Source organism: Neodiprion pinetum, chromosome 1, assembly GCF_021155775.2.
Source record: "Neodiprion pinetum isolate iyNeoPine1 chromosome 1, iyNeoPine1.2, whole genome shotgun sequence".
In the NCBI taxonomy this organism is placed as follows: Eukaryota; Metazoa; Arthropoda; class Insecta; order Hymenoptera; family Diprionidae; genus Neodiprion; species Neodiprion pinetum.
Window position 1 is genome coordinate 8,126,182 of NC_060232.1, and position 101,414 is coordinate 8,227,595.

At 35.9% G+C, this 101,414-nt stretch overlaps 5 protein-coding genes and 1 long non-coding RNA gene across 14 annotated transcripts; 5 read left to right on the plus strand and 1 right to left on the minus strand.

Moving 5' to 3' along the window:
- Nucleotides 1-4,101: 4,101 nt before the first annotated feature.
- LOC124210662 (trans-Golgi network integral membrane protein 2) lies at nucleotides 4,102-11,890 on the plus strand. Its single transcript, XM_046608858.2, has 3 exons — nucleotides 4,102-5,565; nucleotides 6,232-6,362; nucleotides 6,443-11,890. The coding sequence occupies exons 1-3, from the start codon at nucleotides 4,257-4,259 to the stop codon at nucleotides 6,587-6,589; spliced, it is 1,587 nt and encodes a 528-aa protein (XP_046464814.1). The 5' UTR covers nucleotides 4,102-4,256; the 3' UTR covers nucleotides 6,590-11,890.
- qless (decaprenyl diphosphate synthase subunit 1 qless) lies at nucleotides 11,346-65,652 on the minus strand. 3 transcript variants are annotated; one of them, XM_069136917.1, is made up of 9 exons: nucleotides 65,457-65,586; nucleotides 41,825-41,905; nucleotides 23,512-23,667; nucleotides 19,960-20,093; nucleotides 19,615-19,756; nucleotides 14,249-14,338; nucleotides 13,939-14,070; nucleotides 13,060-13,254; nucleotides 11,346-12,934 (listed from the first exon to the last, which is right to left on the minus strand). In XM_069136917.1, exons 2-9 carry the CDS (start codon nucleotides 41,855-41,857, stop codon nucleotides 12,713-12,715), a joined length of 1,104 nt encoding a protein of 367 aa, XP_068993018.1. In that variant the 5' UTR covers nucleotides 41,858-41,905; nucleotides 65,457-65,586; the 3' UTR covers nucleotides 11,346-12,712. The 3 variants fall into 3 exon arrangements, with proteins under 3 accessions (XP_068993018.1, XP_046464827.1, XP_068993019.1); XM_046608871.2 differs by lacking the exon at nucleotides 41,825-41,905 and having other exon boundaries at nucleotides 65,457-65,646; XM_069136918.1 differs by lacking the exons at nucleotides 23,512-23,667; nucleotides 41,825-41,905 and having other exon boundaries at nucleotides 65,457-65,652.
- A 1,390-nt stretch (nucleotides 65,653-67,042) lies between these two features.
- LOC124222593 (uncharacterized) lies at nucleotides 67,043-78,519 on the plus strand. Of its 4 annotated transcripts, none has more exons than XM_046633872.2 (4): nucleotides 67,043-67,200; nucleotides 68,247-68,347; nucleotides 68,430-68,596; nucleotides 69,663-78,519. In XM_046633872.2, exon 4 carries the CDS (start codon nucleotides 69,921-69,923, stop codon nucleotides 77,052-77,054), a length of 7,134 nt encoding a protein of 2,377 aa, XP_046489828.1. In that variant the 5' UTR covers nucleotides 67,043-67,200; nucleotides 68,247-68,347; nucleotides 68,430-68,596; nucleotides 69,663-69,920; the 3' UTR covers nucleotides 77,055-78,519. The 4 variants fall into 4 exon arrangements, with proteins under 4 accessions (XP_046489828.1, XP_046489749.1, XP_046489901.1 ...); XM_046633793.2 differs by having other exon boundaries at nucleotides 68,452-68,596; XM_046633945.2 differs by lacking the exon at nucleotides 67,043-67,200 and adding an exon at nucleotides 67,268-67,786 and having other exon boundaries at nucleotides 68,452-68,596.
- Nucleotides 78,520-80,499: 1,980 nt separating this feature from the next.
- LOC138190420 (caspase-1-like) lies at nucleotides 80,500-88,267 on the plus strand. Its single transcript, XM_069133356.1, has 7 exons — nucleotides 80,500-81,352; nucleotides 82,849-83,019; nucleotides 84,560-84,702; nucleotides 84,848-85,092; nucleotides 85,218-85,396; nucleotides 85,662-85,797; nucleotides 85,916-88,267. The coding sequence occupies exons 1-7, from the start codon at nucleotides 81,332-81,334 to the stop codon at nucleotides 86,149-86,151; spliced, it is 1,131 nt and encodes a 376-aa protein (XP_068989457.1). The 5' UTR covers nucleotides 80,500-81,331; the 3' UTR covers nucleotides 86,152-88,267.
- Nucleotides 88,268-89,175: 908 nt separating this feature from the next.
- On the plus strand, nucleotides 89,176-101,152 carry LOC124222743 (caspase-1-like). Of its 3 annotated transcripts, none has more exons than XM_046634162.2 (7): nucleotides 89,176-89,453; nucleotides 95,126-95,296; nucleotides 97,176-97,318; nucleotides 97,464-97,708; nucleotides 97,834-98,012; nucleotides 98,278-98,413; nucleotides 98,532-101,152. In XM_046634162.2, the coding sequence occupies exons 1-7, from the start codon at nucleotides 89,433-89,435 to the stop codon at nucleotides 98,822-98,824; spliced, it is 1,188 nt and encodes a 395-aa protein (XP_046490118.1). In that variant the 5' UTR covers nucleotides 89,176-89,432; the 3' UTR covers nucleotides 98,825-101,152. The 3 variants fall into 3 exon arrangements, with proteins under 3 accessions (XP_046490118.1, XP_046490292.1, XP_046490200.1); XM_046634244.2 differs by lacking the exon at nucleotides 89,176-89,453 and adding an exon at nucleotides 94,761-94,970; XM_046634336.2 differs by lacking the exon at nucleotides 95,126-95,296.
- On the plus strand, nucleotides 90,987-92,522 carry LOC124222922 (uncharacterized). Of its 2 annotated transcripts, XR_006884161.2 has the most exons (3): nucleotides 90,987-91,680; nucleotides 91,804-91,967; nucleotides 92,405-92,522. It is a non-coding gene; the product is annotated as an uncharacterized lncRNA (long non-coding RNA). The 2 variants fall into 2 exon arrangements; XR_011176333.1 differs by having other exon boundaries at nucleotides 90,987-91,967.
- Nucleotides 101,153-101,414: the final 262 nt, after the last annotated feature.

A 101,414-nucleotide genomic window follows, 5' to 3' on the forward strand; every position in this document is an offset into this window, starting at 1 on the left:
TTGCGGCAGATAATTCGCACTCAGCGTCCACCAGGTAGCGCTGAAGTTGCCACGGAGTTGAAAACTCGGCAGCAAAGTACTGCGGCAGCATTTTGCTGCCAGTGAACATTTGGCTTTAAGGAGCTGTTGAAGCCGAGACCAACGGACAGAGCTAGTCGTGCAACCTGCTGTGGTCCTCTCTCTGTCACACGATGAAGAGAGTGGAGAGCAGCCGCTAGGCAGTCGATGTGACGACCTAGTAGTAGCGTCCTCTGACACGAAAAGGTCATTGGAACTAATTTTCGAGGTGCCTGGACGGTAAATGTTTGTCGGCAACCGACCAATACTTTGCCGTATTCAGCGTCAAGAAAGCAGGGGATAATACAGAGCATATTTACCGTGACAAAGTGTTACTGCAGTGGTTGAAACTGAACAAATCGTGAAGTGTGAAAACGTGGTGATTAGTCTTCTCCGTGTGTATAAGCTATGTGGAAACCATGACAACGTTGTCATTTTTTGGTTGTATTACGAAGTACCCCTTTGTAAAAATATAAAAGAATTACAAAAGAATGCGTTACTGCCTCGTAAACTGTGTGTGGATTTTGCAATTAAGATTCAGGCTGTTGATAAAATTAAGTACTTCTTACATGGCGTCAAAGGATCGATTCGAAAAGGAACTACGCTCTGAAAAAAATCAAACACCGTTATTATGGAATCTACATATCCAAATATCATATTCAGACATAGTGGTACATAAACACATTATCGGTAACGTAATCTAGTTTAAATCCCGTGCTCACATATCGCGAAAAGACAAGGTATGCCATTTTTTCTTCATCTTTTATTCGTTTTTACGCATTTATTGCGCATGCATTCGATCGAGAGTCGTCAGAGAATTCGGATTTGCGTTTCCAAAAGTGTACTATAAGGTGATAATTCAGATCGCGTTGTTCAATCATTGTATTCGCACAGCACTCATCCATGAATAACATGCAAAGGGCAGCGTGTGACCCAAAGAAAAAACAAAAACATCCTGCGCATATCGAATGTTTCGAGTGTGCAGTGCTTTCTTCACACTTCAGCTTTTAGCGATGTCGATTTTCATCTGTGCATCCGGAGTCCTTTTCATTGCTTGTTCGGCTGATTTCCGGTAAATGTGTACTTGCATTTTTGGCAAGTTTATCCAGTCGGTTCATACAGCCAGCTACTGCACATAAAGTGAGAGTTAGCGTAGAATCAAGTGTTACTGCGGAGCAGATTCTCGAATTATAGCGTTCTAAAGTTTTTTACACAAGTTATTCACATATTCAGACTGCTCTCGGGCAAAGTTTTAATTATTTCCTAGTGTTTTGTGGCAAGAAAATACCCCGATAATCTGTCTTTGCGGTTTTCTTTCTTACGTTCTGACGAAACGGACCTTGCAAAACTTGACCTTCGTTTGAGAATGAGTTCGTATCTCGGATTTTGGTTTGCGAACCGCGTCTCACGCGTAGATATACGTTTGTAGAATGCAATTGTAACGCATTTATCACTGAGTTGTTCATTTAGGCGTCATTCTTTTTGTATAAAAAAAATTATCGGCACGTTAATTGAATACGGAAGTCTTATTATTTACGCATGTGTAGCTGTGTCGTGAAAATGCGTATATGTATAGGGCGACGACTCGTGCGTCGTACCGTTCAAAACAAATAACAATCCTTAGTGCGTGATCGTCACTTCAGAGGTTTGTGTTTCAGTTAAACGTTATTGCTATTCGGTCTGTGATTATGTTCTGTTATATTCTTATCGGAGTGTGAAAAGTGCGAAGCTTCACCATTCAACTTGAGATGCTACGCGCCCTACTACATGTCAAGTGTGGAGCAAGCAACCTGGAGGAGGTAAGAATACTCATTTTAATAACTGTTTGATTATTCAAGGTAGTACATTTGAAGCAGAATTTTAACCCTTGCGTAATCTGGGGTGAATAAGTACGGAAGTAAACAACAGTAATAATTAATTTGCAAACTGAAAAGCCAATTTGTTAAATTAATTCAAGTGTTCTGTTTTGTTTTTTGCAGATTTAAGCAGAGACTTCCGAGCAACTTCTCCATTACTCGGCAACGCTGGTGAGTTTGCACGTATTTAGGTTACGGGTATTTCCCTGGGATTCCTCCATCACGTGGCGTGGCGGTAACAATTGTTACACAAATCTACGATTTCTTAGCTGCATGGATAGGCTCATTCACGATCGCAACGATGCCGGACTTTCAGTCGAATGATTTTATTTTCGCAATTGAATTTATCGTAGCTTACTCAAAGTTAGAAATTTTACACGTTGTTGAAAGTGGAATGAGCATCGCGACAGGCCCGGGAACCATCGCTTGCTCGACATTCGCGAGAATTAGTTATGTGTTTAGTGTTCGAATTTACAAGTAATGTCGTTCAAGTGCTGAATACCCCGGAGGTTTGAACAAATTCTAACAACTTCAATCGATTCAATTTCAAAGTCCAGTATAACGTAACGTAATGAAATTGTATGATATATCCTGAATCATTTTCAATTTTTTAATACTCAGCAACTATCAAACAACTACAGGCTTAGCTCGCTTAGATAAATGCTGATTAGCATACAGGATGTTTTCAATCCGTCTTACAAAAGGTTGATGTACCGATAGTTAGCCAACAATCGCTAAAATAGTACATTCGCTGACTACGGTACAAAAACATTTTGCTCCCGACAGGTAACCAAGGAAACAGTAAGTCACAGTGACCACGGCGCAAATGAAGAAGAATGATGTGTGTTGGAAAGAATGGAGAATCGTTTAGAGCGGATATAGGTAATCGGGTAGGTAAGGTGGTCGTTCTGGGATCCGTCGCGGGGTTTAATGTAGATGTGCGTGTGAATCTCTTTTCAACATTTCCGTTGGGTGGTTCCGCTGGGAATCAGGCGAGGATAGGAAGGTCGCGATGTACCGCGATGTTACTAACTTTTGTAATCCACAGCGTCGAACGATCACAGTGATTTTCCTCCAGAAGTCAGTGAAAGACTCGGCATAAAAGTCTCTAAACTATTAGTGAGCTTTCAAATTTTAACGAGGTTCAATTACCCGTTTCTTGTCGCTCTGCAATCATTTTCCAGTCGTTATTCAATTTAATTACTCAGTCCATATCGATAATTATTCCATTCAATTGATCTCTGTGATCGTCTGAATGGGCAAAACGCATCTCTGGACCATCTATCGCGTTCCGTGGTACGCTAGATGGGGAGAGATGCTGAGCTCGAAGACTTCGCGTCGAAGAGGACCGCCGACCGTCACGCCACACAATAATGCATGCCCTCCAACCTCCCTCCCGGACTTGACCCGCATCTCGGAAGAACAATCCGCATCGCAATGTGTCAGATTCAAAAAGACGCAGATGCGGATTGGGTTTCTACAGAATTTTGCAACAAGTCCTAGATATTTAAGATTTTTTGACAGGTTAATCAGTCGCGCCTTTTTGCGCGTAGATTAATCGCATAAATCGGACGCGTCTTTTGCTCGATGATTGATAATCAGGGTGACGATAGATCGGGAAAATCGGGAATAGTTGGGGAATTTTGTTCATCGGGAAAAATCAGGGAATTACGATGGATCGCAGGGGGGCGCCATTCTGCGAATGATCGAGTGATCCAGTGGTCGGATGATCGCGCGGTATCCAGTAATTGGATGATCCAGAGATCGAGAGATCGAGTGATCGAATGATCGAGTGATTTAGTCCGGGAGGTAACGAAAAGGTTTCATTACTCAAATTTCACAAGCTTGATTTTTTTTTGTTCGAGTTATCCGTGTAACATATAATAGTAATATGAACGTCTTTCAACGCACCCCCCACGCCGGGCGGTTACAGTAGGGTTATAATTAGAGCCATAACAACGTCAATTGTTAATGTTTGTGATTTGTTCAGTTTCGATTAGTATAGTGGGACTTCACTACGGTAAGCATGCTCTGTATTATCGACACATCTCTATATTTTAGTACTACCGGCACTAGCGCCATCTAGCTTGGCTGAAGAGTAGACTCGTCGCTGTTTCGATCATGCTCCGTATATAGAACAATATCTCTATACTAGATATATGACATAGTCCGTGGTGCGTACGTATACTCTTGTAGCGATCACGTATGCGATGGGATGAGACTGGTGTCTGGCACTGACGTCTGGTGGAAATACAGTAAATACTAGCGTGATAAGCTGATGACAGCTCGTATTATTTTAAAAGCCGACGGAAATAATTTTTGTGATATTATGAGGCACATATAATGCAACCGGCTATTTGCAGAAGGCAAAAAGGAATTATTATTATGAAATCAACTGTGGACAGAATGAATTACGTGCCCTTTATTTACCTCTGCTTAACCACAATTTACGGCGTATCGTACGGGGAAAACAGAGTAACATTAGAACAATCAAACTGTAATCTGAAAGCTGTATTTTTTGCACCAGAGTACGAAAAATATTGCGGTACGTCGGTAATACCTTCGTCGCTACCTCCATTGAATGATGACAAAAGTGAACTGATTTACTTATGCACAGGTATTCGTTATGCTGTAATTAAATTTTGCGAGTTTCATTCTCAGTTAAATAAAAGTTACGAAACCAACCTAACAAAATCTTACATTCTTGAGGAATTAAAAAAAGTAGCGAAGCAGCCGTCGAAAGAGAATGAGATATGTACTGCTCTGTTGAGTACCTTGTCGAACTCCGGTTATGAGAAAATTATGAACTACGGTGGAAAAAATATAGACTCAATACCCAATTTTACGTTACTCAACCAAACATTGAATTTGAAGTGTGATAGGCTCTGTTCTAGCGCCAATCTTACGGTAACTGTTAAACCAGTATGTCCCATCTTATTATGGGTGAATCGAATCCTTGTCGGCAGTACAACACCTATGCCAAGAGGTAGCAATGAGGCGTTGAAAACTGCGATATTAACTGAGTCGACAAATTCACCCAGCTCCAGCAATGATAATGTCAAACCAGCTCAACCTCCTGGTCATAATAGTGGTTCCAGATTTGAAAAAACTGTCAAAGGTCCAAATCAACAAGAGAATCATCTAAGCCAAGAACTTCTGCCGACTGGTACTCAAAACATAGGAAATAATTCTGTGTCAGATACAAAGAAATCAGAAAATAATGAAGCTCAACACGAAGAACAAGAAATCGAAGAAACAAATGAAAGCAAAGCCGGTGTTAAAGATGCACCAATTGACCAAATACATCCTCCAAACGAGAACTTATCACATTCTTCGAGCACTAACGACGTTAAAACTGATGCAGTTGCTCATCTAAATTCGAATGAAAAAATGAATAAAACTGTACCAATTACACCACCATCTGTAAAAGTTTCTACTACTGCAAAAATAAAACTAGCTGCGCCTCACGATACTGATAAAATAGAAAATTCAGGCAAGGCTTCTCAAAGAAATGAGGAACCACTAAGTCCTGAACTTGAAGCAGTTCGTGACGATGTTTCCAATGATGGAAATGATGGAATTGAGAATCCAGTCGCAGAGAGAACTAAAACAGATGGCTCATCATCTTTTGTTGACAAGGATATTGAGCAAGGTCAGGTTGCCTGGTCAACGTGTTTAATTCATTCTTTTTCCATAAAATGATGCTTTACCTGATACTTCAAATTTCAACTTCATTTCTGATAATACTAATGTAATCAAGTGTTTCTTTTAAACTCTAATAACTAGTACACTACAGTTTCTGATAAAGTTTACCATAATAGGTATCTTAAATCACTTTTTTCAGTAACTTTGATTCTCTTTTTATCATTTCTTTACTTAACTTTGATGACTATAAGTCTGTTATTTCCTTTCGTAAGGATGATTGCAATTTTTAGTCAAGATTTCATCAGACCCAACTTTGTTTGATTTTGTTTATATCTTCAACATCGTTATTATAGTAGTTTTTTTTGTGTAATATTTTCTTACCAAATTATTTATTTCCGTAGTTTCGCGGGTTTCCTCTTGTTCATTACAGATATTCTTAGATAGTTTTTTTCATAAATTGTATACTCACTCTGGTAGACATCTGTGCAAACGCAACTGTTTAATTTTCTGAATTACATTTGAAATATGTTACAGTACATCTACGATAGAATACTTCTACTGTTTAATCTTTGATTGTCAACTGAGCAGTTATGAAAATGTTCAAACTTTCTTTGTAAAATCGTAAACATCGTATCGCGATTAAGGTTTGTTCAAATATTGATTAATTCCTTAGGAATCGGCAATAATGTACCAAAACCTCCACCAGCAAGTACGATGGATCCGCCTCAGCACTTCTTTACTTATTTCATGGTGATATCCGTAACATGCCTTATTTGCTACATAGCGTACCATAAGAAGCAGAAGGTATGGAAAAGACGAAATATTTCTGTAAAATAACATACAAAAATTTATTGAACCATAATTTTTCACATACTATTTATTAGATAATGGCACTACTATTTGAGGGTCGAAAATCCCGAGGGCGTGGTAGAAGAAGACCAAATACAGCGAATTATCGAAAGCTTGACTGTACGCTTGAAGAGGCAGTTACTTCGCAATGTAATTCTAATGTTACGCACGTAATATATTGATCAATAACTTCAATGACATTGGAGTAATTGTCATTCAGATTGTGATCATTGTTGTATGAATATAAGAAGTATTTGTATTCCTTTGTGATTTATGTTCTTCTTAATATTATTTTTTCTCAAACCTTCGATAGTTTTCATTTTCCACCAAACGCATCGCCACTGCTATTAAAATTATTGTTCAGCATGAATTGGTACTAAGGAAAGACAGTATTACATTCATGTAAACGGTGTACAGCAGAAAAGTTGAGTTATGTCAACCATTCAAGGCTTATGAAATGGCTGAAAAATGAAGATGTAACATTTTTTATTCGAGTAATGATTTACTTTTCCTGCCATTCCCCATAAACCTTTGATAATAGTTGAAATAATTGAGTTTCATGTTCATATTTATTTGCATTGACGTTATAATATGAAGATCAACCTCATGTCTTGTAGAACTGTTATCAAAACACACGTGTGTTCATTACAATTACTTTTAAATTTTTATTTAAATAAGGCTCCTTGAAACAAAATCTGCACTTTTAGTCTTATTGCCTACTCCACACGTCTAGATAGTCATTCAAAACTATAGTTTCTAGATGCTACTATAAACGCGTCATCATATATTTTTTTCAAACTAAAATGAACAAGTTTTCTCGTCCTTTTGTTCTTTGACTTCAGTGTTCTAACAATTAATCATTTTACCTTACACTTTTGTGAAAGGAAAATAAACTCTTCGATTCTCCAGCTAGAGTAATTTTTGTATGGAAAACATTAGGGGTTTCATACTGTTGGATTTCAAGATAGATTTATAACATCAAGGTGGAAGAAATGACAATCTATTTTTTTCCCATATAATTCGAAAACCGTGAGCTACACTCTATTTTTCAAATATCATCTGTAATATTACGTTATTTTTATTGAACCCATATAATAACAGCATAACTTTATTGGGTTATACATATTGTTATGACAATTTGCTATAATAATAGTCGTATGGTTGATAGCGATAAGTAACTGTAATGTAGTAGTTTAAGTTTTTGTAATAACATTACTCTTAATATCTGTGAAATAAGTAAACTTAGCACAATATCGTATCGCTCTGAACAGATCCAAAGTGATGCAAGAATTTTTTTCTTTGTCATTCGAATTTTGACGAATAATGTTCGTAAAAGCAAAAAAAAAAGAAAAATACAGCAATTAGCGATATCTACAACAGATTCGCACAATGTTAAAACCGACTGTCTGATAATTGATAATGTTGAATTGACGTTATAATGATGCTTTTTGCAGTTCAAATTAAATAATATATTTGTATAATAAAATCGTTTATTAAGATTAAAACATCTTTCAATGATCTTTATAAGTTTTAATGACAAAATGTATTACCTTCGGGGGATTTAATGGTTGGTTGGAATACTGCTTCAGAATCATTGAATAATAGAATCCTATGAATTACAAGTTTCATTTAAATTCGTTATTCAATCATTTAGCTGGAAAGTAATTCACGTTTCAGATTAGAATTCTATTCTTGTGCATTATGCATTGACGACTAAATTGTCTCTGTAATAAAATCCTCTAATTGAAAGTGCTCGAATTGAAATAGTCCTCGTGGTCGAAAATAAAATCGAAATATTTCATGATCCTAAGTTTAAGGATAAAACAATCCCAAATGTTATGTGATGTCTCAAGATATCATAGTATTGTAAATATGTAGATTTGAATTACGAAAAAAAATGTTTTTTTCATAAATTTTCTGCTTTGCGATACAAACTTTGTTTCTAATTTCGATTTTATTTCCACTGGATTGTATTTTTTTAATTAACTCATTCAAATTCAATGTTCGAATTGACACTTGTTTCAAAGTTACATATACGAAGAGAATTATTCTCCTGAAAAGGAGATGCGTGGAAATAATGACGTAATCAATAATTTCATCCAGTTTCATTCAATAAGTTGGTTTAGAGATGTTGAGAAAACACTGCTATTGGGAATGTGAAGTGAAATTTCGCTTTTTCTCCAGTATTTTTAAATGTTAGTCAACTTAAATACCATCTTTAAAAGGAATAAATCGAAATTGATTTAACAGCGATTCTTTTCTTGCAATCGGGAATTAGAATATTACTGCAAAGATCAGTGTTAGGTTTAAAATAAAAGAAGTCAAACTGTTGAGTATATCGTATTATATTGCATGCGTATTGAAAAACGCTGCGAAGAAGATTTTAATAGAGGCCCCGTTAGTAATTAAATGAGAGTGATATTCATTTCTAAACTAAAGGCGATGTAGAAAAGGCGAACAGTTTCTGATTATTTTATTTTACAGTATGGGAGTGATAGTTATGGTAAAAGTAAAATTGAAGATCCTCAACTAGTGAAATTTCATTAACTGTGCAACTGTAGTATTCATAGTTTGAGCACATGGATGACGATTGTAATGAAACAATAAAGGATATTGATTTTTTCTTCAAATTGATAAAGTTGACAAGAAAAAAAAAAAAAGAAAATGAAAAGACGACCAATGTTTTCTTTTAGTGTTTATATTATAAAGAAGTTAATAATTATACAACGTTGATTCAATTTCCCAACACAATAATTATAATATTTTGTTTTATTCACATCTTAATAATTGTCAGTATACGAAAAAAAAAAGGAAAACCCAAAACCAAAAAAAAAAAACAAAAAAAATGGGGGTTTGCTAGCTTTCGTGCCAGGTTACGCTTAATTGTTGACTACCCATATATACACGACTACAATGTCAATTCAATGTCAGTAATTAGTTTAGAAACTCTTTAGTTCATTTTCAGCTTCGATCGAACCAATTCTTATGTACTTGTCAGTATAGCTAAATCGAACAACATATTGTGAAAAATATTAGGTAATTCGAGTAGTATTTACATTTTCATTATTCTATCAAATTATACTTCGTGAAATGAAGATTACAAAGGAAAAAAAAAAAAATACGTAAATAGATACCACTCGCAAATTACAATCATCAACATACATGTCAAGCACACTTTCACACAATGATTTTTGAATGATTTTTTCTACCGTGCAAATTAAAATCCAATTATACGTTTAATAATATCTCTGCATCTTGCCGCTTCAAATTTGTGTTAATCATCAATGACACAATTTATTATACCGATCAGACTTAAATTGAAAGAATTACAATATCAGCACCTAATTATACGCATATACGGAGTAACAATCTAAAATTTAAATCCACTTTTTAATAATTTTCCACAGAACAGCACGGGGGGGGGCCACTGCTTTATCTATCGAGTTGTAAATTTCATATACTGGCGTAATATCAGACAGCTTTAAGAAATACCAAGAAAACTTGGTCAAATCTCTTCGTTTTTTCTCCGAGTAGAGTCGAATATAAGTTTTAAGAAGTATAATTGACCCTGAACAATTAATACTCTCCGTCGATTACTCGTTTCCTGATTTGTGTAGATGGAGGTATGTTCGTTACCATTCATGATTTGCTTGAGAAAATTTGTTTTGTTTTTTATTTTATTAAAATTCGGTTATACCTCTGCTCCATATACACGTCTAAATACTTTAGCTAAGAACAATTGATTAATCTACATTTGATCATAATTACATTTTGCTTACTTTGTTATTATTCGAATAATAATAATAATTATAATATAATATTATATTACTTTACACACGCACGCACGGTGCATGTAACTATATACGTGTTTAAATATATAAAATATGTATAATATATATATTCCTATGTGTATACATATATGTATATTATACATATTTACACGTATTTGGACGCACGTACAATATTAACCTATATCATTAATATAAGTTAGATTTGAGCAGTTTTTTTGTGTCCAGCATCTGATCAACTCCATTATTAGATATTTATTCAGAATATTACATTACATTATGTTCCTTTGTGCAGGCGAAAAAATATATACATATATATATATATATATATATGTATATAATATTTATATTTATATACATTATATTATGTATAATATATATTTTTCTTCAATTCTCTTCCATGTACATTCATTTTTCATACGCCCAATTTCTACTCTCTGAACATCACTTACCCGATGTACAATTATTACCAAGCTTGTAAGTTTAAACTTAAACAGTGTTTCAAATTTGTATAAATGAAGGAAACAAAATCGGCATATGAATCTTGACAGCTTTAAATTGGGTTGAAAAGATTAAGCTGGGCCTTGTTGCTGAAATTTACTCGATGCTTAAATTGTAATGGACTGTTGGCAACAATACTGAATGTCTTTATTCTTCTAAACTAAACTAAGTTTAATTGTTCCGGTTGATTATTCACCTCGGCGTACGGAAAAGAAAGACAGCTTTTGTTTAATAATTTTGAGAGTATTTCAACTCGTATCATAAGGCAAGTAAAAACGTTGAGGACATGGAAATAAAATTCAAGTAAAAAAAATCAAACCGTTGAGCTCAAGAATAAATACTCGGTTCATATTGATATCTCGTTTTAGCCATGGCGTTGTAACAGTCCGAAGGCAGCCGCACAAATTTCTTGATGCATGTGAAATTTGTAAAAGAAAATCCGATAGCTTTGCATGATCTTAATATATTATTATACATTTGTATATAATGTTTCTATAATGTGCTACTCTAAGCATTATATAAGAATATTTACAGGTGTGTGGCTAACGATATGTTCAATAATAAAAAATAAGGTAATGCTCGCACTACCCGAATCGCGGTGGACTATAAGTTCCGCTGGTGCTCTATTCAATAATAATAATAGTAATAATTATCATTATTATTTATTTATTCATTTATTTTAATAATTAATCAACATTCATAAGATTCATTTGTTTTCATAAATGAAATTATAAAAATCGAATCAGGCACTTGGGCATACGATTCAGATTTATCGTGGTAGCTTTATCGATATATTATAGATTTAATATTCATTTTACTAACTATTTGTATGTGTTTTACTTTTTTTGTGTCTTTATTTTTATCTCGATTGAATATTTTATCTCATTTTTTATGTTGATCAGATTACAATACGTACTTAAAAAATTTATTCGAAAGAATGACGAAAAAAACAAAACTGAATAATACTTCAATCGCTTGGCACTACCACGAATTCTACATAATACATACATACAGATATTTATACATATTACATATATTTTAACATAATATCTTTGAAAATTCCTACCGACGAGCTTCGTCATTAATTTCTCAATACGTGTCTTCAACGCTCGGTTTGTCTAAAATCTGAACCTTGAGAAGTGGTATTATTTAATTAGAGTTTCATTATAACAGTTTTAATAATCTTGTGTAATACTGTCGATGAAAAAAGTAAAAATCAGTGAAATACGTCGAATCAGAGCAAAATTTGCTGTCATAAAACACAAACATAAATTCCAGTGAAAACTGATGAAATTATGTGTAAGAATATCCAAATAAGATACATTTATGTGCCAAAACAGAAATATCTCAACGGTTTAAGTTCGTTTTCTGAACTGTTTCAAAATGGTTTCAAAACAGCATCACACTAAGCATAACTCTGTGACTTTTATTCTTTCTTTGATCTGGTTCAACTCTAAGATATGAAACAGTGTCTTGTAGCTTTGACTTTTACCCGATCGAACAGTACGAAGTGATTTTCTCGCACAACCCTGATATAATAAAAGCCTCCGTGTTACATTCGACGTAAATTATTAAGAAAATCAATGCACGTTTTGAACTCGTCGGTATATTACAAGAAAAAAGAAAAAAAACAGAAAAAAATACAACATTCACTCTAAAACACATTTTCACACAACGTGTAGTAGCATGCATGAACATACATTCGACGATTCACAGATGCGCACAAATGTTTACTTAGTCCTGTTGATCTCTCTTCCCTCGGTACATGTGTCATCGACCCGGAGAGAGACTTTTTCGCTTTGCACAGTTTTTTATTGCCTTCCTTTTTGGATGAAAAGGGAGGGGGGGGGGGGGGTGCAGGATCGGGGTCGATTAATCCGAATCGGATTACCTGCCCAAGGATCACCTTTAAGGTCGCGACTCTGAGGAGTACGACAGCAGCTTTGTACTCGAATTGCTCTCAAATATTTATTATTATTATTATTATTATCATTATTAATATATTTAAATCCTCGGCTACTTCATTCGGTTTATTACGAAATCGCTTACTACCAGTAAGCCTTTTTGATAAGGACTTTCGGCTAACGATTGTGCCAGACGAGCCGCCTCGACGCAGTGTTTCTTTGCTAAAAACCGTGTCTGCTCAAGACCTTGCGATTTGTGGACAAATTCAAATGCCTTCTCGACATCTCCGGGCTCTTGAAAACGTCGCATTATCATCGGATTCAATTCTGGATACTGAAATATGTAAAATACGCATGTATGAATATACTTTCTCATTATCAAAACTCACTTTACGCACTTCATCTTTTTTTTTTTTTGAAATATTCTCTTCACACGCATTATTGATGTCATTTTCTTACCCGTTCGCAAGCAAATAAAACTGGCGCGGTAGCAAGTCCTAGTTTTAAATCGGCCGCTGTCGGTTTTCCCATGGCTGCTGACGATGATACAAAATCTAGAAGATCGTCGACCAGCTGAAAAGCCAGACCGACGTTTCTTCCGTACTGGAAAGCGACGTCCGCTAGATGATCGTCGGCACCGGCCAACATTGCGACCTGCGAAACGAAGTGCGAATATTGAATAATAAATAATAAAGGCCTCGCAAACAATTGATCCTTATGAGGGTGCCCTGGTCGATTTCGACGTTGACGGATTTATCTCCATATAGACTTTAACAGCCTTACTCCATGCGCAATTCCGAACAAAAACACTCTTATACCTTTTCATTTAACGCAGAAATAAAGAAATGGCACAGATTCTACCAAATTGTAATAGTAAATTCGTAGGATTCATGCCATTTGTTTATTTCTCCGTTAAATGTAAATGTCTTGGAGTGTTTTTGTTCAGATATGTTTATAGAACGAGGCTGATAAGCCATTTTTCGCGTATGAGATACGTGGACTTCGATATTTGGAGATACAGACGTCGCGTCATGGTCGAAATCGATCAGGGGATCCTCTAAATTAACCCCGAAACTTGGATTATCAGTGTCCGGCTTTTTTTTCACTAACTTAATCTATTATAAATAATCTACATAAATTTATATATCATCTTTGGACTTGTCGCTACAGTGCTACAAAAAAAAAAACGTGAAATAATTATTTGCAATATCTTTATTGCAAATATAATGCACTGAATGTGTGATGCGCATCGAACAATCCAAATCGGCACGGACAAAAGTGATCCAGGTTTCGGAGTCAAAGGTTAATTAAACACGAATCGATTGTTCCGGTACTTACGGCTTTTGCGGAATTGGCGATAAGACTGGCCGTTTTCCTGTACGTTTTAGTCAGATAATGTGCGAATCTTTCGTTTTCGGTTTCCTTAGAACCGAGCTGCATGAATTCTCCTTGCACCAAATCCGTGACGACCTGAAAAATCAGCGAGAGATACAAAGTTAGAAAGCAAATCGAGTTTATCTGACTTATCGCTTCTTTCTTTTTTCTAATATAATTACGCGTGCACCTGCAGTGCACGAGTAGTATACTTAGTATCTCTAAGCCGCTGACATACGTGTCGCGTTTCGTCATCGCGTCATTCGCTAATTACCTGGCTTAGGGTGAGCGTAACATCGTCGTTGCGAAGTCTTGCGATCATCATCGATGCAATTGCGAGAATAAAATCGCCGGCCATCGTGACCTGGAAAATAGGGAAAAGGAAACGAGTGTTTAAAAATAAATATCCAGAGATAATAATGGACGGTTAGTTTGTTGCATAGAGTTATAAAATAACTGTTCGAAAAACAATGTCTTACTATGTGTAACTCTATGGATTTGCATTTTGTGAAAGCCGTTTTGTGGTTATTATGTTAATAAAATTCCATCGCCGTTATAAGCTGATGAGTACGGCGAGACAATGTTCCTTCTCGTTTTACTTCATCTTTAAACATTAAGGTTTACACATCTTCTAATCATTTATTTTGTTTCTCTTTTCTTACTTAATCAAATTTATTCTTTTTGCGGTACGAACTTTTCACCTCAGGAACTATCTCTCGCTCTGTATTATATCGTTTCACGTTACGAATCATTGACGAGGATAAATATGGTGAAGTAAGGATAGCGCTGATAAAGTGACGTAGAAAATATCGTCGATACCCAATTTAAGGATTGTGTTATTTGACCAAAATTATACAAATACGCATGACGGTGCAAGGACTCGTATTCGGAGCGAAGCGTAAATATTACGGACCTTCAAAAATGGCAAATGCATACATTGCAAATATAAGAAGGAGGCGAGCGTACTTGAGACAAGATAATAATGCATGCAATAATCGAGGAAGTATTTACAAAAATTTCGAAGACCGTGCATGTCAATGCGAAGAGGACACGTAGAATGTTTGTACAAAGACGCAAGGTGACATCACATTAAAATGCAGGACACACGTGTTACTGAAATCGTGGCAGTATTACGAACGCGGAACTCTGCAACAATGGAAAGCTAGCAGAATTAAACGCGTCCTAAAATACTTTAGATTTGACAGAGGCAACGGACCGAAGTCTGCATTGTTTTTTTCCTAATGAAGAAGGAATTATAATCCAAAGATATCCGTCAAGTCGAACGACGATGAGAATCCTTGGGCTGAATATCTCTTTCTCCAACACCGTCGTTGGGGGGGGATCACAGGTGGCATCGGGAGGGTTTGCAGCTTGACGAGTATGTGGCAGGAATGTTAGCTGTATTATAATATTGGCAAATTGATACGTGTTAAAATTTTCATGGGATATTTTAACCGCGCCAGGTTGTGTAAGAAGCGCAAATTTCTTTCATTGACGAACAATAATGATTATTGCAAATCGTTGTGTAAGTCATCAGTCACCGTATATCGCGCGTTTCGTAATAATTTTAAGGTGTTCCTCAACCAAATATAGACCTTTCAATGTCAAGTGCTAAATAAATGGCGAAGATGATAATTTGCGAACCGTCATTCACAAATGTTTGTTCTTCGTGAGATGTGACACAAAAGTTTGGGAAACCTTTGTTTGAAATCGTTGACTGGAATACTATGCATGCATACATTCTTTCAAATCACAAGGAATCGAGGATTCTTGCACACACGGGCGTTCCGGGACAATAAAATAATGAAAGAACAATCATGTCTCATGCTTATCGGTACACCTTATAATGAATAGTCTTGTCCAGCATTAACGATTGCGATACGCATATAGGTATAATAATATAGTTGTTTCACCGCAAAGGTCGGCGATCAATGCGGTAGTTCACATTGTTCACTCGACATCTGTACACATACACACATATCTGTGCGTAATATTCATATGATTGGAGACCGGTTTACAACAATGTTTAAAAAACTATACAGATAGTATCTTTGCAGCGTACTAAGAATGACCAGAAATAATCGAATCTCAATTAAATCGACTATGGTTTTACGATTATGCGAGTATAATCGACTATTTTTCAAACTCGATTAATCGATCGACTAGATTATTTTTCCTCATAATCGTTTTTTGTTTCTTAATCCCACCAACGATATGTGATTAGAGTATCAATTATTATAATTGACTTACTTACTAAGTACCTATTTTATATAACAAGTAGCAATGAGTAATTGCGATTATAATAAACATTATTTTTCACCTCTCGTCGCACATTTATGCGTTTCTTGAAGGTGGACATACTCGTAGTTATACATGCAGCAGGTGGTTTTCAGACCCGCGCGTTCGGGGGATTGTACAATATTGATACAGGTATCTGCTGCAGGAACCACGCGGTGAAAGGAAACCCGATTTGCCAACAAGAATTTTATAAGTGACACTCCGAGACTGACCGCGAAAGAATACGAGAGTAATGTCATCATATCTACTATTATAGCAACTCGCCGCGGCTCCGTCGACGAATATTTACAAATGCTTCTTGCGAGAAAAGTAGTAGCCATAGCCATATATGCTATCGCGGTTTTTTTTTTTTTTTTTTTTTGCAGAGCTCATTGGGACCTTGAAATTTTCGATTGTAAAGCATTATAATCTAAAATCTGACCAGACGTTGTACATGTCGATAGAAAAAAACGTGATGAAAACCGGTCAAGTAGTTCTGAAGTTATAAGAGAATATACGGACATATGGATATGTCGAGGAGACTAGATAAAAAGGAGATGGGTGACAGCCGAAGGTTAGGCACGGTCTGTGCTTGCGGTACCTTCTACTTTTTGAATTTTAATCCTGATTGTAAGGTATGTGCATCCGGGATGGCGAAAAAATCGGGCGAAAAATGAACGAAGAAACATTTTGTCTTGAAGCTTGAACGTGTAACACGATGAGCAAATTAGTGTGCAGATATGGTATAGAAAGCAGTTGGTAAATTCGGCGTGAAACTGCTCGACTGGCATCAAGTTGAACTACAACGGGTCGCAAGGCAATGGTATACATTCTCATTTTAATTACGAAATATTGAATCACTGCAGGATCGATAGGCGCACGTGCGTTGTGCTCAATGAGAGCGAAGTGTGTAATAGAAAAAAGGAAACACGGTACAGCGAAGCCTCTGAATCATCGACGGCATCTAATTGTGTATAAATTACAAACGAACGAACGATTGAGATCGGTGCAGCGCTTCGATTTTGGATGATCGACGATCAACGATCGCAAGTGCGATCCACGAGCTTCGGCTCCGAGTCGAGTGTAAACACCGACAATTATCCAATACCTTAAGCTATATATCATTGCCAACTGAGTGGTCGTTCAACCTTGAAGAGCAATTAACGTCTAAGTCCTTTCACTCTTAAGTTACAACAAATCGGTGTGAAGTGTCACTGACATTTTTTTTCTACAATGTCCTAGATTGGCCAGGGCGTTGTTGAGCAAAAGTATTCCGCGCGTACTTTTCAGGCGAAGCCTCGAAATACAACGTGAAATCCGTGTACAGATGTAGATTTTTCTAGGTCTCATTATCGAGTGCTTGCTCGAATTTCTGCCGCATGCTTGGAGACACACTCAGACATTGGGAAAGAGCTGTAATGAATAACTAACAAGTGATCATTCGTGCGAACGTTGAAACCAGTCAAGCTGGAGTAATAACCATGTACCGGATCATATTACATGTATTTACAATCCATAAAATGAACGTTTTATACTTATGTACGAGGTGCTGTGCAGGAATGTTGTGGACATTGAACTTTTGCCACTGATTCGTGTCAGCTGAAAACTTGCTGGTCATCCGGCACAGATCGACGTAAAACTGATAGTTAGGATTAACGAACTAGTTTCGCTTGATCTATGCACGTTTTACGGTACGAATCGCGAGTACGTTTAATCGGGATAAAGAGGAGGAAACAACTCTCTATGAGGATGACTTTCAAACGAGATGAAGTCTTGGGGGTCTATTCAAAGGTATCGCAATAGACAATTGGGAAACAAGCCAGGGAATCCCTCTGATACTTTTTACTTTCTAACGATACCCGTAGCGAGTCTAATTCTTCTCAATTATAATTAGAACGACAAAGGTGACTCGAGACCCACGGGCTTCACGATCCATAAGATACTGCAACGAATGGATGAATGTGCGCGTGTGTGTGTGTGTGTTTTTTTTTTTTTTTTTGTGATCGATAGATTTGATAATCTGCATCTATACTCGTACATGTAAATTATTTCATAATTCTGCAACGTTTCCCATCGAATATGTTTGGTAACAAATTTGTTACAGACGAAAGTAAAAGTGACGGCAACACTTTCGATCCTTACCGATAGCGGATACAAATAGATTTGGGATACTAAAAATAAAAGAAAACCATTAAAAACGTCAAAAGTAATATGGTAAACGAGAAAAGGAAGAAACAAACATCGCATACTGTCGAATACGAACGCGGTCAGTACACAAAATGTGATAATTTGTTACGCAACGGCCTCACGCTTGATCCTGCTACACAGCAGTTGGCGTAATTTGAAAAAGACGAAACTAAGAGTAGCTGAGGTAACGAGTAGCTTAACGACCAAAGTGGCGAAATGTGAAAAATAACGGAGAGGAAAGAAATCCGGTATGTTGTAAGGAGAATTTGATTGTATTAATTGTAAGATTGTAATTGTAAGATTGTATTAAAATGTCAATTTCGGTTTGGCGTTGTGGAATTCACAAGGACGAATCGACCAGACCGTTTAAATCAAAAGTTAACGACGAACATTTGTTGCATCATACTTTGTACAAATATCTATTTTGATCCGTACTGGAAATGAGAATTATTTAAATTTTGTTCAGTTTAATTTTGGATATCTCTATGGTGCTCGAAATCAACCCCAAACCATTATAATCAAATCAAAAACACCACTTATTTTCGTCGTTTTGAACGTGGTAATTATAATACCACCTATGAAATAGTTAATATTTTAGTTTGTGTTATTCGAATTTCTTGGAATGAACTTTGCCACATCGTAATTTGAATTTTCGGAACTTGGAGCCATCAGGTTTCCGAACATTCGAAACTTTATGGACTCGTAAAAGTTTGATTTCTTTACTTCAAGTTTCACCATCAAATAATTCGGGATTAGGCGGTTTTGGAGCTTTTCAAATTTGGAACTTCAACCTCGAAAACTCGCCTATTGATCGGCGAATGACGTATCTAAAAGCAACGAGAGAGACGCCGCGGTCATCACGTACGTAATTCGAGAGTCACTTGACACTCGGCACACTTCCGGATCCACAAGAAAGTGTTGCCGGACACGAATCGAATTGACCTCCTTCCACCTGCATTCCATATGTATGCACGCGCTCCTTCTGCCCCTCAGACTTTTCGATCGAATATGTAATTCAGGCAGGCATTATTACATGTACAAAATATATTAATGGTGACAGGTGTGCGCAGATTGGAAGTAAGTTCGATACCTTCGTCATCAGATCGGAATTTTCTACAATGTTCGACTTTGACGAATGCTGAACAGGGGAGATAATTCCAGGCTTACACGTCTTACCTTTTTATGATTCCACAACACGTTCACCGAGGGCTTTCCACGCCTGAAATCTGACTGGTCGATCACGTCGTCGTGGATCAGAGACGCGCTGTGTATCATCTCGGCGATCATCGCCACTTGTCGCTGCGATGCCAAGAGATCGCTAAACGAGTCGGGGGGAAAGAAATTTGTCATTCACAATGTTGAATATTTTTCATCGGGTTGCACGGAATTTTAATCACCGGTTTTGCATTACCTCCTGTTCCTCATTTTCGAACAAGCAACAGACAAATAATTCAACGAATTAGAAATATACGCGTCGAGGTTTTGGTTTATAGGTATTACGGTCGAGATAATTATACGAACCTTCTTTCCTTGTGATAATTTATAGCCCTAGCCATAAGAATCGCCACCATTGGTCGCAGGGCTTTTCCTTGACCGTCGAAGTAATATGTTGCTATGGTTTTCAATTCTTCCTGTGACGTGTTTCGGACAAGTTCCTGCAACACGATGCAAACTTCATGTTAATTATCCCCAATTTTTGTAAATCCAATCGTGCAGGTACTGATTCAGGAGCTTTTATTCCACTTATCCAACATTTTCTTACATTTAATATAGAATTTTGAACTCCTGTTTCTAAATATATTCGAAGCTTGCGTATGAAGTCGGATTCATTTCGAAACTGGATCATAATCAGCCAGTCTTTGAATCTGCGCACTAAAAGTAGACTTACTTCTAATTATGATGAAAAGAAGGGAAATTTGATGAAATGTCGACTTTAGTTACGCAGCTTCACGAATTGAATTTTTATAAAAATTAAAACCCGTGTCTGAACGGTATCCACAATTTAATTTCGCTCGTATACATCCGATTACTCAACATCGTGCATGTAGTGAAGGAGGTGATTGTGCACAAGGGGTATTATTAACGATAATTTTTCTGCCCCACTTGGAGGCGAGAGCCAGATGCTCAGTCGGAGTGCAAGAACGTACGGTTGTAAATATATAAATGCAAGTAAAGGGGTTGCGATGAAGTTTCGTTCAAGACTACTCAAACGCTCCACAACTTTATTGTAAAACAAGTTTCACGTTGCAACGAGATAAATTTTTACTTAACTGTTTTCAATTTTTACTACATAACTGAAAATAGAATTCTGGGTAAAAAATGATAACGAGTTTCGTTGCTCTGTCTGAAAATTGTCATTCTTATTGTATTTTCTTCTTGTAATTATCGCGTTAAATTACTTTTACTGCAACAATAAATTGATGGTTAAGCCCCCCTTCAATTGAAAAAAATATAGCAAACTAAAGAAACAGAGTTTTGATGCTGCAACAATAAGATAATTCAGCAATTTTACTAGAATTTTCTAGCGACCGTAGCAAACGAAATTTTTCTCAGTCGCGTGATTACGGCGATTAGTATACTCTCCGTAGGAGCCGCTAAACGAGGTATGATTTGGATAATAATTTTAGCTTTGAAGTAAGTAGGCGATTATCGTTAGCGAAGGACGTACCCACCTGCCGCAGCCACCGTTACTACATGTTTTATTTATTCAGTCGGCATGAAAAAGTGTACGTTGGGCAGGCGCTCGACGAGGCGTTAGGATTCAAATCACACATCTTGATGTCTGCGTACTAGCGCATATATACATACATATATATATGTAGACGTACACGCGTTGCGTACCTGTACAGGTGGTTCCTTATGTTACAGACGCATGGTACACGTACGGACAGAAAGTTACATACTGGAGAGAAGCCAATCATATGGAATAATACCGCGCGTGGTTTTACCGTTGCCCGTATAATATTTAATGGATACTTTTATTTTATACAATAACAACGAGCGGAAATTTTCCATCTGCATGTAATAATTAACGAGATTTTTATTTGAAAGAAAGAAGAAAGTCTAGCCTTGCGGAATGAAATCAGGAGAAACGGAAACCCGCGAAATTGTAGCAAATGAAAAGAGAGAAAATAAAGTGTAATTTCATATTGTTTCGAAACGCTGGGAGGAATTTTGTTGTACGTTGCGAGGGGTTGAAGAATTCGAGATTATTTTGGAAAAATATGTTATTAATCATTCCTGGTAAACCGTTTCGTTCACCATGGTGGAAAGTTAAACACGCCGCGTGTACGTCACTATAATAGAAACGACCACCCAAGGACAAATATTTTAACTTATTAATAATTTTTCCATCGGGGAATATCCGCTTACTGATGTCACTTAGCAAATTTGGTAATGAAAACTGTCAATTTCACTTCTTGCGCGTGATACTTGCTCAACTTACACTACAATTTGTTTTTCGAAGTGTTTTCGTAACCAATAAATAACTCGCCGTGGGGGAATGTTGACAACATTTTTTAAAGATTTTACGATATAATTAATTGTATAATGAAAAATAAAGCGTATTCATTGCTCGCAGTAAATTCAGGAAAGAACCGGGAAAAATTGGGAAGTACCAGGTTCTTTCACATTTTATTTTTACTTGTGTACATTTTGAATTGAAACTGAATTGTTTCTGGAAAGAAAAGAAGAAAAAGGAATACAAAAAAAAAAAGACTTTCGTTCCGTAAGTAATTCAATACTAAAGAAGTTGTATACCTGTATTTACAGTTGTAAAAGAGAGACTTGCATACCTGAGAATATAACGGGCAAAGGTATAATAAATTGAACTGATTGTGAGCAGGAGAAATAAATTGAACAGAAACCGCGTGCGGCTTGTGAGACCACCGCGTTATTATACTTGTATATATATGTATTGTTACTCGAGTAAAAGTTTTTTGCTGATATGCAGACCGTGAAACGACGCGAACGCACATCGCGGCTTCTTCGCTTTCGCTTGGGTAAAATGTTTAATGAAGACATGTCGCAAACGCGCGCTTGTTAAATGCAACGGTGACGATAAAATACGAGGATTACCGATACATCGTATGGCTAAGAATGCAAGAAGGAGAACTAAAAGCGCGGCGAGCTGCACATCCGTATGGGTATCCATGGCCACCGTATGAATACGCATGAGAATGCAATCCGCAACCGCATCGGAGAATGCAAATGTTGCAAAATTCAAACACGGTGACCGTTAATCGTTGAGTAATGAAATATTTGTGAAAGTGTCTCAATTTTTCAATAAACAGAAACATGAGAATGCAATCCGGAACCGCGTCAGAGAATGCAAATGTTGCAAAATTCAAACACGGTGACCGTTAATCGTTGAGTAATGAAATATTTGTGAAAGTGTCTCAATTTTTCAATAAACAGATACTCGGTAATTGGGAAATGAAAATTGAAGAATTAGAATATTATTAGATCAGATATTGCTTGTGAATTTTTCCGGTTTTGTCAAATCAAAATTGCAGTTTTTATTCCCCTGGGATCGGTTATTTTACCGCAAAAATTTCAACGTCGTTATTCATTTTTTCGTTTCTCTTATGTGTTATGATTTTTGGACATGAGCATCGACATTTCCAGGTTTTCTCGATATATACAATTTTCATTAAAAACTGACGGTTCGTTGGGACGTTATCATTTTTACATTATCGTCGAAAATCGAATTATTGTTATTCATTGCTAACTGTATTGAAGTTTTAAATCTCAGCACGGACAAGTTATTTTTTTCAGTAGGTATATTTAACTAGTTTTGAAAAGTGATGGAGAAACTAGAAACTTGAGGTGAATAAAATCATAAAAAAAAAAAATAGAAACTATGAATTTAGAACCAATTGGACGTTATACCATAGAATGGAGATGTTGACAGGATATGGAAGATGTTTAAGAACGATTAATTTAAATAACTCTTGAACATTAATTGCATTAATGCACGCAGGCATTATTTACTGTACAAAAAGGTATGTACGTGTAGTACAAATGTTAAATAGCGGATCCGACGGCGGTCGGTGAAAGTTAAAGGTTGCTCACCAGCCGTATGTCATCATAGACGTCCTTGAGATCATCGTCAATAAGGCGGTAAGGGTCGACCTGAAATTCGGGCAAAGAACCTGGCTGCTGCGTCTGCATCGAACTGACAGCTCTTGACCCCGGGATAACCCCTCGTACGCGTGACCTTGCCCCATTCTGAAAAATAAAGAGAAGTAAAAAAAAAAAAAAAAAAATCAAACGTAAAACAAACATTACACAACAAATAGACGAGCAATCGTACAGTCGAAAAACTTCACCGTCACGAAGGTGAATTATTTTACCTATATAATGGTGCGTTTTTTTTTTTGTTTCGCTTTCATCTCTTTTTATTGATTTAGAATTCAAGTAATAAGATTCAAATTTGCTTTGTCATTAATAAGGTGAACATAATACGCAATATATTCCTTAAGGATAACTGTGGGTCACAAAAATCTCGAATTATTAGCAAAAAGTTGACTGATCGAAAATCCGAAATTTTCGAGGTACGAATGTTGAAATAACGAATGATCAGTTTACTGAAATGGGGATTTTCAAAAGTTTTCGAAAGTTCATTCAACCGAACGCTCTTTTGTTCGAAAAAGTATTTTCAGAACAATTGGCATTTCGAATGAAGATAGCACGGAATGTGAAAATGTAGAAAAATTAAAGTTCCGTAATTAAAATAAACTAAGAAAATTAGTTGTCGACGATCATAGTTTGGAACGAGAAAAATTTCGATCCGCAAAACGCAGAAGGACCAGACTCCCGAAAAGACGAAATACCGAAACGAAAAAAAATTTCGGTATAAATTTATTTGTACATTTTTGCGTTTTCAATATTTATTTTTCTCAAAGACAACGTTTCGTATTTATGGTTCTTTTACATTTTTTATTGTCGGTAACTTAACTTTCGGGATTTTGTCCCGTCGACTTTTCGGTCTTTCGCATTTTTGTAACCCACCGAAAATTAATGCGCGATAGTTTTCGAAAATGTAATATTCTTGGTTCGGAAACTCTTTCTTTTCGGTCAGGAAACGTCATGCAATTTGTTTTTTAAAAGAAGATACAACTTTTGCTAAACGAGGCCCCAACTTTTGAAATCAAATTATGCTTCCTGATAATTGTTTTGCTTTAAAAAACTTAAAAATTTTTAAATTATCCTCCGCACATGGCATCAATGATATAAAATTGGTTACGCGTTTTATATGCATAGATATACTAAAACTCTTACGAAGCTTGATTGTGAATTTTTTCCTACGAGCTCGACCAGTCACCAGTTTCAGAGCGCGTTTTATACGGTGTAACGCAATAAGGAGAAGCACGAGTATTTAAAGGTAGCGCAAATTTCATGGACGTTTTATCATCGTCTGTCAATCTGTAGAAACGCGTTAATCATCTAAGATTGCACGCTTCTGCCTCGGGCTGTAAATCCGCGTCTCTACGCGTCTGACTCTTACCGATACTTACTACTCGCTCGTGTCTGACCCACGCTTTACTTCACCACTGGCTGATACCACGCCGGTTTTACTACTGCCTGCAATACGGATACGAACGAAGCAATTCGTCAATCGCGTGGACTACCATCGACGGCCACTGGCTAAAAATAATCGAACACGACTCGATTGAATCGGTAAAGATTAATTGATGAATCGATTATTTCGCATCGTTTTGAAACCAAAATTTGGTAAATTTCAATATGCAGTCTTAATAGCGAGAAAGTATTTTTATAATTCACAGCTTCTTTCAAGAGATTTTTCAATTTCAGGGGAAAATATTCATCCATTTTTCACGTGTTGTGTCAAATAGGTACTTAGTAAGTAAGACAATGATGATAATTGACATTTTGATCACCAAACTTGATATTGCATTGCGTCGTTCGTGGGAGTAGAAAACAAAAACCCATTGTGAGGAAAAATGATCGATTAAATCCGATTAATCGTGAAAAAATAATCAATTTAATCGAAAATCGCCACACAAATTAGTAAATGTTTCTTCAATCGAGAGATGATCGGCGGTTCAATTCAGTAGAATTTTCTTTTCACACAGTAAAATGCAGTGAGATTCAATTTCTTATCATTAACGTAGCGCAATGTACTTTTGGGCAAAATTATTACTTGACAATTTTGGGATAGTTTAGAAATTCAGTGAACCATAAAAGAAATCGAAAAATGTCTCAAGTGAAGTTGTGAATTAGAATTTTTTTTTTTCTTTACCAATGTTTCGTTGAATTAACGTTACCAACTTCAACCTCGTAAAATGCCTGATTAAACAATTACAAGTAACGAAATTACGTCGTAAATCTTGGAAACACGACGCAGCCGACAGATATTCGTGATTTTTTACCGCCGTTGCAAGTAAACACTTGAATATGAAATGAAACGAATTTGAGAAAATAAATATGTTTCGTACTTTACGAGCTGTGCATTGGTATGTATACAGGAATACGTGTCCGGCATGTTACGTCCATTATAAATGTAGCTTGATGGCGGCGTGATGAAAAAGTGACTAGAAAATAGACAGCTGCTGGCCTCAACTTTTGATCTTATTGCTCTTCTTCTTTATTCTGAAAAAAATCCCGAAGCGCGCTTCGATAACCGGATTGATGGGTATTCGTGCACGTGACGGACTGCAAGAGTTTGTAACTTTACGCCGCGATGAGACGGTTGGAAATTACATAACGAAGACAATTATTATTTATACGAGGCTTCGGGCAATTGTGTGCAGTCGGCGGCATGTAACGAGATCTCCTCGGTCATTGTTTCGTAATTTTGGTCGACCCGACACGTTTGTCTGGTCAGAGACTCTGTGCAATATATGGGAAAACCTACACCGTCCGCATAGCCTAGGTGACGACAATTATCCACAGGTGCAACGGTTGTGAATTACGCGAGACAAATGGAAAAACAGGAGCAAATAATGGCGCGGAATAAAGAGAAAAAAAAGAAGTAGGTCAGGAGCTGCCTGTATTAGAATCGACGGTGAACGCGTTCATCGATCGCCGATCGTCTATGTGGGCTATAATACAAGAGACCTTGCAACCGATCTAGGAAAGTCGGTGCTGCATATGCACCGACAGTCGGTAAAAAAAATCTTTAGATCAACTAGAACGGTGAAAAGCGTATTGCCGCTATTTACGTAGGTATGATTTATTTATTCATTCGGATAATCGGCCCAAGCGAACTAGACGAGATTTTGCAATTTTCTTTTTTTCAAATCATTTAATTCATTTGTTATGTATTCGCATTGATTTTATCGTTTGGGAAAAAAATTCAAAGTAGTAGATTTCGTTTCTATGAATTATCCGTTATCATTTCAAATTTTTTACATCAATTATTCGGAGAGTATGGTTTTGGATAATGAAGATGTAACGAAAAAGTCCAGAAATAATATGTTGCTGTGTTTTTTGTTTTTTTTGGTCTTTTATTTTCTCGAACCTCATTCGCGATGAATTGAAAACGTAGAATATTACGCACATTCTAAATTAGCAGAAAATTTAGTACTGCCAACTATAATCACGTTAAATTGTATAATTGCTTGTACCACATTTGCTTCCAATTTTAACGATGCTTGAGCGACGCTGCAAGGCTGCCAATTTTACCGTAATTTCATTGTAACCACAGGAATTATTGCGAAATTTTTCACAATGAAAATTATATAATAAAAGACTTTATACTTTTCACGGATCTTTCACAACTTCATTATTGAAAAAAAAAAAAAAAAGAAAAAACAATTACTAGATTCGATGCCTGAATGAGAAACGAATCAGATCCGCTCGAATGCGTAAAAAGATATTAGAAGAAATTTTCACAAGAAAGCTGGGAGAAAATGTTAATCAAGTAGGGTGACCTTTTCGTCGATTGAGGAAGACGACGTTTCGCGTCACACGTGAACTATAAATATTAAATGCGGGGATAAAAACGAACGGTTAGTCTTCGAAAGGCTTTCGAAATCGGTGAAGCTAAGCCCTCGTCTCTGCCCACCGATACCAGTTGTTTATGATCCCAGCCGACCGGTCCAATCTTGCGTAATGTTATAACAGGCCAGCCGTAACGTCAACTCGACGAGCACCCAAAAATCGGCATATTACCCGCTCACGTACTCCTTAGGTTGCAACGGTGAAACACACTTTTATTTCAACCTTTTTCTAATCGTGTTCATTTTCTTCTACTTTGTTTTTATCTCTATTTTTTCCTTTTTTTGTTTCACCCGCATCCGGGAAGACGGACGGATGATCAGGATCACGTAGGCATCGTTGATACACGATTACGTATATGATGTAAAAATTATGTAGGCGGAAGTAAATTGAGAGACAAAAATTACGTGGGTGGAAATTCGTTGCGGAGGCTTGTAAGCATGGGATTCGTGTAGGTAATACGGATTGTTTATGAGAAGGGTAAATCTGAAAATTAGGGGTAAGAATAAATCGATGAGTAATGATTTATACGGTGGTTGCTCAACGTATTTTATCATAGGAATATAATAATTGGCATTAGTCTCACAGTCGGCTCGTGAGACAATCGTTTGTTTTTTTGTAAGAAGACTGCATGGGAATATTAACTTGATATTGCTGGGAAATGTAGCGATGTGGCGAGTATTGAGTTTTTGTGAAAATCAAAAGGGGGGAAAAAAACAACGATCAGGACAATTCTTGTCGCGCGAATACCGTTCGACAAATATACTGGTAACAAAAAAAAAAAATTTTTTTTTCTATCGATAAATTGTGTTTCTCCGTACGATGTATTACCGCAAGAATTGAAGGATTCCCGATATCAGAAATTGTTGTTGTTACTTTGTATCTTACAGAACGATAATTGAATCCGTACATACATGAACTTGTTGGCCAATTTTGCGAGTTTCATGTTTCTTTTTTTTTTACATGTGACGTGATAAGAAAAAAGTATATCGACGAGATCGATATTTTTTCATCGGGATACGAGCGATCGATTCATTAGGCAGAAAAAATTGTCTCACAAGTCGAACGAATCTGAGGTGTAATTTAAATTCTCTACGAGTCTCTATAGCTGATATACCGGTTAGTAAATAAGTAAACGTATGCAAACGCTTCTTGTACCGTATATAATACTTTCCGACGGGTTATGAGAAACGGGGATTGCACGCGACGATGTTTCGTTAAAAATGTTGAGGAAGCCGCAGCGCGGTACAAAAATGCCCACCTGTAAAGATAAGTGTGAGTGACCCAGTCGTGCAGTGAGTAAAAGAAATTTGAAAATTCCTCGAGTCTCCTTAGTTTCGTAAGTATATAGCTATACTGCACACACACACACACACACACACACATATATATATACACACACAGAAGTAGCTGTATCGACGACGGAGGATGAATATAATGTACAAGTTGAAAAACTTTCTCCTCATCGTCAATGGGACGCCGCAACTGGCTATGTTTCTATTTCAATTCGAATCTCGAATCAAATTCCAATTTCTATGCCATTTCCGTACCCTGGCGTTTTTCATATACCTGCCTAGGTAGTTATAATCGCACAGAGCGAAAGTTAATTTTGGCTTGATTAATTAATGCCGGTGTCCTATAGTGTAGGTTGAAACTTTGTGTCGTAGCGGCAAGTATTCTCACCGTCTGTTTTATATCCATTTTTTGTATAATTGGAGAACTTTTCAATATATTTCTTTGCGGTTTTTTGCTACTTCCGATAGTGTATTAATAAGTTTTCAATACTCGAAAGTTATTATTGCGACATGATGCGTGTAGGTTGTTATTGTTAGAAGCGAATTGGTTCGAAAAAAATCGTTAAAATTGAAGGAATTTTTCATTTCTGAGAAAATTACCCCTTCAGGCGTATACGTGTTTTATATAAGTTGTAAGTTTCTGCGGTCGTTGATTACGAAGCTGATTATGGGTTTCAAAAATTTAATATAGCTGATAAAAAATTCTGGTCTTGGTGTTTGAGGTCGCTGATTACGAATCTGAAATTAGATTTCGAAAGTTCAGTATGGCGAATCCAATCAGCGACCCCGAAAAGCCCTGCTTAGAGTTTTTTTTTACCAGATTCGATTAAATTTGAAATTTTCGTCTGCCATATTAGATTGGCCATATCGAATCCGTCGTTTTGAATTTTTTCAATTTGATATAAGAAATTTTTAAATTCTCCTCTGCAACGTTACGGTCGATCTGTAATAGATTTCGATGTTACGCCGTTCATTTTGTGCACTTTGCGCAGACGCAAAAATTCCATCCCGTTTAAGTTGCGTGAATAAACATTGTACCGTCTCAGTGAAAAGTTAGGAGAAGAACAAAAATTGGTTAAACAAAGTCTAGCAATGTTGTTTGCGCCAATGACGGCGAAGACGAACGAGACAACATTTATACTATGTGACAGAAATTAATGTATAATATAAGTTAAAATATTCGCAAATTGCGAAATGGATTTTATAGTTGGAATTATGGGTAAAAATGATCAAACTCAAGTGTTTTTTAACAGATTCTAGTCTTTTTGGATTTGTTTTAGTTACCGTAGAAATTTCTAGGGTTTACAGATAGTTATTTCGAGATTGAAAAAAAAGAAAAAAAAATAGATTTTAGTTAGTATTATATAACGGTGCGACAGGTGTTCGTTAAACATTACACAAGCGCGTTAGAGTTATAATATGTCGTGAGATTTCCTAATTGTTTTTTAATTAAATCGTACGATACTGGTCGACTAGAAAGATGTGTGTAAAAAATTGGGCTGAAGTTGGTCACGTTAACGGAACGAAACAGCCGGGGAAAAATGATCGACAAATCTTTAATATCCAATTACCGACTGACAATTAAGGAGTTGGCTTTTAGAAATATGAGTATACTTCATTTATCACGTTCTACTAAATTTCAGACAATCCTGCAGTAAGTAAGCAAAGTAACGATTATTCGTGAACACGCATCGTTACGGTAACGTATTAACTTTTGCCTCGTAGTGAAAAACACATCAGAAAATAGAGTTTAATCGTTTCGAAGATTGTAAATATCAAACCTTTTTTCAATTGTTGATGTGTGTTAATTCGTATTCACCGTCACTGGAGTAAATATAATTACTGGAGATTTTAAATACGGTTTTCTCGTTTTCTCAGATCTCGATTCAGGCATCGCGTCAACGCTGACTCGGTCAGATCATTGACGAATGATCGGACACTTCCCGATTGTGATTGGAATGAAAAATCGTAGTGTCACGACTTGAGACTTGACGCCTGCAAAGTGCAGTCTCACGCAATTCATCCCGCGTGTAATTCAGCCATTCGTGTAACACGCGCCGTGCCGATTCGTGCGTATAATCGGAATTCGTTACGTGAAATGAAATCATGTCATGCGATTTGAGTCTGCTCGATTTATGGTAATACAGTTGTTAAGACAATATCGATTTGCATATTAATTTACATACATTCTAACTCTCACTCGACGCTTGGTTAATTGCATAAGCAGGTTGTTTAGCTATCTAGGTATTACGTACTCGGATGACATTAGACTAAAAAGAGAAAAAAAGAATAAATAATAAATAAATAAAATAAAAAACACTAAATTACCAATTATTATTTATTGCAATTAATTTTTACCGAGGATACCTTTCGACTACGGTCATGACGATATTTAAACGTTCCATGCAGCTTCGATATTTATACTCGGTACGATTACAGCAACCTATTAAATAATCGTCATTTTTGTTTTTTTCTTATTTCGTTAACCTAGATTTTTTCTCAGGACAAAAATTTTTTTTTTTTCGCTTCCGTTTTTAATCCAATTTTATTTTTCAATCGTACGAAGTATATTCTTGACTTTGCACAAAATCGTGAGATAATTTACCGTGAAACTTTGAACAGTGGGTTACACCTGTGGTAGAATAGTAGCCTCGGGCCTTCTCTATTTGCAAGTGATTAAAATTCTCTATTGAAAAATTTCGCTTACGTCCGAGGTTTCGCAACTGTTATGTGTTACATCGATAGTAGATCGATATTGTTTTTAAATAATATTTTCACCTATATTTCTCAACAAGTTATCACGAATAAATGATTTTGGATTCTAGGAACTAGGACAACTTTCTTGTAGAAAAAAATTCAAATTTAATTAATTCGTTAGTATAATTCATTTTTATTTTTTTAACGAATTGTTGCAATTCAACCATCAGTTACAAAAATCGTTTTTAACGTTCGGAAAAAAATCTTGTATTTTTTTTTAAGAGGTACGTAAAACAAGCAATTGCAGTGCTACTTGAAATAGGGTGGAGAAAAAAATCATTTCAAATTTGCAGAAAAATGAGCATTAGCTTTTGACCAACTTTATAGACGAAAATCATCGTGAATCGTTAAGGAAGGTGATTAAATCTGAAATTGGATGGATGTGATTGATTCACCTGAAAATTTTCATGCACGGATGTCATAAATTGGGTTGTTCCTCTGCAGTAAAAAAGGATAGAAAAAAAAAAACGGGAAAAAAGAAACTAACACAGACCGGTAAACCAATGCACGTGAGTCTGAATTTTATGAATAATAATTATAGACTCGAGTCGTGTTGATTGTACCTGATTATCAATTCATTTTTCTATAACGGTACAGCCAATTTGTGTCAACCGCTACGAAAGGTATACACGAATATAATATCTCGTGCCTAGATATATCCGTCCGCAGTTACATGGGATCGAATGAGGAAGGTCGGAATAAAAAGATCGAAGAGTGATGAAGTACAAGTTATGCCCAAGAAAAGGGAAAAAAAAAGTCAGATACAAATAGTAAAGCTATAACTGCACATTCGTATTGGTTGATTTACGCCGAGTAATTAAAAGCGCGTTTTTTATATATACAAGTGATATTGTGTACACGTTACATACATTTAAATGATAATAGGAAAGAAAAAAATAACAACTCGTCGGACTCTCGAGATGTCGTCGACCGTTTGAACGAAAACTAAAGAGCTGAAGAAGTAAAAGAGAGAGATAGAGAGATAGAGATAGAGAGAGAGAGAGAGAGAGAGAGAGAGAGAGAGAGAGAGAGAGAGAGAGAGAGAGAGAGAGAGAGAGAGAGAGAGAGAGAGAGAGAGAGAGAGAGAGAGAGAGAGAGAGAGAGAGAAAAGAAACGTTTAATTAAATCGACGACTCTCTCTGCGATAGCGAATAGCGTGTGTAATATTCATTCTCCGTCCTTGCTTCGCGTTTTATAGAAAGTAAGAGGAAACCGACAAAATAAGCTCTGCGCTTATACGCGAGTTGTATAACGATATTTAGAATTTATCCAGTCGATTTATAGGATAATTAAAAATTCAGATCTTCTTCGTCTCTCCCACTTTTCTCGTACAATTCTACTTTGAAATCGGCGCTCTTGCCGCGCAGTTATACTACTTGTGGTAACATCTTGTGCGCGGACACTACGGATCGTCTGTCACGATTCGCGGTTGAAAAATAAATCATCGCGAACGAGATAACGATGTTTGAAAGAAAAGGATGAGGTGATTTGCAGGAAAAAAAAACCACGATGACACAAATTTTTTTTAACCCCGCACTTTCATACATTCGGTAGACAAAGAAAAAGTAAAGCGTGCTAATGAAATTGAATCTCTTTAAGCTGCTTGGTGGTATTTGTTAAATTATTACATTGGCAAGCTACGAAGATCTCTTTAGAATTACGAGAACATAAGATACTATAGTTATAAAGAAAAAGTGCGATGTCGATGCTGCGTTTCAAATCTCTTTGAAATTCTTGAAAATCTAGTAGATGCTTTAGATTTCGCTCGACGATGGTTAATTTTATCGCAAAAGACTATTTTCTACCAAAGTTACGGGAACAATTTTTTTACGTTTTTTTTTTTTTTTTTTTTTTTTTTTTTTTAAGCAGTCAATATAATATCATCATTTGTTTGTCAAAATCAATACGAGTACAATATCGTAAAATTGAATTTTCAAACGTATCGAAACGTTGTAACAAAAATTATCGTCAGTGAACTTCTGTGAGGAATAATCTTTGAATGAAAAAATTAACCATCGTCGAGTGAAATCGAACGGATCAATTAGGTTTAGATTTTTAACAATTTTTAAGCGATTTGGAACAAAGCATCGATAACCAAGATTTCGTTTACGAATCAAGTAATTTCCTATTTCTTAGATATGTATAATAGTTCGATAAACGCTGAACCTACGATTATCGCGTAATAAAATTACCAAAACAGTAAATTATGTAACAAAAGGATAATTGACTTTTATTCCCGTGTTACATATACGACTTTATTCCCGACTCAACTCTCGCCACATTATTGACTTAGAAGTGTTTTCGTTTTATGTGTATAAAGTGTGGTCTATCAGTCTGAAAACAATATTATTGTTGGAAGTTTATAACGATACAGAGAGACGTGGTTCAGAATGGAAATGAAAGAGGGAAAACCAGAAACACTGAAAAGTCAATTTGCAAGAAATATCAGATCATATTTCCCGCAAACGGGGGAGAAAAGTGCTACTTTTTAATAATATGCCACTTTCGTCTCGTTTTTCGTCAAGCGAACAAAGCGAACGTTACGGTTGGGCCGAAAATAAATGAAATGATCAAATGAATTTTCGGCCGAGTACCACGCGCTACTTTTCGTATCACGCACACGTGACGGACGAGGAATATGAAAATTTGAATAGCTGCAAGCATCAGCCCATTGATTGATGTAACGATCCGCTCACAATCGTTAGCCGCGATACGACCGGCACTTAAATATCCTTACGAATTTTAGACGTACGATTAGCCCTGAGCCGCGGACTGACTTACGATTACGTGAGAAAGATGAGATGAGGAGGAGAAAGAAAATGATGACGATGACGACGAGGATGATGATGAAGAATATACATATATGTATGCGACCAGACGCGAGGCTCGTGAATTCATCGAAAGAACTTGACGTCCTGATAAGGGGAGGGGAGAAGAATGTGAAAGTGGTCTACCCCGGGGCAATCGCCTCGCCAGCACCCGACCCATCAATGGATCGCAGAGGCTCTCATTCCCTCCTCGATCAAAGGTTAACACTCATTTTTTTTTTATCCTCGATACGCATTTAGAATAAAAACGACGAAATGAGCAAAGGAAAGGGGAGATCATCCGAAGACTTGTCGCTTGCGTTACGTCTTTTTAACCCTTTTTTTCAGCCAATTACGCGTACTGTATAATATTTCGATTCAGTTTACAGTTGGTGTGCAGTTTTCTTACTTTTTTTTTTTTTTTTGCTTTTCTTATTCTTTTTTCCGTGGATTCTTTCGACAATCAAATTTCGAGTTAATTTCGACAGATTTTAAGGTATAGGTTTGCTAATTCGTTGTTTCAATTATATCTTCTTTTTTTTTTTTGCAATTGAATTGTTCAATTCTTACGCGTTTAAACGACGACAAAATATCGCTGGCCATCACTGCGTACTACTTTTATACATGCTTGTATATGTATAATACCTATACATAACACACACACAAACATATATATATATATATATATATATATATATATATATATATGTGCGTGCGTGCGTGCGTGTGTATTAAACCAGACTCTTTTCGAAAGTGGTTGAATTATTATTAATATAAAAGTTGTCATGCAACGTTTGCGGTAATATACGCTAATCTCGAAATCTGCACAGTACAAAGTGCGCGATGTTACATCCTGATTTTGTGCAGTTATAACACGTTGCATGTATATATATGCATAACGATGTTACAAAATTGAGAAAATTGAGTAGGTACGTTACTGTAACTAATTGTGCAATGTGAATAACGAGAGCTAATCGATTAACTGTAATCGGGAATAAGAAATCTAATTAAAAAAAAAAAAAAACAGCAACACGTACTTAACTTTGAACCGTGTTTCAATATAAGCTTGCTCAAGCTGAATGAAAATTTTGAATGATTTACCGCAGAAGAGGATGAGAAATGAATAATGGACGATATTTTAAAAGCCTAAACTTTTTTTTCCAGGTTTTTCAAAGCTACGATTATGCATAAATAACTCGATCTCGACGAATTACTCGTTGCTACATTATAACCGTTGGTTAAGGAACTTCCGAACCTCGCACTACATTCGGTATATAATATCTGTAATACCACTTGATATGCTTATCTATAATTATAAAAGTCCGTCAAAACTATTTTACGATTTGTAATAAATTTAACCCGCCGTTGTATAAATAATAATCGGCATGGAGCTGAGCTACGCTTATAAATACGAAACAAGTTTCGATGGCACACACCTGGTGGTTCTTAAAAATTTCCTTGTACGCCCGTGATGTTAAGTAATATATTCGGAAGAAAGAATCGTGCCCGTAAAGCTGTGATTAACACCCTTGCGCGCCTTGTGCAATAAAAAAATAAGTAAAATAAATAAATAAACAAATAACTTCTCTCAGAATGGACTCTGTTATCAAGACTTGCCTCGTGTGCATTTCGAAAATATTATTATAAATCATAGGGAAATTTATAACGACGCTGATCTGCTCGCTGTGTAATCACATATATTTGGAATTGAAAGGATGAAAAAAAAAAATAAAAATAACAATTGACACGTACATCGTTTATTAATTCTCCTCTTCGTTCGATCTAGGTTTTATTTTTGCGTTCGGTTTCTTTGGTGTAATTTCGAGACCTTGCGGGAAATTTTATAGCGAATAGAGCGAAAGTGAAACGAAGAAGCGTACCTAGAGACGCGTCTCGTGTTCTCGCAAGGATCGATTTATCACGCGATTATAAGCGATCGGGATCCGAATTACGCCATGTCCTTGCAAAGCGCGAATCACTTTCGGCTCGTAAACCTGTCAAGTCAGTAGCATATTACGTGTACAGGTATTATGTACTTGGATATGGTATACATAAAGACGTTGACCCAGCTTTACGTCATTTTATTTCTTTCGGTTAAAAATAATCGTCGAAGCTTTTTTCGGTCGGGGTTAAAAATTTCGAACGACCGAATTCCCGAAATTTTTTGAAAACAGAATGTGCTAAATTTCGAAACGTCGTAATTCGGAGGTAAAAATAAAATCCAAAGTTAGAGGGTTTTGAGTTTTCGGAGTTTAATTACTTGTTCTTTTTTTTCAATTTTTCAAGTATCGTGGCATCATCTTCAGCAAAGGTGTGAAATTTCGTTAAAAAAACATTCTCTGCAGTTCTGCGAATATTACAAGGACGAAGTTTAACGAGCGACGCTGTAATGTAGCTAATAATTAGAAAGTAAAATTACGATTTTGGAAAATTAGAATGTCTCTGAACTAGTCGCGTATATAATATACGTTTGGGTGTTTAGCTTTGTTAAAGTTTACTGAAATTTCTGGGTAAGTTCCAAAGTTGCGAAGTAACGATTTTTCCTGAAAACGTATCGTCACATAAAAGTGGCAATACGTCAACACTGTGAAAAACGTGTTGTCATTTCATCGGGGATTTTAGATTTTTTCATAAAATACGCGTTAATCTCTTTCTCTGTAGATTCTACACGAGAATATTAGAAGCGCAAAATTCAATCGATACGTATTAGAAAGGACGAGAGTTGTTGGGTAAAGTAAAGAAAGGAAACAAGATGCATAGTATCAAACCTGTACGTATATAAATGGTGCGATATTTGTACAAGTTTCCATAAACTTTTCTACAAGTATAAATATAGCAATTCGTCATTCGGTTATTTTCATGAATGAACATTATGGTATCCGCGTCTATTATATGTCTGTCAAAAATATACAAGCATATAATTACACAGGGATCGTGATCGCGGGATCCGCGTATAAAGAAGGAAACGCACGAAGAGGCGGGCTTCATTCATGGGAAGAACAAACACCGTATAAATTATTGAAATTCTTCACTACAAGAGTACAAAACATCACCCACGTATTTTATTACGCGTATAACCGAATACATATAACATATATAACGTACGAGAGAAAAATGAAATGATAATTGGAATTTCGTCGCTGATGGACAGATTGAAAAAAAATAAACCGAAACTTGAAGTTAAATTTGGGCGTGAGTAAAAAATCTATAGATACAGGTGTATATGTGTTGCAAGTTGCAAGGATATATATAATGAGGATGTAAATTTATTTTCACGTATATACAATTAATTTATAATGTATAGAGTCATTCACCGCGGTGTCTTGGATCAAGAAGAAGAAGAAGAAAATAAAAAATTTAATTCACTCACACACTATCAATTCACGCAGGTTGAAGCGTGCGTCGGTACCTTTGCCTCTTCATTTATTTTCTTTTTTTAAATTTTACTTCGAGATATCAAGGCGCACGTACAACGATGCGTATTAGCATAAAACCTGCGTTAACGTCGCCCAGTATGACCTCGAAAAAACTAACGGTTTTCAATCTGGGATTGGGTATATTACACAGATTATGGCCTGGTATGGCTGTGCGGTGGCGGATGCTCGTTTAAACACCTGCCACGCCCAGGGCAAGATGAATTTTGCTCCCTTTTCTTCATTCCAGCCATCTTTCTTTACGTTTGACACAGTTATTTTTATTGCACCCGTTCGATAAGATAAATAATCAGAACACGGGGATAATATAGATTGGATGCTTGACAGGCGTAACGAGTGTTTTTATAATGCATGTGACTTCTTGTTTACTTATTTCTGGGCGAATTTTTATAAAAGAAAAAAAAAAAAAGAAAAAGGTATGATATAATCGTGTGAAAAACAGTGAAATTCAATTGCGTATCGTGACATTTCGGTAATAGGAATTAATTATTTTCAAATATATTTCGTTTCACAGAAACACCGTATAATTTTGAGGAAGTATTTTTTAGCACGAAAAATTTTGAGACTAAAAAACAAATTAATGGTAAAAATGAACGATCGACTATCGCAGAGTTACTCTAATATTTGTTTCTTCTACCTGTAAAATAGTTTGTTAAAATTTTGTCACGTACAGGTAAATGTAAATAAAATTGTTTCGTGAGGAAGCAAAAAAAAAAAATAAATAAAAAATTATTAGACGATATCGATCTTTCAACCTTGCAAGGTTTTACGACGACCAAGGATAAGTAATGACAAATTTCACAATTTGAATGTAAATACTTGGGTTTAGGTCATAGCTACGGATTTAAGTTGTTCAAAGTTTATTTTTATATGCATATATATTTTTTTTCTTTCTATACCGTACGTGTATGCGTGTGTGTGCGTGAGTGTTTTTGTGTACTTTGGTTATAACGCTGTTTATTCGAGGTTTCGGCAAAAGTTTCTATTAATATACCACAAAGTTTATTTTCAGCAAATTTCAAGGGAATTTAATAAACCGGCATGAATTATTAATGCGTGACGGCTACTTGAAAATTGAATACATAGTATAATGTAATACACATGTGGATATTTTATTTCTTTTATTTTCGCACGAGGATAAAGAAAAAAATTATGAATGAAACATTCGCGCGGATCGTCTTTGGAATATTGATTACGCACGTGGCGGATTCGACTTATTCGCGGTTACTTGTTTGGATTTTCGTAAGAACAGCGTGGATTTTTGTATCCGTACAGAGGATTTAGCCTTCAACCTATTGACTGTCGCTATTGAAATGATATTTCAAGCATTCCATTCTCGCGTGAATTGACCCCAGAATCGATAATTTATACTTTTCAAATTGCTTTTTAATTGCACACCTATTTAGGCGGTGTTTTTAATTAATTAGTAACCGAAGGTACGGTAGTTACATATAAATTAATTGAATAAATCGACTCCTTAATTAGTCAATTATCCTTGAATCAATTCGATTCGATGTGAAAACTAGGAAAGAATTTTCTCTAAATTTATCATACGACATCCATCAAGTTCAATATATCGTGAATGTGAAATGTGAAATGAACATTAAGAGAAGCGTGAAACTTTTATGCATAGCGATCAATAGATTCACTTGTTCATTTCAAAATCTTTAACGACGTTAGACGTGAAATATCAATTACAATTGTATTGCAATATCGAATTGTCGAAGTAAGGAATGGGAAGAGAAAAATTAATATTAATAAAAATAACAAGCCTGACAGATTGAAGGGCCCATACCTATGTGCTTCTAGTGTAGGCGCTTACACCTATGTATTCATGTGTGTACGTACGTACGCATACGTGTACGGACATGCGGTAGGTAGGTGAGGCAAAGCAACTGTCATCCCACGTACCTTTTACACCGTTAACAAGTCTTTACCGAAGTGATCGAGTGTTTGAATATTTCTGCCTTATTTTTTGTTATTTGATTTTTTGGCTCGTTGCCACTTTATTTTACTTATCGTTAACCGAGCTTCCGGCGCTGCGGCAATTATTGCTCAATCGCGAAACTGCTCAATGAAATTACGGTAAACTTTTAAGGAGAGCGTGCGTACAGACAATTATTACTTATAGGAGCGTGTTTTTTTTTTTTTTTTGTCTTTCTTTTCCCAACAAGACGTGTATTTTCTAACCTATACTTTTCCCACTATCGTGCATAATAATTTGACATTTATTGTCATACGAATTTTTAGGCGATAATGAACTTTGAATTGTAAGTAAAAACGAAAGAAAATCAAACGAATGAACGAATAAACTGACAAACGATTGTGTGTTTTAAATCTCGAAGGGGCGCAAGCTTTGATGTCAAGGTGGAAATTCTACAGGAAATCGAGGTGTGAAATGCTATGCGGCAATACAATTGAATTCTAGTGTTCAAATTGTCGGAGACGTGAAAAAGGATCGAATTTTAAATTAACGCGTATCTGTACAATTTGTACCTAAATGTCATATATTTGAAAATTAGCTCGTATTAGCGATAATTTCTATGAGGATAGGTATATACTTAAAATCGTGCGTAATAGAATACAATAACTGCGAGGTATAAATTCCTCGAGAAACCGGTAAGTTTAACTACTTTGGAAAATAGAGGAGATAGAAATATTTTTCGCCAACTTCTTTCCATTTTTCATTCCTTCCGTTAATTCCTTGAACTTTTTGTGAGATTCGCATTTCTTTTTTTTGTTAATTTTTCACCACGTGTTATACGACGCGATCGTTGACGGATAAACAATAATGAAACAAGTAATATACGTATCGCAAAGAATTTTCTCACGACTTTCTTCGATGTACCGATATACATACACGTATACACGGTGGTACAATTCGGAGAGGTAGACACACGTATATATGTATATATCGCGATTCGCGAGTCGAGTGATTGTGCGAACGACGACATGACAGCGAGAGAAAGTGAGCGAAGCACTTTGCAGCACAGGCAGCAGCAGCTCGATTCGCGAAAGACGTTATTACATATACCGATTTTGTTGGAACGGCTGATCCCAAAGTCAACCAGCCGCCGATAATTAACTACGTCTAACACCTGGATCGGGATTTTGTAATTTTTGCGGCAAAGAACTCAGCAACGCTAATTACAAAATCATTACCGCAGCTAGAATTTTTCATGTATTTCCACCTTGCGATTACAAATTTTCCTTTCATTTTATAGATATATGATTTATGATACCGAGAAATTGAGCCAGGAATTTGGTATTTTTACAATCGTAATCTATACTGTAATAATATTATTGAGAGACAAAGTTTCTGTGTTCGGATTTAAGGAGTAATCGCGGGAATTACTGTAGCGATTTTAAAAATTTTTTCACTAATAAAAAGCTATAAATTATCTTCCGAGTCATATTGGCTGTTATTCATTTTGATGAATATAAGTTTCTTGGTTGAATTTGCAATATTTGTAAATTAAGTCGGAAGAAAAAGCAATGCTTGACTGATCTAGCGGCGTGCGCTAACCAAATCGTTGGATATACGTGAAATATAACATTAGTGCGATGTGATGGATAAATTAAGGTTTCGGGGTTACAAAGCCATCTTATTGTGCAAGCTTCAAGCGGAGAGACACTTAAGTGATTAAGCGTACGTTCAACTTACAATTAGATTTGTCTTTCCGTGCGAAGCCGGGACTGGTCAGCTAGTTACGTATATACATGTGCGTATATTAGAGTGGTTTAAAAAAACCGACTATTTTTTTTTTTTTTGATGAACATTGAAAAATCTTCCGAATGTCCCTCAAAAATGACCTCGGTAAAATACGAGCTCTTAATATTGATATTTAGAGGTGGCGATTCTCAATTTTCTATTTCCCATTTAAATAACATGGGAATAAATTTTTTTTAAATCTAGAATTTTATTGCTCGAAAACGAATCAGTGTTAAGATATAAACAAAACATATTCTTGTAGGAAATTTTACGCTCTACAAAAAAGATCTGAATAAAGATTTGCGTAAGGTAATTCGTTTCGGAGTTATCAGGCCTCAAACATCGAACCGTTTGAAATAATGATGTTATTAATTAAATGAATGCTACAAAACTGACTTTTATCTTTTTTGCACTTACCGATGAAGTTGTATCACTCATTCGGTGATTCATGAATACGTGTATAATACACGTTAGTTTTTTTTATCTCGGATTCCTTACCTGTAACAGAAGAGACGAAGAGTATGAGTAAGATTTAAGGATACTAGTATTTTTTGTTTCTTTTTTTTATTCTTCACTTGATCGGAAACAACCGATCAGCGGTTGCAGACCTGTCATCAAATCAGCATAAATAAATTCACCCGTACGAGGAAATAGTGGGGAATAGTTGTAGCAGGGGCGAAGCCCCTAGTTATTCAAAATAAATGTTTGAGGAAGAATTTTTCTCTTATACGTTACGCGAAAGAAATGAAAATTTGAAATCTAGAACCGAGACTCAAAGTTCGCGTTGACCGGTGCGATTAATCGGTGCAACAGCGGATGTGAGATAAGTCGAGATTCGCGATTTGGGCGTGCATCTTCTGCACATATTCATTGGAATTTCCACACCGTTATTACATACCATCACGCATGTATATAAAGGTGCGGTACTACCTTGACACAAATTTCATTCGATAACCCCTCTAACTTTGCGGCAATGTAGAGGTGCAGTTATATTATAATACCTGATGTTATTTACAAACTGCGAACCGCGATCTTAGAATTTGCAGCAATCCGATACGATGTGTGTTATTATAATATAATATACGGTGTATTACAGCACAAGCTGCGCGTTATTCGAGGTAACGAATTACTCAACTTCTCGACAGCAGCCGCGCAGGGATTTGATATGTGATACCTTATACGTTGGGTTGTATCTGTTAAAAATAATCGACACGTGTATGCTGAAGCATCGGCTTTGTTGTACTAAGCGTGTTGACGAGCGCTGTCTAAGTGCCTGCTTCGTGGCGAAACGCGAGAATTCGCAACTTATATACAATAATAATGACCAATAGCGCTAACGATATTGTTATACACTTTGGTACCGTTAATTATCGTTTGAGAGAGTGTCGTTGCACTGTATCCGAACGTCCGTTTATACTCACCTGCGACGAGATATTTTCACTCATTTTATTCGTTGTAACGATCGCTTACAGATAATTGTATTGTAATGGGTTTAATCGTTACGATAATCGTTTGAACATTGTTCGAACACGGTGGCTACAAATTTTTGGGAAATAAATTTCATCGCGCTTTCAAATTTTCCAAGACCTAAAACCTAGTTTTCCCTGACATTTCCCCAGATCCGGTAAGTTACTAAGAAACCTTTGGTTCAAATTCAATTCGAATTGGAAAAAAAATATAATGTACATAAAATAAAAAAATCTGTTTTTACCAAATTTATTTTTTCGACGAGAAAAAATTGTTTCTAATTCCCATGATAGAAAACTGATATTCTTAGTTGGTTTTTCACGACCAAATTTAAAATCCCCATACAATTCCGGATTTTTCATGACCCCCATTAAAAACCCTGAGATTTCCAGATTTTACGGATTTTCAAGGTGTGTGGCCACTCTGTAAAATTAGGCAAGAAAATTCGCTGCAAGTTACTTCTTACTATCTAGCGTATAAATTACATCTCTCAATACTACATTTAATAGTTACAGATTTTTTTCATTTTGTCTAACCAGAATTGTATTTTTGACGACACTCAGCTGATTGCGCAGCGTGATGTGTGAACTTGATCGGCTGCTACGTGATCTGTCGCGTAATTTTTCCTTGCCATGCAGTCAGTTAAGCAGCCTGCACGGCAATCTGCAACAGTCTACAAAATCATGAAAAATTCTCGGTCGTAACAATTGGTGTTGGTTGTTTTTTCTTTTTCTTTTTTCTTCTTTCTTTTTTCTCACAGTCAAGTGCAGCGGTATAAATTTGGATTAGCATATAATGCGTGATTGACGGAATTAATTTACCTACAAATTTGCAGTATAATTTTCTTAAATATAATAAATTTTTTTTTCTTTAAACTTTTCTCTCTTCTCCCTTCACGTATCGCATGCTACTTTTTTGTTCGATAAATTTCGCATATTGAAAATTGCATCCGAGAAATTGAAAAAAAATTGTTTCTATTTAAATAAATTATACAGGCGAAATGGATATTTTTGATGGCCATTTTACATTGTTTTTCTTGAACGGAGAAAAACATCCGTAACTTCTTTACGGTTAATCCAACATAATAAAATTGAAATTTGTTTAAAAAATTGATTGTTGTACGACTTCCAAAAGTTGTTCATTATAATTTTCAGACCGTAAATTCAAAGGAATTATTATAGTCTTGACTGTAGATAAATTGTATGGGTTTGTAGGTTTTTTGCTATTTTTTTTTTTGTCTTCTATCTAATCTGACTTCTTAGAATTATGACGAAATTTAAACGCAAACCTCCGAATGTAGGAAAGTGTTAGATAAAAGATGGAAGGTTGTTGCCTGTTAGACGTATCTTACAATGTATATCAATTAATGCGACAACGACGCTAAGCCTATAATATTATACAATACACGCAAAATGACTAAATTATTATAGGCACGATAACTTTACACGCATTTTCACGTAACGTGCGTATAGTTATAGGAAATATTTTCACATTAAAAATATTCTTGGGAATTAATCATCGATACTGTATTATAAATATACTGCAATTTCTCTCTCTATCTCTCTCGCTCTTTCTGTCTCTCTCTCTCTCTTGAAACCGCCTCGAGGCTAGATCTTAAGAATCACTTTCACAGCGATGATGACTAAAGATACCGACCTTAAAGACACGGTACGGTAAGTGCATGACGTTGTTTGAAAATTAGTTGCTATTTTGGGAAATTTAATGACTACGACAGGTGCAGCAAGTCGTTAATGAGTGATTGTAGAATTGAGGATGCTTGCGAGAATGATAACATCGAGTTTTTTTTTTTTCCTGCACATTATCGGTACGATCACAAATGAATTTCCCAACCATACAGAGCATACACATATTTGGGGTAGTCGGGAAATTTTCGAACGGTCGCGAACCCTCGCACGTTTTGATTTGGGAATGGACTTTTTTAGTCACAGATCCATACTATAGGATAGCTTGGATGTTTGACAAATTTTTTCAACTCATGGTCTGGAAGTTAAGATTTTTGGAAAATCTCCTATGAAAGAAGCAATAGTGCAAAGAGGAATGTGTTTTTTATGGATTTGGGATTTTCTCAAAATTCATACAAAAGAAACATCTTAATTCATCGATTAAATACCTAATGTCCCCGAAGGTAAATGATGAAATATAGTAAACCTTCCTTTGATTTTGGATTATGATACGAGAGGGAACAATAACCTTTGTCAGTGACTAGAGTACGTCACAAATCGGACAGTTTTTGTGACGATGGGAAAAATCCATTCCCAAATCAAAGTGGGTGAGGGGTCACGATCGTTTAAAAATTTCTGAATATATATATATATGTATATATGTGTGTGTGTGTGTGTAAATAATATAAGATACATACGTATTGCTTGATTTGAAGAAAGAAAGAGGAAAAAAAAAAACCAAAGAGCACGCTTTGAATTTTGGACGATATCGATAGGACTTTCACACGAAATTGAAGTATATGTAAGCTCTAAAATATTTATTAACTAACGCATAGATCGCTGTCGATATAACCGGGAGTCGGACGACTATTGGAGACGCGTCTGTGTGCGTGTGTGTTTTTATAAATATATAATTATATGTATGAAATATGGAAAAATAAAAGTTGTTGAGCAATAGGTCGGAGAATATGCTGAGGTGGAGTTTTGGAAGATGACGCGGTAACGGTTTGGCCGAATGTCGAAACCGTTAGAAATCGATAGAAATGAATTTTCCCTTGCGGTATAATACCGAATGTGAAACTTGGTTGCATTACACGTTGTAATCGCAGCTATGCATCGACATTGCATATCGTTTCACAAACTGGATTTTCCAATCGAAAATCAGAGACCGTACGTAAAAGAAGAATTTCAGCAATTTGTATTTTCACAATACTCGCATACCAAAATATAAAATCATATATACATACATATGTATATATAAAAGTCCCCTCCAGCATTCCGCACTTTCAAAAATATAATTTCAGTATGCACGCCACGATGAGAGACGATGAAAGAGATCCGGTCGATACGTGACGGTTTATAAATTGGTTCGACCGTTTTTCTCTATCTCTCTCTCTCTCTCTCTCTCTCTTTGTTTTAGAGATTTTATTATTACTTCACGTGTCCAGAGAAATAGAAACGAAGAAAAGAAGAAGGGAAAAAAAAGAAATGTAAAAAAATTGTATGCAATAATTCTTATCACGCTCGGGTATCTCGATTGGCCAAGCTAACAAGCCCTTTTATACATCGGAAAAGAAACTGTATAGAAAATTGTTGGGAAACGAGTGAGAAGCTAGAAGAATAATTATTAACACGTGTCTTTCTGACGACGCTCGTATGCTAATTATTATATATATTTGAGAAGATTTCCTTTCGCTTTATTCATCCATGGACGAAATTTGGTAAATAATTATACGCGCGTGAGTTATTATTTCTATTGCAATGTTTTGTTATACCGTTACAATAGTAGTAAAGAGCAGGCAGATATATGTCTGGAGATTTTTCACAAGCAATGTCGAATAATTTGCTATGTAACAAATAAGTATGTACGTTGGTATATATATTTACCTGTACCATATTGGGAGATGAAATCGAAGGCTGTGAGGGGATATATCGAAAACAGGTGCGGTTCCGGTTTACGAATGCGGAATGCCACATAATATAACGTTGTTGAGGTGGAGTGTTAAAAAAAAAAAAAAAAAAAAAAGTGCGGACAAGCTCAACTTATTATAGGTATACAGAAAAGTGAAAAGTTTATAACGCATGTGTGCGGTTTAAATGCACATGCGGACTGAAATGGCAACGATCATCGTCGAAGAAACGAACGCTCTCTTCGATAGGCCTACATAGGTTATATATATTATACATAAACCGATGAATAAAGTAATTTGTAAACGTCACACGTCAAGAAAATCCTCCATGGAATTAGTGCTTCGTACGATGATAAATTATTTTAGAAATGAAAATAGGTTTGTTCGACTTGAATTATCGAAAGCTAGAAACGAACCGACAATCAGCTGAATAAAGTTTCTAGATCATTTCACTAAATCCCGCTGAATTTCGACTGTTCTTACAGACGAGTGTAAAAAAAATGTCCACGTTGTGAAGTGGATAAAATTTTTTGTTCTTTTTTTTTTTTAATAAATTAATAAATAAAAATTAATAGACTGTTGTACAAGTTTTGATTATTTATATTAGGTACTTTTTTGTTAAAAGAATCATCTTGTTTTTCATAGAACGATATAGAAAACTTTGAAAAATGTTTTTACATTTTTCTCTGCCAGTCGGTAATCAGTGTTGACAAAATAAAATTTACATTGACGTGTTAAAAATTTTCGCACATTTTTCCTAGAAAGTATAATAATCGTAAACGCTGTACATTAATTATATGCGATGAAATCATATTTTCGGGATGGTACTTTTGCCGGGAAATATTTTTCCCCAGATAAATCGTATAGTCTTTCGCATTACTGCCGCAGGGGATGAATAAAATTAACACAGCCGCGATGACTCCGATCGGTATTTAACCCATTGAGTCATAGTGGTAAATACTTTTACCAGCTACGTTATATCAATTTCTTGTATATTTAGAGAAGTTTTTAACATATTTCTTTGCAGTTTTTTTTTTTTTTTTTTTTGTTATTTTTGATAGTATGCTAATAGGTTTTCAAACACTCGAGAGTAATTACTGCGATATAATGTCAATTTTTATATCGTTGGAAACAAATTGGTTGCAAAAAAAATCGTGAAAATTGAAGGAATAATTCATTTCCGGGAAAGTTGCTTCTCTGCACGCATACGTGTTTTACATAAATTGTAAGTTTTTGCGGTCGCTGATTACGAATCTGAAATCGGATTTTCAAGATGCAAGATGGCGGATCAAATATGGCGGACGAAAATTTGAAATTCGATCAAAATCCGAAGAAGGAACTCTGTCCGTGGGTTTTTGGGGTCGCTGATTACGAATCTGAAATCAGATTTAAAAACAAATTCATTACGGCAAATCCAATCAGCGACTCCGAAAACTCCTGTATAGAATTTTTTGACCGTATTCGAACAAATTCAAAATTTTCGTCCGCCATATTGGATCCGCCGTCTTGAATTGTTGAAATTTGATTTCAGATCTTGAATCAGCGGTCCCGAAAACCGCTTCGTAGATTTTTTTTTGACCAGTTCCGATTAAATTTGAAATTCGGATCCGCCGTGTCGTATCCATCATCTTAAATTTGAAAATCTGATCCGCAGAGCACCGTGCTGTTGTAAAATTTGACTCAGCGGAATAACGCGTGACTCAAAAGGGTTAACAAGAAGCGACGACGGTCTGTTCGATGCTCGGGAGCACGGCGGCATGACTTTGGTTCGAAAAGACAAACAACCTGTAGAAACTTTCTCCGCGGGAGTGTTTCTGCTCGACCCACATATCGCGGCGTGTCTGTCGGGGGCTTCGAAGGCGGCCGACCAACCGGCGGAACAAACTTACAACCGGCAGGCATATCCGAAGATGCTGCGTGGACAAATCCGAGTCCTGCGGAATCAAGGTCACTCACTCTCTCAAATCTCTCTGAAGGCAGGCGCATGCCTCCGACATTCTTCTTCCCCCACCGTCCGAATTCTGTACCCCTCCGCCACTTTTATTCTTATTCCTTTCGACTTCATCTACAATCTACCGCCGCCTGCATCGTGCTTCGTATCACAACCGTGGAAAGCGGCCTGGTACTCGGGATTTTGACGCTAAGGATTCGACCTTGACCCTGCAGCCGTTGCTGTTGTGAGTCCTTACCGGAAACGGATGTTGCGACAGCACGAAGGTGAAACTTTTCTTACAGCTGAAGCTACGTTTTCACCGCTCCAAGATTTACGGTGAAGAAGAAGAAGAAGAAGAACAGGAAGAAGAAGAAGAAGAAGAAGAGGAAGAAGAGGAAGAAGAAGAAGAAGAAGAAGAAGAGGAAGAAGATGTGTAGGTTTGATTAGGTTCGGCTTACGGTCAAGATCACGGTTTGCATGGATCGATGAAATTGTTTGAGAAATTTTGGATTTTTACGAAGACGGTAACGTCGAGAGAAATTTTTTATCGTCGTTACTGCCTACGGTTCTTGATTATTTTTACTTATTATCATAAACGATGATTACGGTTTCGGGTATAACACGAATGCCAGTTTTTGTATGAATTTTACCAGAAATTTTAATGCATGCCGCTATATTCTTTTTGACTATGGACGCTGGAGTGGTTGTTTCATTTTTATTTATTTCCTTTTTTTTTTTTTTTTGGAACCTTTGCGAAGAATCGACGTTTGTGCAAAAATAAATTTACGACGAAGACTTAATTTACTGAAATGAAATATCGTTGACTAAGCAAACAGATTTAATGTTGCGATAATTGGAAAATATTGTGTACAATTGACAAGTATATCAGACTAAGAATAAACAGTTAACCGTAAGACGTATTTTTGTAACTAGAAATAGATTACAACCGTTATTTTAACAACAACCATTTTATTAAAATTTTTTAGCAATTGTAAGAAATGGGATTTTTCTCACTGTAGCGATACATCAGGAAAGTGAAAGAAACTTAGAAAATCAATGTTTAGAAAGTGAGAACAAAAGCTAGACTAACTTGAATTTTATTGAAAGAATTTTTTTCTCGACAAATGATTTTTTTTTTTTTTTTTTTAAAGAGAAAAATGAACATGACAAATCGAGTACTGGAGTAAAAAAGATCGTTATTAACAATTGAAAAAACGCCACATAACTGTTTTGTTTTTTTCTAATGCCAGTATCGCATTGTTTTTCCAATTTCGACAAGCAAGGACTCACGCAGTCAATTAGGCAGCAGAACAAGCTTCTTGTCTTGAGAATTAGAGACACTGTAATAGTTGATTGAAATCAAACTAATCTATCAACTTGAAAAGTTTACACATTGGTTGATTTTCAAGTAAAATTGTTAAATCGTCAATATTGCTGACGCGACGATCTGTAAGGTGAAAAAAATGTCGAAAACTCTGAACCGTTAATCGCATGATCACGATAAATTTCAATGAAAAATTAATCGCGTTCGATTTTCTGTACAGATAATTTTAAGCAACCGATTATCAATTTTTGAAACGAGAAATAGCCGGTTAAAATAAATTTTGCCATTTAGATAGAACGAAAAAACGTTTCGACTGCCTGAATTTTAATCTCTTTTTCCTTCCGTTTCGTTCACTACAATTTCACGAAAATTGTTACCGCTCGTTTCGCATTTCAGATCCACTCGATCAATCTGACTTGGTCCATTTTTTCCACATCGATACAATTGGATCCTTACGGTATAATTATACAGCATAATAATAATACGAATAATTTCTAAACGATTGTTTTGCCACAGGTACGATTTAAATTTGATTTTTTTTTTCCAACTCGACGCAATGTATTCTTCTAAGGTGTTTGAATAATATATTCGAGGCCGACCGTATTTGATTTTCCCGTGAACGCGTTGCAGCGCATCCGGTTCACCGTCCAGGATACGAAGCTTATTCCAAGAAAACGACGCGACGGTATCTTTGTTTCATTTTTTATTTTTTATTTATTTTTTTTTTTTTAGTTACACCTTTTTCGGTGTTAGGAATTAAAATACCCATCGAAAGGTACGTTTCAACTTTCGGCAAAATATACAGTTTTTCACGATTTAAGCAAAGGAAATTGCTTCTAGATGTGCGTATTTTTGCATGCGGATTATTGTACATAATTGCAAAACTTGTGAGAATTTCGTCGAGAAGAGTGCAATAGAAAGCGAATCGCACAAGTACTCTATAATTATTAACTAGTAATTAAAGCTCGCTGATTCCACGTTGTTACAACATCCGAATAATCGTTGAATTATTACTTTTTGGATTATACCGACAAACGGAAGTCATATTTATGGAAACGTGAATATATTTGGCAAGATTAGATATCCATCGTTTCTAATACATCATTTCTACATTTTCATAATTCTATGCAATTAATTGCGTGTGATCGGAATTTATTTGTCGCAAATTATCCGAATAGTATAGTAAAAAATCATTTACCAAGGATCGACGATCGAGAAAGTAGAAACGATTCAATCCCATTATACATAATAATTTACCTTGGATCAAGTATTACGTTTGAGTATTTTTATTTTATTTTTTTTTTTTTAACATTTTTCCCATTATTTCCTAGAAGACTTGTTTCTAAACAGATCATAAATATTTCCCGACATATTCTCGATAGCTTCAAAGCGTTGTATTATTACAAGGAACGGACGAGACGTATGCACTTAAAATAAAACACGTATGAGATGAGAATTTATAGAAGAAACATGTGGAAGGAGGAGGGAACGACGTAGGAGGATTGCATAACGGGATGCGTCGAGTGATTACTGTAGGTAAGAAAAAAATAAAATTTTAAAAACGACGAGACTCCGTTGACCCGGAAAACTAGGATGAGGTGAAACGAGAATGGGAATTGGAAAAAAACAAAAAAAAAAAAAAACAAGGGAGAACCTATCGAGAGGATTTTCTTCCGCCTACTTTAACCCACAATCGAGAGATCGTCTACTACTAATGGACCTTACGACCGGTTTTCGGTGCGCGTGAACCCAAACTTTCCCACGGCACATACGAGAGTTATAATCCCATAGGTGTGTGCTTCCAGCAGGTAAATACGTACATGCACGTGTTGCATATATATATATATATATATATATATATATAGAGAGAGAGAGAGAGAGAGAGAGAGACGCATGCACAGCTGGCATGAAAATAAAATATTCCCAGACGGTGAGATAGGTTTAATAAACATGGCCGTCGTGGTGAGAATTATTAGAGAGACTTCTTCTTCGTAGATATATCGAAGAGAAATCTTTTCTCTCTCGTAGTGACTGTGTTACACACGTATAAATACACAAACCGTAAGTTTATCTGGCGTGTGTGTTTTGTTACTGTACGTATTAATCCGTTAACTTTAAAATAAAAATGTTGTCGCAAAATGCATTTACTTGAGTAAGGAAACACTTTTTGAACGATTTTGAGATGTTTTGGAAATATTGCGGAAAATGAGTGATTTTGATTTTTTTTTTTTGATTTCTTTGAATATTCGAGTTTTTCTCGCAATGTGAGGATAATGCTGCGGAATTGATAGCGGCAATCGATTTTTCAGAAAATTTTACCTCTGTTTAATGTATTTTATAATTATTTATATATGCGGTACGTATGGAGAAAATTGTAAAAAACGAAACTCAAGATTTTACATTACGGTGTACAAAAAGCGATTATACCTTGTATTCCTGAAACCTTTTAATCTTCTTTTTATTGGTATAATTGCTTTTCCGATTTTAAGCTCGTTTAAGGAATTGTCACGTGCTCAAATCGAATTTTAAGAACAAATTATTCTAACATTAAGGCGAGTAAGGATCTCTTTCGGAATATGAAAAATACAAAATCTGTCCCAGTGAATTCGTATGAAATAGTCGTATGAATAAAATGAGCCAACGTCGAACGAAACCAAACGAATCTACCACATGTTTAACAATTTTAAAGTCACGTTAAATGAAACGCCTATTAAACCTAAGCTTGTTTGTCTAGTTTCAGTGATTTTTACTTTCATATTTTTAAAGAAATCTTCTTAGCTTACGAATATATTAATTTGGTGCAAAAAGTATCGTTATTTCAATCACCGTAACCTTCTTAATAGTCGAAATCAGGATTCAATTCTTGACAAAATTACTCTGCTTTAGTTCTGCTTTAATACCGAAGTTTACAAATTAGTTTTATTGTTGAAACACATTGCGAGGAATTTGTATTATTACCGATCAGATGACGAAACTCGGGTGACAACAAATTCAAAATTCCAGCTGGTTTAATGTTCTAAAAATTTTTAAATTTTAAACTTTTTAATAAAAAAAATGTATTGAATTTATAATAGAGTCACTTCAATACCAGTTAATATTATAGAGTTGATGTGTGCAGAATTTCGTCACGATCGTTAAAATAATCAAATTTAATGATTACATTGACAAATGAACTAAGTCGATTTTTAACGACATTAAAATTTTGAGTCTCTTGCATAGACGATGTATGGTTTTTAAAATAATATACAACTCTGGCAAATTATCGAAATATTATAAAATAATAATTTAAAAGCAATTTTAATCCGAAGTATGCGCAGTATTTCTGATGATATTTTAATCGTGGGTCAGGCCCATGTAAAATTGCCTTAATTTGATCGGATAGCTGGTTCTAGAATAGTACAGTTTACTTCAACGTTTTTTTCAAATCTAAACGGGTACAAGCTTCTTACAAGATTCTTTTATTACTTTTGCCAAAGGATAACTTCATACCGTTTAAAGTAATGGTGAAAAATCGTATAATTACTTTTTTTTTTCAATCCATTTACCGACGGTATCGTTTTACTGAATTATCTTCGTAATTTCGTCTGTCTTGAAATTAAATTCAACTTGACGATTGCTTACAGATAGAAAAACAAAAAAGTTGGATTACGCGTTTATTTATTTCTCTTTTTCGTCGGATAAGTTACGCAATTTGCTTAGGTAATTCATTGCAGAATTACAGGATATCAATTCGCATTGTAATTATTTTCAGTCTCGAATTGAAGCTCGATGCTAAGTATGATAAAAAATAATCGAATTTCGATTAAATCGATTATGTCTTCCTGACTAATCGAGTATAATCGATCATTTTTCCTCACAATCGGTTTTCGTTTTTTACTCCCACGAACGACGCAATGCAACATAAATTTATATGATCAGAGTATCAATTATTATAATCGTCTTACTTACTAAGTACATACTTTACGTAACGAGTAAAAGGTGAATGAATATTTTCACCTGGAATTGAAAAATTATTTTCAGTGTAACTGTAAGTTGTCAAAAAACTTCACCGCTACTGATACTACGTTCTGAAATTTACGAAATTTTGGTTTCAAATGCACCAATTCAATCGAAGCCTGTTCGATTATTTTTACCTCATTGGTCGTCGCGCTAGTAAACAATAAAGCGTAGCGATTGTCGACGTAAACGCAGAGTAAAGGCACGTGCCTCTGGAGATGCTTTTTTACTACGAGTGTACCTCGTGATGATAAATTTTTGCCGCTCAATTTTCTTCTTTTGCGAGTCATTTACCTCTCGCCGATCTCTTCGCTAGGCCGTCAAAGGTTCCCCTTGAAACACTTTCGTTGTACGTGCCGTGCTTACGTACGTGTGTGTGTGTATATATATATATATATATATATATATATGTATATACGCGTATGTACATACCTGCAAATTAGCGGTGTACGTTTAACCATTACAAGTGAAACGAGCGAGTGGTCAAGTATCGTATACATGTACTATAGGTATATAATACTGCAGGCTGCTTTCGCCTTCTTCGCCGAGTAGGTGCAAGAGACGTGAGCGTTTCACCGTCTTCGCGTTCCTTCGTGGATCATGAAACCCGATTGGCCCCGATACCCAAATCCGAATCGCGGGTAAAAGTGAGAAACGACCGTTCATTGGCCGATTCGGAATTCTGTATCGTTCACGTGCTGTCTCCACGTATTTCTATTTTCCAACAACAACGATTATCGCAATTACTGTAACACAGTTACGCCGTAGGTACACGTAAGCAAAAGATGCGAAATTTTCGAATATACTCCGTACGATGCGAAGGGACGGAAGAAGAAAAAACAGCCAGCGAAAAAAGAAAAAAAACGACAAAAAACGAGAAAAAAAAAACAAGAGAGAATTCAGATACCCACGTGCAAATATTTTTTCAACCGCGGTATTTTGCGGCTCGAGAGGCTTGTTCGACTTCCGATTTTTTTTTTTTTTTTTCTACTACCTTATCATTATGCAGGGTATAAATTTCACTGTAATGCATATTTATACTAATAACGATGATATATACTTTGACTTTTGCTCGTCGTTCTGAACGAGCAAAAAAAGACTTTCTCTCTTTTCATCGTGCATACAGTATACCACATTCGTATAGTACTTCTTATATACTTATGTATTATATTATTTATATATGTAGCGTATATTTGAATATTCATCGAGAGGAAAAAACCGCGATGCTGTGTAAGTTATACTATTCTATTTTCTCTGCGCTAATTGTTATCAAATGAAATTTGTGATATTGGTGATACATGCGTTTGTGTTCTTTCTACTCTATTTCCCCGAAACATCGGACATTCATGTTTAACGCGACTTGCGTGAAACAAGAATGTATACATACATATATATGTATATATAATAATGTTGCAGCTGGAATGCGTTGAATGTTAAATGCTTTATTAACGCGATTAGCTAAGATATTATATCGAAACGTGCAATGAATGATACTATCAGTAATACGAGGATATTACATTGTTTTTCTAAAAAAAGAGGGAAGAAACAAGATGAGGAGAGAGGGAACAATGAAGAAATAGATCTTCGAGTAGAATATTTAAGCTGCTGGGAAGCATTAATTAACTATGCGGCAATTTTTGGATGCACGGTTTATAATTATTCGTTACACGCGCGTACTGGCGCAGAATTTCTTTTTTCTAGCTGAAATACAAGCAATTTATTATGAAACAGGTTGTATTTTATCGTGGTGTATTTGTATTTGTCATAGGTGATCGGAAATTCTAAGAAAATGGGTATCGCTACAGAAACGGTTCAAATATTGTTCAAAGTACGTAATTCAATATCCTACAAGTAACTGTTAAGCATGATTATACATGTCAATACTTTCGACATTTTCTGGTTATAGAAATTGAGTAGGTATTCAATTTTTTTCATAAACGTTCGTTTCATTTTTTTTTTCCTCTCTATTTTCACGACATTTCCGAGATTTGAATGCGACAAAAATAAATAAATAAATAAATAAACCAACCGAGTATTATACTCCCGGGAATTCCACGGATTTACGAACTTGCTAATTACATTACAGTTTTCACAAGTTCGGATGTTTTCAGTTAAATTTGCGTACCCTGGGCGGATACAACGTTTCGCACGTGTTTGCTTTGCATACAAAATACAAGCGAGATTCGTATATATATTGTATATGTGTGTTGTATAATAATCTTGTGCGTTGAATCGATTATCTTACGCGGATTATTATCCATACACGCCCTACGCGGATGTAAAAATAGATGTACGATGAAAATCTTATTGGAATTTCGTAAGTAATCGCTGTTATTTAAATCTAAGTGAGATTTATTCTCCGATGTTTCAGTCGAATAAGAAACAAGAAAAATAGGAAAGTAATAAGCTGCAGAATATGAATACCACGAAAAGGATATCACGTTAAAATAGTACAATTACATTGGAAATAAAACCGCGGATGAGAAGTTTTTTTTATAAAAACATATCACGTTATCAAGCATTTTACTACATTGTTTCCTTATTTTCAAAAGCACAAAGTACAATCGTTCATATTCGAATAGATGTTTTATTTTGATTCCTGATTAATTAACAAATTCACAGGCTTCCGTATAAATACTTTTTCATTACGTCTGACATAAGCTGGGAATATGAAAAATAATTCACTTCGATCGGATTCAAATCGATCGACACGTTGCTACGATTTCAAAAATTAGCTTTGACGATTCTTCGGTTGCGTGTGTGCGTGTTTTTTTTTTTATACTTGTACATACATAATTCTCAAATAAGACGACGCGTCAAGTATTTTTGTAATTCCAGTACTATTCTGACAAATTGAAGATTGATGAAATTTTATATTCCTAGGGATAAAAGTAGATCATACAAATAAATTGACTAATTCCTGATATTCCAATCGCTAGAAATACAAGAGAGATTTAAAAAAAAAAAAAAAAGATATCAAGTCCTCATTGTCAATTATTACGGTGAAGAAATGCATGCGGTTAAATCAAGTTCCGGAAACGAAGTAGAAACAGTAGTACGTACATATACGTATGTTGTGTATATAATATGTTTGCAGTAGCTATTGGAAAAACCGCGGATGTATCCGGTGTACGAAGATCATCGGTTCGTCGTCGAGACCTTCGCACGGTCGGTATGAGAAAATAATTCCAGAGGAGAAACAACCCGAAAGACTACAAATGAGGATCGTGCAGATTATACGTTACATCCTTATCACCCATTCAGGGTACGTGCTCTGCGTGCTCTTTGTCCAAGTCTTACTAACTAACGATAAACAGGGCCGTGCAAACGCGCAAGCGAAATTCCCCTGAATGATTCGAGACCGCGCGAACGTGACAAATGGATATAAATAAATGAAATATATGGATAAATGAAAAAAAGAGGCGCAGAAGAGAAGGATACGGTGAACGTTTTACATGCAAAAATGTGCGCTACGGGAATAACGATTTATTTCAACGTTTATATTATGAAGCTGGGAGGGTTACGAGATTTGAAAAACGTTTAAAAGAAAAGTATATATACTTGGATGAATTACTCATTTCGAATACAAGATGAAAGAAGAAAAAAAATCTGCTCCTTAAATATTGAAACAACAAAATAGGCAGGTAATAGTTGCGTGATGGGTAAAAAAAAATTATTCACAAAGTGTTATATGTTTTATGTAATGAGAAATTGTAATTACCCAATATTTAGTTACTGTTAATGCCTCACACGGAATTTCCCACGCGAGTTTATGTTCACTTGCCGTAAAGACACGTAAATGTGCGAGTAAAATTTTGGGTGATATTTTATGCAATTTTTATAATTGTCTAGGTATTGTTTAAAAAAAAAAAAAAAAGAAAAAGAAAAAGAAAGAACTCTCGGACACAAAAATGCAGTCCTCGTGCTTCGTAGGATTCGCTTCTCGCCTTGGTTAAACCATCTTCATTCATGCAGGAAGCGTTTATTCATGATCTTCTGACGTAGGAATACACTTTAGTGATTCACGCCTCGGAATATGGTGTCGATGAAAGATGTGATGTTAATTTCAACCATTTTTCAGCCTGTGTTTATAGAATTAGATTTAGATGTAAGATATGCTGTTGTTATTATTATTATTGTTGTTGTTATTGTTATTGTTATTATTATTTTGGCAAGATTTGACTATATTCGATTGAAAAATCTTCACTTTTTGAAATACCTGAAAAACACCAGCATTGGATAAAATTGATCTGTACTGAGCTTAATGATATACACTGCAGAAAAATAAACATTCATTGATAAATAATTCCGAGCACGGAAATTACGAGATGCAGGTATGGGGCAATTGTTATTGAATGATGTCACAACATGTTTTTCCAATAACAAGATAATTCACCGTCGATCATGAATTTTTATGAGGCCTATATTATAGAGTATAGAATTCGTTACTGAAAGCTCTGCAGCGTATAAATCCAAAGCTCTGTGACCGCCAGTTCATAAACGAGATCTTGATAAAAAAAAAATCATTCGACCAACTTGTACCAATTGTAAAAGTAACGTTCTTGCTTCGTTAACAACGGTCAGCAGCCAATGGTTAAATTTGCCCCCCCCCCCCCTCTTTTTGATATTACAACTCGTTGGACAATTAACTACGTGTAAGTTTACATGCAATCGTCGAATCGTCCGATCGATGTGTCGTTGTGTGAAGTATTAATGACACAGTTACGTGACAGAATCATTGCGGGGGATCTAAATATTGCAATTATCTTTTTTCGTTTCAATTTTATAATAACATCTAGAATTATCCTTGAAACGACCTAGAAAATATATAATTACACGCGTGAGCTTGGTTCTGATCCTATCGTATACCTAGTTTTTATTACATTCCACTTTTTTCTTACTATACCCGGTGAACAACGAATTTCGCACTCGACAATCGCCAATATGCGTTATGACGCCATACAGGCCTCGTGAACACCGTCGTCACTAGTGCTCGAGGACAATGAGACATTACGATAACAACAGTTTTTGAATATAAAATACGGGCGGGAGTTTTCGATCGGACGAAAGAAGAGGATGAAATAAGAAGAAAATACATGTAGTAATAATAAACATGTGAAAACAGACATTGACAGATCGATGAACAAATATTCGGAGGTCAGAGCGTCTCTGGTATTATTTGAATATCGATCCACGTATAGCGGTTTTTCTTGTTTTTTTTTTTTAAATTTTGTTTAAGTAAACCAGGTAAAGTACCTGAAAAAAAAACAACAACAAATAATAATAATAACAATAACAATAATAATAGAAATCGGAATTGGGAAAAGAGAGACCAAAAAACGAAGGCAGAGAAACGTTAATTTCTTTATTATTGAATGATCTAGTCACAGGTACATTGTAGCGTTTTTTAAGGTCACGTAGCAGTTCTACCTTTACCGACCGATCAAAATCACCCTTTTCCTTCATGTAATGAATAAACAAACGAACGGGAAGGGCTCAAATTTATGATCGTGCATCGCTCTTTCATAAACGAATTCAGGAAAGTTATTCGTATCCCGAAAATCGTTAATTCATTCACGAAATTCTGTGTACTTTTATTTACGAAATTGTTGCAATTCCTTGTTTTCGTTTAGAGACCTATGGAAATGAAAATGTATTGGGATGTTTTTGTTCGTAATTGCGTATAGAACGGAGTTGCTGTCAAGCACGTTTTTGCATTTGAGATACGTGGATTTCGATATTTGGAGATACATACGTTAGGTGAAAATCGACCAGAATCGAATCATCGATGTCCAAGCTTTATTTACGATTCTAGTAATTTCGATATTCCCATATTTGAAGAGATCTCGGCAACTTACAATGACAATAATTTGTAAAATACCGAATGCTCGACAACATATCTCGTAAGAAAGTAAATGAAAATTGTCGATTTTTGGCCAACTAATCCCCTCAATAGATTTTCTAACATTTCGCGTGTGTATCGTAATGATTTAATCATCGAAGCATTGTTCCCACCCGATTACAATATCATCTTACGCGTTGTACAGAATCGAAACGATCGACCAAGCTACCAAATGAAATATTGAAATGCGTGTATAAGGTACATATTACACAATGCACGTTTTGTGAAGAAGCGAAGCGTCGGTTTAGCACAAAAAGATACAATAGCAGCCCCCCGGGTACGCGATAATCGAATCATTGTTAGCGGCACGACAATAAAGAGCGCAGATTTTGTCAGCCTTGGCACCCATCACATCGCGTTACGTATAATATATGATACACACGCACCGCAATTATTACACGCGTTTTGTACGAGTGTGAGTGAGGTAATTGGACGTTGATGTTGCAGCGTTGTGGGTTACCTACCCTTTTTTTGTACCTATTATAATATATTTGTATTGTGTTTGTTTATTCGTCTGCTAATGATAATTGTGTAACATTGATTGAAACCGGAGCTTAGGATTCGCGGGGTAAAAATTCCGTTCAATTAATTATAAGGAATTGATAGAGGATGAGAAAAGCTTGTTGAACAAGAGAAGGATGAACATTGAACATCGTCCGAAAACACAAGGCTGATGTTAGTAACGTTAACGTAACGAAATATCATAAAATAAATCGTTGTAAGATTTTAAGAACGACTTTCGAGCAGTTGGCTTTTCAAAATACGAACATGTTTTCTTTGTTATGATTTATTAGCTGAATTTCAGACAGTTCTAAGGGCGCGAAGTAACGATTTTCCTAAAAAATGTTTCGTTAAATTAACGTCACTAACTTTGACTTTAGCCGAAGACAAGATTTGCGCCACACGCTTTGCATGTAACGCAATACGTAATTGTTGTAACTAGGAAAACCACGAACAGGTATTTACTGTTACATACTGAAATCGCGGTTGCGTATTAATTTTCAATGAATATTGAATCATCTACGCGGATTCATTTATATCCGTGGAAAACGGTCGTTATTACGACTTATTATTTGTTTTGTTAGATTGCGTTTTTCAACGGTCCTTTGCACTTTCGTTTTTATATTATATGTATTTTCATTTGATCATTTTTCTTCTTGACATTGTATTCAAATTTGTATCGGATTTTATGAATAATATTTAACATAATTAACGTTGAAGCGATTTACAGAAAATCGAAAGTGTATGAAAAAGGAGGACTAGCGTGAGGAACTCGGAATTTGAACGATTTTTTGCAAAGTTGATAAAACTTTAGACGACGTTTTTGAAAACTACTGACGTTTACTCAACGAGTATTAAATTTAGACCGCAGACGATAGAGCTAGAATAATCATCGTGATACGAAATTTTCAAAATATCATATACGAACATTCAATCTGATGAAATGTTCGTCAGTCGTTTAATTTCGAACGAGCGTAATTGCAGAACGCGAATTCACGATTAAGACATCGACATTAATCCGGCTCTACGGCTAAAAATAATTGGGAATTTCTTTCGTCTAAAATTTTATGTCGCATCATCAATTACTCGCTATGATGTAAGTCGTCCGAAGGGTACTTTAGAAGCTGCGCCTTTCGCTACAAAAATTTGGCATGATATGCATCCAGAGACTTGTGTGAAATATAAACGGTTGAATAATTATGCATTGGATCAAGAAATATCGACGAATGATACTTTTGACTTAGTAGTGATATACATTTTAATGCCTAACCGCTTGCATAGTCGGAAAATTTTTTAATTTAAAATAGAAAAAAATTACAAAATTAAAAAAAATTTCTCATACCTAAGTACAATTTATTACCGTTTACCTATGCGAGCTTATTAACACCTACGGTTTGATCGTAAAATTTGGAAGACTATTACGAAACCGGTTGCGGTGGTAATATCATTATTCGTTTCATTTTTTTTTTTTCCTTTCATCTTTTCTTTTTTTTTTCTCGTACGAAAAGATGCACGTACCGCTCTTTTCATTTCTTGACAGACTTTATTGAGAAATGTCTGTAAATAAGGTCATATTATTCAGATTTTTCAAAACTGAAGAACGCCATACGCCGGATACCGAATGGTAAAGCCATCGAAGGCAGCAGACGTGGAAAAGAGAGATACCCATTATCGACGATTGAGTCACCTTGGGAGAAGAATTCCGTAAACGTCACGATCGTAAGCATCCTGAGTTACATGGGTATGTAGGACACGCACTTCCAACCTGGATGTTTAATCTGAGTTTCTCCAAATAGGCGATAGGCCGGCAGAAAACTGATTGCTCACGTATAACAGAGGATACGTATATCGTACAGTATTATAGCGTGTCGGTTTTGGGGAATTGCTTGAGAAAAAAGTTGACGAATGATCGTTTCGATGTTGGTAGGACTTTACACGTACTCGAGATCTAGTTATGGGCAGACCGATCATCTTCGATAAACATTTGCAATTCGCACATCAACATGTCGGTATATTGATGTTATTGATATGCTTGATTTATTCAAAGAGATCGTAAGGAAATTTAATAAGTCATAATGAAACACCAAACATATCTCGTGATCTAAACACTTAACACCTTCAAAGTCTGAAATTCCTGAATCATTTTTTAAATTTAAATTCTTCCTTTCGTCAACGTTAAATACTAACTTCAAATTCGGTACTTTTGCGAAGAAACAAATCTAAATTTGCACTATATATATATATATACTGTAGATATCAGTATATATATATATAGTATACTGAGCATAATCGAAATTTTAATATCTTGAATTTTTCGTAAAGCATATATAATCATCTTGAATAAGACGTGAGTAAAAGTTTCGTCAAATTTCGCACCATATTTAGATCAGCCGTCTTTTGCGCGACGATGATAGACTATTGATTTTTACCAACGGAAATACCGAGAACCCAAGAAGTGACGTCAAAGAAATAAAGATACGCTCGGTTCATACTTTTTGCACTTTGTAAAATACATAACACCGATATAGTTAATAATAATAATTATTCACTTTTAGCACACTTGAGTGTGTCGGATTTCAAATCACAACAAAATTAAAACAACGACGATGATGATACATAATTCGATTTGAGAATGAATAACTTTACAAACGATTTGTTTTTAAAAGGAATCATTTCAATAAAATGAATGAATTCTAATTGCCGGATGAGTTTACGTTTATACATAATAGCGACACCTCCAAATGTCAGAAAGTAAATAATTACTTCTTGCACAATCTTCGATGACTTTGAGTTCGAATCGAAATTTGTTTCGGATTATAAGAAAATGGTTGCTAAAATTCGACAAATACCCTCTGTTATCAAATACGTATTCTCGAGCGATTTGCGAATGTTATTTTTTTTTTTTTTTTGCATATTTTCAACCGTTACTGTGAGTTTAAAAATCAGCGTGGCAGCGCCACGAACCAGGAACCTGCCTCCTAAATTTGGCGGGAAACCTTGACACCGTCGTCGTGCAACGTAAGTACGGATGATGATATTTGGTCGGGTAAACATTGCGAAAGTGAAGAAGATGGCATTGCCGATGTTGACTGACAGCTGGCCTACGATTCTACAATGCTAATCGTGCAGCAGTCCATACGGAACAAAGTCATTTGTTGCGCTACTAATTGTATTGTGAAAATATTCATCGTGCATTCTCTCGCGTGCAACGCATGCGCGCTCAAGAGCGTGATTTTAAAACGGCCCGCGATGTATGGATAGGTGGGTAAAATGTAAGGCATTCGGTAGGCAGGCAGGCGAGCAGGTGAATTTGTGAAATCGTAAGAGCTTGACGAGTCGATGGAGTAAAGCAATAAAACGACAATGAATGAATTTATTGAAATTGTTTTCAAGTAGAAGCCTCTTATCCCATAAAAGATTCCAACTTGCTCAATTTGTTGACTTGGATAAGAGATGGAAAGAATTTATTTTAGCCAGTTTGTATACAGATGGTAAATAAGATGGATCAACTAAACGTTAGTTTTATAATTTTGCGGTTTGGAGAAATTGTATCTGTAGAGTTTATTTCCAATATACCGTTATTAAGGAAAATTAATTAGCACCACTTGCCTCATCTCTAATCGTTTTTGCCTGATTGCAAGCGAATGACTCGCAATGACTAACTCACTAATTGCTCTAGTACTACGAGATGCGTATGTAGACAGTAAAACTCCCCGGAGCTATAGTTAAGCAATTTATGCATTCTGACGACAGGTTGATTGAGTTGTTGCGGCAGTCATGAACTTCAAAAGCTAGTTACAATAATATGCACATATATGTGTGTGTGTGTGTGTGTGTGTGTATGTGTGTGCGCGCGCGCGCGCATAAGAAAGTATACAGTGTATGTAAAGCATGTTACTAGAACTGTGAGAAAGTATGATTCGCATAGCGAAAACGCAGTGGAATTTGTTGCGTATATTTATAACTGTACACATGCACACACATATTTATGTATGCAAGTTATTCCGCAGCGAGAAAGTAAAGAATATCTTGAGGAATCTGTATATGAGAGATCCGCCTAGCCCACTTGTGAAAAATTTTCCACCGCGACTAGTTTTGCTAATTTAGTAACATTATGTACGGATAGGCAAGAGCTGCGAGAAAGAACATTGCCGGTACCGCTCCTTCGCATGCTTAAACCTCTACTCGTATTTATTTCTCAAGTTTCGTAACGTGAATAATGATTAGTCAAGCCTTCGATAGTCCGCGGTAACAGCCAGACTTTCGTCGTTTGATAATCGAGTGGGGTCGTCGTCGCAGTTTTCGCCTTTTTCGCAGTTCTCGTCGTCATCGTCGTCGTCGTCGTCATACCAATCGCATGTGAAACACACGCAAAAATCACCTGTACATTACTAAACAGAGATTTAGAAACCGCTAATAGAAACGAAGACAAACTTTCGCAAAATAAGACTTGGCCGTTGCCTGAGAAAGCTGATCATTTGAATTGCGCGCCACCGTCAAATACAGATTCAAGTATGGCGGCAAAACGCCTGTCTGTTACAACGGTTACAACCTTCGGTTTTCTTGCCTGGTTAAAAAACTTGGCATGAATTAGACGATCCGAGTGCTGGCAAAATTTTAAGTAAGGTGAAAAGCGAAAATTGTTATGTTTCATTGTCGATTCAAAGCAGATGTATCATCGTTCAGGAATGTTGCAGCAAATCTACTGCTGCAACATGCGCGCTAGCAGACGGCATCTGCGCACATAGAACGATCGTCTGCTGTTATCAGCTGACGAGACACGAATGAAAACAAGTGAAGTATTACTTATGTTCTTCTCTTTTTTTTTAGAAAGTTTAAAGATTCGTTCGATTTACTTCATGCGGTGGAGAAACGTTGACTTTGACAGATGGATTGACGATTCTGATTGACGATTGAACCGTGATCATTTGATGAAATATAACACAGAGGACTTTGATATTTAAACAAATCCCGCCGCGAGCCGGATGACAGTACAAGCTTTAATTTGACTGTGCACGGTGCTCTTATCGAGCAGTTCGATAAGTTTGAAATTCAAGTTATGTAATTTGCAAGGGTGTACATCACGTAAGATCTTGTTCCATTTGGAAAACCGTTTATCGATAGCTTGATTAAATAGAGATCAATAAATCACCCACAACTTCCGAGTTTACGTAATAGAAATAATTTGATTCATTTCTATAGGCTTCCAGATCAACGACAACGAATAGTTTCACTAGATAGCGGACGTCAGATGTTAGGTTAGCCTTTTTTTACATAATATCATTGGGCACGATATATCTTCATTGAAGAAAAAAAAAAAGGAAAAGACAGTACCTGGCAGTGCTGTACCAATGTTGAGCCGGACTGCGGTATGTCTTGACGAAATCTCACACATGCCGTTGAAACTTTCCTTCGAACCTGAGTGAAATGTCCAAACTGGCACAATTTCTCCACACGAGCACAGAGCCTACCGGACCCTATACACGCCATAGCGAAAACTGTAGTGAGAAGACTCGGGGGACACTTTCAACTCGACCACTAGACGCCCCACCTCAACGTCAAAATCGATCCCCTCCACCTGACAAATCGTCGCTGCTAACCGGAAATACGTTCCATAGTCTTTTACTATCGCCTAGCTTTGGGTCTGGCTTGCGCGGTTTCGTACTTTCGTCACTATGAGCTTACGAAAGGTACGGCATTGTCGTCACGTGCATGCGAGACAACCACAGCTCAGTTCGCCGCATTTTTAATGACAGGGATATCTTTTATTCGCCCTTTATTACACCCTTTACCGATTTTATAATTAACAAGAATAAAAAGCTATCAACGATGGCTTATTGATCCGAAGAACTTTGAAGATTTAAATCATTCAGACAATTTAAAACTAATTGCGGAAAATTGTACTTTTGTCATCTGCTAGTCGAGACATGTTCTGTGAAGTTGACAGTAGCTTTTCGAGGTTCAGTCTGATATCAGACGAGGTAACAGCAGACGATCCTATGACCATAGTATTAAAACGTGAAGGTAGCAATGCTCCACTAAAATAGAGAGTTTGCTGTTTTAGCGTCCTCTTGTGAATTTCTAATGAAGGTAATCCGGTAGTGAAATTTATTCTATAATTTGGCATCTTTTCAAATTAAAAACTTACTGTCTAGCGTTGATGGAAGAATGCAAAGACGATTACCCGTGGGAAAATTTTCGTAACTAGTACTTGGCGGGTAAGCGTAAGAAGCCGCATTAACAATCCCGTAGCTTTTTTATCGGCCGAGGGGGTGACTGTCTGTGGTCTTCAGTCACGGCTCTGTCGTTTTTCATTCCATATAGGATAAAGAGGCAGTGAATCTACTGTTATTGACTGGACACCATAGTAACATCTTCGTTCACCGATAAATAATAAAAGTGTAGACGCCAATAGCGTTGAGTGAATTCAAGAGCATAACAATTTCATCCATTGCCGACTGCGTTACACAACTCTTTATGGAATATAGTTGCAGAGATTGTTGCAGATAATGTTACAGATCACTGTTTATATTCAGGTAACGCCAATTGGGTTTTCACTGGTATAAAGATGAGTTTTTAATCTGTTTCCGAACCGTAAGACACGAAATTACAAAACTGACCAAAACGTTCCTGTCGGTCTAGTAGGAAGGTCTTTTACTTTCTGCTATTTATAAAAATATTAGAATGTAGGATATGTTATTTGTCATTTTTCAGGACCGGAAGCTTTTAAATATGGCGTCAATCAATTATTTTTTTTATCGAGATAGACCTACGAAGATAAACCCATATATCTCCACTCACGCTGATATCTCCTCCCATACGCTTTGTCTCCTCCTGAATTATATCTTTTCGATAATACGATCGTAGCGCCATCAGCGTTACGACCGGCTTCAAACTAGGTCCATGGGTTCGAAGGCTTGTTCATTGTACTGGAGTGCCAATCGTGCCAACCAAGCATTCAACGGCCATTGCATACAGTCACGTATCGGTACTCGGTGGGTTTTAGTTTATGCCGTAAAGTGAACCTGAAATAATTGTCGAATATCGCGTTCATATTCTCGACTTGTAGTGACGACAGGTTAGTATGCCTCTAATTCTTCCATTAGTGCTATCTACATTAATTTTTTACCCATGTGTTTGTCGGTCAAATTTTCATCGCTGTATCATGTATACTACAAACCAATAGAACGAATATCTATGGCGTCGTGCAGTTGACTGCTGATATGGTATCTGTGTTGTGTCTGCGTGATGCGTGTGTACGTAGCGCCTCACATTTCACGTACTTCAATTTTACGCACAGATGCAATTATTACTGCTAATTACAGGCTGTCCAGTTGTACCGGAAGTCCTGGACGTCTTGAAATTACCATGGCAGTTTTAATCGGGTGCTCAAATGTTCTAAAGTGTCTGAATAGTGTCTGAATACGTATGTTCATTTACGTTGATCTTATCATCACCATTCTGTCATTTGGTAATGTTGCAAGTTTATTGAAACTAGCTTTCTATGGCAACCCTGTACTGCATTATGAGTCACTTTTAGCATCGCTGTTCTCTTTGATATCACGTAACGAAAACTCTGTCGTACACAAGTATAAGTCTGGACACTTGGGTCTGTGAATCGTACTTTTAGTGGTTGGTTCACTTTTGGTTTTTAGCCACAAATTGTAAGTGTGATAAGGCTTAACTATTGAGAATTTAATTATGCAAAATACATTTTTTGAAACTTGATGCTTGTTCATAATTTATCTCAAGTCTGATGTATTGTGTCTGTTGGACTGGTTGTTTAGCATGTGTAATTTCTTTTCAATTCACTCAAATCTATAAACTTATGTAAAGATCAGCGCAACAGATAATTTATATCTGTGGACTGAAAATTCTGTTCGTTTACTGATGATTATAAAATTTTACTTCAGAAATAATCCTCAAAACGTCACAGTCTAGTATTTATTGTTGTTTTATTTGCTACTGGCCAAACATATTCAGTACTGATCTAATCTCTGTGATGTCACATTTCCGGCGTAGAAATTTGTATGTTGACAGGATCAAATAAATAGAATTCTATAGGAAACTTGATCGACAATTGCCTGATAAACTTTTGTATATTTTACCGTCTGTTAATTACAGGTAGATACCATGCAAATGTTGGTTGAAGAATAGAAAAGGGTGGAACAATCAGAGCGAATACAGTACTTCGATAAAAAAGTATATTTTCCAAAGTTTGTCATGTGAGTATAAACCTTCAGAGCGCCAGCACAATGGAATGTCAAAACTGTTGTAAGTCGTTATAAAATAGTCATGTTCATGAAGATCCTTTTCAAATACTTTGCAGCTCAAGTGGAAACCCAGGATCAGGAAATATAATAAGTACTTTTTATAATGCAAAATCTTGCGTGTTTGTTGGCCGATGTGAATTGCAGTAAAAAAAATTGCATACCGACAGTGTCCCTACTAATATTGGTTGAGGGCCCAAATAGGTACGGATAAAATACAATACATCCATAAGCATCATTCCTAATCACCATAAATATTTGAGTCACTTAAGTGACTAAGAACAAGGCTGAAGCTAGCAGCCAGAATTAGCAGTCAAACGATTTAATGTTCATTCGAATAAGGTACTGGAGTACGAAAATCAAAAATTTGTAAAATACCTTGAAGTCCCAGATAAAACTGAACTGCATTTTCTTATTTCCAAAAAATTTCACACGTTTCGCTGCTTACTCTTAACTGCTAGCTGCAGCTTCATTGACTAAGAGCAGTCTGAAACAGACATTTATACACAGGAAACTATAGAAAACTGTTGTTTTCCCTTAACTATTATGATGTCTCCTTAAAACATGATTAGAATATTCTAAAGTATATTTCTTGAATAAAATCAAATAAGTTTTGTAGGTAACGATCCGAATTGAAATAATTTGAATCAAGTAATCTAAACTACAAAAAAGTGACTGAAAGCCATTAATAAATTCCATCACAATAATTTTCTGGATTTTGGGCCTTGCGCCCTCTTTTTCTCTCGTTACTGCAGTTCTTTTTCTTTGAGTTTCACTGCCAAAATGATACAAACCGGAGTTCAAATAACCGGAGTCAATGACTGGTGTCTGAATTTTCAAGAAGATTTGCAAACATTTTTATATGACAGACTAAATTATTAGATGGCAGCAAGTAGTTTGCAACGATGCTAACTGTCATTTGCCATTCTTTGGCGAATGAAAAACTAATCAGCTGTTTCAAGAAGTGTACCACCAGGGCAGCCAGTTACCCACCTGGACTTTGCTTTAAAGAAGTATTATGCAATATATTTTTTTCTTTGAATCATACATCGAAAGCCCTTCCGAACTAGTTTACCTCCCTTTGTCATAATTAGTCGCACGTTATTTAACATGAGATTAAGTTATTTATCAATGGCTTTCAAGGAAGTATGGTTGATATTAGTAAAGTACAAGACCTAGAGTATGTACAACAATGCTTTGCTACTATTTTATACTTCTCAAATTTCATTATGTGATTATTAGTACAATGCGTTATGTTTGTGTGTTACAGCAAATCAAGAATCAGTTATGAATAGATGATGATATCGACCACGTTGCATTGCAATTTACCATTCATGAGATCTAATTCATGTTGAAAACGAGGTGTATGGTGTGGGTGAAACCATGATAAATTCTGACTTTGTCAAGAACTTTCTCGACGTCACAGAATCATTGACTCTCAAGTAGAAAAGGTAGGGATTACTGAAAATTGAGAAGATGTTACAATATGCTGATTAGTTTTGTAGATTGACGAAAATCTATCAAAGCCATGGGTTCTAGTATGTCCAGTGATAGCGACTCAAGTACAACCGATATTAAGAAGAAAAGTGTCAAGACGACTGATAAAGATGAGAGAGTTTGGACAGAAATGCATCCATGTAAAGAATGTGCTGTGGTAGTAGAACGTTTACCTGAAGAAGAACTGGCCAATTTACTGGCAAGGAATGCAACTAAATTAAAAACTATGGAAAAATTTCGCCCACGTAAGACGGGATGCTTCGCGGTTTCAAGAAACCAGCAGCAAACCAAAACATCCGACGAACAAAATAATCTGAAAGATCTGAATCTGACGGACATCATGACTGATGGTAATTCTGAGGTGATTACAAAAAAGATTTCAAGTAATCATGCAGCTAGTAAAAAACGCATTAAAAAAGCAAAAAGGAAGAAGTCACTCAACAAAAGTACATCTTGCAGAAAACCCAACGTGAACCATTGTCATGATGAATCGCGCGAATTTCAACTCTCGTTACATACCAAAAAATTGGATAGTGAAAAATCCACTGAATATCAAGATTGTGAAAAATATCCAAGTAGCAGAATTCCGCGAACTGATAGCATGTGTAAAATTGAAAATAGTGAGAAAAGTTTGAAGGTTTGTGTAAATGAAGCGTCAGTGTCAAAACGATTCAAGCTGTCTCTCAAAAGAACATTAACTTCTGATGAAGGTTTACGTAACAAAGTCTCAGAGACTAAAAATCTGAGTGAAACTAATGATGAAGATTTCGAAAATAACGTAAAGATTGCTTGCAAGAGAAAATTATACGCTTCTCAAAAAGATGCGGTGAATGTTCCTAAACTGAGAAAGCGTGTAAAAGTGGAATATTTGTCATACACTAATCGCAGATCAATTAATAAACGTAATTCTCTGCGCAACAGAGATTCGGATCATGTGGACACACTTGACCATCTACAAGTTAACATTGATCGCAGTCAAAATCAGAAAAATGATGATATGGTTCCAAAGAAATCATCACACCTGAAATCTCTACATGTTGCAGTTAAACGACTGAAGAAGCAAGATACGACTACACCTAACAAAGTTGACCCAGTGGGGCCCTCAAATCGACACACAGAAAAACATGAAACAGTTTTTAACAATCTGAGTAATACTTTACCTATCAAAGCAACAGTTCAAGATCAACATATAGCCAAAGAGACTAGGAACAGACTGATTACAGATTATTTTTTCAAGATTGATAAAAGCCGTGTTTTACCAGAAAAAACTATGAAATGTTTGGAAGAAAAAGAAATGGAGGATGCAGTATTGAGAAAGAAATGGAACATTCACAAAGATGTGATTATACCGTTGATAGATTTTAAAGCATTGAAAACATCCGAGTCGGGATATGTTGCCTCAGAAATTGAAAAACTTTATCAAAAATATTCTTCTTCATTTGTTTTTGGCAACCTCTCAATTCCAACTTTAAATACATCTCACTCACCCTACAGACGATCGTCTACCAATTTCATTGACGTGTCTTCGATGAGTGACAATGTGGTGAAGAGTCCTCAAAACTCAGTTCACACTGTTACAGTTCAAATGGAAACAAGTACATTGTCTATCAATGAAAAACCTCCACATTTGGAAAGATATTCACCAGTAAAAAGTGTAGAAGTTTCGTTGAACGACAATTCATCTATAATAAATTCTGAACCAGGACCAAGAGATGCAGAGAAACCAACAAATCGGATGGATCATACAGAAAATTTGTCTCCTCATACCAAAGAAGAAAGTAAACGACATATGGATAGGGAATTGCCGCGTCTATCTTGGATCACAAATAATCATGAAATTAGGAATCATCTTAGTCGGACTTCAGAAAAGTCATTCAAAATAGCATCTGCTCTTACAAGACGATCATCCGTTTCTCCAAAGAAACGAAACGCCTCACGATTAGTCCAAGATAAACCAGAATTAACTAATGCACAAGTTCCTAGGGCGGAAATCACTACTGGTGTACAAAAAGTAACCAAAACACCAGAGAAAATTTGTATTGTGTCATTAACAAAGAACATAGATTTTTTGTTTGATAGTGATGAAGTGCGGAAGAAACTAAATAGCACGACGTTAGTCAGTAATAATTCTATACATGTTGTAAATCAGCCAGATACATGTTCAGTTTATGGGTCGGAAACAAAACAGCCCAAAAAATCATACAGATCTGTACCTGCTAAAGAAAAAGTGGCTAAAACATCTTTTCCTCTCAACGGCATGACAATGTTAAACCATTCCATAATGGATGAACAAGATATTTGGATGGACCTGGGTGAGAGCAGTGATAACGATGCACCCAAAATCAATACAGCCGTGGAAAATGATTATACAGTGCAACAAAGCAAAAGTTCAGAAATAAGTCCGAATTTCCACAACACAGTAGTAAGTGAAACGGTACCTTGTAATACCACGAAATACATGTGTACTGATTCTTTTGCTATTAACGATCTTGCATGTACTATTGAAAATTGCAAAGATAAAAATGCTAGCACAGATATCAGACGCCCGGCTGAGTTTACCCAGAACTGTCTGTCATTGATAAAAAATGTAACATCAAAGACGACTCAGTATCATTCACCAAATCGACCTGCTTGCATAACTATTGAAACTCGCTCAAGTGGAGAGGAGACATCAACTGGAAGTGGTATAGTTGAGAAGAGAGATCACAATACAGACCACAGCAAAATAGATTCTGATAATCTTACTAAAGAAATGTCATTTGTTGACAATTATGTTGATACATTTCCATCGCTCTACATCGATGAAGATACTCAGTCTTCTGATGCACAGGATATTCCTGCTATTGATATAGTAGAACAACTTGAGTCATCTGTTGACAAGGATAAAAGTGAATCTGATCCACTAGCTCTGACATGTACAAAGTCAGATACATCGACTTCAAATGGTTGTATCGGTAGTGTAGTAGTCGAAGTTGATCAAGCTGATGACGATACTGAAGTATATATGAAAAAAGAATGTATTTTTTGCAAGAAGACATTCAGAAGCACGTACAACTTGGGAAAACATTTATCAACGTTGCATGTAAGAAGTACAAGTAGGATGTGCACCATCTGTGATAAACAACTGGTTACTAAAAATGTAGTCAAACATTATCTTGAACACTGTGGTTGCACAGACATATCTGAGCTTTGTGCCACCGAATGCATTATCTGTAATAAAAAATTCAAGAATCGACGAACCCTTGGTTATCACATTAGACGTATGCACCGTATTGAAAAGAAACATGTTAGTCCGAATATAGCATCGAAAACTTCTAAATCATATATATGCACTATGTGTCGATCAACATATGATTCCAAAGAAGATTTGTTTTTGCACATGCTGACGCATACTGAACAAGACTTGCAGGATACCTACGAAGTTGAAAAGGTTAAGAAACAGCTTGAGTCAATTACAGATGCTCGAGAAGTGATAATTCCTGAAAATCAAGCCAGTGGCATTTCTGAGAGCGAAAATGCTAAAGCTGAGGAACAAGTACCACCCAAACTCACAGGGACTAGTAATAGTCCAACGATATTGGCTGCTGCTGCTGTTTCAACTTGTGAATTCTCAATTTGCCTTTGCCATAAAGCTGAACGACTCGAAATGTCATATGGTGTAATAATTGAACTTGCGATAGTGTGCAAACAGTGTAAAACATTTTTTAAAACAAGAAAATGCTTTGAAGATCATTTTGACAGTTCACTGTGCGCACGGAATAGTTTGAGCAAAGTCACGCCAGCGATGTTTTGCAATAAATGTCGTGTAATTTTAAGTTCCTTGCAAGATATGCACTCGCATATAAAGAAGCACAGTGACCTTAACGTAGAAATGTATATATCATTTCTCTGTAAACATTGCAATGTATTCTTTTTTTCAATCGGACATCTATTTTACGAGCATTGGTTCAATCACTGCAAAAATCCTCTGTATATTGCTGATCATTCAGTATTTCCTAATAATATTAAAATAAAGATCATCGAGCCAAACTGTACAAAAGATAGCAATAACGACGAACCCACTGAAAGTCTTCTAGTAGCTGATTATCAGTGTCATTTTTGTAAAAAACCATTTCGAACTGAAGTTGAGTTAAAAAAGCACCTTATTTCTAACCACACATGTTATCAAAAAATCAATTCTCCACCTCAAGTCAGCAAAATTATCAACCCGTGCTTTAAACTAATTTGCAGTATATGTAATAAAGATTTCGCTGATAAATCAAGATTTGATACTCATGTTGAAGAGCACAGAACCATTAAAAATTTACTACAAATTCCTAAAGACCTGTGTAAATCATCAGGGGATAATCCGCTTTCTTGCAACATATGTAAAATCGAATATGACACAACAAAAGATTATGAAAATCATTTGATCAAACATGATATAATTCAGGAAAAATATGTTTGCAATTATTGCGCGCTCATGATGGATAGTATTAAAGACTTTGAACATCATTCCACGGAACATAAAGGTACACCAGAAAAACCAGTTTCATGTAAAGTCATATTCGCTACAGCCAAGTTTCATTGTAAGACTTGTAAATTATGGTTTGATAGTCAAGCTATATTGGATAAGCATGTTTCAACACATAGCAATTCGGTTAAAGCAAGACCAGAACTTGTAGAAAAATTAATTGAAAAGTCTGCGAAGGCTGTTGAAAAAACAAGCATCACCATAGAGACCAGTCAACAAGAACCGAATAACCAAATTGATGACGCAACCGCTGTTATTGAGAGAAATCAGCAAGAATCCATTAAAGATGTTGAGGTAACGAGCACTACCATTGAAAAGAATCGACAGGAATCCACTGATCCAATTGATGACGCAAGTGCTATTATTGAGAGGAACCAGCAAGAATCTATTAGTGAAGTTCAGGAAACAAGCACTACCATTGAAAAGAATCAGGAATTTTTGAAAGGAATCAGGACTGACCAAATTAACAATGCAATTGCTATCATTGAGAAGAATCAAGAAGAATCACCGAACGAAGCCGAGGAAGCAAGTGCTATCACTGAAAATAATCACCAAGAATCGATTAGTCGAGTCGAGAAAACCATTGCTATCATTGAAAGAAATCTGCAAGAATCAAACTACCAAATTGTACCTGATGATTCTATTTCTACGCACAAAAAAATCACCTCGGGCAGGTCTATAGTAATTCCCAGTGTGATAGACTTATCTGATAACTCGAATTCTATGGATATCGAAATACTGCCTGGTGAGAAGAATGCACTAGAAAAAGAGTTTACCACAAAAAATTCTTTCCTTGAAGAACAGCTGGAAAAATCGAGTGACGAAGAACCTAAGAAGTTATCATTCTTACGTGTTAAAGATTTGAAAGAACTTCTTCCATACACTTGTAGCAAATGCAATGCTGAGTTTAATACGGAGGAAAATCTCAACAATCATAATTGTAACGAGTCGATAAAAGCACGGGTTAGAGTTAGTTACATTTGTAAAACATGTACAGAGATTGAATGCGATACTGTTGTTGATTGGCACCACCATGTGATGACACACATCTCGATAGGATCTACCCTAAATTCTCCTGGCACTTGGGCGTGTATAATCGATGGACCGCATGGGAAAAAGACTTGTATATGTACTATTTGTCGCACGTACAGAAGTGATATCCTCAATGAAATGCAGCTTCATTTATTACATGGTCACGCAGAAGTTGCTGCTCCTCTTTTCAACTGCAAATATTGTCAATCATTTAAAACTGACGTAAAACCAGAAATGGAACGTCATTTAGCCGCTCATTTTCGAAGTCTAGAGACAACTCCTACCTCAGCTACCTCAAATAGCACAACAAAGCCGTTTCGACAACTTGATAATTTCATCAATTCTCAATCAAATTCAGTTTTACCTGTAGGTGGTTCAGATACTAACTCATCCGCACATCTATCAGTGAAAAATTCAAACAACGTCGTACAACCAAGTTTGGCAATACCTGTTAATAAGGAGAGCAATAATATTCCATCACCTCTTACAGTTTTACACTCTAATAACTTTCAGCAACCAAGTCCAGTTATATCTGTCAGGAGCTTGGGAAATAATTTACCACCGATTTTAACAGCTGACAATTCCAACAATTTTCAACACCCTGTTCCGATTTCACCTGACAGTAGTTCACGTAACAATTTAACTCCAACAAAACCAGTCAACAGTACCAATAATTACCAAATACCAGTTTCGATATCATCTCTACCCATTACATCAGGCAACAATGTGGTACCCCAATTTACTCTGGTTAGCAGCTTCAATAACATCCAACAACCAGCGTCAATGATTCCAATAAACTCCAATAATAGCTCACGCACATACACACCGGTTGAAAATTCTAACAACTTTGAACTAGGAGTTCCATTTTTACCAGTTCCCATATCGGAAAATAATTTGTCCCCAGACCAGCGAGTCAATGCTTCAGAATGGTTATCGACAATAGTTCAATCGTGTCAAAATCAATCCAATAATAATCCACAGTTTAACGGTATCGCCAACATGGTATACAGGTTACCTACACCTGCTGCAAACTCTATATACTCTTGCAGTATATGTCACAATTATCAATGCTCGACAGAGCAAGAATTAAAGCATCACGAGTCTCTACATCAGCAAACTGAGTACAACGAACCATCGGAAAAATCATACCGATGCAAGTTGTGCAAACAATATCTTTATGGTTCTGAAGATAATCTGAGAGCACATGTACTGACGTGTCACAAAAGTGGAAAGTCCAACGTATCTGAAAATCAAATCCCAACAGTCACAGCCCATGCGTCATTTAAATGCAACCATTGCCCCCAGGTCTTTTCATCTTATAATGTATATCTGCAGCACAGAAATACATTTCACACTTTCCTTTTTATCAATCAACAAGAAAATGAAACTCAATTGCAAACTAGATATCCTTATTCTTGTCACATATGTTCGACGGGTTTTCTCCAAGAGACTCACTTGCAGGCTCATGTCAGGCAATTGCATCCAAATGACCAAGTGGCACATCCAAAAATATTACATAATCAAGCTTTGTTCAAGTGTGGTACTTGCAATTTACTTCTTATATCCGAAACGGCATTGAATGCTCACATGAGGTCGCACAATATTATAAATCAGCAGTAGTTTAGTTAATTCTTTTCAAAATGTTCTGACATCATTTTATATTTTTTTTTACCTCCAATTTCATTTTCATCATACAGTTCATAATTAATTTTTCCTGATACAAATATCAAGTTGTACATAAAACCATCACTATACGCGGAATATTGTAGAATAAAATTTAAATTCATACACGAAGATACTGCAGTTTGCATATGTATCGCTTAGTACTCATTAGACATAAATTAAGAATGTTGAATAATAATTGTACTACATATAATTGAATGTGTATTAGGAACGATATTTTAAGCCAATACATTCGACTAATTCTTGAAGCTTCTGAGACTAGTATAGATTAATATAGTTATATCACAAACGAAATTCTCACTACAAACAGAGCGGGCGAGCTGGTAGATTTAAGAGTCGAAAAATTTTCTGAATGCGCCAGAAAAGTTGTTATCTTAAGATACATTAAAGAAGAATGACGTGTACCATTCTCCTTTTTTTACAATCCAAGTCGAATCGTTATTCTAGCAAATATAAAATTCTCAGGAGATTCCACATCTGATATTTACCAAAAATCTTGACCATGTTTCATTGATGCGAAAAAAATGACACATTTACATTAATATTTTTATACATTGCTGTTTCTGTAATTTTATAATGTAAAAACGGAATATCGGTCGAAACTGTTTGACATAATACCGGTATAGTATGTACATTGGAGTAGATGATAATAATCGAAAAGTGCACTTGGTAAAAATTAAAATTCAAGCTTGAATGCTTCACTAAATGACAGTGATGTTATAATCCATATTGCACATGCAGACTAATTAATATTTACAATGTTATCTACAACTTGAGAGAGAAACGTTCCTTTAAGTTGTAAAATTCTGCACTGGCTAATAGCTTACGACGATTGAAATACTGTTGTACAATGCATTGTAATTTATCTCAGCTTACTTTCTTTATTACTTTCTGTACAATCCGTATGTGTGACCATTCTATCACATTTTCAACTATTACTTTTGTTTGTTTTGCTTGTCGTGACTCTAAGTACTGTAGTCTGTATTAGACAAACCGACTCGTTATTTGTACTCGATTAATATTAATTTACTTATAATCAAATTTAATGTAAAACTTTCAAGTAAGAAAAGAAACATATTTGAAAGAATATACTCGAGCATGCAACAGTTTAAAATCATTTTCAATCAGGTATAATATAAATATTTTAAGTATTGTAATTAGCGAACAACCTATCGAACAATATTATTTTCAATTAATATTAATACGTTAATATTGTTAGGTCGCAACATGAACGTTGAGGTATTTTTCTAGTTCACACCGAGGGTATCTATCCGATATTTACGAATAAAAGTAAATTTGTAACTTGAATAAGAATGAGCAACTGTTCTTCTATTATATTACGTCTTCTTTAATCAAATGTGTAAATTTCTCATTTATAATATATATATTATTATTTCTCGTTTTTTTTTTTGTTTTATTACCTTATATAATTAGGTCTAGTGTTGAAAATTGTAAAGGCTGAATCCATCGTGTTTTTAATTGCTAATGTAGAATGTTTTTTTATCGTTATTAAAATTGTGTACATTTGTGTTGGTGCCATTGCAATCTAATAATAATAAAATCATGGAATAATCAAATACACGAAAACGGATTAACGTACTATATTTTCAACATGACATACATGCTAACAACAAATTATTACTATCATTAACATATTTATATAGTGCTTCAATATTGTCACAACAATAACCCCACGTATCACAATTCATGCCACAAATACAGATATTTGTATAATCATTAGAAAAAATAATTTTTTGTTATAACTTCGATACAACTACTACGAGTAAATTATATGAATAATTATTATATTTTTCGCTTATTCTGACTGTAGATTTTATAAACAATTCGTGGTATTACATTGAATTGTTTATTGATAGAAAACCAATAAATTTCCTTGCGACGAAATCCTGCACATTTCTTATTAAGAATAAATATTAGTTGAATAATTTGAATCATTTTACAACTTTGTATCGTCAATCGGCTGTTCTAGATTATCCATCATGCCGTTAAGAACAGTTCTTAAAGCTGGTTATCTCCCGAATTGTCCGGTATATTATTTAGTCTGAGAGGTTCTTCTCACCGAAATAAAGTTATGATTGGACGATCGAGTATCATCGCTTACGACTAGTCATAGCCGATTAGCTATACTATGGATACATTCGTTGTATATTTGCACGTGAGAAGAATTAGCCAGATTTAAATCAGACATTTTTTAAAATTAATCTGTCAATAGTTTTCGATAAACTTTATTTTGCTGTAAAATTGTAAATATAAATGTTCAGAATTCGTCGATTATTTGCAACGCATTTTAATGCAAATTTTTTTTATCAACATATCGTGGTTTCATTGATAAAGATTCTCAGTGGATCGTTCATTTTCATTCCAGGAGAAAACGTAACAAATGATGAAAGCTGATGGAAACAAGTTTCTAATTGTTTATGAAACAAATTTTACTTTACGGGACGTAGGAATTTTATACTGGCATGAATTGTTCTCGATCTCACGATATTTTCACGTGAAAAAACTGATCGTTAAATCGCCAATGAATAATTGTAATTTTTTTCACCAACATTCACTACTGTGAAAAAGTTGTAATTTCGCGTCCAGACTGTACCAAAGAGCATTCGTGTTGAAAGATACGAGACGTAAACAAAATCTCAAGTGGATACTCTCGTGAGCAGACGGTAGGAAAGAAAGGTACACTCTGGCTTAGAATAGACTAAACTTACCGACAATATTACTACCACTGAATTTTTCATTTGATCTATTGCTATATAAATTAATGAACACTATATTTTGACATTTAACATTATTATTCTTACAACCGCATATTTCAGTTCTGATTGCCATTTCCGTGCTTTTTGGTAATCCTATATGACGCATGTTCGAATAGATGTAGTTGTGGGTGATTTAAATTCACTATTGAATTAAAGATTAAAAATTAAATAAAAAAATAACGAACAAGTGGGAGTAAAAGTACGTTGTAATAACGGTAGTGAAACACGACGTTCGGGATCGGTTATATTTTATATATGGTTATCAGCCTCAGAACTCCGAAAGATAAAATTGATAAAATTGATAAATGATATCCATCTAGTTAAGGTCAGTCCGAAGTTAGTCATTGTTGAGCTCGATACGGCTACCTTACTCGAAATCGGTCGGACGAAGGTGTTGCTCAAAAGGCATCGCGTAATGTTCGCACTTCTATGCTGCCTCTTCTCAGTCACGCGTGAAATTATTACGCTGTTGTCGAGCAGTCGGAAACGATTGAAACCTATGGCGGATCAACGAGGCGGTAGTAAACTTGTCGACGTTAGAAACAACGGTGTTAACGGAAACTCGATCTTCGAGGTAAGCTGAAAAAATAACGGAGACTCCTTTCATCCCTTTGCATTATTTACGCATTTCCAATGAGCCGAATGAACGCTGCTGGTTGGCTGTTGATTGCATTCGTATTTCGTAATCATCGGCTTCCGATCGCGAATATCGCATATCAGCTCTTTCCGCAATAATGTAGCTTATATTATGGACGCCATCGAACGAGACGCGGCTATAATCGTGAAACTTCTCGCGTCAGTCTTATTCCTCGCTTCGTACGATTCGGAGCTCTGGATTATATGGTGCAAGTGACGTAACACATACGCCTCGGCGCGACGCGAAGTTATCTGATTTTACTTTTGGCGGGAATCGAGCGTACTTTACAATTCTTGCACGGTGAATCTACAACGTTTTTTTGTGACGCAAGGTTTTCGATTCTCTCACGTGTGTATCGAACCAGTAATGATGTAGATAACAGCGTATAATCTGGTCATTTGATTCATCGATTTAGTTACACGTATTGCGTACACGAATCATTCGTGCTTCCTAAACTTCGGATACTTGATGGGATTAACTCGTGGTCAAATGTGTACAACCGTCTTTTGTTTCGCGCGGTCACAATGTTAGACGGTAATACTACGACGATGACGTCACACGTCTATGTACGTACAAAAGTTACTCACAGCGGCATTGCGGAGCTGTAGCTTGTAGTGTGATGATATGGTGTTGCGTTCCTGTGCGAATTGATACTGTAATATTATAATCGGACTTCTGAGAAGGGCAAAACAAGAAAGTGTTTATTCGTGCGGTTAATAATCCAGAATAGTAAACGATTTATATATTATCAGATAATTTTTGATTATTGGGGAGAAAATTGATCTGTTCGTTATGTGACAATGTCGAAACGCAAATTGCAGGTATGATTCAGGATTCCGTATCAATTATTTAGCAAATTCAAAATCTCGATTGTCGTATAGAGTAAGTTTGTTATACTATTTCTGCGTAATATGTTTGACTATCTTTTCAAAACATGTAATATTGGGTCATTTATTCAGCCTCTTTGCTTTTTTCTCGTCATGAGTTTTATTGATAACTTTTGACTAACACGATTGATTTCAAGTATGTGCTGCAACAACCATAGCATATTTTCTTTTCTCATCGCGTAAATATACGCAAAACATGGACGCTACGTAGGCTTATTTTGTTAGTTATATTTACGCGTTTCCTTTTAAGGGATTACATTTAAAGACAGGGTAAAGTTTCGAGTTTAAATTAAACGTACAATAACGATACTTCGAGTAAACGGAACATGTATACGAAACGTATTTTTACATTCACGCTTCTCGTGCTTTTTTTTGTGTAGATTCGGAAATGTCGCGCTAATCCGAGAGTGTATTGCAAAACTCACAAGATGCGTTATCGCAATCAAATGACATTTTCTTCCATATTTCGGTTCCTCTGAATTACTTACATTGTAATCTTACGACATTAAAATGACCGGACAACATTGTCAGATATTTGTCATCAGTTGCATCTGTTATATTAGTTATGAAAGAACCCACAACGAAATATAAGAAATAATATGGAGTAAGTTTATCGACGTAGAATTTTTTTTATTTTATATGTTGTGCTTTTTAACAAAGCTGCGGTCGAAAGCGAGTCGGTAGAATTAACTATCACTTATCAGTGAGGTTGCGTCTCGCTATTTGTCAACATCCTTTCGCCAATTCGAGTACTTTATACATGTAGTAAAGTGATTCCCAGGATGAAATATACTAATTATGCGGATAACGGAGATTTTTTTTTTCTTTTCTAACTGACCTCATAATAATTCAATTACAACACGCAGTTGTGAGACAAATATGCTTATCCTGCTTCCGATTATTATCATTCTAAGCGTGTAGCCTGAAGCAGAGTAGAAGACGCAACGATTAGAAGAAAATTTCACATATTCCGTTCAGTTTCGTTAAACCGTGTGGACTGATTATCTCGCACAATTATAGTGGATTCATTATTTATATTTTTACCTAATCGTAAATGTGTATAAGATAAATTTTTCAAACCGTCGATGATATAGATTTTGCTAAACTTGCATCGAATCGCAATTAAGGAAATGTAGTACTCCCACCTCTACCAACTCAGCAATTCACCCTTTTTCTTCCTGTGGGTATTAAATACACAAATGAACGGAAAGGGTTCAAATTTCGTTTGTGTATTTATTGTAAGAAAACAAGGGTCAGTTTGCTCGGTCGGTAAAGGTAGGAGTATTACATGACCTTAAGTCCTCCACGTATCGAAATTTTGAAAAAATTATTTGACACTGTGTAAAAATTCCGTCCGATTTCGTAGATCTAGATTGTTCTTGTACTGTTCATTTTTTCTCGGGGTATCAGATCAGGTATAATTCTTTCAGAGTGGAGATGACATGCACGTCGACGAAACATCGCCGTCGACGCCAATTAGTGGAAAAACAAAACGTTCGCGAAGAATCAGCGACGTTATCGACAGCGTTCGTATCACCGAATATATGCAGGCACCCGGGCATTCGACACCGCAACAAAAAATGCCAGCCCATCTTGATTTGGTTGGTTGAATAAATGAATTGTTTGTTATTCGCCTGGTGTTTCGATCGATCAATTTTGATTGGAAATTAAATTTGCTGTCGCTTATCGAAGAGTAGTCGGAATAAAACCTGAGTATAATCATTACAGAGTGCGGAATTTTTGAAATCATTGCGGAATATGACGGTGATCCATTTGATTGCCTATCTATTCGTTTATCGCTGGATTTCCCAGGTTAAAGTTAGTAACGTTATCGCAACGAAACATTGGGGAAAAAATCACAATTTTTTTTTATTTCACAATGATTTTGAAGGAACTGAGATATCGAAATGTAAGTGTGTTTTGATTCATTACGGTTTACTGAATTTCGGACAATTCCAAGATCGAGTAACAACGGTTTTTCCTCAGCATGAATCGTTACGATGACGTTACTAACTTTAATAAGATTTGAGTTTCTTGCGATCAAGCTTAATCGATCGAAAATTCAGATATACTGTTAACAAAACTAATCAGACCATCCATCAGTATAAGTTGAGAAGGTTCCACACTTTCGCATTGAAGGTGATACCGAAATTCTGAAAAAACAGTCTCGTTGATTATTTTTACCAATCATAAGAAAGAGTCGATGTTAGCGATGGATGCGTTTTGCATCCTTGGATTAAATTTTTTAACGTTCTCGGACGAACCTTCTTAAAATTCACATTCATATCGTCAATCGGTCGAATCTGTGCGGCGTTGGAATTTTATCGGCCGTTGACTATTGTAGTACCCATAGATGTAGAAACAAGCCAAGGCTTAAATTCTCTCTCTCTTTCTCAAAAAAAAAAAAACAAAAAAATCCAACATGTACGACAACAAAATTTGGTGAATTTACATGCGAGACGATAATTGTACGCACAGCGCTTTTTTGAACTAACAATAATGATAGGAATGAACTGCGATGAGAATTACTTACCAGTACATATATTAAAGTTACACTTGCGAATGTTTTTTGAAATTGTCAAATACCGTAGTCACGGTAATTTTTATTCCGAAAAAGCACTGTCCGTACGATTACAGTCGCGCGTGTAAATCAAACAGATTTTTTCCGTGTGGTAGAATTGGAACGAAATCGTATTGGCCGATCGGTTATTCATTTAAGTTCGTTTATTAGTGCGGATCGAGCATAAAACGGGAATTTTTGGGAATTATTCGTCAAGCTGCAGCGTCAAAATTAAAAGTTTTCGAAGCTTTTTCCACATAAGATTGCACGTTTTGCTCTTCTCGGTTTTTTCTACTATACTATTTCATTTGCATACATGTTTGCCTAATTGTCTACCGTGTTTGCATACATTTTTTTTGTAATTCACACACAACTTTCATTGTTTACCTTTCGACATTTGTTTGCCTTATTCACAGGTAATCGTGAGTAAGTAATAAGTAAGATATTCGTATCACGTTGATTGGGAAAATGTTTGTGATACCTGCATTGGCTGAACATCCTGATTATTAATGATAAGCATAAGAAAAGGAAAATTCACATCTGAGATTCAGTATTAACAGATATTGATAAACCATCAACAGGTATCTCCGGATCAAGGATACGAGGGCACACCGTCTAACGATCCCGGCATAATTCCAAGTTGGATGCACAAAAGAACGGATCACATTGACGCAACACCCCCTGGCCCTAGCGATGCAAATGAAATAGAGCAGACTATCGTTGGGTAATTATTTACGACACAGCATATATGTATAATTTTATATGACCGATCTTGGTGGAAAATTTTCGTACCAATTTTCCCTGTTTTTAACATAATATCACTTTAGGTAAAGTTCGACGAATGTGATGAGATTTTTTATTTTTCGCAGAACCCCGAGTGGAATAACAGCTCTTATGCCAGTTAGCCTAGAGTCCGAACAGTATAATATGAGTCATGCCAACAGGGGAACATGCTTAATATTCAACCATGAAGTATTTGAAACAGGATTCTCCAAGCGGGAAGGATCCAGCATTGATGCCAAGCGGATCGAAGCCACTTTCACTAAATTAGGCTTCGACGTTGTTATTCGTGACAATCTTGAGCACAGTGACGTACTCGATGAGATAAATAAATGTACGAAACTTACCACATCAATCATATGGAAAGACTGATTTCATGATCGTGAAAACTTTGACATGATTTTAATCTTTCTTTATCATTGACAGTCATAATTAACGTGTACATCGTTCATTTTTCAGTAAGTTCCGCAGACCATACCAACAACGATTGCGTATGCGTATTTTTACTGACGCATGGGTTGAACAATAATTTGGTTATGGCCAAAGACGTTGCCTACAGGGCTGACAAAATTTGGAAACCCTTTACCGCCGATGTTTGTCCAACGTTGGCAGGAAAACCGAAATTATTTTTTTATCAGGTAAAGCAATCGTCACATTATTCAGGTATTCAACGTCAAGTTAATAAAAAAATCTCCTTTCTTTTGTTATTTTCGCAAGCGGCTGACAAACCAATTTTAATGTATCTTGGAAATTTTGCGCTTTAACCCAGGTTTTCTGAACTTGGATTCCGAACGAATTGTAAATGTAACAGATTTCGTGGAATATAATATGATGTCAATGATCCATTTTCTGTTCTGAATGAAGTTAGTGATATCGGTAAAATAAAATTCAATTGTGTTACAGGCTTGTAGAGGGGACAAATTGGACGGCGGTGTTATGCTAATGTCGCGGACCAGTAATACCCAGACGGATTCCGCAGTTGCCTCGTATAAAATTCCTACCCATTCCGATTTTCTGATTGCTCACAGTTCCGTAGACGGTATGTTACATTATTTAAACTGCAACAAAATTTCGGTGTCCATTTAAATTACTAATATAAGTATTCATCTTCTGCGTCTGACGCTATAGTTTGCTTTTTGACAATCTATGTTCACTAGGTTTCTTTTCGTGGCGTAATCCTGAGGAGGGGACGTGGTACATTCAGTGTTTGTGCTCCGTCCTGGATCAGTTTGCAGAGACGACTGATCTGATGAGGATGCTGACGATAACCGCGCGAAAAGTAGCAACCGAATTCCAATCTTACGACGATATGAATCTGCAGAAAAACGAGCAGAAACAAGTTCCGTCGACAACGTCGATGTTGACAAGAGACTTATATTTTAAACCAAAATAATGACGCAAAGCTTGCATCAATTAATGATCTAGCAATTATAAAGAAGAAAAATAATTGACACTTTGTTCAGCGACAAGATACTGCAGGCGTTGAGCATCGTTCGTGTTTTATTAAAATTACAATTGTTCGTCAGTCATTTTGGGCCCGCACTTTACACTATACAGGTAATATAGTTGTGAAATTTGGATTTTGTGGATTGGCGTTGGAAATATGAAATATTTCCGACTCGGCTACGAGGAGCAAAAACTGGAGAAAGAATAAGTACAAACCCACCTCGCATCATTCAGTAAAACTTGTATAATCTCAGAATATTCAATGTTGAACTTTACACACTTGCATATTTTCTTGATTAATGATACCTAAGAATTTCTTTTTTTTTATACTATATATTTCCATTATCATACGAGTTGGTCGCTTATAATTTATCCATCCTTCCACAATAAGACTGTTCGTTGCTCGTTACCAAAGACACATTTGCTCACATGTGTATTATTATTTCTGACTAGTAGTTATTAAGCTGATTCAACCCCCTTATTAGTCGGTACGAATAGTAATTTATACATAACTTGTATCTTCGTGTCATTTAAGGTTCGTATTACAATTAATCTTTCATTATTACGCTTACTTGAGATTTGTTATTAAACTCTCTCAGTGTGGCGGAAAAAATGGCGCCGTTTTGTAATACACACGCGGGTACAAAAACTTGATGATATTAATTCCTGCGAGTACCAGGTCAATCGCTTACGCACGCATTTGATCGCCCTATTATTGTTCCGTAATATTACCGTTATTTTGCCCGTATTCACTTTACTTTTGTTTAATATTTAATATTTATTTTGCCGTTGTTCTTTTTTTTTGTTTTTTGTTTTCGGTTTTAACCTCTCTAGAACATGCATAACAAGGTTGCGAAATTTGTTATAACCAGAAATTTATGCACGTATGAAAATCATTTGTCGCGGAACACAGCAAAATGCGAATTCAGTGACATCCAAATTCGATCCGTGCGCTGCAATTGATGTGAGCAAAGCATGACGAGCTTAATACGCACTTTCTCTGGTGGCCAGAAGCCACTAAGCACGTGTATTATAGGTACCCTACATGTAAGAAATGTAGCGAAATGCATAATTAGTATATTTTCCTTAATCATAATAGACTAAACGTTGATATGTTAAATATTTATTCAGACGGTACATATGAACTATTAATTGTTACACTACTTATGTAAGTATCATCTTCATAGAAAGTATTAGGATAGTATTATCGTTTTTTATTTACCAACATTTCCGATGATTTTTATCGTAACATTGCAATGATAAAAAAAAATGATAAGGTAATTTTTCAAAAATTTTTCAACAAAAAAAACAGATATGTTCCATCTATCCTGTAACGCGAAAACGGCTATTATATTGTGATTACTATTAGTTGATAATATTATCTGATAAAAAGCCATGTTCATAGAATTCCGTCAAAAGTGCCGCAAAAATAAATTAGAAATAAAAACTGGGTTAGTCTTTATTATTGCATATCGTATACGAATAAAAATTCAGTACGGCAAGCTGCAAGAAATGTTTAATTGTTATATTTCGATGTTGTAAAGTCCTCCTTTCAAGTCGCAGAGACAAAAAATGTAAGCGTGTAACACAGAGGACGTACTTGTTGTAATGTAATGCTGACAAATTTTTTTCGGCCCACCCTCCCAAATCGACTTTAAATATCTCAAAAACAATTGCCTAATTTCTTCAGATTTTTACGTCAATTATAATCCGTGCCATCAACAGGATGGATTTCCTCACTTAAAATACACGTGATTCGGACACATTCTCAGTATATATTTTATTGTGAGAGTAATAATGTTCAAAAAAATCCGTAACTGCGAGGTTTTAGTCGGTATTAGTGCTCCTATCAGAGAAAAAATGCACATCGCCATGTTAGGCAATCTAAACGAATTGAGCTTCCACTAAATAAAACAGAAAATGAGATCTCGAAGTCACAGTTTCGGTTTAAATAAAATTTGAGGGGTTATCTTTCATCATTTTTCGCTGTTATTATACACCGTGACTTCGAGGTGAACGAGCTAAAAATTTGGAGACATGATTTTCATCGGAAATTTCCTGAATCGTGAAAAAAAATCCGACTTTCAAAAAACGATGGCGAACATGGTGGAATTGATGTTTTAAGTTTAATTTTTTGAATTGCGCGCTGAAAATGAAAAGTGAGTAAAAAATGATCATCATGTTCGGAAGATTCAGAAAATTTCTGATAGAAAACCGTATTTTTATTTATTTTTTTCAAAACATTTTTTGAACCGTTTAATCACATTGGAAAATTTCGAAGCAAATTCCAATAATTATGAAAACCCCTATGAACTGAAGTCAGAGATCTTTCATACCCGGGACATGACTTTGTTGACACCTAAATTCTGTGACGAAGTCATAAAAAAAAAAAAATTTATGTCGGCTTTGCGTACAGGATTTGGTGGAATGGCCAGTGTGTGAAAATATCGAATTTACATACAGTAGAACCTTGATTATTCGAATCTCCGTCATCCGAACCCTCAATTATTCGAACCACGGCTTGATTTAGCCGAACGCTCAATTACGCAAACGTCGGCTCAAAAAATACATTTTTGGTGGGAAATATACATTGTTGCTCGGTGAAACATTTGGATAGTTCCAAGATCTTGCGTTTAAAGTAAATAAATACTAACTTTCGCAGCAAGGTAAACAATATAATGATAGCGGTCAATCTCGTATTTAATGGAATATTAACAGTCACCTTGTAATGCCTACGAAAGGGCGAGACACTTTAATTATTTTTTATACCTTTTAAAGGTGCCAGGGGAGAGAGAGATAAGGCGTGCAGGGTACAGATTTACTCATGAATGAATGAAATAAAAGACTCCAAAATACGAATATAATATGATAATTTTGATTCGTCTTCATATATTTTGTATATTTACGTATAATGATTAGATTTTAATGACCGTCTTTTGTTTCGCGCGGTCAGAATGTTAGACAGTAATACTACGACGATGACGTCACACGTCTATGTACGTACAAAAGTTACTCGCAGCGGCATTGCAGAGCTGTAGCTTGTAGTGTGATGATATGGTGTTGCGTTCCTGTGCGAATTGATACTGTAATATTATAATCGGACTTCTGAGAAGGGCAAAATAAAAAAGTGCTTATCCGTGCGGTTATTAATCCAGAATAGTAAACGATATATATTATCAGATAATTTTTGCTTATTGGGGAGGAAATTGATCTGTTCGTTACTTGACAATGTCGAAACGCAAATTGCAGGTATGATTCAGGATTCCGTATCAATTATTTAGCAAATTCAAAATCTCGATTGCCGTATACAATAAGTTTGTTATACTATTTCTGCGTAATATGTTTGACTATCTTTTCAAAACATGTAATACTGGGTCATTTATTCAGCCTCTTTGCTTTTCTCTCGTCATGAGTTTTATTGATAACTTTTGACTAACACGATTGATTTCAAGTATGTGCTGCAACAACCATAGCATATTTTCTTTTCTCATCGCGTAAATATACGCAAAACATGGACGCTACGTAGGCTTATTTTGTTAGTTATATTTACGCGTTTCCTTTTCAGGGATTACGTTTAACGACAGGATAAAGTTTCGAGTTTAAATTAAACGTACACTGTAAAAAATTTGCGGTGTAAACAAGCTCGGAGTTGTTGTTTAGGAATATCGGTGTCACAAACAACACCAATAAAGTGTATGAAAGACTCCGGCGATGTTGTTGTAATTAAAAATGGTGTTATCTTAACTAAATCAACACCATCTGCAGTGTTTAACTCATACTGACACCTTTTGGTGCAATTTAAATGACTAAGGTGTTGATTCAGCCTCTTCAGAAGTTAGTAAGCAAGCTCGGTGTTATTGGCTGGGAATTTCGGTGTCACGAATAACACCAATAAAGTTTATGAAATACTCCGGCAATGTTGTTGGGATTAAAAATGATGTCATCTTACGTGAATCAACACCATCTGCAGTTTTTTACTCAAACAGACACATTTCGGTGCAATTTGAATGATCAAGGTGTTGATTTACCCTCTTCAGAAGTTAGTATATCTTCAAAATAAAAATTCTCATAGTCACAATGAGCCTCGTCTGTGGTACGAGGTATACTCACTGTCTAGATGTCGGAAATCTTCGTACATAACTTGAGAATTGTATTCAGTGATTATATCTCACCGTGCGCGAGATTACTCGGGAAAAAAATAGTCCGCCCTAACACGATAAAATTAAATAAAAACAAACAAATTACAATTCGTATTTGATCCAATAAGATTATATCAGATTATACGCATGTATGTATAAATTAGTATATATTATATGGGCAACATTTATTCGCTAATTCAAAATTTAGCACTATATGGTGTCGAAAATGACGAGTTGCGTGTGTTTAACAAGCTGACCGTGAGCCAGCCCTCGATCTTCCCGTTATCACACTGCAGGTTCCAAGTTGACGGAATAAAAAAATATTAATATCCAATTCGAATTTCGAACTACAAATTCAGATTCGTGATTGATGTGTCGAAAGTCCTTGGATACCATATTACATGAAGATAATATGATTTTCTTTTATTTTGAACCACTATAATGGATCCACCATTATGAATTTGGGAATTCTGACCTTGGATTTGTTATCGGTGACCCAAAAAACCTCCGACTACTAATTTCTACCAAAATCCGAATATTTTTAGATTTTATTCCACCATATTGGATTCGCCATTTTAGATTTTGCAAATCTGACCCCATATTCGTGATCAACGACCCCAGAAATCTCATGGTACCAATTTTCATTCAAATCCGTTGATCCATTCTCAGGATATTTTTATTTTATATTTCGGAGATTTGTTGTTCGAATAATTCAAAAAGTACTGAACCGATCAAAGCAAAAATCTAATCAGTTCTAAGTTTTGAAAAGCCGCGTCGATTGGGACCAAAATCATTGAAATGCGGTGCCTCGTTTTTGAGATATCGTCGGATAAAAAAATTGATCAGATACGTATATACATACACACATACACACACACAGTCGTCCGTCCGAAAGCGGTCGGAGATGATTCTCTGGATCTTGAAACGTCAAGATTTAGTGAACACCTAACTTTTCATTTTCGGGGTGATGACAATAATTTCCTTTTTTCTCCGAAAATGGAGAAACGGGAAGTTAAAAAGCACCAAATAGTGTTGCTTCCAAACCGAAATGCAGTCTATAGAAGTTTTATAGAAGTTCACACCGTCGATTGTTTACAATGTGTTGGTTTGACGGCGATGGTGTCAACCTCAAAATCCAAGTCTGTCACAGATTTGCGTGTACACCGACACAGTGTTGCATTGACACCGATATAATGTTGAATTGACACCGATGGTGTCAATCTGATGTCGAAAGCTCTTACGCGTACAAGTTTTAACATGCCGCAAGTCCTTAGCCCGCAGTCAGAGAAGCTCAGTTTCCTCCACGCGCGCTTACAAGCAGTCGCTTCGCATTTCAGGTAAAACGTGTTGTCTGCCTCGTGTATGGTTCTAATTATGTCGGAATCAGATTTTGTTAATGTTTTTACCGTGACTTTGCTTAATATGGATGGCCCTGAAATGGAAAATGTGTTGATTGATAGTGCGCAGCAAGCAGCAAATGTGCAGGATGCACCGGATAGTGGTGACATTGTTACCGGGACATCTTTCCAGTTGCGAAAGGGACGATACAACGGGGAGACTAAATAGATAAAAGTGCTCACTCCCAATGGCAAGCCCTTGGAATAGAATGATTTTATTATTACAGGTAAGTGTTAATAAATAATATTTTCCAATAAATCGTTAAATGCTATTTTCTGTTCATCTAACACTATTTGATGTTCTTTGAATAGTATCTAGGGTTCTTTCAACGCTCTATGGTGTTATTTTAAACCATTTGGTGCTGACTTGTATAATTGAGTACCAACCAAGCATTATCATTTCATTCCGCGTACTGAATTACCAAAACGCTCGGTGTACACTAACCTATCTCCATTTGGTGAATTTATTGGAAATAAATTATTAAATTGGAATAAAATACTGCCACATTCTAGTCGGCATTGGCTTTGAAAAAAATTTTGAATTAACATATTTTATCTATATATAAGTGAAACTTTAGCCCGATATTTTTTACAGGATCATATACAGTAGCGAATTATTTATGTGTTAATAAAACTATCTAGCATTTACTGATTTAAATTTCAGGAAATATTCTATGACCCTGAAGGCCGGTCAGGTTACATCTCCTGGAGACTGCGCACCCTCAATAGACGTCGTCAGGTGCCAAGTAAAGAAGTTAAAATTGAGCAGAAAGAAAACGTTCGACCCCCAAAAATGTGTACCCTCACAATGAGGAAAGTGCGCAAGGACAGTTGATCTTCCTCCGCAATGCCTGTCCTAAGACACAAAAGAAAGAAATTTTATTGGCACAGGCGGAGGCAAATTTGATAGGTATGACAATTTTATATCTGAATTTTTGTTAGCGAGAAGCGATTTTCAATTTAATCCATCCGATAGAATATTCGTGGTGAAAAAAGTAGTTTCTGGATTTCTTTATAAAGTCGGATTTTCAATTGCAACCCATATTGATGAACAGACGGATCTACCCGTATTTCAGGTCATCACTCATATCTTTGTACATCGCAATGTACCATTCGTTATTTGTACCAAATGTAAAACAAAATATTTTAGTGACGAGTACCATGCTTTTGTAGTCGAACCCAAAATTATAAAGACCTATAGTTTAATCGATCTCAATCTGTTGGATCATAAATATGCCTATGAATTTCATCAAAGTTATCACAAAACTACTACGTTCGTAGTGCCGAAATGTCATATTTTTTAAACGTACCTATATGCTACTATTTTCATCATTATCATAATTATAATCTATATGTATATTGTACTATTAGTTTTTACGCCGTTTCGTGTCACTCAATTCATATGTTCATATAAATGCATACGGTATTTAAAAGTTCCTATCCCGCAGAACGGAAAGTACAAACAATAATGATTAATTATTATTTAGCCAATTTGTTGTTAAAGAGAAAATAAGTTTTGTACTTTTGATATCAAATATATAATATGTAAGATTATTCTAAGGTTCATGTGGTTATATATATTATATATATATGTATAAGCAAAAATAAGTTTATATATGTATATATTTGAAAGCACATGTAAGGTGTTTACCTATGTAATAGAAATTATATATTGACTTGGATTATCTTATGAATCACTGTATTTTATTTTTAAACCCTACCTCATGTGTCATATATGCATATACCTATATTCATATAAGAAAAAATAGTCGGTTTGCCAATTCTCTGGTGTTATTACCATGGTGTCAATTTTTTGGAGTTGTTTTTTGTTGTTGTATAGTGCTATATTGCGGATGTCAATTTTCTGGTGTTATCAACTGGGTGTCAGTTTTTTGGTGTTATTGCCAGGGTGTTAATCCGCTGGTGTTCATTCGCAAGGTGCTTATTCAGCGGTGCGGATTCTTATGGTGTCCATTTCGATGTTGTTATTTCGCAGGGTTCAAATTCCTTGGTGCTGATTTTTATGGTGTCATAATTGTCTGGGCGTCAATACTCTGGTGTTATTCTGAAGGTGTCAGGTTTCGGGTGTTACTGCAATCGGTGTTACTTCGGAACACCAAACTTTTAACACCGTCTGTTAACACCAAGCATGCACACCAACGGAGTGGACTTTTCGGGACTACGCGTGGTGTTAAAATGGTGTTGATTTTGACACCAAATTTTTTACAGTGTACAATAACGATACTTCGAGTAAACGGAACATGTATACGAAACGTATTTTTACATTCACGCTTCTCGTGCTTTTTTTTGTGTAGATTCGGAAATGTCGCGCTAATCTGAAAGTGTATTGCAAAACTCACAAGATGCGTTATCGCAATCAAATGACATTTTCTTCCATATTTCGGTTCCTTTGAATTACTTACATTGTAATCTTACGACATTAAAATGACCGGACAACATTGTCAGGTATTTGTCATCAGTTGCGTCTGTTATATTAGTTATAAAAGAACCAGCAACGAAATATAATAAATAATATGAAGTAAGTTTATCGACGTAGAATTTTTTTTATTTTATATGTTGCTCTTTTTAACGAAGCTGCGGTCGAAAGCGAGGCGGTAGAATTAATTATCACTTATCAGTGCGGTTGCGTCTCGGTATTTTTAAACATCCTTTCGCCGATTCGAGTTGCAGATAATTAGTCGAGTAATTTATACATGTAGTAAAGTGATTCCCAGGATGAAATATACTAATTATGCGTATAACGGAGATTTTTTTTTCTCTTTTCTAACTGACCTCATAATAATTCAATTACAACACGCAGTTGTGAGACAAATATGCTTATCCTGCTTCCGATTATTATCATTCTAAGCGTGTAGCCTGAAGCAGAGTAGAAGAGGCAACGATTAGAAGAAAATTTCACATATTCCGTTCAGTTTCGTTAAAGCGTGTGGACTGATTATCTCGCACAATTATAGTGGATTAATTATTTATATTTTTACCTAATCGTAAATGTGTATAAGATAAATTTTTCAAACCGTCGATGATACAGATTTTGCTAAACTTGCATCGAATCGCAATTAAGGAAATGTAGTACTCCCACCTCTACCAACCCAGCAATTCACCCTTTTTCTTCCTGTGGGTATTAAATACACAAATGAACGGAAAGGGTTCAAATTTCGTTTGTGGATTTACTGTAGGAAAACTAGGGTCAGTTTGCTCGGTCGGTAAAGGTAGGAGTATTACATGACCTTAAGTCCTACACGTATCGAAATTTTGAAAAAATTATTTGACGCTGTGTAAAAATTCCGTCCGATTTCGTAGATCTAGATTGTTCTTGTACTGTTCATTTTTTCTCGGGGTATCAGATCAGGTATAATTCTTTCAGAGTGGAGATGACATGCTCGTCGACGAAACATCGCCGTCGACGCCAATTAGTGGAAATACAAAACGTTCGCGAAGAATCAGCGACGTTATCGACAGCGTTCGTATCACCGAACATACGCAGGCACCCGAGCATTCGACACCGCAACACAAAATGCCAGCCCATGTTGAGTTGGTTGGTTGAATAAATGAATTGTTTGTTATTCGCCTGGTGTTTCGATCGATCAATTTTGATTGGAAATCAAATTTGCTGCCGCTTATCGAAGAGTAGTCGGAATAAAACCTGAGTATAATCATTCCAGAGTGCGGAATTTTTGAAATCATTGCGGAATATGGCGGTGATCCATTTGATTGCCCATCTATTCGTTTATCGCTGTATTTCCCAGGTTAAAGTTAGTAACGTTATCGCAACGAAACATTGGGGAAAAAATCACAAGTTTTTTTTATTTCACAATGATTTTGAAGGAACTGAGATATCGAAATGTATGTGTGTTTTGTTTCATTACGGTTTACTGAATTTCGGACAATTCCAAGATCGAGTAACAACGATTTTTCCTCAGCATGAATCGTGACGATGACGTTACTAACTTTAATAAGATTTGAATTTCTTGCGACCAAGCTTAATCGATCGAAAATTCAGATATACTGTTAACAAAACTAATCAGACCATCCATCAGTATAAGTTGAGAAGGTTCCACACTTTCGCATTGAAGGTGATACCGAAATTCTGAAAAAACGGTCTCGTTGATTATTTTTACCAATCATAAGAAAGAGTCGATGTTAGCGATGGATGCGTTTTGCATTCTTGGATTAAATTTTTTAACGTTCTTGGACGAACCTTCTTAAAATTCACATGCATATCGTGAATCGGTCGAATCTGTGCGGCGTTGGACTTTTATCGGCCGTTGACTATTGCAGTACCCATAGATGTAGAAATAAGCCAAGACTAAAATTCTCTCTCTCTCTCTCTCTCTCTCTCTCTCTCTCTCTCTCTCTCTCTCTCTCTCTCTCTCTCTCTCTCAAAATAAAAAAACCAATAAAACCCAACATGCACGACAACGAAATTTGGTGAATTTACATGCGAGACGATAATTGTACGCACAGCGCTTTTTTGAACTAACAATAATGATAGGAATGAATTGCGATGAGAATTACTTACCAGTACATATTGTAACGTTCTTTGACGTTACGGAAATAAATATGGATCCGCGAGTTTAATTATCAAGTCAAAAATCAAGAGCGTGAATAAAATGTCGTGAAAATGCTTTAATTGCGTGATATGTGTTTCTCGTTTAAACATTCTGAAACAAGAATGTTTTTACAATAATGTTGGTTGACGCAGCAACCTTATTCTTTTGAAAGACATAAGAGGTTTATAAACGTCTTTTATCTGTGATGACTACTAGATCATTGAAGAGGGGGTAAAACGGGTGGTTTCACCCTTTGTAACAATAAATTAAAGTTACACTCGCGAATGTATTTTGAAATTGGCAAATACCGTAGTCACGGTAATTTTTATTCCGAAAAAGCACTGTCCGTACGATTACAGTCGCGCGTGTAAATCAAACAGATTTTTTCCGTGTGGTAGAATTGGAACGAAACCGTATTGGCCGATCGGTTATTCATTTAAGTTCGTTTATTAGTGTGGATCGAGCATAAAACGGGAATATCTGGGAATTATTCGTCAAGCTGCAGCGTCAAAATTAAAAGTTTTCGAAGCTTTTTCCACATAAGATTGCACGTTTTGCTCTTCTCGGTTTTTTTCTACCACACTATTTCATTTGCATACATGTTTGGCTAATCGTCTACCGTGTTTGCATGCATTTTTTTTGTAATTCACACACAACTTTCATTGTTTACCTTTCGACATTTGTTTGCCTCATTCACAGGTAATCGTAAGTAAGTAATAAGTAAGATATTCGTATCACGTTGATTGGGAAAATGTTTGTGATACCTGCATTGGCTGAACATCCTGATTATTAATGATAAGCATAAGAGAAGGAAAATTCACATCTCAGATTCAGTATTAACAGATATTGATAAACCATCAACAGGTATCTCCGGATCAAGGATACGAGGGCACACCGTCTAACGATCCCGGCATAATTCCAAGTTGGATGCACAAAAGAACGGATCACATTGACGCAACACCCCCTGGCCCTAGCGATGAAAATGAAAAAGAGCAGACTGTCGTTGGGTATTTATTTACGACACAGCATATATGTATAATTTTATATGACCGGTCTTGGTGGAAAATTTTCGTACCAATTTTCCCTGTTTTTAACATAATATCACTTTAGGTAAAGTTCGACGAATGTGATGAGATTTTTTTTTTTCCGCAGAACCCCGAGTGGAATAACGGCTGTGATGCCAGTTAGCCGAGAGTCCGAACGGTATAATATGAGTCATGCCAACAGGGGAACATGCCTGATATTCAACCAGGAAGTATTTGAAACAGGATTCTCCAAGCGGGAAGGATCCAGCATTGATGCCAAGCGGATCGAAGCCACTTTCACTAAATTAGGCTTCAAGGTTGTTATTCGTGACAATCTTGAGCACAGTGACGTACTCCATGAGATAAATAAATGTTCGAAACTTACCACATCAATCATATGGAAAGACTGATTTCATGATCGTGAAAACTTTGACATGATTTCAATCTCTCTTTATCATTGACAGTCATAATTAACGTGTACATCGTTCATTTTTCAGTAAGTTCCGAAGACCATACCGACAACGATTGCGTATGCGTATTTTTACTAACGCATGGGAGGGAAGGTAATGAAGTTATGGCCAAAGACGTTGCCTACAAAGCTGACAAAATTTGGAAACCCTTTACCGCCGATGTTTGTCCAACGTTGGCAGGAAAACCGAAATTATTTTTTTATCAGGTAAAGCAATCGTCACATTATTCAGGTATTCAACGTCGAGTTAATAAAAAAATCTCCTTTCTTTTGTTATTTTCGCAAGCGGCTGACAAACCAACTTTAATGTATCCTGGAAATTTTGCGCTTAAACCCAGGTTTTCTGAACTTGGATTCCGAACGAATTGTAAATATAACAGATTTCGTGGAATATAATATGATGTCAATGATCCATTTTCTGTTCTGAATGAAATTAGCGAAATCGGTAAAATAAAATTTAATTGTGTTACAGGCTTGTAGAGGGAAGGAAGTGGACGGCGGTGTTACGCTAACGTTTCGGACCAGTGATACCCAGACGGATTGCGCAGTTGCCGCGTATACAATTCCTACACATTCCGATTTTCTGATTGCTCACAGTTCCGTAGACGGTATGTTACATTATTTAAACTGCAACAAAATTTCGGTGTCCATTCAAATTACTAATATAAGTATTCATCTTCTGCGTCCGACGCTATAATTTGCTTTTTGACAATCTATGTTCACTAGGATTCCGTTCGCGGCGTGATCCTGTGAAGGGGACGAGGTACATTCAGTGTTTGTGCTCCGTCCTGGATCAGTTTGCAGCGACGACTGATCTGATGAGCATGCTGACGATAACCGCGCGAAAAGTAGCAACTGAATACCCAAATCACGACTCCAAGAAACCGCAGCAAAACGAGCAGAAACAAGTTCCGTCGACAAAGTCGACGTTGACAAGAGCCTTATATTTTAAACGAAATAATGACGCAAAGCCTGCATCAATTAAGGGGGGAAACCGGTCTATGAGGTCCAAAATGTAGCTGTTCTTAATGATTTTTTTTAGCCAGGAAGGAATAATCACAAAATGTTTAAACTTGGAGGATATTTTATTTATGTTTTCAAGTACACTAAAATTTTTTCAACCGATTTCCGCTGGATATAGTGGAGTTACCGCGTGCAGTCCATGGGCGATTGCCATCCGAGCATTTGGCTTGCGCACATCCCTGACGTCGCAATTTTTATCTGTAATCGTCTGGATTTTTTATTTTCATTAAAAACATATTTTCTAAGAATATGAACCTAATTTCGATCAAACAAATCGAAAATTGCATGTTTTTGAGGTGTTTGAACACAATGTCATGTTTTTATACTATATTTTTTCATCTTTCTTGCATAAAAACATATATTTTTAATAACAATATAATCCCCGAATTAAGTTCATATCACGTGGAATTGAATAAAGAATATCTACACCAAATGTCAGAACGATTGATCAATAACTTTTTGAGCTAGAATGTACGCAAGTCGAAAAAAAGTCGTTTCGAGAAAAACGCGTTTGAAATAAAATGTAGCGAAAACGTGAAATTCAAGGCAGTCATTAATTATAAAAAATGCTCACCGGTTAATCAGCTATTCCAGCACCATATAGCAATCCCTCTTCTAGCTCATATGCGTCATTTTTAGCTTGCAACTCCGCTTGACGAGCTATACGACCTTCCTTCGTCTCCAATGAGCTGCGCCTATTCTGTCTCGTCACGCGCTTTCTGTCCATGCTCTCGGCATAATTGAAGCTCTGTGAGCCAACGACGAGATTTAATTCATTCATCAGCATTAGAAGGGCTGAATTTCCTTCATTGAATAATGCAGTAGCCAAGAATGCTGCAACCTCGACTATTTTTGAACCAGCATGTAGATGCTTTGGAGACAGTCGCCAAACGGTTAAATTGAAACTTTCGTTTGCATTCTGCGTATGACCGCCTAAGCATCTCGTCAGCAGATCGTCTCTCGATTAATCTTCGTATATCGGAAGAATTTCTTTTTGAACGTCGGGGTATAATGGGGCAGGGTGCGGTTCAGGCTCTGTTCCAAGTGCTTTAGCTTGTTGCCACTTGCACCAGCTATCTTCTCCCTCTGGACAGTTCTCGTGTTGTGGATTGTTGTCTGTGGATATCATGTGCTGAAAAGTTGCCATTATAGCCTTCTTCGTGTCTTCGAAGCTGTTTATATTTCTTCGAATCGCTAAGCCGTAGTACGTGCTGAGCTGTTTCACCAACGCCTCTGTCAATTTTCCTTTTCCGCCCAGTTTTTCATCTTTCCTGATGTTTCGGAGCCGAGTTCCCATCCTTTTCTGAACATGGCCCATACATTCACTTTTAACAACTTTCAGTTCATTACCGTAGGGATTCAAATTTAGAATTGCTGTGAACGTTTTCGAATCTCCATCACCGTTATAATTACCGTGCGCTTCTTCACAGAACCGACCGGCGGTCACTCAAGTGCTCATTGCATTCGAACTACTGGGAATTTTGCTTTGAAATTTTGACCACATATTCTTGAATAGTTATACTAACGATTCATGCAATAAAAAAAAGACGATTTTTCGATCGGTCTAAACTGGTTTCCCCCTTTAATGATCTAGCAATTATAAAGAGGAAAAAGAATTGACACTCTGTTCAGCGACAAGATACTCACATCATTCAGTGAAACTTGTATAAACTCAGAATATTCAATGTTGAACTTTACACACTTGCATATTTTCTCGATTAATGATACCTAAGAATTTCTTTTTTTTTTTATACTATATATACTTCCATTATCATACGAGTTGGTCGCTTATAATTTGTCCATCCTTTCACAATAAGACTGTTCGTTGCTCGTTACAAAAGACACATTTGCTCACATGTGTATTATCATTTCTGACTAGTAGTTATTAAGCTGATTCTACCCCCTTACTAGTCGGTACGAATAGTAATTTATACATAACTTGTATCTTCGTGTCATTTAAGGTTCGTATTACAAGTAATCTTTCATCATAACGCTTACTTGAGATTTGTTACTAAACTCTCTCAGTGTGGCGGAAAAAATGGCGCCATTTTGTAGTACACGCGCGGTACAAAGACTTGATGATATTAAGAGGTTAGGTGGGTTTCAAAAGCTCAAAATTGGTACATTTTTATGAATTTTTTTTTACTTAATCAACAGAATATTTCATTCCATCAATTTAACACATAAAAGATACATATTTTATAAGTAGTTTGTGAAATTTTCATTGAAAAATATTGAAAATTAAGGCGTGGACACGTCGTCTGCTGTAACCCCTCAAAAAAAAGTTCTCTCGGCGTAGTCAGGATAACTCATGACGGATTCATCTGAAATGCAAAAACCAAAAATTTTCTGTTAGTAGATGTTTAAAACTCGTACTTGGACGAAGGAAAAAAAAAAAAAAAAAAAAAAATTACATTTTTGGCGGCGTTAAAAACAAAAAACCCTTATTTTGAGTAAAATTTGCACCCTTCATGGCCTTGAAAAATTACTTGGAATAGAAAAAAAAAAATTCCTTCGTTCAAGTACGAGATAATGTTATTTTGAAGAAGTGTGCAAAATTTGAAAGAGATCGGTTCATAAGTTTTC

Coding starts and splice junctions, on each gene's coding strand:
- LOC124210662 (XM_046608858.2), top strand. CDS start 4,257: ATGCAACCGGCTATTTGCAGAAGGCAAAAAGGAATTATTATTATGAAA. Junction 5,566..6,231: donor TGACAAGGATATTGAGCAAG/GTCAGGTTGCCT, acceptor TTAATTCCTTAG/GAATCGGCAATAATGTACCA. Junction 6,363..6,442: donor CGTACCATAAGAAGCAGAAG/GTATGGAAAAGA, acceptor ACTATTTATTAG/ATAATGGCACTACTATTTGA.
- qless (XM_046608871.2), bottom strand. CDS start 65,612: ATGGCGTGTATAGGGTCCGGTAGGCTCTGTGCTCGTGTGGAGAAATTG. Junction 23,668..65,456: donor CATTGGTACAGCACTGCCAG/GTACTGTCTTTT, acceptor TTTATTTTTCAG/AATGGGGCAAGGTCACGCGT. Junction 20,094..23,511: donor TCTATGATGACATACGGCTG/GTGAGCAACCTT, acceptor ATCGTGTTGCAG/GAACTTGTCCGAAACACGTC.
- LOC124222593 (XM_046633872.2), top strand. CDS start 69,921: ATGGGTTCTAGTATGTCCAGTGATAGCGACTCAAGTACAACCGATATT.
- LOC138190420 (XM_069133356.1), top strand. CDS start 81,332: ATGTCGAAACGCAAATTGCAG. Junction 83,020..84,559: donor TGCCAGCCCATCTTGATTTG/GTTGGTTGAATA, acceptor AACCATCAACAG/GTATCTCCGGATCAAGGATA. Junction 84,703..84,847: donor ATAGAGCAGACTATCGTTGG/GTAATTATTTAC, acceptor TATTTTTCGCAG/AACCCCGAGTGGAATAACAG.
- LOC124222743 (XM_046634162.2), top strand. CDS start 89,433: ATGTCGAAACGCAAATTGCAG. Junction 89,454..95,125: donor TGTCGAAACGCAAATTGCAG/GTATGATTCAGG, acceptor TAATTCTTTCAG/AGTGGAGATGACATGCTCGT. Junction 98,414..98,531: donor TGCTCACAGTTCCGTAGACG/GTATGTTACATT, acceptor TATGTTCACTAG/GATTCCGTTCGCGGCGTGAT.